Source organism: Psittacula echo (genome assembly GCF_963264785.1).
Source record: "Psittacula echo genome assembly, chromosome: 5".
Lineage (NCBI taxonomy): Eukaryota > Metazoa > Chordata > Aves > Psittaciformes > Psittacidae > Psittacula > Psittacula echo.
In genome coordinates this window covers 16,854,390-16,993,085 of record NC_137739.1, presented here as the reverse complement: position 1 = coordinate 16,993,085, position 138,696 = coordinate 16,854,390, and the positions used below count along the sequence as shown (strand labels likewise).

At 39.5% G+C, this 138,696-nt stretch overlaps 2 protein-coding genes across 3 annotated transcripts in view; one reads left to right on the top strand and one right to left on the bottom strand.

Moving 5' to 3' along the window:
- Nucleotides 1-28,353: 28,353 nt before the first annotated feature.
- On the bottom strand, nt 28,354-78,756 carry CPPED1 (calcineurin like phosphoesterase domain containing 1; the record flags this gene model as incomplete). 2 transcript variants are annotated; one of them, XM_080617907.1, is made up of 4 exons in its annotated part: nt 28,354-29,110; nt 47,643-48,065; nt 68,313-68,531; nt 78,656-78,756. In XM_080617907.1, the coding sequence occupies 4 exons, from the start codon at nt 78,717-78,719 to the stop codon at nt 28,878-28,880; spliced, it is 939 nt and encodes a 312-aa protein (XP_080474033.1). In that variant the 3' UTR covers nt 28,354-28,877. The 2 variants fall into 2 exon arrangements, with proteins under 2 accessions (XP_080474033.1, XP_080474032.1); XM_080617906.1 differs by lacking the exon at nt 78,656-78,756 and having other exon boundaries at nt 68,313-68,616.
- Nucleotides 78,757-101,939: 23,183 nt separating this feature from the next.
- The window catches only part of SHISA9 (shisa family member 9), a 185,110-nt gene continuing 148,353 nt past the window's right edge, over nt 101,940-138,696 (top strand). The window contains exons 1-2 of the mRNA XM_080619885.1: nt 101,940-102,559; nt 109,334-109,461. Of these exons, the coding sequence (XP_080476011.1) occupies nt 101,955-102,559; nt 109,334-109,461 (733 nt within the window). The 5' untranslated portion in view covers nt 101,940-101,954. The remainder of the gene's footprint in view (nt 102,560-109,333; nt 109,462-138,696) is intronic.

Genomic DNA, 138,696 nt, shown 5'->3' with positions numbered 1-138,696 from the left:
GCCATGGGCAGGGACACCTCACACTAAACCACATCACCCAGGGCTCTGTCCAACACAGGACTGAACACTGCCAGGGATGGAGCATTCACAACTTCCCTGGGCAACCCATTCCAGTGCCTCACCACCCTCGCAGTAAAGAACTTCCTCCTTATAGCCAGTCTACACTTCCCCTGTTTAAGTTTTAACCCATTACCCCTTGTCCTGTCACTACAGTCCCTAATGAAGAGACCCTCCCTAGCATTCTTATAGGCCCCCTTCAGATACTGGAAGGCTGCTATGAGGTCTCCACGCAGCCTTCTCTTCTCCAGGCTGAACAGCCCCAACTTTCTCAGCCTATCTTCATACGGGAGGTGCTCCAGTCCCCTGATCATCCTCGTGGCCCTCCTCTGGACTTGTTCCAACAGTTCCATGTCCTTTTTATGTTGAGGACACCAGAACTGCACACAATACTCCAAGTGAGGTCTCACAAGAGCAGAGTAGAGGGGCAGGATCACCTCCTTCGACCTGCTGATCACGCTCCTCTTGATGCAGCCCAGGATACGGTTGGCTTTCTGGGCTGTGAGCACACACTGAAGCCAGGTCATATTCAGTTTGTCATCAACCAACACCCCCAAGTCCTTTTCCACAGGGCTGCTCTAAATCTCTTCTCTGCCCAACCTGTAGCTGTGCCTGGATGCTCTTTTAGTGTTTGAGTGTACCCATTTCTCCCTTGGTACTTTTACTTCAGCAGCACTCACCTGCTAGTCTAAAGTAACGTTTGTAGCCATGTATCTAAAGTGTCCAGGCCTTAGAAAGTGCTTGATTTATGGTACAGGACAGGATTCAATTCAGTTATAATTTTTAATGCAAGTTTGTGTAACAGCCTGTCATAATTCTTTAGCCAGTTACATCTGTCTGCTTACAGACTACATACGTAGTTACAGACTACTACGTAGTTTCAGGTAATTGTATAGCACCCCATCAAACTGGTAAATACAATTGTTCTCAACTTTTAATGGAATAGAGAAAGTCAAACATATATGAATAACTTTCCTAAGATGATAGTTGGGACTGCAGTAAGGGTATGGTCTTTATGTTTCGGTTGCACTAATATGGTATGGATAAGCATTACAAAATAAAGCCACTAGCACTGGGGATAAAGAGGAAGTCATTGGCATGGCAAGGAAAAGAATTCATGAATACCGTTTCCTAATCCTTCACTCTAAACACTAAACCCTGTTGTCATGATAAAAGTAGAGTGTATTGTTATTCCTAAACTGTGCTAGTGTATTTTTATTCAAGATTTAGATCACATATTGTAATGCATTATGGAAGATGTTGGCAAAGCAGAATTTCTCAAAGGAATGACAACCTGTGGTGCGAAGCCTGCTTTATTTACAGTGTCTGTGACTCAGTGGACTGATGACACTGTCGCTTGCTGGAAGTTGTAAGTGGAAAAGGCTACAAATAAACCAAGTCTCTCACTTCCCTGTCATACGCAAGGAAAGTGCTATCTGGTAATAGGAAATGATGTAACCACATAATGGTTTACACAGCCCTGGAAGAAATTTTGCCCCCTGTTGTCGATTTTGTATACCCATTTCTTTATTTGGCAAGTGAAATATGCATCAGATGCAGGTAAATGTATGCTTGGTCTGTAAATTTCTATAGGAGAAATACTGGGAGAAGTCTGGCCCTAACCTTTCATCATTAAGTGTTTTGAGCAACTTCTGTCTTTGAAAAGTTTTGGATAACTTCTGTCTTTGAAAAAGGAATACAGAATTCATCTGAATGTGAAGGGAATAAAAGATTCTTCCTGTTCGGACTATGAGGAGTTACCGAATTAGTTTTCAGAACATGTCAGAGAACAGATATCTCCAGTGTCTGCAGTAAAATGGCCTAGAACATCTTCCATATCTTGTTATTTTCTGGTGATCTGCAGCATAATAGCTGTGGAACAGTAAGATTCCTTGTGGTTCAGATTCCTGATGTCTGTTAATCATGGTGATTAAAAAAGCCTACCACACCAAACCAACCAAACAGGAATCCCCCATTCCTGTGCATTCAATCAATGAGTGGCAAACTGCAAACCAGCAAGATAACTATGGCTATTTCAGTTGAGAAAAAAGTGTGATGAGCATGCAAAAAAGACAGAGAGGGAGATAACCCTCACACGAACCTAAGTATTGCATTTAAAAAAGATATAGTGGGTACAGTATTAGTCTCTGTTGCTTAGTCTTTTATGTGGGAGGATAATTCAACCGTTATGATTCAGGGAGCAGAGACGGAGGCCCTATTTTCTCATTGAGTATTGATGGGACGTATTTGTACACATTGGTTGCAAGTGTTTTGGATCATTATTGCTATGCCTCTTGTGAAGTGTAGGTGTTTGCATTACTGACTTTCACAGAGCTGTGAGGAGCTGGAAAAAAACAGCCTCTGAGCTAGCTTGTGTTGAATGGCTTGTTTTAGCAGAATAAGGAAACTTTGCCAAGCTCTGGGGTAATGAATGAGCTTTATGAAAGTAGAGGATGTAAAGGTTAAATAGAAGACGGAAGGTAGATAAGAGCTTAAGACCTCTCTGGAAGCTGTCTCAGGCTACCCAGAGCCCAGCTCCGAGAGTGAAAGCATCTGGAGACAGACTCAGAAAGGCATTATGCAAACAGAGCATACACCAAAGGTGCCAAGCCCACTGCCAGGATCTAAACAGCCTTTCCTGGGAGTAACATACTTTCCTGGCATTAAAAGAGGTTCTCTGCATTTTAGTGGCTGCATCACTGCTACCTTTGGATTGCTGTGTCCTCTCTTCTTAACAATAACCCAGGACTGTATATTTTCTTCCTTATTGTCATGTGTGAACACAAAGGTGTTGCCTTTCTTATAAAGATCATGAAAAGGGTAATTTTCTGTCTGGTTTTCCTTCTGTACCACTAAATTAGAGACTCTGTCGAAGACACAGCTCCACCTCTTATTTCTACACCTTCTATACATAGAAAATCCACTTTTCTGTTTCTTTTGGAGCCCGGGGATGTTTCTTTAGTTTTTAAAAATGAAGCGTCATTTTCTTTTCTTCATTAAAGCACACAAGTTGATCTTTTGGCTGCAGTGGGAAGGAAGGAGAGCAGTGCTGTAAAACATTCAAGCAGGCGTCATAGCCTCTTAATGTATGTTTCCTGTGTTGTTGAGTCAATGGCACTATTTGGGATCATTGCCTGGACCCCAGGTTTGTGTGATTTCATACCTTCAAGAGTGACTTCTCACATTGATTCTAAAGTTACTTAGCCTGAATTTTGAAAACGTTGGGCATAAACAGGAGAAAACCTGCTGTCCCTTGTCAGTTACTGTCAGAAAAAAGGTGTAAGTAGACCACACAGACCACAAACTGCAATAAAATTTGGAGGTTTTTCCATGTTCTTTAGATTTTACAGTTATTGAGGTTATTCTTACGGAAGAAGTCTCTAGACTTTCATTCTCTGGTAGGGCTTATCTTCAGTGTGTTTGGAGTCAAGTGTGAGTGGGGTTTCACAAGTATGTCTGTTGTTAGCCTTTGGGCACCACATTTCTTTCTTAGATGTTCCATTTTTGCTGTGCTTAGTTGTAGTGGAGACTTGATTCTCCTTCCTCTTTGCTCTCTATTCTGTAGAGCTTTGACGTACCATTTCTGTAGAAATGGTACATCAAAGTCTTTTCTTACACTAGGAATATTTTCCAATCAGTTCTGGAATACCTGAAACTGATTTAATTCTGTCACTGTTGAAGATGGAGACCTTGTTTAGATAGATTATTTGATCCTAAAGCTGCAAAACAGAAATTTTCACTTGTTATTTTTTATATAAGAAGTTTGGGTCTTTATAGGGTTCTTTTTCCTTTTTTTTTTTTTTTTTTTTAATATCTGTACACACACTTCCAAAGATTAGATTTTCTAAACTAAGAACTGTACTGGGTAGCAGGCTTGCCATTAACTCTGTTTAATTGTTTTTCAACAGTAAATGGCAAACAAAAATTTTAAAAGGAGAATATGTGATGCAAACTCTGGCTTCTGGGGAGGTGGAAGAAAAAAGGGAAGAAAATAAAGTATCCAGATTTCCCAAATGTACATTTAATCCCCTTCTTGTCTGTCTGAATGTATTATGGAATGTAAATCTCTGTTACCTCAAATTTTTTCACCTTTCCATCTGTCTTGCTTTTTATGACACTTCCTGGATTCAAATTAAGAGTAAACTTTGTGACTCCTCAATCTCTTATATTTGCATATAATGAGTAAGTATATAGCCCCCAAAGGAATGGAAGTATCACATCTGCGTCATAATTAACATTAAGACATTCAAGGAAAAGGGAAAATGGATTTACAGTTTGCTATAAAACATTTTATTGAAACAGTTTTTTATCATTATAGATATTAATTCAAAGTGGTAGTCAGCTGAGTGGTCTTTCTGGAGATTGCATACTAGAGATGAAAAGAAACAAGCCTCCTTGTCATAAGCTGCCCCTCTGACAAAAATGGACTGTCTTGTTTTGTACTGTAGTCTTGCTAAGTTATCAAATGGGATTTGCTTATTCATCTGTCTAGCAGTTACATTGTAAAATGTTTTCATCCAACAGATGCATTGTAAGAGTAAAATATTGATGTGAAGTCATGCAGTTTCTGTTGTTCTCAGACCAGTGTAGGGCCAAGGAGATTCTTGATGTGTTCTTAAATTACTTTATATTGTTTTAATGCTTTGCAAATTAATATAAATCTTACTTGGGTTTTCCTGGTTTTGTTTTTTTAAGAGTCTCATCCTCAAGACTTACATTTCATGTTCTCTTACAAATTTCTTCTAAGATGAAGTAACAAAGATTAGGAGGCTTTCTCCCTCAAGAAATTGCCCTTCAGATAAAAAAAAATAGTGATAAGAATTGCTTTTTGATAGGCTTTTCCCCAGAGCTTGGTCGCTATGCAGAAATCTGATTAGGTCTGGTTATCCTATGAGGACTGTGTTTCTTGTCTTACACTTTCCAAACTGTTTACTGCCTGTGATAGACCTTTCAGACTTTGCATCTTGTAATATATATGTGGTGAAGTGTACTGGGAAAATGTTCCTGCATGATACATTTCTTTTATGCAGCTTCAATACATGCTTAGTGAGTATGCTAAATAAATTTGGTTGCATAGATCCACTGCCTGGGGATAATGAAACCATGCAGTGCAGAAAAGAGACAACAGCACTCTCCTGTTTGTAATTTCTCTGGCCATTCCTTGGGAGTTCTGTTGTTGATTGTAACACCAATAGCAGTAAAAATGCACAGAGGCTCCTGGGTGACTATGTAGTAGCATCCCTGTAGTCTTAGTTTTCTGTTTGTGCACTGACCTTATTCCTCATTGCAGTTGTATTAGGATTTGAATAGGAGAATCTTATGCTGCACTGTATTGTCGTTGTGTTTTTCTTAAGCATCTGCATGCTGTCCCCCTCTGCTACATGAATTTTTATGGGGAAAATAGCTTCACTGTTTATTCAATCTCTAACTGTTGCGTTATTCTGGGAAGCATCTTTTGACATGTAGCCAGGTATGCCTATAACAGTAGAGCAAGCTCTGCCTCAGTGTGAGGGTGGGTGCAGAGGGAATCATTCCATTCTAATCTTTACATTACTTGCAGGCCTCACATTGACATTTTCTCCTTTGAGATGGAAAGGGAGCACCTGCATCTGTTTTGACTGCTGCAGATGGGGTGACCAGGATTTGACCTAGGAGCATGTGTGTGAAAGATGGTACAGTCTAGTGCCTACTCCTGAGGCAAACTGCTTTACCGTATGATGAACATTGAGCTAGTCACTCTTCAGAAGTGTTGCAGCAAGTGACCTAGAACTTCTTGTTGTTGTTGTTGTTTCTTTTCCTTTTATAATCAGTCAGGCAGAAACATTTGCTTTGATCAGTCATCTTTCTATTTTCTTCTTCCTTTACCCCCAGGTACCAGCTTTTATCATTTCCCACAGCTCCATGCATGCAAACACTATAAACAAGTAGTAAAGTGTCTGAGTCATCAGATATAGTTCCCTGGGGAGTCCTGCTGAAGAGAAGCAGATCCTGGGTTTTGCTGCTGTTGCTCTGCTTAAGTTAGGAATCTCATGACAGCGGTCTGGTACTCATTTATAAGAAAGAAATTCATAACCAGATGAAGAAGTTCAGGAAAATCAGAATATTAGTAATATTCTGCTGGGTCTTATGTACTTGATACAAAACAGATACGTATAAAGCAGTAACTCTTTCCCGTTGGGTTTTAAAGCAAAAGTGGGAAATAACTGATGTCATTAACAGCTACTAAATTTACATATTTATTATATTATGCCAATGAAGAGCAGGAATAAACTAATGTTATAACTGACAAGGGATGTTTTCTGGCTGGTGCCTTATGTAGAATCTTATTGCTGTGACAATTCTGGTTTGATGCCTTCCCAAATGCTGCATTTTCCAAATAGCTTCTTTAAGGGAAGCATCCTCAAAGAGTTCCCTTCAGATTTGATAGCTCCTGCCATAACACAAATTATGGGTTTTGCCTCCATTCCTACTCAGTGTTCTTTGTATTAGAAAACAGTATCCAAAGTCATACATGGATGAAATACAGGAACAATCAATGAAAAGTCCATAGAATTGTATAGACTATCATTTTTCGTATCTATTATTTGCTAGTGTAACCTTGCAAACTTGTAATGTATATGTATTCCAGATGCTGTTAATTATTTCTATCATTGAAAAGAATTATCTGGAAGTGTAGGATACAGTCAGTATCAACCCAGTGTAATCTTAAAAAAAAGAACTTTCACCATCCAGAAAGCATGAAGACAGATGAAGCACACTGATAGCACACTAGTGCAGCTGAAATCAGCTGAAAACAGCAGTATCATATGGTCACTGGAATCTGGTGTACTGTAAATTATTAACCCAAAGCCTGACAGTTGTCCCCTGCAGCTTGTGGTCTTCAGGTGATAAGAACCTTCAAACAAACAGAAGTCCTTGACTTGGAATAATTTTGTGATGGCACTAGAGTTCCACTGCCCAGAGCAAGGACATTAACTTAAAAGAAATCTAGTGAAATTCAGGACAGAGAGAAAAGGAAAAAGTAATAATTTTTTTATAACTGAGATTTTTCTGATGTGAGTTGAAATTCACATGTGGCAAATGGAGCAAGAACTGCAATGATAGATTTGCTACAGATTTCAAGAATTGCCAGTACGGATATTTATGTGGTTGGGTGAGGCCTCCCAAAGGGCACGGATGCTTTGGTTACCCATTTGTAGTGAAGGCATTTTCAAAGGCCTGCACTGATATGACATCTTTTGTATACACTGCTACACACTGGATTACTTTTTCCACATGGGTATAATGACAAAGGCAACTTTTTTCCAGCCTCCTGTTTTGAGAGAAACACCACTCTATTATTATTATCTTAACATTCATATCACTGTCTAACAGACACCTGTTTCAGAACTTGCTTTAAATACAGTGCATCGTTGACTTATAAGAAGGGATCAGTTAAGTCACTGCCTAGCCCTATAGCTGATAGTTGGTACTTAGTAGCACTAGTAGCTCCAAAACATGCATACATACCTGATGTGATCTTCATACTCATCTCCAGGACCATCATCCTAGTCTGAAGTTCTTGAAAACAATGCAGTTATTTACAAGACCCTTCATGGCTTCATTGGCAACATCAAGTAATTTGCTTGCAAACACTCAGGATACTAAATTTGATTAGGCAGAGGAAATCTTAACCAATATTCAGCTGATGCTTATCTTGCAAGAGAAACATGGTGGTACTGTAAGAGCAACTAGAAAGCATCTCTGGAGTTAAGACTCGAGTAAAACAGCTAAGCAGAGTTTATTGATCATGCCAGATTTCAGAAATAAGAAGTGGGAGGAAGTAAAAAAAGTACAATTAGTAGTATGTAATGAGAGTAAGTGTATGATAGGCCTTGACAGAAAGTCCAGCAGGTGAGAAGTGTTTATTGAACTAGAAAATTATTGAGCATGAGAAGAAATTTCTTCTCTTAAATTTGACATGGTGTGTTTGAGTGTTGGCAAGCAAATTACTTGACATTGCCAAACCCAAACGTGTAAAAATGAGTCAGGTTCCCAAAATCATGTCAAACTCAACATGTCAAAGAATGTTCTTGGCGAGTTTTCTTTATTTTGGGGGATATGTGCTAATGTGCCGCAGGCAGATTACCTTTGTAGGTTATTTTCAGCCATATAGGGATCAGAAACTTAATAATAATTCAGTAAGAATCTCAGCTTTTATTTTTTTTAAGAAATATGTTAAGGAAATTCCCCCAAATGAACATGTCTTGACGTGTATATTGGTTAGATATGTGTATATATAAAAAAAAGCTTTATATTTTTTCTTTTATAACCTACACTTTGGTAACTTACTTGACTAACATTGTTTCTTCATATAGACTACAGTATTCAAAATACCTTGTTTTGGTTTACATCTCCACAACTGAAAATCACCCTGTGAAGAGTGTGTCAAGGAGCAAAATCTTGGAATCTTAGCTATAAATTTGGGTTGATATTAGGGAGTTTTAGTAGTACCCTACCTGTGGGCAGACACACTATAGAACAATGCCATTTTCCAGTGGCTTACTTCTCCATGACTTTGTAGTTTATGTGAAACAAGTAAATAAATAAGAAAAAACACCCCAGAGCTCTTTAATTTCTCTTTTCACACATGTATCTTTTGTTTCTGACAAATTTATTAGACAAGAAAGCAAGTCAGAATCCTTACATAAATTCTTCAATGGAATCTGGTTCTAGCTGTAATGACTTAATAGATATAAGTGGGTTTTTTCCATCTTGACAAAAACATTTGGTAACCAAAATTGTGTATGTCTGCAATAATGGGCTTCTAGGAGTTGAAATACAAAAACACATCTCCTTTTGTAGTGCATGGATTCATGCACCCTAGAAGTTGAAAATCATGGATATAGAAAGCTCTGATTAGTAGATCAGACTGGCATTCTCTGGGAACAAATAAGACACATCGGTTTTAATGATATGAATAAAAATAACTTGTTAATAAGTAGATTCTCACAAAGTAACCCTGTCCCCATTTGCTACAAAGGACTTAAAGCTCTATTTTCAAGTGGAATGGAATCTTCAGAGTGAAATTCCAGGTTGTTGTAAACGTCAGGACTTCTGTTGGTTGTGTGATGTTTTGTTCCAGTTTGCTAACTTAAAGACCAATAAGCAAGTGGCAACCCAGACCATGAAACCAGTTCAGTGAGCCTTTTAATATCACTGTGTTTTCTTTAACAAAAATGGCACAGTAAGTAGGGCTGCAATCAGAGGGTGCCAAAATAAGGCTTTATTTTTCATTAATATTTTATGCTGGGTGTCAAGGGAAGAAGAGGTTATATGCTTCTTTCAGCTTAAGTGCATGCTTTGAGCAAGGTTTGGACAGATGACCTTCAGAGGTCCCTTTCAAAATAAAATGCTGTTTCAGTGCTTGCCTGTGTGTGACAAAATGGAATCATGTTTCTGATATCTTTGCAGATAAGAATATGCACAAGTAAGCATTTTATAGGCATTTTGTAGGAGTATTAGGGAATGTTCTGTTGCCTCCAGAATGCTTGCACATTAATGTTTCTGAACTCATTAACATATCATGAACCATAGAGGTTCAAAGAGCACACACAACAGACCACAGTACTTGAGACAACTCTCAACAGTTGTGGCACATTGGGCTGGCTTTCATTCATATGTTAATTCAGCCTTTTCAGAGGCTTCCCAGTCCAGTAGCTGTTTAACAAAGCATATTATTGACATTCATCTGCTGCTTTATCTCTTACTGCTAGACCATGGGAAGACACAATCCTGGGCACTTCTGCTCCACCTGCTGAAGGGCTTTCATAAAACCTTTCCTTGGTAATTGTTACCCCTTACAATCTCTTGCCTACTGAAGGACTTGTCACAGAGTATGTGAGTCTGGAATCAAAGTTTTATCATCATTTATAATGGACAGGAATATGACTCTTGGAGCCTGAAAGTCTTAGGATTTTTGTTTGCTTGGGTTTTGTTTGTTTGTGATAAATTCAGCAGAATGAAATTACTGGCAAGCTCTTTACTTACTTGACGCTTGTATGCATATGAATTACTGAACAGCAATGTGAAGGACAGTATCACCAGTGATATATGTGACATAGTTCTCTAGCTGGTATATGAATATGAAATGATGTTGATGAGCTAAGGTTGCTTCCTTTTCTCCAACACGTTGATAAATAGAAGCATTACATGTGCTTAGAGCTCTAATGTGATTATGTCTCCACAGGATACCAGGATTTAATGTGTTGCATAGAAAGTTTAACATATAGTATTATGCTCTTACTGTATTTGCAATCACCGTTGGTGTGAAAACTTGAGCAGACTCTAAAAATAACATGCATTTCATTTGTATTTTACGAAAGAAAAAAGTGTAAATTGATTGGTATAAAAGAGGTTCCAGTCAATGAGAAACATTGTAGAAGCATAGTTAGTTGGATGATGATCTAGCATAGGCAAGTAGAATCTAACAAATTCATTAGTGTGTCTGAAACAAGTTCATTTGGCCACCTTAATCTGTTTCATGTAATTGTTATGTCAAAGGAAGTAACCCAGTTTGATTTTACTGTCCATGAAGCCAAGAGAAATTGTCATTATTTAAAATATAGTTCAAATCAGTGAGATAATACCAAAACAACACAATATTATTCTAGCCTCATTTTCCCAGAATTCAAAGCAGTAAGAATTCCTAGGAATTCTGCAACTTAGTTACAATCATAAGCAGTCTTTAAACTGGATTGCAAGCGAACTTCCAGGTTGTGTTCTGTTGCATCCATTGGGCTGCTTTTTTTCCGTATCCACTTCTGATAGTTCTTGTATATACAAAGGAGGAAGATATTTGAAGGGCGGTGATTAGGTTCATCCTAATGGATGATTGCTCAAATTACTTTTCCCTGAGTTCTTGCCCTGTAATTCTCAGTGTACTCAGTGGTGTGGCAGGACAGTCTCTTCAACTGAAAGCCACAATGTATGAAGATGGGTATGTGAAAGCAGAAATGTGTAAATATTTTTGAAACATCTAATCTCAATGCCAGTATTTGCTTTCAGAAGTGCCACCTTTGCTTTCCAGAATGTACACAGACCATTTTCTTCTCTCTCTTTGCAATGTAAAAATAACAAATTTTAAAGAATCGGAGATACTATGTTGTAGGACAAAAGCTAACAAAATTTGTAGTCAGCCAACAAAATAACGTGCAGTTAATCACTTTCATTCCTGTTCCATTGCTCAAAAGCATTACTTGGTTATTGTAGTTATTGACCATCTTAAAAGGCATTATTCTGACACTGTGCAGCTCTTCTGGTATTTACAGCAGAACATTGAGCCTACAAAAGGTTTTCAGGTGTGGCTGAGGCTGGCAGTTGTGTGAGGATGTAGCTCAGTAGCTCAGGTTTTCATGTTGGGTAACATCGTTGTCTTCTGAGACTTCTCCCCAAAAAGTTTGCTTTGACTACAAAAATTAAATGGGATGGAATGACAGAAACTAGTAGGGATACCTGATGTTCAGCAAACTGAAAACTGCTCGTTATTTACTGAATTATTATTTACTGAATCATTATTTATGCTCGTTATTTACTGAAACAAAATGAAAAAGAAAAAAAAGTGTTTGTCATGCAAATTTTAAAAATTGTTGTAAAAAATGCTCGGCAAATCAAATTTTTCCTAAGACAGGAAACAGTCTTCTACCAGGGGTCCTCCCAAAATTTTCCACTAGGTAAAAGATGTAGAGGTCTGAAAGTGGGAGTGGAATGTTTGCATCTTCTATTAAATACTCTGATAGACACAGAACTTGAAAAGATTATGTGCAAATCTTTTTTGCCAACATGGTCCGGGGTGAGGTGTCCCTGCCCATGGCAGGGGTTTGGAACCTTAAGGTCCTTTCCAATCCAAACTGTTCTATGATTCTATGAAATAATTCTGCTGTGCTTTCTGAAACCATGCATACACACTACGCTCCAGAGGTGCTGCCTTCTTTTCTTTCGTCAGCCTACAGCTGGGTAGCCTTGCAGGGAGACTGAGAGTACATTTGCTATTGGCACAAAAAGAAATGCTTACATACACAGTTGTGATGAAAAATACGTTTTCTTAAATAGGAACAAAGCTTGTACAATTCTGTGTATGATTGGGATGTACCCTGCAACAGAGAAATGTTAATAATTCCTGTTGCTTTAAAAATCTGTGCCTTCTTTTGACTGTGGGTTTCAGTCTTTTGAACAAATGTTTTTGTTCCACAACTCAATCATCCAGGTTTCTTTAGTTGTATTATAACACCTGGAATGGAAAGAAAAGGAAATGTTTACTAGAATTGCTATCTGCTGGAGGTGAATTATCAGATCTACTTTTCTTGAGACAGATGTTGACTAGAGCTTTGTAAAGATTTCTGCAATCTGTAGCTCATTGACAAGCTTCATCAGTTGTAGTGTGGAGGCTTTCAGCTGGGCCTTTTTGCAAAGATCATTCAGAGTATGATAGCTGGTAGAGATGTCTCTGGTGTATGTTGTGCAAGATGGCAATGCTGAAGAGGCATTTTGTCTTAAAGCAGAAACTGCTATGTTTAGGAAAAAAGCACGTTGAACATAAGTATATGGAAAGGGCTTTTCCTCATGCCTTCTTCCTCCATTTGCATACATTTATACAATTCAAAAAGAAATCTCCAGGGCATGTTCTGTGCTGGTGTGGCAGTCATAATTCTCACAGTCCAACCTAACAGTCCAATCAGATGACTGACTTCAGCCATGGAGTGCTCTTGAAAGGCAGGGACTTTCTTGTCTTTGGGAAGAAGTATTGTAAGCCTGTGAACCAAACTAATCATCTGCTCTACGTTAAGCAGAAGAAGGTATGGTAGTCTGTAGTGTATTTGGTTTCCCAAAGCAGTATTTTGCTTTCTTGCTTTCAATTACCCTTATCATTAAGCAGCAAGTGGAAAACATGCCGTCGAGAAGTCAAAGGTATATGATGAAAGCAACTCTACAATCTGAAGCATACCTCACTGGGAGTTTCTCTTTGTTAGCACACAGTGTAATTTATGTGTAAAGATGTGGGGGAGTTCTAATTATGCATTTACTGAATAGGACAGGTTATGAGATCATTGACAGCTAATTAGAAACTTCCAAACTTGTTCAGCATTCAGAGGCCTTTGTAATCAAATATAAATTTCAAATTTATGCCTTTGTATCCAACCTTATGTAGATGCTGTTTTCAGTGACCTTTAATAGAAAACACAATAGAACTTTAGAGGATTCAAAACTTTGACTAGTTTTCTCTTGCTCTAATTCCTTTAGGGTAGGTACAAGAGCTTTAAGGAAAAGCTCAACAATTTAATTTACTAACCAGACATATATACATAAATACACAGGCAGGATATTGCTGTTCTTTATAACAGCTCTACAGGAAGGGTAGAAAGGCTGTATAGGTGTTGTGGTTTAACAGGGCAGGCAGGGGAACACCACCCAGTCCTTTGCTCGCTCCCCCCAGTGGGATGAATGAGAGAATCAAAAAAGAGGTAAAACTCATGAGCTGAGATACAGACAATTTAGTAGAACAGAAAAGGAAGGGAAAATAATAACAATGATAGAAGAATACACAAAAAAAGGTGAGGCACAATGCAGCTGCTCACCACCCACTGACTGATGCCCAGCATGTCCTTGAGCAGCATCCACCACCCCCAGCCAATTCTCCTTAGTTTTTCTGTTCAGCACAACACCATAGGCACGGGATATCCCTTGGGGTCAGCCATACTGGCTGTGTCCCCTCCCAGCTCCTCATGCCCCTCTGGCCTACTTGCTGAGCAGCATGAAAAGCTTAGTCCTTGACTTAGTGTAAGACCTGCTGAGCAGGAAATGAAACATCAGTGTGTTATCAACATTATTATTCTCATCCTAAATCCAAACCACAGCACTATACCAGCTACTAAGTAGAGAAGGTAACTATCCCAGCTGAAAACAGGGCAATAGGAAACAATATCTAAACACAGAACCATAGAATAGTTAGGGTTAGAAAGGACCTTAAGATCATCTAGTTCCAACCTGCCTGCCATGGGCAGGGACACCTCACACTAAACCATGCCACCCAAGGCCTCATCCAACCTGGCCTTGAGCACCGCCTTCCACACAATCAAGGAACCTCCTGGATTGCTTGTGCTGGGCTGTACCCTCCCTTCAACAGATATCAGGGTGATTGGAATCCCACATGAAAACAAGGGCCTGTGAGCATGAGGCTGATCCTATCTGTCCATAGAGTGCTTCATCCACAGAGTCCTCTTGATCAGGCGGTCTGTAACAGATCCCCACAGTAATGTCTCCCATTGCTGTTCTCCCTTTAACCCTGACCCACAAACTCTCTATGACTGCTCACCCATCCCCAGACACAGTTCCATACTCTCCAGCCTATCCTTAACATATATAGCAACTCCTCCCCATCTGCTGGGCCTGTCTTTTCTGAACAGCCTGTAACCTTCCATTCCAACACTCCAGTCATAGGAGCCATCCCACCATGTTTCTGTGATGCCTATTATATCATACCCCTGTAGACATGCACATATATATCTCCTTCATAAGGGATAAAGTTACTTTCCATTTATCACTGTTCTGTAGCTCACATAAGAAAGCTTTACTCTCATTCTTGGTTTTGAGGTGGCCATTCCTTATTTTCCTGACTGCCACTAAATAGTATTGTAGGTGAAAACTTCAAAAGAGGTATACAAAGACTGAGGAATCAATTTCCCAGCCTTGCTCACTGTTGTGGTTTAAGCCCAGTTGGTAACTCAGAACCACGCAGCCGCTCATTCACTGCCCCCCTTCCTCCCCCTGGTCCCAGAGGGATGGGGAGGAGAATCAAAAGAATGTAACTCCCACGGGTTGAGATAAGAACAGTCCAGTAACTAAGGTATAACACAAATCACTACTGCTGCCACCAATAATAATAATGATAAGGGAAATAACAAGGGAAGAGAATACAACCGCTCACCACCAGCTGACCGATACCCAGCCCGACCAGTGATCTAGCCCTTCCGGGTAACTCCCCCAGGTTATATACTGGGCATGACGTGCTGTGGTATGGAATACCTCTTTGGTTAGTTTGGGTCAGGTATCCCGCCCCTGCTTCCTCCCGGCTTCCCCTCCTCCCTGGCAGAGCATGAGACTCACAAAGTCCTTGGTCAGAGTAAACGTTACTTAGCAACAACTGAAAACATTGGTGTTATCAGCACTGTTCCCAGGCTGAAAGTCAAAACCACAGCACTGCACCAGCTACTAAGAAGGAGAAAAATGATGGCTACTGCTGAACCCAGGACACACACACTGCTTTAACCTTACAACTAGAAAATTTTTGCTCCTTGAATGGCTCCTGCTCTTAAGAAAAGTTTGCAACCTAGCTGCTTGTCAGCCAAACAAAGTATTTTGGAAGATTTTCACTAATGGTGGTAACTAGTGACATAACTGTAGGGTTATTGTCACTCAATATCACTCAAGGAAGCAGTCATGTTTCCTGACTGATTGTAGGTGAAAATGCTTGGGTGAAGTAGCTGACACCACAAAATTTACAATATCATAGAATCATAGAATAGTTTGGATTGGAAGAGACCTTCAAAGCTCATCCAGTTTGACACCCCCTGCATCTTCAACTAGATCAGATTGTCCAGAACCACATCCATCCTGGACTTGAGTGTCTCCAGGTATGGGGCATCCACCACCTGCATCTGCCACCATCAACCACCATTCAAATAAGATTATTTGAAGAATGTATTACCCTCATTATGAAGTGAAAAAATATTGCACGCTTTTTTCAAGATACTGCAAGTAACTTATTCAGCCATTTGTCCAAAGCAGATTATGAAATGAATGTGTTCAATAAAATGTTCACATATCATTTGATTAGCCTTAGTTCAGTGTAGTAGTGTCCTAATATACAAATAGGGTAAGGAAATAAAGTCGCTTCCACATCTCCTGGTCGATGCTAAATATTAGATATTAAATTTTCTCAGTATTTTTGTTTCTTTTACACTGTACTGAGTGAAATCTAATGTCCAGGAGCAGAGATGATGACAGGCTGACACTTCTGAATACAATCTATCCAAACAGTTTGATACCAGGTCAAGTAATCAAATTAGGATATTCTGGAGGATTACTAAGATTTTAATTTCCTCCTCCTTTGATGTCAATGTGAAAGTGGCTAGTAATTTCAGCACATCAAAATGTTTTTTAATAATGTTTCTGAAGGCTTTTAGTCCTAACTTAGTCCTAATTTGAGTGAAACTTGGTTCTACTTTGCAAACACTGTAAGACTATTCAAAATCACACGGCTTTTTTACTAAAAAGCTTTCTTTGATAAATGGTTATTTTTATCATGACTTCTAAGTGCATTAAAATGCATTAGGCACATGTCTTGTTCAGTACTTATCACTGAAATATTAACTACTCCGGGCTGAGGTGATATAAAGGTGCAATGCAGCTGAATACTCAGTAGTACCTGCTGTCATGGGACTGATATTCACAGAGAGTTAGGTCAAGAAAGTTCAGTCTGTGTCAAAAGAACCCCAACTCAGTCTATCTATCTTTTCTCTTTTCTGTTTCTTAAGCCTCTGAACGTGAGGAGCTGGCTGGATAATTCCCCCAATTCTGGGCAGAGGTGTTAATTTAAAATAATTATGTTGAATCTAAATTGACACAATCTGGCTGTATTCACAAGAGCTTCCTGGAAACTCAGTTTACCCTGTTCCCTCTGTAATGTTTCAGTGTCTCATACTATGAGACATTCTACATGCAGGTTAGGCCCTGTTAAGTTTCTGCAGTGAAAACACTGCACATAACTTAGTTTTCTGGTAACATTAAAGTAATGAGTCAAAAATGAGCATAAACTTTGAAGACTCTTCATCGGCAACTGTAGCCTCTTCAAGGATTGTAGTGATAGACCAGGGGGTAGTGGGTTCAAACATAAACAGGGAAAGTTTAGGTTAGATATAAGAAACAAGCCCTTCCCTGTGAGGGTGCTGAGGCGCTGGCACAGGTTGCCCAGAGAAGCTGTGGCTGCCCCATCCCTGGCAGTGTTCAAGGCCAGGTTGGACGGGGCTTGGAGCAACCTGGTCTGGTGCAAGGTGTTCCTGCCTGTGGCAGGGGCTTGGAACTGGATGAGCTTTAAAGTCTCTTCCAACCCAAACTAGTCTAGGGTTCTGTGATTTTGTGATAAGAGAAAGTTTGTCTAAGTTTGCCAGCTGAGAAGTAAATGATACTGATACATATGCTCTGTATTTCCTAGTTTTTCATTGTTAAATAATGCAGATTTCAAATGTGGGGTTTTTTTTTCCTTTTAGTTTGACTGTTCTTGCTAACTGAGATTTCACAATGAAGCCTGATTTTACCCTCACCTGGCAAACACTTACCTACTTTTTTCAGGAAAACAGGTGGTTATGATTTGTTTAGGAGAACTCTTTCCTACACCCTTTCTTACACCTTGTCCTTATCAGGCTACTCAAGTATTTTTCTACAGAGAAAACAGCTCATGTTATAGCCACAGATGGGCTGACAAGTCAGTGCAGAATAATAAGGATGCGACTGGCATTTATCCATGCAGTCAAAATAATGAGTAAAAAGCATCAAGTTTTGGATTTTTTTTCCTAATAGCATTTATAAATATTTTGCTTAAATGTTTCGAATAATTTCTACTAATACATTCCTCACTAGTCTAGAAACTTCTTGCAATGGAATACTTCTAAAGCTTGCCATTAGCATTGATATAAAGAAGAGAAAGAGAGAAACATCTGAGAAGAAAGCTATAAGGCAGTGTATTGAAACAGCCCAGAAACAGGTATGAGATCAAAGTAAATTGCAACAATTCATCTCCTGCTTGTTAAATGTACGTGAAGAACTTAAAAAGAAAATTGCAAACTTTTCTTTCAGCCCATAAAGCTGTCAGTTCAGAAGGTAAAAAATAAACCTTAGCATCAAGTATCACATTGAGGATTTGTATACTCATTGACACTTCCAGAACTGTGTTTTTCCTCACTGGGACACAGTCCTAGACATCTTCTGTAGGTTTCGGGGTAAGGAGAGATTTATTTGTCTTAAAATACATTAAAGATTAATTAAAATTAAAAATGGATCATATTTGCCAAATCATTCTGTTTAAATATGTTTATTATTTTGTATTAAGCAATAATACTCACCAGTTAGTCTGTGGATCTCAAAAATCTATCATGAATGTGAACTAACACTAGTTCAGCGAGTAAACTATGACATGTCCTTTTTAATATTGTGCTGAAAAATGTCGAGCATCAGTTTGATCTCTCATTAACAGACCTCACTTAAAATGTCATGGATTCAGAGTTAATGGGAGGAATAATTAAATATCCTTTGTTTAGTGGTAGTTGAAATGGTAAGAAGCCACCAGTGAGCTGTGTGTGGGGAGGCGAGTTAGAATTTGCACTGCACCGATAGAGGGAGGTTTGCACTGAATGTGTGTGTGCAGCTCTGGTTTTTGCCCATTTTTAAGGGAGAAAAGGAAGACAGCCACTGGAGGATGAGAGAAGTTATCCATAGCGCTGCAAAGGGTTCTCTCTCCAGGAGAAATGGGGGTCTTTCCATTGTAAGAAGACTATTTTACAGCAACAAAATACTTGGATTGAACAATCAGTTGCTGCAGCTAAAGGAGTCAACTAATTCCAGTATTGGCTAGCAACTACTTTAAAAATGAGGTCAACCTCTATCCTCCCACCACAGCCATGGTTAAGTGAGATTTGATGTAATTTGAGCTGCAGCCTCAACCTCTGTCAGGTCTCTGTGTCTGTCTTGACTATGTTGTCTGTCTACAGTTTTTCTGCTAAGGCTCTGTCAGGCTGTGTCCTACTTTCAGAACAGTATCTTTGCTATGTTTTGGTCCCCAAGGGCAGTATCTACACCAGATTTAATTAAAACTGGGGCTGCTAATCAGCAGATCTTCCTGTAACTGTGAGATTTCTAAGACCTTGACTGCAGTCACTGTCCCAGAGTTAAGTGGCTATTGCCTTCTAACGTTGTGGGAAACATTGAAATAACGCTCCTGGATCACAGATCCTGCAGTCTGCAGTGCCAATGTTCTGTACAATTGACACTTCTCGATAGCAGCAAGTTCATTCAGGGATACTATGGCTTCAAATACCTCAGTGTAAGAGTTAAGTAATACCCTTCTATAACAAATCTGTAACAAATACCCATCCTACATCTGCAAAACATAAAATAGCTGCAAGACATTTTACTGATGAATATGTGTAAGAAAAATAAAAAGGGCCTTAAATAGTTTAATGCCCTTCTCCCGCAATGAACTAGATCATATCTATGCTTTATAGCAGGTGTTTCAAGGGCTGAGACCTTGATTAGACAGGGCATATCTGCTGCCCTTACAGCCTGTGCAACTGGATTTGCTTCCCAGAGCATGTATTGTAGGACAGAGTGGAGTAGAAGCACGCTCAAAAGCTAGAAAGTAGGTAAATGTCCTGAAGCTTAGCAGTTTCAATAGACAGTTGAAGTGAACAAGAGGAAGAATTATTTTCTTTGGTGCTTTAAAGGAAGAGGAGAGGAGTGAGGAAAAGAGAATTGAGTACAAATAGTGAGTAATAAATGTAAAAGCTTAAATTTGAAGTGCAACAACGTTGTCTGACAGTGCAGAAATTTCATGGCTTATATTTTACTTCCACAGGAAGTTTTGTGTTTGTATTTAATTTCCAGGAACCCAAGGGCAAAGCAAAGCAATTAAAATGTTGAAGACTTAAAAATAAACGTCAGAGGCTTCAAGAAAAATACTTTTAGCTGATTAGTGGTACAATGAATCTTTAATGAGAAATAAATTGGGATTGCATTATTTCTTAGGAGGATAAGGAGAAGCATTAGATATCTGCATTGATAATAGAGAGCTTAGAAATAAGCTATCACTATGAGCTGCTTTTCTAGAAAAAAAAATAGGAAACTTCTATATGGCCGAATGCACAGATAAGAAAAGCAGTGAAATAAATACATTTGTAAGTCCTTTCACTAAAAAGCTTATAGCGAGGTGAATTTTAACATAGTCACATCACTCTTTTGATCTGTTTAGACTCATCCCTTTGATATGTGTCCATGTCTGGTTTTGTAAAATCCTTACTTTGTCTTGAGGTCTGATTTTAATGCAAACTGATTTATATAAAAAGTGCAGGCTGTAAAATTAATTTAGAATGACCCACATATAAAACACTACGTCCTGTATTTACCCACAGCAAACAAAATTCTGTTAAAAACAGGGCTCAGAAATACACTTCATGAAGTATTTCTTCTCTGTTATCCTAGTGTGGCAGAGCACCAAATGAAAGGAAGAAGAAAAGTCCTTTGATTAAGGAGATTGGCAGCATCTATGTTTTAAATCAATGAATTTTAAATATGCATTTATTGTCTGGGTTGAATTGCTACACAGTGAAAGGAATGCTGTTCTCTACACAATAATTGCTCTACTTCAGCTCTCAAATTGGGTCACAGTAACAGGCAGCGTTCTCCATTCTTTCTGCCTCTCTCTTTCCTCTTTTTCTTGGAAAAGTGACTGAAGCGCTAATCATTACTGCGTTGAGGTGCTATATGTGTGACAATAGTATTTCTCTTGAAAATTATATTCCTTACCCCTGGGTTTGATGGTATTGTATTGTAAACCACCTTGAAGAAGAATGTAGAAATCTGCAGGCTGAACAGGGTATGCTGAAATTCTCTGAATGAGTACAGCAATCCCAGTTACTGCTGGAATTCAGTTTTGATAATGGGCTCTTCACCTTCTGTATTGGGGCTATGGTAAAATGAAATGAATGAGAATTATTAATCTTATGCTGTTTTACAGTCATCAGATTCCTAAACATGCTTTTTAGTCAAAAAACAAAAGACATGGGGTCAGGGAGAGATGACAATACTGGTCAATGAAGCTTATGCTATAACTTGTAGTAGGCCTAAGTTTTGTTTTATTTTGGAGTATCATGATAATACAAGCTATGGTTAGTATTGAGAGCAACAACTGGAGGAAGAAGTTTAAAGTAAGTGTTACAGACACATTAAATGTCTAAGATTTGACCTCAAGTAGAAGTTTATAGTTGTAAAAGCATAAATCACATATTAAAAAACCTGTCCCACAACCATTCACAAATCGTAAGCAGCTGTAACACTGTTATGCAACCAGTTCTTTTGTTTATTAAATGCTTGTCCTGACACCCAGAGCATGGCTAGTCCCTATATTAGGCAGATTACTTGCAAAAAAATTATATTTGTTATTTGGAAAATCCAAGTGTAACCTCTTCCAATGCCCAATGGCTTCTAGGCCACCTCTTGGCCTTCCACCTTTGCAGAGTATGACAGAGGAAGACATTGCCTCCTCTGGGTTTAGCCTAACCTCACATAAAGGTTAGGAATCTTGTCAAGTGAGTCACCTAGATTATTGCAGTAGTCAGTCAAGGCATCTTCAGGGGCAAATCAGTCCATCTACCTTACATATCAGTTGCAGGATAAGATGAATGACCTGCTGGAGTTATCTATCTCCAGCTACAGGAAGGAATCTAGTTACCCAGACTGGAAATGGCTTTTACACAGCTGAAGTAAATTGAGGTGGCTCCATCTCCTTCCTCACTGCTTGTCAGTTGAAGTCACATGAAGTTCCCAATGACTGGAAAAAGGGAAATATAACCCCCATTTTCAAGAAGAGGAAAATGCATGACCCGGGGAATTACAGACCAGTCAGTCTCACCTCTGTGCCTGGCAAAATCTTGGAGCAGATTCTCCTGGAAGGCATGCTAAGGCACATGAAAAACAAGGAGGTGCTTGGTGACAGCCAGCATGGCTTCACTAAGGGGAAATCCTGCCTGACCAATTTGGTGGCCTTCTGTGATGGGGCTACAAAACTAATCGACAGGGGTAGAGCAGTTGAAGTCATCTACCTGGACTTGTGCAAAGCGTTCGACACTGTCCCACAGAACATCCTTGTGTCTAAATTGGAGAGACATCAATTTGATGGGTGAACCACTCAGTGGATAAAGAACTGGCTGGATGGCCGCACGCAAAGAGTTGTGGTCAATGGCTCGATGTCCAGCTGGAGACCAGTAACGAGTGGTGTCCCTCAGGGATTGGTGTTGGGACCGGTCTTGTTCAACATCTTTGTCGGTGACATGGACAGTGGGATTGAGTGCGCCCTCAGCAAGTTTGCCGATGACACCAAGCTGTGTGGTTCGGTTGATACGCTGGAGGGAAGGGATGCCATCCAGAGGGACCTCGACACGCTTGTGAGGTGGGCTGATGCCAACCTTATGAAGTTTAACCATGCCAAGTGCAAGGTCCTACACCTGGGTCGGAGCAATCCCAGGCACAGCTACAGGTTGGGCAGAGAAGAGATTCAGAGCAGCCCTGCGTAGGAGGACTTGGGGGTGTTGGTCGATGAGAAAATGAACATGAGCTGGCTTCAGTGTGTGCTTGCAGCCCAGAAACCAACCGTATCCTGGGCTGCACCACAAGGAGCGTGACCAGCAGGTTGAAGGAGGTGATCCTGCCCCTCTACTCTGCTCTCGTGAGACCTCGCTTGGAGTATTGTGTGCAGTTCTGGTGTCCTCAACATAAAAAGGACATGGAACTGTTGGAACAAGTCCAGAGGAGGGCCACGAGGATGATCAGGGGAGTGGAGCACCTCCCGTATAAAGATAGGCTGAGAAAGTTGGGGCTGTTCAGCCTGGAGAAGAGAAGGCTGCGTGGAGATCTCATAGCAGCCTTCCAGTATCTGAAGAGGGCCTATAAGGATGCTGGAGGAGGACTCTTCATTAGGGACTGTAGTGATAGGACAAGGGGTAACGGGTTGAAACTTAAACAGGGGAAGTTTAGATTGGATATAAGGAAGAAATTCTTTACTATGATGGTGGTGAGCACTGGTATGGGTTGCCCAGGGAAGTCGTAAATGCTCCATCGCTAGTGGTGTTCAGAGCTGTGCAGGACAGAGCCTTGGGTGACGTGGTTTAGTGTGAGGCGTCCCTGCCCATGGCAGGGGGGTTGGAACTTGATGATCTTAAGGTCCTTTTGAACCCTAACTATTCTATGATTCTATGGTGTCAAGGAAGATGAGGATATATTTAGAAGATGGATGTTTCAATTCCTGGCTACCCAAAAGTGACATTAAACCCACCATAATTTTCAATAGGATGAGGATTTAATGGGTCTCCTAGATGAAAAAAAAAAAGCTGTTTATTAGTAGAAATTTACTAAACTACTTGCATTTGATAAAGTGCTAATTGAAGACATTACTTCCAGAGAAACAAATGAAAATGTCTATTAGAAAAAAATGGCTCTCTGCATTGTGAGTTTTGGGGGTTTTCTTTCTGTTCTTAAGACAAGTGCTGGGTGGGTTTTGTATTGCTTGAAAAGCTTTAGGTTTGTGTTGACTTAGTTCTGTGGGTGTTGGAATATTTTTCTCCCCGTTCTGTATCTGCTGCATCAAGCTGGATTTCATTTGGGCTGGAGGCTAATTTAATACTTTGGGCTAATGTGTTTTCGCTATTATTTGTTTTATTTTTGCGAGTTTTTTACAGAGCATCTTCTCATAAAAATGTGTCCAAGAGCACAGTGCCTGCATTGATCAGATTTGAATAGCCTAATCTTCAGATGACTGAGTAAAAAACAATTAAAAAAAACCCTTTATGTTGAAGAGGATGGGATTAGAATGGATGCAAACTACTCATGAGACCTTGCTCCCTACTAAGAGGAAATTGATTGTCAAAAATCCAGATGGTCTAATAAACATTTCCAAAACAGCCTTGCAATTCTTTCTTTCATCGTTGAAGACCTCCTTCTTGTAAGTCTGCTGGTAGCTGTGTGAAGCTGGCAGCATCCACTGTCTGTTCAGGCTGCAACTGGAATAAGCTGGTTGATGTGGAAGCTGCTATGTGGCTGCTTTCTTCTGGTGACTGGAGCTACAGTGACAGAATCACATCTTGGACCTCACATGCCTGGCCATGAAAAGGTTTCTCGTACTAGCTCTCTTTTCAGTAGATGGCTTGTATTTGCTTGAGAAATTTCCCCCTCTGATGGGTGTTATTTTGGTATTCGTTATATTTGGTTGGTTCATGGCAACTGAGACACGCTGGCAGCCTAAACCACACGGCTCTGTTGGAGCCTTGGGTGACATGGTTTAGTGTGAGGTGTCCCTGCCCATGGCAGGGGGGTTGGAGCTAGATGATCTTAAGGTCCTTTCCAACCCTAACTATTCTATGATTCTATGATTCCATGTCACCATAGAGCAGGAAGAGAAAGAAGTTCCTGGTAACTGCAGAATATTAGTGCCCTGGAAGCTCCCTCTTTAAACTTTTTTAATGCAAACCAGAATTCCTACATGGTGACTGTTTATCATGAGTTAATAGGTAATGTTAGGGTTTGCTTGGCAAGCTTTCTGGTAAGTAATGTATGTGTAAATGTTTCCTTTGCTTTAAATGATATCACTGTGTTCAAATTGTAGTTGCAAAGGAGCTTAATGAGAGCATTAAGGAAAGCAGCTTATTCCCAGCATTAATGTTAACTGAAACAATGAAGTGTGACCCTGCAGCGGCTTGTACAATGGCATGCACAGACGGAGAAACTGTGCATTTTTAAGCAATGAGATGTTTAGTTTTTAACGCTTTGTGTATTTGTTTATGTTAGGTGTGTCTCTAATTACTTGGTCTTGGGGCAGAATTAAAGGGTAACGTCTGGCAAAACCAGACACTAGAAAACAAGTTGCTGTGCTGAGGGAAGAAAGCAGTCGTTGAAGCAGCGGGAACACAAGACATTTGGCCTGCAAACAGGGATGACTGGAGAGACTTGACTTCTCAAGATGAAGTATGATTAAGTTTTAAGAAGACATCAAGCATGCATTTTCTGGCTGTAATCTCCAGAAGCCGAATACTGCAGATGTATCAAAATATTGTCTGCTGAAACTTGCAAGATTAGATGCTGGACCCACATGAACCAAAGCCAAGCAGTGTGCAAACAGAGGTATTCAAGGCTTAATGACCTTTTTTGGAAAGATTTGTGTGTTCTTAAATTTGTTGCTTACATGAACCAAGATTGATCTCAAAAGTTTTTTTTTTCAGTGATTTGCCTCCTGTTCCTAAGTTTCCACCTCAGACTGCACTTAACTACATAGTATTTGGTTACGTTCACAGGTTGTATTTGGTTACTTGCACAGGTTGCTCTGGTGTTCTTATACAAATCTTCCACATTCAGTAGTTATCTCAGCCTTTAGCTGCCTTCAGGAAACCAAAATGAATTGTGGTCATTTGATTTATTTTTCCTCCCTGCCTGACCCCTTGAGCCCACAGAAATGTCTGAAGACACATTCACTCCCATTACATCCACAGTTTGAACTTTAGTGACATCCTGCTTTAAAGTCAGTCCCAGGCTGACAGAGTGTTACAATTACCAGCCCTGCTGGCGATACAAAAATAACATCCTCAACATCAAAAGATTTTTATATTTTTTTTAATACCAGTGTCTCCAATAGTGGATTGTATCCAAATTTAACATAATATGAATAATTTTTCTTTACATAAACATAATGGGGCACTGTGACCCCAAGGAGCTCTGCTTTTCAAATTAGCTAAGGCATCAGTATTAATTCTAAATCAGCTAATTATGCTAAGAACAGTGATCAAACAAAATCTGTCATTTATCCTGGTACAAAAGCACACTCCTGTTTTATTTTTGTAACTCTGGTTCATACAGTCATGTCCAGCAACACACTACAGTTAAAATCCTTCCCATGACTGAGTTACAGAAATGAGGTTATGTTTTCATCTGGGTTATTACACTTCTTGTCCATAGGAATAAGAATAGTGGGTGGAAGTTCTGAGTTGTCATTCAAAAGAGATGTTTTAACAAAAGCTGCATTGCAAGAGGAACGGATTTTATTGATTTTCCCATTCTCATAGATTTTAGGATGCCAAAAAGTTTTGTGTGCTAACTTAGATCACATTTGTCAAACCAAGGCAATGGCAAAATGAACAACTGATGAAATGCAGGATGCTCCTTCCTATTTCAGACTAGTGCAGGGAATTCTTAACTGGAACAAGGCATGGGCTCAATATGGAGGGACTAGAGAGGCCATTCCCTCAATTCAGCCAACTTCATGTTCATCAGAATGGCAGCCAGGCTATAAAGTAAAGTAATGATTACACACAACCTGCACATCTCTGGTGTTTTAATCTTCTTCCTTTTGAAACCTTGCAAGGTGAGAACGAAAACAAATGTCTCCATGTTTCAGATATAAAACTCAGAGAATATTTCTCTTTGTCTTGTTAAGTTAATCACAGTTGTCATCAAGTCTTTAAGAATATTTTTCTTAAAAGTATTTATCTACTTCACCATCTAGTCCAGTAGACAATATGCTGCTTATTGATTACGTGTCCTCACAACAGGCAGGAGAGGAACCTAAGCAAGAGACTACATAACAACACAGCGCCGTTGTTAGCTCCCAAAATCCTCCAAAGCAGCATTTAATAACAGCAGCCCAACTTGACTGTCTTATAAAACTTCAAACTGAAGACAAATCTGGTAATATGTTTACACATGAACATAACAAGATATTTTTAGAAATTACTAAAATAAAGGAAGATTTTTGGGATACAAAGAAACCTTTATTTTTTTAATTGAAATTTAGCTTTGTACCTAAGTGGTATTTTCATGACAAAATCCCACAGAACTTCTTATAGTGAACTGACACTTGAAAAATGGGAAAAAATATTAAAAATAAGAATTAAAACTGCATTTCTTTTGTGTATTAGTACACCATAACTTTCAAAAATAAATTTTAGAACCCTACACACCATTACTATTAACATGTTCAGATTGGTGGAAAGGCTTTCTCCTGAATTTATGATTCCATCTCCCAAGCTCCATATATATAGTCAGTAAAAATTATATCCAGTAATAAACAGGTATATTAAAAATAAAAAAACCCCACGCTCTTTAAATTTTTCCTCCATTCAGCTTTACCGTATTATGCCAGAACAGAGAATCAGGTTATCCTCCTGCTGAACTTCTTCAGCCATACAATGTGAAGTGACTTTGAAAAGATTTAAGTCATAGACTGTTCTTCCCTCTCCACTTAGTCTTGCCACTGTTATTTAGCTGTGATTACTAAACACCTCCCGGCTATGTAAGACCAAATTTTAGTAGTAGTCAGTGGCTTAAAAGGTATCTAGGTACAGAGATTTTTAAATCCAGCAGCTGAACTAATGGGTGCTTAACTTCCGATGAAACTGTTCTTGGGCACTTAGGTCTGTTTCAAAATTATCAAGCCTTAGACTTTACTTCACATTCCCCAGCTGTTCCCTTGAAAATGAGACTGTGAAAATATTCGACTAAGCAAAACCAGGTGGAGAATAAAAGCAAAATCCTTTTCTTTCTGAAGCAAACATTACCTGTGCTTACATCATTGGAAAGGGCTCAGAGTCACTCATCTCCAGGCACAGCTGGTTCACTGGGGCAAAGAAATGCTACAGTGGTCATTGTAGAATCTCATGAGTACCACAGACCAAGGTTGAAGCAGCCTCCTAGATAAACTGGTGTGTCTAAAATCTAATAAAAGCTGACCCTTCAGCATAGCATTTCATCTCTCTTCCCATATTTAAGTATCTGTAATGTTCTCTAGTGAACATGCTGCATGGGAGTATACGTAAACCAAACATAATGCATTACTTTTTCAGCCAGTATTGCTTCTTGTTTTCCTTCTTCAGGTGCTAAAGCGGTGCAATCTCTATGTCTAGATAACCTGTGGTATGGATTATAATGTGTTCAACTAAATACTTAAAAAATAAAATCAGGTTATAATGTTTTAATTACATGAAGACTTTATTTTTATTCAATTTAACAGTAAGCAAATCAGATACACTTGCTAAAAATACAGGCAGATTGCAGCACATAAACTTCTTTTATATAACTTACTTTTAAGGAAGACTTATTCCAGTAAAGAAAATATAGTTTTGGGGGTTTCAACATTTAATATTGTATAATATTTCAGCAAGGCACTCTTAAATTGCATTTGGAGATTAGAGCTCTCCCCCTGTCTACGAATCAACAAAGTAACTTATGATAACAGTATTCAGTACACAACATTCTAACTATTCCAACTTGGGAAGCTATAGCAAGAACAGTGTAGCTATTTGATTGGTAGTTACATTTCAAAAGAAAAATAGTTGTTCCACGTTTAGTTTCTGTCAATGGCATCTCCATTAGCTTCATTTATAAACTTTCCATTATGTAAAACCAGGATATAATGGAAATCCAAGCTGTGACTGCAAAACAGAACATGCCTGCTCTCCTGTTGCTGCTGGCTCTGAACAGCTAAGAAATAACCTATGGGAAAAAGGAGAAAATATAATGTCTAGACAACAAGATCTGGTATGAAGGTTGCTAAAAGTCTGCTGGTTGAGATTTGTTTTGACAGAGTAAAAAAATGCCCCACTTATATTGTCTAGAGCATAACAGAAATTAATAAATTTATTTATTTTAAAACTAAGAAACACTTGAGTTAAAGGGTTATTTAGAAGCTACAACTGTCACTCTCTGGTACACCTTTACTCTGACAAGAAAGTCTTATCTAAGAGCAAAGTTTTGAGAACTGTTCTTTTCAATGATGCATTACTGCACCAGTTCTGCTATTCTTCCCTATTCCTCATAGGTCTCATTTTCAGAAAGAAAAACCTTTCTATTGAGGATGATAATAAATGGAGAGCTGTTCTGCTGCACTGTCAGAAATACCTCTCTTCAGCTTGGAGAAACTTTCTGAAACAGTTTCTATTTGTCTAACATAGAAAACCCCCCACATAATTGGACACAGCCTAATTGTGCTCAGCAAGCATAGCCAGCAGCTCTTGCTCTATGCCTTGACTGCTCAGTTCATCTAAACTGTAGTATCGGTGAGCAATCTTCTCATCTGTGACAACCACCACTCGAAGCCCATGCGTATCTTCTCCCAGTTGACATCCTATTGCTGATGAAACCACCATTTCCAGTCCTCCGTAGGACCCTCCAGCATTCCTGTGGTAATGTCCAGAAAATACAGCTTTAACACCTGTTTAACAAAAAAAAAACAACAAAAACAAAAAAGAAAGAGCATTTAGTTAGTAGCTGCATGAGTAAAATGTGCTTCCAGTACAAGACACTGATGAGGGTATATGCTGAGGCTTACACAGCTGCTGGGCTTGTGGGGAAGGTTCCACAGCAAGTACAGCTACAGGTGTCTTGTTTACCTTCAGTCTTTGATGGTTCAGAAACCATAAAATTAGAAGTAAACCACTTACCTCAACTTGCACTTTAAAGAAATCATTAACATTAATAGTAAACAACAGCAAAAAATTCCAATAGTAATACATGATAAATAGTGAGTAAAACCTTTATTCTGTTCCAGTAGCTCTTTCTAGGGTTACTGGACTTTGATTTCTTCTTTTTTTACTGCAAGGTGTCTTTGTTGCCTTGCTACTTCTTTGGCTGGAAAGAAGCAACATTCTAGAGGAAGCTGATTAAAACCAGAAAAAAACATTCAGTAATAGATAATTGCCTAAAGGATGATGGTACCGAAACATGAGTTGAAAGCCAAGGATTGTGGAGCTGTATTTGTCAATTAACATCGAGAAAAATCCCTAAGGAAAGCTTAAACCTGTTTATCCAAGGTCATTGACCTTAAAAAAAAAAAAGGGGGGGGGGGGGGAAGGAGAAGAAATAAAGGCAAGACAGATGAAAAGAATAAATATTGAGAAGATAATTTACCAACTTTCCTCAAAGACAGTGGGGCGTTACCACAGACAGAACAGAGCCAGGTACATCAAAGAAACCTAATAAGGAAAGAGGTTGAGAATAATACAGAGGAGAAGAAAGACGAGAGCAGCAGCCAAGGAAAGGCTGACCACCTGCAAGAGGTGTCAGGCTTGGTAATGACATGCAGGAACATTTACCTAGTATGGGGTACAAACAGGGCAGGTATGTCCTGATTTCTTATGTATTTTTAATGACTTATTTAATGTTTCATTTTTTTAAATAGACTATTTAGATTTTGGACTGTTCTGAGTAAGAAAAATCACTCCATTATAAACTTGGAAAAAATACATTTGGTCTGTTGCAGGAGTCAACAATATGCTAACATCGAAAAATTCTGTGCGGGTCACATACAAGCATCATTCAAGCTTTGTCAGCAGTAGAAGAAAAGCTGAAGGCCAAACAGCAGCAGGTAGAGAGGACAAAAATATTTCATGGTTAAGGCTTTAGAATGTACTTTGAAATCCTCCGCTGAATCATGGTCTAACTGATCAGTTAAGCGAATGCTTAAAGAAAGTCCAACCATTCTTTCCCAGAATATGGTACTTAAAAAAAAAAATTAATTAGGTTTGCAAATGCTGATTTTGACCACCTTCTAAAGATGATCCATATGACAGGTCTGCTCTCCTGCCATGAGAGTACAATCTCCTGCCATAGCTCCTCAGGAGCTATGGGATTTTTGCAGAGATTTGGAAACAATTTAAGATGAAATGAAATGGTGTCATCCTCAACTCCAAACCAGCAGTTTCTGCTTTCTGTTTCTTCTGCATTGCAAACATAAAAAAATCAATGGATACAAGCTGTAATCACTACCTGAATGGTCCTTCTGATTCTCATTACAGGTCAAATTCATGCTACCAGATCGCTTATTTTCCCCTCCCCATTTGATGTTTTATAATTTTTAATAAAATGTTTTATTACTACAAAATAATGAAACCTTGTTTAGTCTCATGAGTCAAGAATGTAAAGAAAAAGGAATTTCGATGCTAAGCACGTATCTATCCTGTCAAAGTTTGTACAACCATTAACAACAGAGGTGAGAACATAATTTCCCCATTAAACATGCTGTCACAGACAAGCATTTCATTTCCAGTTACACCAGCATCCTTCACCCTTTAGCCACTCTATGCACTGCTGACAGAGACAGCTGAGCATCACCCTCAACAGCATTTGTGGTTTGGCAAAAAATTATTCATCAGCTTTGTTGCTAATTTAAGATGATGCGTATTTTATTTTGAATGAAAATGTGGAGTTAGTATAAATAGCTAATTCTACAAACAGGTTTGGGGATAAATTTTTGGCATGCTCAGTCCAAGATCCTTGGATTTCAGACTGTTACAGCTTCCTGAAGCTGCATCAAATGCTATTTTATACTGTTGTGAAACAGAAAAATTACTGGACCAGATGGCTGAAAATATGAGGAATTTTGTTGTTTATCATCAAGCAAAGCACGTAAATTGATTTTATATTGTTCCAGATCCAGGTGTTTAGATCTAGCGTTGATTTATGGTGTTATGAATGAAAATTCAGAAGTTTTCAAACACACTTAAAGGATTTTAATATGTGTAATTTGTTTATTGAAATGCAGCAGGTTGTGTGCTCCCTAACCATAATGACACTTGGATGGTTCTACATAAAGCAGCTGAAAATACTTTAATTAATATGAAGTGACTCAAAACCAGTAAGTATTCCTGACAACTACGAATAGGTGGCCAGCAGATGCTGTACCTTGCTGTATATCATTTGTGTTTCTGTTGTCAATAAGCTAACAGGCAGAGGTCTAAAAATGTGCCTCTTCCTGAGGAGGACAGCACTGAAGAGTAAAGCTCAGCACATATGGGGACACATGCCAGCTGCTAGGGGCAATGCGAGGTGCTCCTTGCACACAGCAAAGGTCTGGCTTACCACCCCAGCCTAAAAGCCGTCCTTAAATATGCAGCATTGACCATGACCTTTCCCACCACTGTTTTTATCATTACATATACAGATACACAGGAATGGACACTGTGATGACAACACCAAACTTCATTTGCTATTTTTCATATATTCCAGCAATCTACCGTTCCATGCTTAACACGAAAGGTAACACATGCTTAGCCCTGTTCAAGTGGCAGGCCAGAGAATGTTGTAATTTGTGAGATAGATGACATAAAAAAACCCAGCAGCAACAACTCATTTTGCCTTCAGACAGCAGAAATTCTGGAAAAGAGTAGAAGCAATTTAAAGGCAGAGTTGTGGTTAGGAACACATGATGGCTTCACAAGGAAATCCTTCTTTCTCTACCCAGAAACAAACTCCACCTTTTTTTTTTTTTCCTGCAGTAGATTTAGGCATCTTTCACAGTGATTAAATGAAAAAGGGCATAGGTAAGCATGTCTTAACAGAGTTGGCTACATCAATCCTTTGCTTTTATAGAAGTGATTTCAAGACTGATATAACATACATAAAATAGGCTCAAAGTATAGTTAAAAATTAAGCAGCTTGGAAAGCAGAATATAAATTATTCTGCTGTGTGCCTGGTGAAAGCTACATGGGCTTTCATATTTCAAAATCTGAACCCCTCTCTAATAGCAAATGCCTCAAGGTGGAAAACAGAGAATGAAGTTACCTTTATGTTGAATACTAGTAAACTAGTCACTGTCAGCTAGAACTTGTCTATTACTCTATTTTAGTTTACCAGACCTAATTCTCTTGCTCAGTGTAACCTGCTCATCTCTCTGGTGTAGAGTTAACACTTGTAAGGAAGTCATCATAACAGCTCTGAGAGCTTGCTCTGACTCAGCTGCAGGAACCTATCAAAACAATTTGAGTTGCTTTGTGGTTGGGAGAAACCCAATCAGAATACCTCAAAAGGCAGAGTAAGAATATAAAAGTCCTGTGATGTAACAGGCTCTTTACAGATATTCTGTACTTACTAGATATTATTTGGGTCCTTAAAATCATAATATAAAGATGGTAGAGTCAGTCTGAGAGTGAGCAGTCATTTTGCAGCTCCCACCATGTTGCAGCTTATTACAGTGACTAGCGTGACATACTTAAGCAATTCAAGCAGCAGAATCATATAATCACAGAATAGTTAGGGCTGGAAGGGACCTTAAGATCATCTAGTTCAAACCCCCTGCCAGCCCCCAAACACCTTCCACTAGACCATGTCACTCAAGAGTCCGCCCAACCTGGCCTTGAACACTGCCAGGGATGGAGCATTCACAGCTTCTTTGGGCAACCTATGCCAGTGCCTCACCGCCCTCACAGGGAAGAACTTGTTTCTTACATCTAACTTAAACTTTCCCTGTTTATGTTTGAACCCACTACCCCCTGGTCTATCACTACAGTCCCTAATGAAGAATCTCTCTCCAGCATCCTTGTAGGCTCCTTCAGATACTGGAAGGCTGCTGTGAGGCCTCCATGAACCTCTTCTCCAGGCTGAAAAGCCTCAATTTTCTCAGCCTGTTTTCATACAGGAGGTGCTCCAGCCCCTTTATCATCCTTGTGGCCTCCTGTGACTTGCTCCAACAGCTCCATATCCTTCTTATGTTGGGGACACCAGAAATGTACATAATACTTCAACATGCACACCTATCCAAACCAGAGGCTGATCTTGCCTCCTCCACTCCCCAGCCTTTCTGCAATGATATTTGGAGCTGTTTATGGGGTGGCTGGGCATTCTCTTCTCTTGCTTCCTAATACAGAGAGCAAAACTGAACACTGTGGCACCTTTACATATCTTCTACTTGTTAAAGTGGGACTTCTCCTGCCTTGTAGCATTGTTATTAAAAGAGCAAGCCCTGATGCAGAAGATGGTGACTAGATGAAGCTGCTTACTGCAGTCTCTGAGTTAAGGCATTTGTGGGGAGTTCGGGAGGATATAAGGCACAATAAGCTTAATGATACTTGTTTGCTTTCAGCTTAGAGCTGCCTATAATGGATCCATGTTTGTGGCACTTTCCTGTCCTTCATGCACTTAACCCATAACCAATGGCCTTCAGCAGTGTTCTAGGTGCTACTCTTGGGCACACATCTAGCATGGACCTGACTGTATCTTGGTCCTTCCCTGCAGCATTAAGTAGAAGCTAAATGAAGGATCAAGGACTGAACATCTGGGCACCTGGTGTTTCACCTGCTTGATTACTGCATCAGCTGGGTCCATAAAATACCCTTACCAGCTTCCAGTAAGGGATGGCGCTACTACAGGAACAAGTCCTTTTCAATATTTTCCACTTTTTCCACAGATAAGCAAAAAAGTTAGGAAAAAGTAACAATCATAAAACCATAGTGAGGTGTAAAGCCATGTGACATGCTTTTAGTAAGGTAAATAGTGCTTTGTAAGAGAGATAAATGCTTGCTATCTTTTATCTATCTTCTCACCATTCAGAGAGTTTAACTTTTGGAATTAAAAGAACAGAAGCCTTTGTGTCGTCATATATGTTAACCAAATCCCAACATACAGTTTATGTGTAATTAGAAGGGCAGGGGGACAAAAGTAATACAGCAACTTTAGTTATGCTATAAGAAAACCAAAACCTACCATTGCCTCAACGGAAGTATTTGAGAAACCCATCTCAGACAGCAGACAGAACCAGGTACAAAGTCTGGCCTGCGAATCATGCAGCTTTTTTTCTTCCTAGGCAAATAGTGCAACTTTACCACAATTACATTTCACATCTGCTAACTGCCTACACTCAAGAAGGTATTTTGGTATGGAGCTGAAGTAAGCAGTGGAAATAGAGGAGACCACAGAGAATGTGATTTAGAACCTCTTTTATCTCCAGCTGGCTATGGGAGGCAGATTCTGCCTAAACAATCTGGTGTTTCTGGGTGCTGTTTATCCAAATTCCCCCTTTTAGCATATGTATTGTCATTCAGATCCTAATTACACTAGGCAGGTGTTCAGTGCTCAAACACCCATGCAGGTCTAGCTGCTCAGCAACAGCCTCTGCTAGAATTTAGTATCTGCTTTAGATACCTCCTGGAAAAAATTTTGCCCAGACTTCAGGTTTCAGGTACTCAGTGCTAGTATCAATTCTTGTTATTGCTGTGTAACAGTGTGTTACATCTTGAACAAAGAAACAAACAGGTCAATGCTGTGTATTCATAGAAGTCTAACTGATGTTTTTTTCTTCGCTAGCATTTTTTTGTTCACTCAACTGTATTCCACTCACTTTTGATAGGTAGCATAAGAAGGAAATCTGAACCAGTCAATGCAATAATACTAAGATGACAAGCAGGCAATTTACTTTGCTCTTGCTTTTGATCTGAAACATAAAAAGAATCTTAGAGATGTGTGCACTCAAATTTAATTTATTCATTTCAGATGTTTTTCTGAAGTAATGCTGTCAAGTTGCCAGCAACCTTACTGCACACCCCCCTTTAAACTCTGTAAGGAAAGAGCAGTGTCCTGGCAGGCCTCACTTTATAGCTGGCTTTAAGGTATCCTTCCTCAAGTCAGTTTAATGCATCCAGCTATCCACAAAAAGGCACAGTCCCTTCCCATCACAAAAAAAAAAGGTAGAGCAGTGATTTGTGCTTAATCCCTGGTTTCTGAAATAGCAGTTGAGAAAAGCTTTGACATGAAAGCTGTATGAAATACTAAAAAGCTACTGTGAAAATACATGTCCAAAGTGTGGCACCTTCACAAGCATTCATTAGTTCATTTGTTGTGAAATACACACTGATTTGAATTTAAATGTGACTGCAGGCTTCACACTATCCATTAACCAAAAATGCAGGATCCATCACTGCAAAACACTATTCATACCTAACAGATTTTCAATTAAAACAAAGGAAAAAAAAAAGGATTAAAATCAGAATGAAGTAAAAAACTGTGCAGACAGTTACTATTTAAAAGATGCAATACAAACCTCACACACTGTCTCTGTGATCATCATCTTCTGGTGTCAGGTCAGAAAGGCCTGAACTGCCAAATTCATTTTTGATCAGAGCAGGACCAGAAGCCAGAGTCTCAGGATAGCACCAGGTCTTGCTCTGGCTGTTCTAAAACTCCACTTGGATCACAAAAACACCTAAACCCAACAAACTTCATGCCCATATACCAAACATGAGTTTTCAGAATCAACCAATTGCTAAAAAAAAGGTTAAATACAAGAACTGATTCTGATTTTAGTAAACCAAAGATGTCCTCCTGGCATAAAAATTTACCATCATTTTCTGATTAAGCACAAAAAGTCCTTTCAGTTCTAATCTGACAAAGCTGACTGCAAATGATAAAAAGATTTAATGTTTCCAAAGAGCTGATCATAACTCTTTTCCCCCGTAGAATAATGCATTTCTGCTAAAGAATTAAATACCTATTTTGGTACAAATTCCATGAGCTTAACACAGCCTATTTAGCATAAATAATTCATGACCATAATAACCAACCAAAACATGGATTGTTCAAGAGTCACCGAAAGAGCTCTAATACTTACATATGTTGATAAGCCTTAGACTCTTCATTAGCTTCACCATGAAATAAGTATTCTGGTTTTATGCTAATTCACACACTGCATTATGTCACTTCAGGCTGTAAGGCTACACACTGGCTTTGTCAAGTCAAGAGGTAAAGTGTTGAGGAGGGTAATTAATAGCTCATGTAATTCAGCATGCTTAGATGCTATCTGCATGTTCTTTCATAAGATGAATTTTCGAAGGTCAACTCACTTCTCAAAACACTTCAAACAAGAATGATGTTTTAAATTGGATACCCTTTTCCAAGTCAAAACCAAGGTATGAACCCTTTGCTCATGGTTTCTATCACAAAGATTTCTCAACAGAAAATTCAGAAACACCTCTGAAGACTTCTTCCCCTCTTCTTTCCAGTGTCTGCAGTCTTAAGCCAGCTCACCAATTTAAGTCATCACAAGATCTCTGTCAGCTCATAATGATTTGCATCTTTCTCAGTTTAACAGCTCTGGTAGGATGGACAATTTTTACTGCCACTTCCTATTTTCTTTTGGCTCTCTCTTCATGCTTTGTGAACCAAACCAGCACACTACTAAAGAGGTTCTCTTACAGAGGTAGTGTAATGGATACTGCTAAACTGTATTGGCCTAAAAGGGAGAGCTAAACAAGCATCTGAGATTTGCTTCACATGGTGATATGGTTTAGCATGAGGTGCCCCTGCCCATGGCAGGGGGGTTCGAACTAGATGATCTTAAGATCATTTCCAACCCTAACCGTGCTATGATTCTATGGAAAAGACTGGTACTGAAAGGGATGATCAGGCCAGCCAGGCTTAGGAGCAACTGCATGTACACAACCATCCCATCCTCACAGCCTGAAGTAGGTCTCATTTAAAAGAGATCATTCTTTGTAATGATGACCATCTCACAGCACTTGAGATTTCCAACACTCCAAAACAGAATAAAATTCTGAAAGAGGCTGAGTTCTATATGAAATATTCACCACCCTTTTCAGGCCTGATGATACTGAAAAAAAATCTGAAAGAAAACTTTGGCTACCCCACTGGTGTTAGCATGCTGCTGGTTTTATTCCTAACAAGAATCAGACGAGAAAACAGTTCATTACCTGAAAAGAAACTGCACAGTGAGTATCATGCAGAAGGCAAGTTGTCTGCTAGCAGTATGAAGCAAAGGTTATTTTACAGAATTCTAAAAGTGCAGCATCTTCTTCCCACAAACTGCAGTTCATCACTCAGAGAAACCCTTCTGAACAACAGTTCTGCAACACCAGGGAAAAGGGTCAGCATGATTTTGACATAATTGTACTGTAAGAGAACAAAGACATTTAGCTGTGTCTCATAGATAATTCCCCTGGGAGTGATTACCTCCCAGCCTTAGCTTATTGTGCAGCTGCAGGCCCATAATCCCAACTTGCTACTCTACTGCTCTTGTGTTCCGAGGTGCAGAAAAATGCAAGGATATGGAATACTGGGCATTTTTTCAGCTCCATTTGGGGCAGGAAAGAGAGGGGACTGTGGCCTGCCTTCTCTATGTGGATCAACAGACAACCACATCTTTCACAACCACAGGATTTTGGCCTTTCTGTTTAAGGAGTACTTTATGTCTCCATTTTAAACGTGAAATATTAGCCAAGGCATCTTTTTGCTTTATTAAACAGACAACAGGTATATTCCAGATTTTGTTCTCCTAACACCTCAAAAAACATGATGTTTGCCAGTTTAATTCAAGACATATAGGCTGAGCCCCAGTCTCAAAGGAAATCTAGTTGCAGTGATTACAGAAATCCAAATAGGTTAAAACATGATGGAAAATAAAGCACCCACATTTATCTTGAAATACTAAAAATAACTTCATAAGGACACATCTACCTAGAAAACAATTCTCACACAATCAGATGACACTGGGCTGGAATTCAGACTTGAACAAGCTTGAATTCCAGAGGTGTCTGACTCCAGTTTCTATAACCACACTCACTTCCATTGCTTGCTTTCAAAACCCCCTGAGTCAGAAGAAGCTGTTTTCCAGCTCTAGCTCCTAATGCCCAAAACCCCATTTTGAAGCAGATCCGCTGTGTCCAAACTGTGACCGGCCTAGCCTCAGTTGGAAATCAAACTGCTCAATCCTGCACTATGGACAGTGTAAAAATATAGGGAAAAAAATTACAAATATAAAAATAAACTAAAGAAAAGCAGCAGATTTTCCAAATTAGGAAGAGAATGCCTGGAATAATCAGCAGAGGCAATCAGCAGCATGCTTTATTTAGACTGAGCCCTCAATTAAATAAATGCTTTTCTCAGGAAAAGCAAATGAGACTGTAAGAGAACAAAAAGGCTAAATTAATGCAGTATGAAAGATATAATAAATATGTAATGGGTACAGTACAGACCTTGCTTCTCTCCCCATGCACTCTGTAGAGAATTTTGGGAAAAAAAGTGGTTCTGACTGAGCAATGAAATCTTATCACATGGTCCAGATTATCCCCTTTAAGTGCTGATTAATGAACTGGTTTTTACAGGAACAGCAGACATGAATCAGTGTTCATTGCATTTCATTTACAGATGTATGGCTCTCCGCACAGACTACAGGTGAAGCTTACAGCAAACAAAAGGAGGTATTTCTTCTCAAAGCTGTGAAACTTGAAACTCCCCTCCACCCCAGGCCACTGTGACAGCTGAGTTTTCAAAAACCAACTGAACAAATGTGTAAAAGAATCATTAAATCACACTATACAGATAACATTAGTACGATACATAAGCCCCAAAAGAGAAATTGTTGGAGCTAGGAAGAGTACTTGAAAGAAATACCATCATGCACTTTACTGACTTGTGCTCTTCACAAGGGTTTGGCTAGTAGGAGAAGCAGGAGACTGGGATATAGGGATTGACATTCTGGCCTAGTTACTGCTTTTATGTTAGCTGTTCAAGTTTAATGACTAAATTTGTTTTAAATTAGAATTGTGATTATCTAAAATCCACCGCTTCACTTCCTCAAGACTGAAGAAAAAGGATATGCTAGCAAGCGCTAATCTTATATGTATTTGTCCCCAAAACCGCAGGAGCTAGAAATGAGCAGCAGTAGAGCCAAAACAGAAGCAAACAGGTGGAGAGGCAGTTTCATAAAGAAGTGAAATTGTACAGAGCGAAAAACCTGAGTGCTCCCAACACTCCAGTACCCTTTCAGAGTTTTAATGAGTAGTAGAACAAAAGCAGTATCCAGGCACAAGGAGATGCTACTATGAGACATGTGTGTACACCACACACATGTATGTGTAGATATGTATTTTTTTAAAACGCAATGTTTCTGGCAAATAAAACCATTTAAGTCACATGGATAAACTGATCTTGAGTGCTTCCCCTGGAGTATCAGGCATGAAGTGCTTTTTCTTTGTTTCCTTTCTCTTGCAGCATACAGCTGCTTTCTGAAGTGATGAACAGCATGGTCGGTTCAACAGTAAGACACAGATATTACTTTCAGAACAACTCCTTGAAATGCCTGTACACCAATGCGCGCAGCATGGGAAATAAGCAGGAGGAGTTAGAAACGTGTGTTAAGTCAGGAGATTATGATCTGGCGGCAATTACAGAGACGTGGTGGGACAGCTCACATGACTGGAATATACTCATGGAGGGCTATGTCCTTTTCAGGAAAGACAGGCCAGCCAGGCGGGGTGGTGGGGTTGCTCTTTATGTGCGAGAGCAGCTGCAATGTACTGAGTTCTGTCCAGGGACAGAGGACGAGCGAGTTGAGAGTCTGTGGGTGAGAATTAAGGGGCAGGCTGGCAGGGGCGATACTGTTGTGGGTGTCTGTTACAGGCCACCAGATCAGGGTGAGGAAGTTGACGAGGCCTTCTACAGGCAGCTGAGAGCGGCCTCACAGTCACAGGCCGTGGTCGTCGTGGGGGATTTTAACTTCCCTGATGTTTGCTGGAAGGACTACTCAGCAACCCAGCCACAGTCCAGGAGGTTCCTCCAGTGTATGGATGATAACTTCCTCATGCAAATGGTGGATGAGCCAACCAGGAGAGGAGCGCTGCTGGATCTCATCCTCACTAACAAGGAGGGTCTGGTCGAAGCAGTAAAGGTTGAGGGCTGCCTTGGTTGCAGCGACCACGAGGTGGTGGAATTCAGGATCTTGTGTGGTAGGACCAGTAGAATAGCAAGCAGAATTGCAGCCCTGGACTTTAGCAGGGCAAACTTTGGCCTTTTCAAGCAATTGCTAGGGGAAATCCCATGGGCAAGGCTGCTTGAAGGTAAAGGGGCCCAAGATGGTTGGCATTCAAGGATTGCTTGTTCCAAGCTCAAGATCAGAGCATCCCAACACGTAGGAAGTCAAGGAAGAGGACCAGGAGACCTGCGTGGCTGAATAAGGAACTGCTGGGTATGCTCAAGTGGAAGAGGAGAGTTTACAGGTCATGGAAGGAGGGGCTGGCCACTCGGGAGGAATATAAGGCTGCTGCTAGAGGATGTAGGAAGGCAGCTACGATGGCTAAGGCCTCCTTAGAATTAAATCTGGCCAGAGGGGTCAAGGACAGCAGAAAGAGCTTTTTCAAATACATAGCGGATAAAACTAACACCAGAGGCAATGTAGGCCCACTGATGAACGGGATGGGTGCCCTGGTGACAGAAGATACAGAGATGGCAGAGTTACTGAATGCCTTCTTTGACTCTGTCTACTCTGCCGGCGGCAGTCCTGAAGAGCCCAGTACCCCTGTGACCTCAGATGAAGTCAGGTCACTGGAGCAGTTTGCTTTAGTCAATGAGGAATGGGTTAGAGACCAGTTGATCAATCTGGACATCTATAAACCCATGGGTCCAGATGGGATGCACCCGCGGGTGCTGAGGGAACTGGCGGAAGTCATTGCTAGACCACTCTCCATCATCTTTACCAAGTCTTGGGAAACGGGAGAGGTGCCTGAGGACTGGAGGAAAGCAAATGTCACTCCAGTCTTCAAAAAGGGAAAGAAGGAGGACCCGGGTAACTATAGACCGGTCAGCCTCACCTCCATCCCTGGGAAAGTGATGGAACACCTTATCCTTGGTGCCATCTTAAGGCATATCAAGGGTAAGAGGGTTATGAGGGGCAGTCAACATGGCTTTACCAAGGGGAAGTCATGCTTGACCAACCTCATAGCCTTTTATGAGGAAATAACACGGTGGATGGATGATGGCAGAGCTGTGGATGTGGTCTACCTTGACTTCAGCAAAGCATTTGACACAGTCTCCCACAGCATCCTCACAGCTAAACTGAGGAAGTGTGGCCTGGATGATCAGGTAGTGAGGTGGACTGCGAACTGGCTGAAGGACAGAAGCCAGAGAGTTGTAGTCTATGGGGCGGAGTCCAGTTGGAGGCCTGTATCTAGTGGAGTGCCTCAAGGGTCAGTGCTGGGACCAGTATTATTTAATATATTCATCAATGATTTAGATGAGGGAATTGAGTGTACTGTCAGCAAGTTTGCTGATGACACTAAGCTGGGAGGAGTGGCTGACACGCCAGAAGGCTGTGCTGCCATCCAGCGGGACCTGGACAGGCTGGAGAGTTGGGCAGGGAGTAACTTGATGAAATATAACAAGGGAAAGTGTAGAGTCCTGCATCTGGGCAGGAACAACCCCAGGTTCCAGTATAGGTTGGGGAACGACCTGTTAGAGAGCAGTGTAGGGGAGAGGGACCTGGGGGTCCTAGTGGACGGCAGGATGACCATGAGCCAACACTGTGCCCTTGTGGCCAAGAAGGCCAATGGCATCCTGGGTCCTCCTTCCCCTCTACTCTGCCCTGGTGAGACCACATCTGGAATATCGTGTCCAGTTCTGGGCCCCTCAGTTCAAGAAGGACAGGGACCTGCTGGAGAGAGTCCAGCGCAGGGCAACTAAGATGATTAAGGGAGTGGAGCATCTCCCTTATGAGGAAAGGCTGAGGGAGCTGGGTCTCTCTAGTTTGGAGAAGAGGAGACTGAGGGGTGACCTTATTAGTGTATATAAATATATAAAGGGGGAGTGTCACGAGGATGGAGCCAGGCTCTTCTCAGTGGCAAACAATGATAGGACAAGGGGTAATGGGTACAAACTGGAACACAAGAGGTTCCACTTAAACTTGAGAAGAAACTTCTTCTCAGTGAGGGTGACAGAACACTGGAACAGGCTGCCCAGGGGGGTTGTGGAGTCTCCTTCACTGGAGACATTCAAAACCCGCCTGGACACATTCCTGTGTAACCTCATCTAGGTGTTCCTGCTCTGGCAGGGGGATTGGACTAGATGATCTTTTGAGGTCCCTCCAATCTCTAGCATACTGTGATACTGTGAACTCTGCACTCCAAAACGATGCTCCTCCAGCTTCCCTACAAGAGCACACACTAACTACAGTCATTCTTGCTGTACCATTTTTCTCCCCTGGGCAGGTAGTGTACATCATCTTTTCAAGACTCCAGTGCTACAAAGCAAACGATAATATTTAGTAGTCTTTGTAAACAAAATCTCTTCTGTGGCATAGAATTGATTTTATCTCATTGCAATTTGTGAGTTCTCACATAACCGCATCTGCCACTCAGGTGTTAGAGCAGCAAACAGATGTGAAAGCATCAGTCACCGCACTGTTAACAGAACTGCTCAGTGCTCAGGCATTTCTCAGACCCTGTTCTCCAAAAATCCCCAATCATTTCCCACCAACAGAGCTCCAGTAGGACAGCCCCACTGGTGTCAGGGATCAACACCCTCCATTTCCTAACCTCTTCAGTCAAACTTAAATTAGAAGCTCTGTGTTATCCTACCTTCTTCATCAGTTGTGTGAATGAAACAGAGTAATTGGAATTTACAGTACACAGCACTGTAAGAATCTTAATAAAAATATCTCATGCGCTGTTGTTTGCAAACATGATCCTGCAAACTTAAAGGATCACAAAGAATATTTTATCAAGGAAAACTACAGCCCAGTGGATAAAACAGATTTAAAAAATTTATCAAAGAAAAAAATACTACTTAATGTCATTACAGATGATATTAAATAAATGCATCTTGTACTTGCTGAATCTCTGAAATAAATGTCTGTGTATCTACATACTGGATTACATTATATTACCTGGGGAACAGTCTTAAAATCTGTTCTTACACAGTGACATAGAAGATACCAAATTTGGTCACTGCCTGTACCATGAGTGCATCATTTCAAGGTTGAAAGAGGTTGATCTAAATCACTGAACTTGAGAGTATTTAGATTAAAATTACCTTAAATACTGACAAAGCAACACATAAGCAAGCCGTGAGATTACTCACTTGGTGTATGGCCTTTGCAAAAATCAAGGTCCCAATGGCAGGAAGAAAATATTACTCCCTTGTCAACCTTGATTACACGACAAATTCATGACACATAGCATATGTTGTCTGGTAAATTTTAGAAACAGCTTTCAACACTCCATGCTTTAATTTTGTACTCAAATATATCTCAGCTGTGGATGTTCAGAAAGCTGCTGCTCCCTCTAATACTACTCTCCTGTCATAAGATTTCTAAGAGGAGAATGCAGGTATCACAGCCTTTTAATCAGTAAAGGTGTTAGAAGCTACAGCACCTACACTCACAAATGTAATGAAAAAATATGCCATTTAATAGTTAGGTTGCTATTTTTCCCTGTATGTGCAAATTAAGTGTTTTTAAGCACATCTGAAAAATTGCTTTGAAGACATTTAAATGATCTTTTGAATTAAAAAGAAAAGCTGGAGACTGCAGTGAATTTTATTCCATATTTTGTATCTCCTACCCAGCGATTCTCTCTTGGATGCATAATCCCTCACCTAGATAGACCACCTATACTTGTCATTTCATATTGAAACAACTTTGTTGGTGGAAAACTAGCTGTTAATCTAGGTTTTATTCAACAGAGCTCTTAAACAAGGTCAGGCATTTATTTAAATGTTTTAGTTCATTAGGATCATGAAGAAACATTTACTGCTACATTGTGTTAAGTAACATAATTTCAGTATGTTAGGCAAAAAGTCTTTTAAAGATTGTCTCTAGCACAAGAAGACCCACACTTTCCTGGTCATTGAAAAAAAAACCCTTTAACATCTTAAGAAAATTATACTGGAATGGGATAGGTCAGAAAGAATATGTTTCCTGTGACATAAATGCCCGAATTTAAAACCTAATTTATCACTTCTGCTAATCAGAGAGACATGACATGCAGCCCAGAGTTTTGGCTAGACCACTACTACTACTTTATTTTCCCCACAAAGCTATGAGCAAACTTATCTATATCAGCTCTATCAAATCCTTCAAAGGTGACTATGCATTTCACACAGCAGAGTTGGGTAACTCCAGCGGAGCTCATAGCTCTTTCACTGTTCTTTTGTACAGGTCTTTTCTCTACTTTGCTTCTGCAAGTAGAGGAGACAGGTAACTGAGGCTAAACTTTCAGTGGTTATACAAAAATACACTTCTGAAAGTGCATTCTCTTAAATGATAAACTATGTTCTAAACTGAGTTGATTTTCACTGTCACTGAAATCACTTTTTCAAGGACAATACTGGTTATAATGCATTGAAAGAAAAAATGGGCCAGGAGGATTTCTTAGATGCGCAGCTTACAAGTATGGCTTAACTCTGCAGAGTAGTAATACATATTTACAAGTGCCAGATTTCCAATTTATAAATATTTATCATAAGGACATGATTTTATCTTTAATTAGCCCAACTGTTAAGGACACTTCTAATATGAGAAATGTAATTCAGTATTTTGTACCAGATGTAGCCTCTACAGCTAGTCTTTTATCTCTGCTTGTAATGAGCAGATACTTAAACCAAAACCATTATGTAATATCAAACTGATTAGAAGAGAGTAACTACAGAAGATCTGGGCTCTGAATTTAAAATAATAATTTTGTGAAGTTGCATACCTCACTTTAAAGCACCTGTGTATACCACCACACTGATCTGATTATTTCCTACACACATCCATATCAATTTCTTTGTTCATGCGAAGACCTGAACTAACAGACTGCCCTTCCTTTCCCCTCCCTCTCTGAGCTAGACAGAGTATAAACAGGAGAACTGGGATAATTCCAGGTCTGGTCCTGGGTTATCAACAACTGGAATATGATACCCATCTGCTAACTCCTCAAACATGCATGTTATACTGAAGTTTTACATAATTACAAAGCAGACCTTCGTAGTGGTTGGAAACAGTGAGAAAGAGAGCACAAGGAAAGAAGGAAGGACTGGTGACAGGTCAGGGGAAGAAGAATAGCAGCAATCTGGTAGGCTCATTAGAAGAACAGACTTACTTCCTTTTTCCAGGATAAACAGTTACACCAAATGTCTAAATTAAGTGCTGCAAGGGGTTGGCCTTCTAAACTGCAAGTCATAATTAAAAAAGGCAAAGTATATTGGGATTTCATTAGCAATATTCTGTGTTTTAATCCCCTAAGAATGTATGAAGTGAACTGTGGGAAAACCAGTTTAATGTCTGAAATGCTGAAATAGGTCATTTGGCAAAGCAAAAGAGAATCAGAAAGTAAGTGGTGTCATTGTGTATCTGTGAATCTATGCTTCCATGATAACTGCCTGTTTGCAACCCCCTGATGACATTCTGTGGTCTTACAAAGACCGCTCTTTAACTGAATGATACAATGGAAACAGAGCGCACCCGTTACTAAGGAAACTCTGAGCCAACTTTGACTCAGCTGATGTTTCTCAGCAGCCCAAGTTACACTGAGCTTTCTGTGTTCATTTAATTAGCAAAATGTTAGATTATTGTATTGTGAGTATTACCTATTGACTCACTCACTCACCACATAAAACAGCCAGCAGAAGATCACTGTTTGAACATACTCATGAAGGAAACAAATAACATCATTTTAGGGATGAGACCGAGGGGCACAATGGGAAATGATGGAGGGGAGGTACAAATGTGATGCTGGCACAGAAAGCAGTTTGGGAATTTCTTCTGTAGGCTTATCTTTGTCTCATTGGCTTCTCATCCCTTTTCCTTTTCTCCATCATTTAAAGCCTCCCCAACCTCTGGTTAAGCCTCTGGACACACATGAAGAGAATCAGTCTGAAATATGTTTCTTCAAGGGATGATTATGTAATAATGATAAATGTTACACCGATAACATTTTGCTGTTTCTTTTACCTCTTGATTAATTATATTCCCAGTCCTGAGTGTTTCCAAATGTTGGTAAACCATGAGGATGAGAGAAAACTCTAGAACAGAACTGCTTTGGTTTCCACATTAATGCTTGCTGACAGTGTCCTTCTGCTACACAGCTCTCCACTGAACTAGGATGTGTTTTTAGACAACAGTATGTAAGCAGTCATTTAGCTGCTCAACTTTCCAAGCGCTTCCCTATATTAACTATAACTATACATAACTACATTAACACTAGCATAAAAATTAAAAAGATACCATGCGGTATTCTCAGCATGTCTCCTTATAGGGGAAAAAAAGGGCACTTGAATCTACAAATATGCCAGTCCCCTGGAGAGCCCTCAGATAACTGTGAATTTTGGCCCCATTGATTGGAAACAGCAGGAGATTCAGAGCTGGGAAATTAGGCTGGTTTTGAATGAGCCCAGGCTTAACAATTATATGGCAAATTAGGAACAATATCATAAACAATTTGCATTGTTCAGTAATCCAAATAACATGCTCTTACAGATGCAGAGAAAATGATGCTGACGCAGCGATGGCAGAGAATTTGGAGGGACGAGCACACCCCAGGAACATGAAGTCAATTAACAGGAAGCAACAGGAGCAGTGTGGAGGAGTAGCTGCACACCATGTCTGTCTGTGTGGCATTCAAGTGTCATCACACAGAGCGAAGGGATTTGGCACAATGGACTGTTTAGCACTTGCCCTTCACCTCAGAACTGGCCCATTAGTAATGGGATATGCAAGGATTGATCTTAGCAGAGCAGGACTCTTTAACACTTGAATATATCTGGAGTGCCATTACACTCTTGGTTTAAAATAGGCTCAGTGTGGGAGAAAACAACCTCCAAGGTAATTCTAAATTCTGTTTCCATATTTTACGTAAAACAAATTCTGTATTTTTCTCCTCTGGCAATACCTGATCTTCCAGTCTGTAGGCAGAAAAAACTCAGGTTGTCTTATCTATCAATACTTGCAAAATGGAAGCCTTGCTGTTTATCTTAAAGAATTTTTCACTTTTACTTTTTTACTTTTCACTCAAAGTTTTAGATATTGTTTGGTACTTTTTATAAGTGATTAGATTCAGTTGATAATTCTGACAGGGAGCAATCAGGCTTATAAGCAGTATCTAAAATTCCTTTAAAACAGTACCACTGAAGTTAAATGTATTTTGTCTGGCAGCACTGCCATTAACAATCTGAAACAAAAACTCAAAACCAGGAAAGTCTGAGAAAATACCTGCTTTATGAAACTTTTCCATTAGCTCCTGACGAACTGATTTTTCCAAGTTGAAATAATCATGGTCTTCATCAGGTTTTCTCAGAAACAGAGGAATGTGCTGGAACACTATTATATGCCTGCATTTCTGCTGTTCAGCGATAGCCAGTTGCTCACTGAGCCATGCATCCTGGGCTTGCTTCAACTCAGGGCACTTGGAAGAATCAAAGTACAACTGAGAATTCAACACAAGAAAGAAAACACCTCCAACCCAAAAGCTGAAGTAGTCATCTCCCCAGTTACTGCAGTAATGCTCTATTGTTTCTCTTGTTGGGGTATTGCCAATATCATGATTTCCACTGACAAATACCAGTGGTATGTCCTGGTGGGTGTCCTTCAGAACATTCTTTAAATCTCGCTCTTGGTCTTTTCTCCATTGAGTTCCTACAGAAAAAACCAAACACAGTTTAGTTTTTATGCTGCCTTTTCCTTCTCTTGTTGTTAGCTTTTGCTTATGGAACTATGCATAGTAAGACCATATTAAGATGCAGGGATCTAGAACACATCTTCACTTTAATATTGTAATGCCATTCAACCCCTTCCCTCCCACTTCATTCCCTCCCTTATCAAGTTCTCAGCCATTTTGAGTAACTTGCCTTAAGCAAGGCTCTGGAGAGGAACCCATAGATAGCAAAGCAGTAGGTGACAAAATGGTCAGTGGTTTGCATCAGAAGCTTTAGCAGGCTGATTGTTGAAAACAGATGCAGCAAACTTGGATGGTGTAACCAGCTTTACACAGGGACAAAACCTGGGCTAACTTCTGGTTTATATTTTATGGCTGTGCAAAGGAATTAAGGTTGGGTTGGGTTTTTTTTTTTTTCTGTTACAAGAACTACTTTAACAGCAAACATATAATTAGCGTGTTGTGGCGACTTGGTTATATGCTGAGTCTGTTTTAAGAATGAGTATGGCATTAATTTCACAGAAAGGTAATTGTGGAGTTTGCTGGTTTTCCCTGCACCCCTGGTTTTATATTAATATGCATGTTCCAGCCAGTTACTCTTTTGGCTGTCAGAGATCTGGCCTTGTCTAGAAAGGTTTATCTAATTGCTAGAGTTAGGTACAAGCACCGAGCAAAATTTAGAAAGGATTTGTTTTTCAAAAAGCAGTTATTTTATTCTAATGATGACAGAAGGTTTAGGTTTTCTGAAGAGCAATCTTTAACCAGGGGCCACTGCTATGTTCACTACTCATGAATTAAACTGAACATTTATAAACCGTATTTTGTTCCACAATACAGAACATATACCTGTATTATATATAACATGTATCTAACACAGGCCCATTTCACAAGTAACAACTCCATTTTTTAGCCAAATGGGATTTTTATAAGAATTCTGAAATCAGATTTATAAGCAACATTTCCGTACAGGTTGATACAAATCAATCACCATGTGTTTTTAAATTGTGTTCTGTTTTTTGTAACTACACATGTACATTATGCATAAAAATGTATTAGAGGAGCTCTGGCAGTGTAACTATGAGATAAAAAGTTTTTTTCCATATTTCTTCAAAATACCTATGATCAATAGGCTGACAAACACTGACCCTTAGTCACTATTATTAGCAAAGCTTTAAATTCCTTTTCCATACCCCACAGGTATAGGCTGAAGGACCACCTTACTGCTGTTACTGGAATTCTACAGCTCTGGAAGAACACTGTGAAAAAACCATATTCATATCATGTTTAAAATATCCCTAGATGTAAATACAGATGTAAGATTTGATATGTGGTGCATAAAGTCAAAATCCACAATCTCTTGTGTTTAACTGCTGTACAGTCATTGCAGCAAAGACTTCAAGTAACTTGGGCATGTGGTACACAGTGTAGTAGTCCAGAGAGTAGTGGGCAGCAGATCAGTTTCAGAGGGTATATTAATGTACCAGGATCCTCCCTCCAGTTATGGAAAATATCTTTATTAATCCTAAAAAATCAGGGCAAATGACATCTCATGCTACTTGGAAGAGCTGGATTTAAAAGAACAAAACCAGAACTGTAAATAAACCTGGCACACTTTGTTGTCCATGAGGTAGGGAACCTGTCTGAGAAAGCTGCTTTTCCTGACACTCCCCACTTTCCTATGCAAAGAGTTGGAAATTTCAAGCCATAAATATGAAAATGTATGGGGGAGAGGGGCGGGGAAAAGCTCAGTTAAGATATATATAAACACATTACACCCTGTTCAGCTCCATGCTATCACTTTGGGAAATTCAGCTAACAGTTTCAGAGCATAAAGATGTTTATGCGTAAATTACAGACATAATTTGTAGAATTATGTATACTTCTTCCCAGTGGTGAAATTCAAGCTCTAGAGACTAACACTTAGATTTGTCGACAGCAGGGCACTGGTTCCTTCATTTAATGCAATATTATTTCTATAGCAACAGAGAGACATATTCAGTGTTTTACTGCAGACAAAAGATTGCTCAAAATGGAACACAAGGTCTCTGTCCAAAGAGCCCAGGAAATAATGCTAAGTAAGGATTATTTCAGAACAGCTGTATCTCAGCTTGACCTTTTCTTGGGAGAAGGTCGAACCAACTTCAAAAGAAGAGAAAAGCACAGAGCTAAAGGTAGGAAAAGGCAGAATAATGTCTTTGGAATCTTCAGGTGTAGTGCTGGAGGGAAAGGCTGGGACATACACACTAACAGGAGTTGTAGCACGCGCTGTTTGTGAACAATAAGCCACATCACTACACAGTGGCAACATGGAGGCACCTCCCTCTGATTTACAACTGAGGTAAGTAATGGATAAAGAAGATGAAGAAGAGCAAATAAAGAAGTGATAAAGGAAGCAACTAGAAAACTACAGTGGTCACTGTCACTGAATAAAAAAAATGCCCTTTAATCTCTGCCAGGCACAGAGCTAAGCTATAATCCTCATTCCAATTATTTTGAAGAACATTACTATTTGATGACATGTATTTGTTTAGCTAAGATAGAGGTTTGTTGTAGGTGAACAGGAAAAGAATATAATGCCAAAAGGCAGTGTAAAAAAATCTTTTAGGAAGTGTCAGTGTAGATGTAACTGAGTTTCTGTTCTGTTTATCCTGGCGTCATGTGCAGTGACATTTTTAAGACCCAGGCTACAATATGCTGTCTTTATGTTAGGTTCTGTAAATACAGACTTACCCTGAGATAAATGACTTCACAAATTAATAGCCCATAAAGAACAGTTTGGTGTTTAGGAGAAACATGACAGTGAGAACTGGTACTAGAGCAGCTGCCTGCCATTTCCCACAGCTTCCCAGTCTCATTTTTGAAAACAGAGCGATGTGAACAGGAGCATAAAGGTGCAGTGCCAATGTCCCTGCTGCACTGAATCTTTCTGATCTATTTTATATCACTATTTGTCCAAACATTTCCTATATTCTTTCCTGCATTGACTAAAGGAGCCAGGACAACCTGCCCTCACTCACTGAAAGAGCAGATTTCAGTAAAGAAAGTACTTTTAAAGCACTTAAGCTGCAGCTGGCTTCAGTCAGCAGAAGTAGAATTCAGAGATTATTCTGCCAAAGAAGTAATCCTTTACTAATCCACAGTCACAGTTTACTTTGGCATTACACAGAACAGAGCATCTCTATAAGAAAGTGTTTGGTTTGGGTTTTTTGATGCCATAGCTATAAGAACAGCCCTATTTACCCCCAAACCACATCTCTGCAATGCAGGCCGCCTGCAATTGCATCTGAGGCAACTCTTCACTCACTCACAGTAACCTTCACCAACATTGTATCTTTCAGCCCCAAAAGTATTCAAATGAAAAGCCAGCAATTGACAATAGCATCCATTTTTCTACTGATACGAATCCTTTTGGGGGTGACTTTTCTCAGGAGGCAGAGCAATACCTTGCATTCAGCTGTTCTGCAGATCTTGACACAGACAGAACTGCACCTGGTTTGCTACACGAAAGGCTACAAACACCAAAAAAACCCATGGGCCTAGCATCTGACTTTTAAAGCTTGGCAAGGGGGCCTTCACTGAGCCAGAGTACATCCCTACTGATGCTCTGCACCAGGGCACAGGGGGCTCTGTCTCTGCACCATCTTCAGTCGGCTTAGGCTGAGGACCAGCACAGGTACTTTTAGGATGAAGCTACCCCCCAAGATGTCTTCAGGCAGTTTAACAATAAAAATGTAGCACAGTCATTTCCTGGATTTTTACATTACTCAGTCTTAAGTATTTTGATGTATTTTAAAAGTACCCCAAACTTCGAGGAGTTGCAAACACATCATTTTTAAAGGAAAGCAGAAATTTTCAGTTTGAAAAAGAAGATAAAAAGAAAATTGTTTAACTATGAGCTTTTATGCAAGCAACATTCTTGAAAAGCCCTGATATGACAACTGCAATCTGCCTAACATTTAACCCAAGAGACTGATTATCAAAGAACAGGTAAGAGCTAAATTGTAGATTAAAATACTATACAAAATATCAAATAGAAATAGTATCTAAATCTGATAGAAGCAAAATAAAAGACATCAAAACATCACCAAAGAAAACGGAATTTATAAAAACATTGGGCCTGTTTCTTCTGTAATTGATTATGAAAGCAGAAGAATGACAACCAAAGACAAGTAATTCTTGTTGGAAGCAATCACACAATCATTACAAACAGGGCTTTACAGTGCATCACAGTTGCTTTAATCAGTCTCATCATTTGGAGCATTTTCCCGTTCTTGAGATATGCCTTCTTTTTTTTTTGGTTTTCATGACTGAAGCCATTTAGAGGACCTTCCCTAGCAGTATTCCCTAACTTCCTAGAGAAAAGAGGAGTCCAAGGCTATATTCACAGCATGCTCCTTTTGTAATTACTTCCACTGAAACAAATGTAACTGCTGCCTCTCTTCCTCTGTGGGGAAGCAGTCTCCTGTTCAAAACAGGATTGCTTTTCATCTCTGCTGTCTTTTGGATGCCTGGCTGTTGGCTCCAGCTTAACAGGGCTACAGCTAAGCTCTGTCATCATCCCTCCCAGCTGCCCCCTACCCAGCGACAGCCCCATTCCTGTGCCTGGTACTTTGGAAGGCCCAAACCCAGTGGCATCATCAGTATCAGACTGTTATCTGTTACAGAGGCCTTCTGCGGTTACATCTTTAGTGCATCTTATTTTTATGCACTAGCATAAATAAAAGTATAATTGAGCTCTAATCTTGTCACATCTTAAATCCTGATACAGTTTTCTGATCTTTGCAAACCCAGCTCAGCAGCCCTTCAGAGCTCTGACACCACTCCTTGCCGTGCTGCCTTCTTTCCCAGCCTTCCCTATCTCATCAATGTAGGCAACTCCTCTTCACTGTTTTGGCCAAGCTCTTACCCACTTCTCATTTGGTTACATGTTACCACCTCATAGAGGCACTGATTCTCTCATTGTCCATGAACAGTTAGAAAAAAAAACACCTTACTCTCCACATACATTTCTCACAGGATGCTACAAGGATGTGATAGTAGACAGGGCACTGACAGAGAAAGAAAAGACCACCCAGTTCAGTCTTACTGATGCCCTTGTCAGTCTGTATTCTTCATTGTTTCTTGTTTTAACTTAAAGTTTCCCTGCTAGCATTTGCCATTATGAAGTCAAGCCACACATACACTGCATCATTCCAAATTATCACATGCAAGAAAAAGCTGATCAATTTTAATATACCCAGTATGGCTATGTTCTGAAATAGGATTTTCCTTGTTTACTCTCTGCTGTAACAGCTAAAACATCTCCACTCTATTCCTTAGACATTTATATTTCTAATATTCAAATAGCCTGAAAATTATTTTATGATGTTCAAAAAAATTATTGCACAGTTAAAACCAATGTAAATATGACCATTTTCACTACTGAACAAACTGACTACTCAGTCTAACTTATAAAGAACCTCATCTCATTAGTTCCACTAAAAGGCAGGAACTGAAACACTCGTGTCTGTAGCTGTGACTTATTTTTAAGTACACTGGAAACAAGTAATAATCTGTTCTGAGACACGAAAGTGAACACATTAAGGTATATTTTCTCAAGTTTATTTTGTAACTTGGGCATTGAAACAAGAAAAAAATATAACTCTAGTTTTGGCTAATAATTAACAATTATTACATTAAAGCAATGACAAAACCCCAAAAGTGAAGGAGGAAGCCTATGAGGGGTTCAACTGCTCCTAGAGTTTCAGTAAATGGCATTAAATATGATTGCAAATGCCAACTTTTCTGGAGTGCCAGCCACACAGGTACCACTTAACAACCTAATTCCTGGCATTTACTGTTCCACCTTCTGCTGTGAAACTATTATTCTTCTCCACTCAAGCACAACTTTGCTCCTCTTACTCATCTCCTAGGTATGCAGAGCTGTCACATCAGGCACAGGCCATCACTGCCTTTGGGCCTGTTCTTCTGATGAAATCATCACAAGCAGCAAAAATACCACAACGTTACAGGAGTTACAACAACAAACTTAATAAAACCAAGCTGAAGGTATGAAAAGTCTTGTTTCCAATAACTTTGGTTTTAAGAGACAGAGGAAGACTTTTCTTTCACATTTTCTTCAAATGAGTACCTGTGAGAATTTTACAGCTTTTTGAGGCCTTCATCATATTTACATTTTCATATTAGTTATCGCATCACAAATAACTCTTTCAAACACTAATCCCTTAAGTCCAACAGAATTGTCTTCACTGTTAAAACTGAGAAATGCTTGCAAAAAGTGGGTACAACTACTTCAAAAGACATGTACTTTTCCTGATGTCTAAGGCATTCTCTACCCTTACAAAGACACCTTTGCTATCAGAACAGCGCAGAATAAAAAGACAGTTAGTATCAGCCAGAGGCAACAGTTCAGACAAACTACTTCCTTAGAACATGATCTCAGCCCAGATAATCTTTTGCCAGTCTTTGGCCCACACTCACGCTGGCTGTGGGATATTCAGAGAACAGCTTACACCACACACAGGGAACGAAGCTTCCTCCAGAGCCTCAAAGAGAAACTGGATGCTCCAGCCCAATTCCTACCCATTAAAGCCACATTACCATCCTTTGACTACGTTAAGAGTTGGCAGCTTGGAAAAGACAGTTCAGCTTGACTGAGCTAAAATCATGTGGGCTAGATCTTCTGCCAAACATTTCCACAGAAGAAGAAAATCCTTTACAGTTCAGAGGGATGGAAAAGCCTGGAAATGTGCCTTTTAAAAAGCAAACAGTTTTAAACTAAAAAGACAGTTCCCATCACCTTGTCTGACCATATCTGCATAATGCAAAGCACTGCCTTTGTGCAAGTTACTATTTACAAACAGCAAACGCAACTCCAAAAAAACCCCAAAGGAGGTAACGAAGATCCTAACACAGAAATTTCATCTACCATGTGTGAGATAAATAACCCACTGTGGATGTCCACTCCATGTATCCATTTTCAAATGTTCATAGATAGGAGCTGAATTGCTAAAGCTGAGAAAGAAGCAAGAAAAGAAATAATATTTTTATATGCATAAATATATATATATAAAATCTAGTACTTGTACATATAGTATATATACATATAATCTAGTACTTGTGTGTATATATATATATATGTAAAATCTAGTACTTGTACTAGATTTTCAGTACCGGTACTGAAACTAGTACTGATACTTGTATCTATAAAATATATGATGTAAGACAATTGTATAATTAATTACATCTCAAAGATTTTAATAGAGAGTTACTGTCAACAGGATTCCTTAGTTCAACTGTGGACAGGACTAGAGATTATGGCCTAAAATACAAACAAGTATATACCTGCTGAAGATTAAGTATTTGCTTCTGATGATGCAACGGTTTCTTTTCACTACAAGACTGTGATGAACCATTGAACATGCATGGAGAATCTCTCCTGCCCCCTACACTTGTGCTGATTAGAGCAAATTGAATTTCACACTAAGCAGTTTGGAATCTTTGAATGCTCCATTAGGTTTTACTAGAATCAGGTAATTACTATAAAATGTTTATTTATGCAACTGTAGTGACATTTCTTGAAATAGGTATTCTTACAGGTTTGACAAATAATGTGCTATGTGCCCAAATTCTTAGACATTATTAATTCACATTAGAGTAAGAGTTTGGAGAAGAAGACAGCCAAGAATCCTTTTGCTTTGGGCTCCATCCTACTGAGCATAGCAAACTTTTCATGGGTTCCAACACCAAAAGAAATGGATGCAGTGATTTTATTTAGATTGAGCTACCCTATTGTCAGGAAATGAGGTCAAACTTAAACACTGTTCATGTTATTTCAGGTGACAGTACAAAAAACCAGCCCCACTCATCACTCAGTGACACGTTTATAAAAAAATTATTTACCAAGTAACATTCTTACCAATAGCCTAATTTAGTAGAAACATTTCAAAGCCACTACTTCTACTGTGTACCTAAAAAGTTGATCTGTGCCTCTTCTACTTCCTGGTCTATTATAAATCTTCACTGACAGAGTCAGGAATTGGGATTTAGCTGCCGATTCTGAGGACATCGCATGTGACAGGAGACTAGAGCTACCTCCTCCCCTGCTGTGCCAGGCTGATAGGGGTTACAAAATCTACACACACTTGCTTTTGTTTGTAAACCAAGAAGCCAGTTCAAATGGCAAAAGAAAGTAAATACAGTAAAGGTGACATGCTTACCGTAAGTTTTAAAGCTGGAACCGTATTTTAAGACACCTTTTTTAACCTGCTCATATGCTTGTTATATGGACAAATCAAACATCAGCATTCCTGCTCTTGCCTTCTTTATGAGAAAGGGAATATTTAAAAGAACTATTATGTAATTAAAACAGTATAAAATATCTCCTTATATACCAGCTTTCACAAAGGCCCAGCAGAGCAGCTTAATTTATCCAGCAAATTGTTTTGGGGTTTTTGGGTTTTTTTTTAAATTAATGTTCATTTGCTTTAGCAAAATGGGTTATTTAACAGTCATTTAAAAGCAATAATAAAAGTAGTTCACAGCCAGATTTATTGTGCTAAAATCACTTTTTGAGAAAGATACGAAGAACTGTCAGGCATTTTTTCTCTTTGTAGAATGTCTTACTAATTTGCTGTATATAACATTAAGAACGTGAACGGGACCTGACATTTCTCCGTAATTTATTCTGTTTACAAATGTATAAATGACAGCTTGTGGATTTGCATACAGATTTCATTACATTCACATCACATCTTGTGCGCAAAACCCACTAGCAGCTAATCTCCAAACCACCCCACAACTCCGTTATTGAAATGTGGACAAGTTAGTTCATATCTGATATAATAAAGTACAGGTGCAGCCGTCTACCTCCTAAAAAGGACATCCACTGCACTGACTGCAAAACAACTGCAAATTTAGAAGTCTGTACATTAAACATCTGTGAAGTACTTCCTATGAAGGAAGAACATACACATGCAAACAACTGGACTTTATCAAATATAAGAGCTGTGAAACAATACTAGCTCAACATTCCTTTTTAATGGATCCAAAACCAAAAGACAGGGATGACTTCCTAGGAGGTACCAACTTCAGCTCAAAGGGAAACCCAAGTTTTCACTGACAAGCCCTGGTCAAGCCCAAGACTGTTTTTTGAGTAAGAAAATTTAGAACATTCACAACAGGTTTGAAACAATAACACTTTGATGAGGAACATTTGCTATGGTCTGTGCTTTCCCCTTGATTTAGAAAACTGAACAAGGTCAAGAATTTTCTTAGAGTTACTCTATAAAGCTGTAAGTTACTCTGAATTATATGCTGCAGCCTATGGTTTCAGATTTAGGATCAATGAGAACTACACTTTTCGACGAAGTCATGTTAATGCACTCAATATTAAGCAGAAAACAAGAGAGAGAAATATTCTGGACCGCAGCAGTTGCACATCAAATGGGCATGGGAAAGAGGCTCAAGATAATCCAGTTAGTAATTCTCTCACGAGAGGATGTCTTCAAATGTTACAGTGACTATAAACAGAAATGAAGCCATACCACTGTCTGGACACCAGAACCATCAGCTATGATGTTCCTCAGCTCTGAAGCTGTCTATTCTGAATGTAAATAATTTCACTCTCTCCAGCATGCATGTCAGAGCTTATAAAAGCTCTGATTGTATAAAAGCCAGTATGGCCCAGCTCGTCTTGTACCCTTATCATCAAATTGTCAAGCAGAAATCAAATGGAGAAATGCTGATTTGAAAATCATGTCCCTTAATTGCTGCCTAAATATGAACTCAGAATCCCAATACTTAGCACCTGCTTTTAAAGATCTCAGTGCATATCACTGTCTCTATTACATGAAAAAACAGTTTGTATGGGAGAAAGGACAGGGAACACAATTTTGAGGAGGCATGTAGCCAGCAGTTTTGCTTTTCACATAAAGCACGTTGTGTTGCCCAAAATTGTAATTAGCTGAATTGAGCTGACATGCTTTATTGAGGCTTTATGAAGGAGTTAGAGTATTAGTGAAATGTGCAGAATTTGTGGGGAAAAGAGCCTGCAGAGATGCACACACACACAGAGCACTGCAGGCAGTCATGGGGAGCTGGCTGGCAGGTGAGAAGGTCCTAGAAGTGTTGAGACCTGCTGGAAGCAGCAGGCAGAGAGTGGGGCTGCCACATGCGCCTGCGGGCAGGCAGTGGACCAGGATGCTTGAAGCAGATACAGAGAGCAGATAGAGAGAAATAGAAGGAATGCTGAAGCAGGCAGTCCACTTGCACCTCCAACAATATCAGTGATCTTGGACAGTGATGATGATTCCCTCCCAGATTCATCTTTTTAGAGAGTACCAGATTTTGTAGGCAGTCTATACCTTTCCACAACTCCACACAGCAGGGTTCTCAAGGGCACTGTTTCTTCAAGCTGCAGCAGCTGCCTTGCCCTGCTACTTGGCTATTTCCCCCTGCCCTGCCTCTTTATGCTTATAGCAGTCTTTTGCCAGCTGTCAAGGCTGCACTGCTTCAACGACCAGTAAAAGACTATCAAGCGCGCTGCTTGTAGTTTGGAGACCTCTGTTTTCAGCTTGTCTCTGTTGTCAAGGCCTTTCCTATCACCCCATGTTTAAACTGTTCACAGTAACAACACATGCCTGGCCTCAAGCTTCAGTTCACACAGCAAGTTCCAGTAACAAGCTGACAACAAGCCCAGGACTGGGGCACTGGAAAGTCAGCCTAAAGCGCACCGGAATATGGCCAGCAGCCTATAGGCAGCAATGACAATACTCCTCTGCCTGCTCCTGCACAACAGCTTCTCACCTGTATGTGACCATTCTATAATGTCCCAGGATGATTAACATCCTCTCGAAAAATTCAAGAGGTCTTGAGCAACGGGAAAGTATGAAATAGCATTCCCAAAGAATGAGGAGTTTGCCATGGGTTTAAATCAATACTGGCCAATTTATACCTGTAACTGGCTGTAACACAACTATGGAACAGACTGTCGAAAATTGTACAAAGAGGTACCACCTCTCTGCAGAAGATTGGTGCACATTACAGTTTGCTTTCCCCATCAACTTCAGCAGAGTCCTCTTGTTTATCCCTAAAGTTATATTACAAATATAAGACCATGTATCTTCCATGTTGCCTCAGCATATGGATCTCTTGGATTAAACAGCATTTGTTGCTACATTACTATTCTATTTAACATATTTAAATTTTATAGCAAGATACAGGAAAAAAAAAAAAAAAAAAGAAAAAAATAGACACCTCAACTGCAATTTAGACATTCAGACTCTTAACATTATCTCCTTTAGCTGCAGCCTAACCCCATCCAGCTCCAAAGGTGTGCCCCTGCTTTCTATCTGGAAGTTCTGGCACTTTTTGCTGTGCTCATAGCCTGAAATATACCTTAGACAGCACAGTAAAAATATGAAAATCTTACAATCCAACTATGGCTCAACAGAGAGAGCATAAGCGACAGACAGCAAGCACACCAGGAAGAAAACATTAGCAAATGTGCCTGAAGCTCTATAAAGCTGATTGAAACAATCAGATGTTTAAACTTGTTCCATTTACAAGAGACAGTTACAAAAAGCACGTATGTTTTATCATGCTTTAAGGTACCAATATTCTGATCAACTCCATGCTGTTACGCTACCATCGAGAACCATCCAGGCTTTGGTTGACATGGGTGGGTCAAACAAAAAGTATCCAACTATCCAAAAAGTTGGACAAAGTTAAGTTGAGAAGCTGGGTCTACCCAGTAATAGCCTTTATAAACAAATGATTTTAAACATTGTATATTTTGTTTTGTTGAAGAGTACAGTTAAATTTTTGGTACTGGACTAGTTGATAACTAGCCCCTGCAAACACTTCCATGCAACCGGCATGGCTGGCAACCATCTCCTATGTTTTGTCCTACTGTACCATGCAGACTAGAACAGCCTTGCTTAAACTTGACAGCTTCAGCTGAATTCTCTCCAACTACCTTCTGTTCATTAAGATGTAACTAGTGTGTGTCTGAAAATCAAAAAATAAAAAATAAAATAAAAAATAATGCCATTTTTACTGCAGTGTAGTCATAATACTGATAAGATTTAAATGTATTTCTGCATATATATGAATGAAAGAATACAAGAAGTTAATGACACCTTGTTTTTAGCCTGAACAAAATTCATATTGTGATAATATACATTCCACAAAGCTACTGTCCTTCCTCACAGACTCCTTCCCTACAACATTGCAACCACTTGAAATAATACTGAATATCTTAGAAAGGCCACAACTATTCCCAATATTATAGGACACAGGAAAATACCACTGTAATAACAGTGTGTATCAGTTAGATGTTATACATTAAATTCATTTTCTGTGCAACACCCCCTGGAACCAGGTGTACTCATTTCAGGGCCACTGCTGAAGACTAAAATGGCACAAAGCAGCCCTAACTCCAGCAAACAGGAAAACAGCTCCTTGCAGTTTTCCTCTCCACCTCCCCACACCCTCTGCCTTAGAGGAGGCAGAATGCAGCACAAGCAGTTCAAGAGAGCTCAGAAATGTAAGTTTAAAAACAAAAAAAATGTAGTAAAAGCGTCTGAAATGAGTAAGACCACAAATACTTTTATCAGCTATGAGATGAATAAAAAAAGGATCTATAAAAAACAAGCCTCACACCACCAGACACTGTGAATGAGTAAGAAAGCGTGAACAACTGCTTATCAAACTAGCATGCACTAGCCATCAAACTAGCATGCAAGATGGACAATTGCTTCTGAAAGGAATGGAAGTATATTAATTAAAAAGGCAGAAGTATCACCATAATTGACTCACTAGGCATGTCAGAAAGGCAGGCAACAGAATTCTTGCATTGGAATTCAGTTTATTTCAAATACAAGGGCTTAATTTCCTGCCATCACTTACATGGCCATCTAGATGGATTTGTTCTTTGAAAACAGATATTAAAAAAAAAACCACAAAACTTTAAAATAGCAGATGCAAATAGGCATTCTCCTCCTCCCTACCTCTCACAACAAAGGAATTCTGAAGTAGAGCATAACACTCCTGGTTCTGACCTGTCAGGTGCTGCTTCCACTCACCTCAGCAGAGACAAAAGCTCCTTCACCAGAGTTAAATGCTTCAGAAATGTGTTACAAGTAACAGTTTGAAAGCCTTTAATTACACAACTTAATGATATAAAACAAAGGCAGAAGAAAAATTTCACTACTTGGCCTTAACTGACTGAAAAGGTTGATGTCAGATTATACAGCCCTGAATGGCCTGGCCACGAAATAAGTATAGTAGAGCTTACGGTTTAACTTAACCAAAGAATTAGTACAAGTATTCACAGTGCACTTCGAGTGCCAGCATACTCAATTCTAGTGATTTTCATTTCTAATTAACACACACACACACACACACATAAATGAATCTAGAACTGCAAGCATAAACATTGCTTGCCCACTAATCCATTTGCGCACTGCTAACAGATCAAGTTTAATCAAGTTCTAGCAGGTTTTTTCATTATACGTATTATTAGACAAGTCTCATTTCATTTAGTCTCTAAACAGCTACATTTCATTACAGTCAAAGCTAACGAAAGTTAGGAGACTTGTGGTCTTGTTCTTAACCTGTGTAAGCAGAACAACTACTGAAAATAAATTATGGGATGTACTTTCAGACAGCTGGTTTAAAGGACTTTACCAAAGTCTATCAAGTTACTGACAGCAGTAGGATTATGAAAAAAAAAAAAAATACAGATAAACAAATTCCTCCAAAGGAATTCAGTCACAAAACCAGCTGCTAGATTCTCAGCTTCACAAGTCAGTGCTTCTCCATGGCATTTGCAGGGTGAGCTTGGCTGCAAACAGCTGAATTCACTGCTGTTGTTACAAAAGGTATTGAAATGAAGAAGCTGTTTGCTGGACAATCTGTATTTGAGGTATGGGATAAACAAGGAAGCACAATGCTTCATGTTAAACTGAACCAGGAAAGTCAGGCAAGAAAGGAATTCGCCCTCTGTTTGGAGGAAGCTAATCTTTGGAACGAACAGACAGCAAGACTGTTGATCTTGTAAGTCAGGATGAGAGAAAAGGTCAGCCACCAAGAGTGGGATTTTGCTACAGACCACCCAACAGGGGCAAAGAAGTAGATTCAAGTGTACTATAAGTAACTTGAAAAAGTCTCCAGATTGCAGATCTTGGCTGTTGTGGGAGACTAACCACTCTGACATCTGCTGACTGCAGTCCAGGAGGGAGTCTGGGACAACCTCTTGACACAGATGAGCCACCCGGAGGCCACTCTCCTCATCCTACTACTCACAAACACAGAAGTGTTGTGAGTGTCCCAGGCACAGGTACAGGTTGGGCAGAGAAGAGATTCAGAGAAGGACTTGGGGGCGTTGGTCGACGAAAAAATGAACATGAGCTGGCTTCAGTGTGCACTCGCAGCCCAGAAAGCCAACCGTATCCTGGGCTGCATCAAAAGCAGTGTGACCAGCAGGTCGAAGGAGGTGATCCTGTCCCCCTACTCTGCTCTCGTGAGACCTCACTTGGAGTATTGTGTGCAGTTCTGGTGTCCTCAGCATAAAAAGAACATGGAACTGTTGGAACAAGTCCAGAGGAGGGCCACGAGGATGATCAGGGGACTGGAGCACCTCCCATATGAAGATAGGCTGAGAAAGTTGGGGCTGTTCAGCCTGGAGAAGAGAAGGCTGCGTGGAGACCTCAGAGCAGCCTTCCAGTATCTGAAGAGGGCCTACAAGGATGCTGGGGAGGGACTGTAGTGACAGGACGAGGGGTAACAGGTTAAAACTTAAACAGGGGAAGTTTAGATTGGATATAAGGAAGAAATTCTTTACTGTGAGGGTGGTGAGGCACTGGAATGGGTTGCCCAGGGAGGTTGTGAGTGCTCCATCCTTGACGGTGTTCAAGGCCAGGTTGGATGAGGCCTTGGGTAACATGGTTTAATGTGGAGTGTCCCTGCCCATGGCAGGGGGGATGGAACTAGATGATCTTAAGGTCCTTTCCAACCCTAACTATTCTACGACTCTATGATTCTGTAAGTGCTAGGGGATGTGTTAATCCCTGTTAATCCCAGTTAAACTCTGTTAATCCCTTGGTTGTAGCAGCCATCAAAGTGCAGTTCAAGATTCTGAGGGGTGCAAGGCAGACAGCAGATTTGGGGCCTCAGGACAGCAGACTGGCTTATTTAAGGAACTAGTACATAGAATTCTGAAGGAGGCAGCTCTGAAAGGCAAAACCAGTTTGAGAGAGCTGACATGTCTTAAAAGACAAGCTTGGATGTGTACCCGATGGGACACATCCAAGAGTACTGAGAGCTAGCTGGTGCCATCATGAGGCATCTCTCTCTAATCAGCCAAATGCTGGGAGTTTTAGCATGTTGCAGTCTAGATGAGTGAACAAGGTGGGTGAAAAACTTGCTGGACTGTTGGACTCTCAGAGCATTGTAATGGAACAATATGGGAAGTCGTCATAAAATTATTACTACAGGAAGTTCCAACTTGATATATCTAAAACCAACCAACCAACCAACCCCCCCCCCCAAAAAAAAAACAACCAAAAACAAACCCTCAAACACTTCTAGAAATAAATTTCTAGAGTTTTAGAAAACTGTAGTGAAACAAAGACACCCAATCAACAGTGGTTTGCATTTTGCAGATTCCCATTTTTGACATACTATGTGCTGGTACACTAACTTAATGCACATACGTCTTCAGCAGTAAGCCTTTCATTATCATGGTGCATCTAGGTGCAAATCTCTAGTTTATAGGAAGTATTTTCAGTTGCACTATAAGGTATTGCTTAAAGTTCTTGATTATGTACCACAATATTCGTGCCACCAGGAATAGATATCATATTCTTGATTATGTAATCAAGAAAACTACTGAAAATAATATTCAGAGTACAAACTACTTTTAATCAGCATCTAAATACTAAGATACTGATTACTTTGTTGGTCTAATGACATCTGTAATGGATTCCAAGTGCTGTGCCTGATTGCTTCCCAGCTGATCAGGATTCTGTTCATCACTCCTAGCTGCTGGAATTCTGAGATTTCTTGAAGCTCCTTTGCAAAAGACTTCAACATTGCTTTAGCTAAACAGCTACAGTACATGCCTTAAAATGGCCATCATAAATTTTACACTTAATACTCCATGATAAAATGTGTTAAGATTGGAAGATCTGGGTTCCCTACGTCCCATTTCTATTGACAGGCATTGATTATAAAGCAGTATAATCCAACAAACTTGACAGACATTGGCCAAATGGATCATAAAATACAGCTGAACTTCAGCTGATCATATTTCTCCTCAGTAACCATGCTGCAATAGTCACTGTGCCACACTTCCATTAATGCTGATGTTTTCATTTCTAATACAGAGAATATACAAAAGCAATTTAAAAGGCAATTTGAGACATTAAATAAGATACATTCACCATGAGTAAACTTAAATCAATGTCTTGTCTCATGTAACTTCTGATTTGTGACTACTGAAAGTATGAATTTTTAATCCTTCATTTTCCTGAAATAATATGATAAAGGAACTGACACAGCAATCGTTCTTGGAGAGACTCCTCAGCAGAGAAGCATGAAATGATTCCAGTACCATTCTACTACAGACACACAGTCCGTAGGTCCAAACATCCTTGGCTAGGACAGCAAAAATACCTAAATTATTCCAGGAAAACAAATATTACTACTGGTTTTCAATTCTGAAAACATTCCTATGTTCAAATTACCTGAAATGATATTTGCTATAAAAATTCTTGATTCCTTGTTTGTTCTTTTTCATTAATACAATATTGCAGAAAAGACTTCTTATAATTTCAAATTTTTGTTGTAACAAATAATTAAAGTGTAGACAAATTTCAATATTACTCTTCTGATTTTGATATGGAACTCTAAATTTTTTTTAAGAGTTTAATCAGCTGCAGATAATTTCTTACCACATTGTGTCTCCACTTTAAGTTACAATTGTTTACATGGATTATGTAAAGTATGAAATCTCAAACACAGTATTTACGCTGGAGTTAGTGGAGAGAGACTTGTGCCATATGACATATAGCCAAGTAAGAGTAGAAATCTAAGAATTCATTCCTCCATGAGAAGGAAGTCACCTCAGTCCCTAGAGTTCAGCATGGAATGTCACAAAAAACTGAAGAATGTGACTGCAGTGCTTCCAAAAAACTTTCACTGCAAGGAATGTGGTTAAGTTTTCATTTCTAACATCAGAGGATTTCTACTCTGATAAAAGAATATGCAGCAAATAAGTTCTTACAAGGCCAACATCTTGGCATCTTTATGCCAGCATCTTGCAATGTCTCGTACAGTAACAGCTATGAACAAGCCAAACCAAAGAAATTACAAGACATTTACTGACATTTTAAAAACAGGATGTGAGTTGTCTTGCTTTAAAATATCTTTTAAGTTTTCTTTAGCTCTTTTTGTATTTAGAAGGAGCTAAAGGTAGCAAAAAAAGAGGAAAAGGTAGGAAGAAGAGAAAAAGGTAGCAAAAGAAGTCCTTTGAAAATTCTATTCTTTCACTTCCAAAAGCTACATTCATAGAGTTTGAAGTGAAGTGCTGATCCAAATTCATTTAAACGCACAGATTTAGATTTATCTTCCATGAAGTATTTTTCTGACTCTAGATTTCTGTCTCTCTTGCTGTATCAAATATCTTCCTGCCCTTCTAGGCAACTACTCAAAGAGTGTTAATCCACAGGTATCTGCATCAAAGAGCAATTCACTTTTAGCTCTCATTCGTTTACACAAGAAGACAAACAGCTGACTGAAAAACTGTACTTACATACACAATTGTTAAATTGTACTTGCTTGCTTGCCAACTCATGGCACAGTAAGCGTTTCCCTTAAAACACAAAAGCGATAATGAAATAAGTACTTGTTCCGGTGGGATACTCTGAAATTCCTTTTAGTAGTACATTTCCTCAGTACTTTGTATAACTACATGATAACACAGGCTTGCAAAGTATTAACTTAATTTTAATCAACAAGAAATTATTAGATGAATTGAATTATGGTGGGTTTAAGTGAGGTAATCACAGAATGTTTTAGGCTAGAAAAGACCCTTAAGATCATTGAGCAATGACCTGCTCTTTCTTTCAATTTCTTGGAAATTGCACTAGGAAGCTTCAAGTATTTATACAATGCACAGTACATACATCACATAAAGTGTTCACAGCAGTACAATCTGTTCAGTTTCTTTTACATGTTTATTAACAAAATGAATATATGATGATGTTTTGCGAATCCTTGGCAGGTTTGCATTTAGAATATTACTAAAGTGTGAGATGTACACTGGTAAAAGGGACAATAATAACTACAGAGATCCATTACTAGAAAAAATAACATAAAACCTGCCACATGCAATGCTATTATTTATTGTATCCAGCCATTTGGTACCCAGTGGAAGTCAGAAGACTGCTGTCTCTCTGGAGTATGCACTTAACCTCTATCAACAGAAAAGCCTTAGAATCATATTGCTTAAAGTCAATATAGACAAAAGTCTTTTATAGACTTTGCATTGGTTTATGAGCCTTTGAGAAATATTCAGGTAAAATGAAATTAACTTAGCTTTTTGGGTTAATCAAATCTGTGAATGAAAGATCCTTTTCAGTAAGATGTAGTGTACATACTATTTGTCCTGAATTTTCTTCCTCTTACAAGGGATACTGAAGAGAGCATAACTGGAACACTTACACAGATTAAAAGTCCTAATTGAAATACTCATTAAAACTCTGCTATAGGAAAGCCAGATGATTTTAGGAAGAGATTATTTTATGATTCTGGGTTAAACCTTTACTTCCAAAATCAATGGATCAAGATTAAATCTGTAGGTTTTTACACTTTCAGACTCTATTACTAAAATTGTCTTCTGGTCAAACGAAAGTCTGTAGCCTATAAATAATCATAGAAACATTGAAAAGTTTGAGTTGGAAGGGACCTTGAATAGTATCTCATTCCAACTCCTTGCCACGGGCAGGGACACCTTCCCCTAGATCAGATTGCTCCAAGCCCCATCCAACCTGGCCTTGAACACTGCCAGGGGTGGGGCAGCCACAGCTTCTCTGGGCAACTTGTGACAGTGCCTCACCACCCTCATAGTGAAGGACTTCCTCTTAGTATCTAAATCTCCCCTCTGTCAGTTTAAAGCCATTCCCCCTTGTCAATCCCATTGACAAGAATCCCCATTCTCCCATATGGGAATTCTTCCATTCCCATAATCTCAACCAACTTGACAGCTGAGGTTTTAAAATCCACTTTGTAGGACACTTAAAAGAATTAGTGAAAGGTCTATAACATGCCCAAAACCTTGCTGCTCAAACCAGAGCTGGGAAGCATCACTCCAGGTGCAAGTGCAGTACAAAGCAGAGCAGAGCACAATGCATACAGGCCTCCATATTTCCAACCTTACTTGGCAGATTGTTGTGATGTCAGGTACATAGCTGAGGCTGTCTGCAACTCTGCTTTTTACCAAGGCTAAGAAATGGAAGACACTGTGCTTAGACATGCTTTTCAGACCACCTCTCAACTGGCAACATCGCTTTTTCTTTCACTTCCAGGAAGAGTATTTATCTTCCTAAAATAGAAAGTTTTAAAGTTGTAACTGTCAAACTTTGTAACCCACCTTCCTAGATGGTCTGTTGCTCTTCCTCTGACGGTACACAGACACACACTGATCTCTTGAGTCCCATATCAAGAGGACAGAACACTAAATCTTGATTTTGCTGATTTCTAGCATTTTAAGAATAAAGTATTGAAGCAGTTGAATTTATTAGAAAGCCGAAGAACTCTGACCTTAACCCAGTTTAGATACTCAAAAAGCCATAGCTAGTTTTTATTTTTGGCACTGTTTTTCCCCAACGGCTATAGTCTCTGTTAGTCTTCTAAAAGATATTTGTTTAAAAGAAATTGCTTTAATGCATGTTCTTCAGGCTTCTATTTCAAAGAAAATTTCCTCAGGCCTATTGAAAAGAAAGCAACAAACTAACAAAAGTACACTCCTAAAGTGAACGACACAGGAAGTCAGATGAAGAAATCAGAATAACATCCCAAGAATCACGTACAAAGCCCACATTTTTCCCCAAACACCAAAATGCCAAATCCTATGAAAGAACGTTATGAAGTCAAGGAAATTAAATAAGCCTTGCTGCCAATCTGAAACACAGAGAAAACCCATTCTGCACTTTTAACTGCCTTACCTGGCATTCCATGGATAAGGTCTCCACACAACGCAAAGAACTTGGGTTTAGGATTTAGCTTGTTAATGGCCTGCACTGCATGCTCCGCTAATTTGATTTCTTCTCCCCATTCATCATCTCCATTGTTAGTGTCTCCAACTGCCCAAGCTTTCATCAGTCCAAACTGAGGATCTGCTCCTTGGATGAAGTAGAAGGGCCCTTTCCATTGGTACTCATCATCTAAGAAGACAAAAAGAGAAGAAAAAGACAAAAAAAAAAGGCAGTTAAGCACTAAGAAACTCATAAAGAGATTGCAAGTTTCCATGCACCATTAAATTAGCTGCTCTTCACCTAAGTAAGCTGAGGCTGCTTTAATGAAGGTACAGAATTCTGGTGTCATTCATAAAGGACAAATATAGAGGCAGAAGTACAAGATTTTCCTCTAATCGGTAGCTGCAATAAATGAGAGTATATTAATCTAATTAGACTACATGGTAATTACAGACTGATTAAAGGAAAAGTATGTGAAGAATTCAGCAAATAGTGCTGGAAATTACAGGGCTACAACATAGCACAAGTGTATAACATTAGACTTTAGTTGATTCTTTTAAGACTCCTATTATTGCTTCTTTAATTAACAAGTTAAAACATACAGAAAACATTTCATATTTTATAATTCCAGGAGACTTGTCCATAATTATTAAGGAGTCAAATTCTTTTTGTTCTTATATTTTTAGAGAGAAGTTGGATGTAGCACATTCTTAGGAGTTAGAACTGAAGCCACTCGAAAGGACCATGGTTAGCAAACACAAAATCGAGCAACACCAGAATTATCATCAACCGTAAAAATCCTAATTTAGAAGTGCCACAATAGCTCCAAGACCTATGATAAGAAAGTGAGAACTCAGGACCGAACTTCCACTGGTAGAGTCAGCGCACAAAGAATTTGTACTGCTGCAAAGGAAGTGTGATACTTAGGAACAGAAGCACACTAAGAAAAACATATCTCAAGACCTGGCAAACAAAGCAACAATTGGCTATAAATTAAAACCATATACCGGCATCCTGTTTCCTACACTTAGGTCTCAAGTACAAACATGAGTACGCTGTGGTTTCTCCAGCTGCCTAAATGCATGCATTTGCAACCTGAATATTTCTTTTGACTGCTGTATTTGGCTTAATACATTTGGTGTTATTGGGTTTTTAAAAAAACCCCAGCATTTAAACTGTTAAAAGCTCACTAACTGCATCTATCTATAGTTGAATCTAAAAAAGTGATACAGGAAATTATTACAAATTAAAACATAATCCATAAATATACTCACATATTATGTCAGTCTGGCCTGAAATACAGTTTGAGGCAAAACTAATCTTCCAATAACACTGCATAAGCAAGTATATGTCCAGCACATGGATTTACTTTTGCTTTTCTTTTGAGTGACCTATAACTGGAACTTCTTACTTTGCAAGAAGGGGGGCATATTTCTTTCAAGGAAGGTTAGAAAACAAACATCATAATTCATCTCTTGCACCACTATATGGACAGGCTGGGTGAAGGAGAAGGAATGTGGACAATCCCTGGATGCTGCTTGTAATTGTCATCTGTTGCTATGGCATCAGATCATTTTGCCAAATGTAAGCTCCTACATTTGAGCTAAGCTAACATTGAATTTCTGAACAAAATTATTTATAATCTGTTAACACTGTTAATTTATACCAGCATTGCCTCAATCTAAATAATCATCATGTATTTTATAGATAGAAACTTTTAGCCATTCATTAGCTTTTAATTCTGAAGTGAAATTAACATTTCCAATTACATAACTTACTCAGAAAAGTTAAATGATCCATTTCTCCAGGAGTTTGCAATAGAAGCCTTATGGAACCAGCTGAATAACACAAAGTAATTTAGGTTTTTATTTTATGCCTTGCATGGCAAAACACGACTGCCATAAAAACCAGCTTACATGTTGCATTAAAGGCACTGTTTGTGCAGAGAAATCAACTTACAGTTTTTGTAAGTGGAAAGCTATGGAAAAAAGAGATCAGTAAAGAAAGCTTGTGTCTGAAATCCTTTGTGACCTATACAAAAATCAAACTGAAAAAAGGGGAAGTCTAAAACAGGAATTTGAAGGACTGGCAAAATCCTCACGCTCAATAAATGGAAAAAAAGCTCAAATCTGCGAACAAAATGGCATCTATCCCTTTCCCAGCAACCCAGCAGACAGTATTGTTAACCAGTGTTGAGCAAAATCTACTTGGTTTGTATTGATTAATCTGAAGCCAGTAATTTTTCAGTAAAATGTACAGACATTTATCTGTTTATTTTTACAGGAGCTACTTTGTAAGAGAGCTAGTCTTTGTTCTCAAAGGCTGTGTTTCAATTCTGGACATACCGTACTTCCCTTTCGAGAGCCCAAGGGTTGGTGTCTGGTGGCCAAAGGCAGCGGGAGGGCCTGAAGCAGGCAGGTAGCTGTCAGGCAGGACTGGCCAAGGTCCCAGGTTACAAGGAGCTTCATATGTAATGCTTGTCTAGAGAGAAGTCTGGCCAGAAGGCAACGCGTTGTCAGAGAGCATGCAGAGCTGATGCAGAACAGGTTGCAAAGCCAGACCAGGGATTGTTCTAATACGTGCTTCATGGGTGTTTCCCCCCCTGCCTTATACTCATGCCAATACAGTAGCTCAGTAGATTTTCAGTACCTGAATATTTCCAAAACTGTGCAGAGATGCTCTGGTTTGAGTGGGTGAGTGATGGTCATGTGAGGCAGAGAGAGAGAGACCGATAAGATGAATTTGAAAAGAGAAGTTCAGTACACAGAATCAAGAAGTGGCAGAAGAAAGGAGAAACAGAAGATGCAGGGGTGGAGGTGAAGAAGAGTGGGGAGAAAAGGAAAGAGACGGGAGGTGAAGAGAGAAAGGAACTGAAAATGATGCAGAGGTATATGCTATATTCTCCTGTAGGAAAGCAAAAGAGAAAATGAAGAAGGCGAAGCAGGGACAACATAAAAGATCCAGGAATCAGGGCTACATAAGTAACATTTACTCAAAATGTTCATTTAACTAACTAGCCTTAGTCAGATAATTCAGTAACTATTATCAAGGAATTACAAAAAATAACAGTAAGGTTAAATAAATATTTTTTACCTTTGTCTTGTTATTTGATCACTCCAACTAGAAACCCTATTTAAAACCAAGTAAACCTAGTACTTAAACCAAATTCCACTAGCTTATCACTTATCAAGTGATGCTTACTGATTTAATTTACTACTTACTGATTTTTGTTCCCCACAAAACAAAGGAATAAGTGAAAAAAAAAATAAAATATGAACACTCAGTTTAAACTTACAGCTTAATTTTTTGTTTACCAGGAATGTGTTTCAATTACTATAAAGTACTATAAATAAAAGCGGACTACTACGAAATAAGTTGTATTGATACAACAGCAGCACTGGTGTAAACCTGCACCTGCCCTAGCCTTTAAGCCTGTTTTGTATTCAGCTCAGCCTGGAATTAACTCTTAATTGCCCACACTGGTTTGTCTGCAGAGGATTTTACGCAAGTACCTGTGCAAAGGCTCCAACTAAAGTTTACAGGGCTGCAATTAGTGCAATTTGGCTAATTTTGCTTAAAACCCCAGAACGCCTGCACAAGTGCTCTTTCAACAGACCAATATGGTAAGAGGATTGCAATGCAAAAAGCACCTTCCACTGCCATAGGTGGATGCAAAAGGCTTTCGCCTAAATCTCAAATGATTTATCAATGGATTCTGTTCAGTTAATCACCAAACACTCTGTACCCTACTCCTCTCCCTCGCCAGCTGCATATTAGCTCTCTCAAGCAGAACAGCTACTGTAGGCTGTGGAAATGAACCTTGTCTGCTTAAGCTGTAAATCAGGCACCACACAAAAAAATCTTTTAACCATTTGTTTGGACTTTACAGTGAATCCTAAGAGTGTTCAGACAAATCATTCTATTGCTATGCTAGGGGAATGCCAAAGTCTAGCAGAAGGTTTATAACAAACAGCATTGGGCACAAGTGGTAGGAGGGGGAACAGCTGGTTTTGCAGTGATCATCTAGTCATAATCCAGGTCCTAGATGCTATTCCAAAAAGGTTTCAATTAAAAAGCACACACAGTTGCTATCTTACCTTCAAATGTAGCATGCAACAGCTTTTATGGGAATGTCATCAAAGGCATCCTTCAGCCATTAGATGAGCTACATGGTTGGATTAGACAAAGTGCATGGTAGGTAAAGCAATAGAAGATTAGGATTCAATTAATAAACAATTTTTTGCAGTGCAAACTTGAGCAGAGCTGAGAATGCCTGAAAACTGGCTCTTCAACCCTATGAGCAGAGAGGCTGTTTGAAACTCTGATTTACAACAGCAGTAAAACACAAATGCCAGACAAAAGTCAGCAGGTTTCTCAGACAACTGATGTACATACAGTTTCCATTTCTGAAGGACAAATGATATCTGTGGAGCTCTTCTACACATTAAGCCACACAAAACTCCTATTCCAAATCTGTTTTGTTTCCAGGCCTCCTTAAGAGCTGCACAGCTGACCACCACAGAAGAAGTCCAGCTTCAGAACACGCTGTTTGCCTCAGTTTCATTAGCTTCCCACTCTTTTTCTGCTCTCAATGCATGCCAAAGTAGAGAGAGGATCAATGCAATGTATTTTTAGTAGCACAGGCTGAAAAATGGTTCCAGTGTCTAATTTTATCTAAAGATTAATTCTGTGAAGGGCCAAAGTAGTCAGCAGCAATTCACAAGAGAAAACCTCAGCCATGTATTGTGACCATGCGCAAAAAGACAATTCAAGGACATAGCTGGGTTAAGCTAAACCTCACCTTTCTACAGGAAAAAAGCTAATACCATGCCGTGCCTATATTTCTTCCCCTTTCACTTACCTTAATTTCTCTTCTCCTTCAAAGAATCACAAACACACCTATATAGAGATTGTTCATATAAAGTACTGCAAGCTGGCCTATGACAGCCACATAGCACTGGCGGGATTTCAGTATTTCCCTTGTGGGATTTTTCTGAAAGTACATTGGTTGTCTTTTTCCTCTGCAGTCTACAGCATTCCATGGATATAAATCAGTTATGGAAAGCTATTCCTCTCCATAGTCTCTTGATAGACACACTTGTAACAGAGAAGAATGGACACAGACACACACCTAGTGCTTGCTCAGTATACCTTGAACAGTAATGAATACAAAAATGCCCTCATGCTCATATTGGGTTTGCCAGGGGAATTCACTTCTCTGAAAGATCAGAAAATAGCAGAAATAGGTACATGGCTCCCTGCCCGGAGCTGTCTCTGCCTACAAACCATGACTGTGACTTTTTCTAAGTAACCTTGGTTTATAAGGAACACAACCTTGGTTTTCTAAAGAGGCTACAAGCAGGAAGGAAAATGGAATCTTCTCAGTGAAGGCAGTATTTATACATCATAGATAACACAAAAGGCAAAAACTTTTTCCTTGCAACTGTTTTGCAGTTTATCTTTAAAGGTAAACTCTCAGTCCTGGAAGAGTTTGAAAAACAATGAAGGACTTGCACTAAATCCTTAATAATCCTTAATAATTCCTTGTTTAATATCAAAACAATATCAATAACTATGGCTTCAAAACCACCATCATTATTGTCTGTATGTCCATTAGATTTCAATCTAATGAAATATGCATTCCTTTCAGCTGTATTTTCCACGTGTATCTGAGAGACTACCAAAGATACCACTATTTGAAGGTGCAATTTTATGCATCAGAGGAAAAAAAAAAACAAAACCCCTCAAAACAGGTACCAACATACATTTTCCACAGAGAAAATAAAACCTTTTAAAAGATTAGTTCTTGTAGAAATTAGGTGCAGTGAGCCTAAAACTACACAGATAATACCAGTAGGAACACTGACAGAAAACAGCTTCTCAAATAACTTAAGACTGTTTTGAAAAGATACACTTGTAAACTTCTTAGATAACCATCAAGGTAGCAAATGCCCCTCAGATACAGTTTATTTGTATTGAGGCTACAGAATGCTAAACTTTAGTCATGTCTTTATGCCAGCCCCAAATTTAACATGTAAACTCATTGCAGAAACTTTACAGGCCAGGACTGTAGGTGTGAAAGGGGGTGTCTTGCATAATGACAAGGTGAAGTCACAGAAAGTTGTTCAAACCCACATAAAAATTTGCCTAATTCATACAAGAGCTGGAGACAGCATTGGGAATGGAATATGCTAGCTGGGAAGCAGTTCTGATCACTGCTCAAAAATACTACTGTTGAAGAGCTCTAGAACAGTAATCATAATGTGCCAAGATCCTACACTCATGTGAAAGCAAGAAAAAATAAGAAATCAACTGCGGCTGTATTTAATTTCAAAGAAAGACGAATTATATGTAATTACGATGCTCTTAAAAAGTGCAAAAATCCTTGAAGGCAGCATGGAAACTATTCAAAGACACTATCTCAGAGGCTCAGACCATATGCACCACATTTACTGAGAACCTTAGAAAGACCAAAAGGAATCCAGACTGCCTAAACAACATAAACAACAGCCATAAGGACTCTAGTTAGAGCAGGGCAGCATCCTTCAGAAAGCTAAGGCATCCAAATAAAGAAAACAGGAAAAGTTTTATAAACTAGAAGGTTAGATGCAAAAGTCCAAGAAGTCAAGCTAAAGAAAGAGAACTGGAAATAGCATAAATCTGAAAAATCAAAGCTGCTTTTAGAGGAATTAGGAGCAGGTAGCCTGCCAGACGCTCATTAAGGCTAACATATATCAGACATACAAAATGCACCCTGGTGCAGGTACAGGCAGGGCAGAAAAACCAATGTAAACTTTTGTATCCACGTTTATTGTGAAGGAACTTGTGAAGATCCAACACTAGAATTCTTCCTTACAGGCAGTGCATCAGATCTGTCTCAAGTCAAAATGCCAGTCAAAATGCCATTCAACAAATAGACATGAACAGTAACAAACCACTCAGATCAGGGGGCATCCACAGGAGAAGTCAAAAGTAAAAACCAGCTAGTCCTCTGGGGACTTACCCCTTGCTTAAAACTGTCTTTGCACCAGAGAAACAGGAAGATGGCTCATATTACACCTACACTCAAAAGGGTTTCCTGAGCAATCTGGTAACTACTGACTGCAAAAGTGGCACCTGTACAGGCAAGTTACTGGAAACTTTACAAAGGCTGCACTTAGTGATTCTTCAGAAAAGAGTAATGGACAGCTTTCAAACAGACAAGGGAAAACCACCTCATACCATCTCCAAGAGGTATCCGACAGTTACTTACCAAAGACTCTAAAGGAAATCAAGTTGTCTTGAAATACAAAAGAAAGTCCTTGCATGCATAAAAAATGGTAAGAAAACAGAAATGGACAAGACGCCCACCTGAATCTGTACTGGGACCTGTACTGCTCTTCAGATTCAATCCAATCTTTCATAGTAACAGAACACTGAGGAAGTGAAACTTGCCATTTGGCCTGGTTGTGAAGAACTGGGGAGAGACTTTCTTACACAGAAGCTATTCCAGAAAGCAGATGAACTTCAATGCAGAAAAGTGCAAGATAGAGCACAGGGTAAAAACACCACCAACTTCATATGAACAAATATACTTCTAGGAACTGCTACAAATAAAACTCACCTCAATATTCAATAATGGCACAAAAGCAGAGATAGGAAAGGAATAGAGAACACAGCAAAATAAAATACACAAGAAGCAACTGAATAAACTTAAAACAATTTGGAACTGAGTATGCAATGTTGGTTATCCTCCTCTTGCAGATAAAGATTTTGAAACCATCAGCTAAAACTACCAAAAGACAGGTTCAGAGACACTTCTCAACCAATTAAGCTGATGGTACCATCGCTGTTTAATTAATTGAAAAAAATGCTCTACATGCTTTCACAGTTTCTTTGCACAACATGATATTGGCATACTTGGGACAAAAACCAAACCAAAAAACCTCGAACATGGCTTCTTGGGTGGTGACAACAGAATTTACCCAAACATATGGTCCTGTTTCTTCACTAAATACCAATACAATTAGCAGCAGACATCTGAAGCATAACTTCACATGGGTGGAAAAGACAGAAAAAATATTTAAAAACTAAAGACAAACAAAGGTTTCTTATCAATGAAATAGGGTATTTATGCACTGGTTTTTACTACACTCCACTGATTACATGAATAATTTAGACACCTAACCTTGACCTTCTGATTCACATGTCACATACTAAGAGTAGATTAAAGCAGGTTACAGGTATAACCTCCACATGTGAAAGCAGACTGAACAAATTACTATTAGGGGATAAGGTGTGGAATAGTGATTTGCAGAAACGGTAGTAAGAAAAAAAAGGAAATCAAGCTTTCAATAGAGACTCTCAAATTTAAAAGAACACAGTGCCAAGCCATACCAGTGGTAATAAATGCCTTGTGCAGCTACCAGCTTAACAAAAGCACTAAAACCTAGAGACTGAGAAAACCAACAAAACACAGATAACACTTTCACTTTAAACTGCAATAAACTTTGCCGTTTCATCAGCCCTTAGTTCTGGGTTTGGGTTCTTTTACCAATCGTTTGGTTATTAGAAGGTTGTGTTGAACTTTAGCCTCTTACAAAAGAGCCAAGTAAATTATTGACAAAGAAATAATTTGCATTCCTGAAGACAGCAGTGTTCCTGAAGATAGCAGCTACACTACCGCAGCCTAAAAAGTCACGGACAAGATTAAAACCACCAACTGGTAAGAAAAGTCTTAATGTTTAAAGAACACCACACAAGGACACTTGAGGAGAAAGGAACACACCTGGAAGACAGAGACCCAAATCACACTTTTTTCTTCCACTTTTAAACCAATTTTCAAGTAGTACTTTGATAAAGCTCTTGTTCAGAAATTGTTACACTGCCATTAAACACTCCTTTTGTTACAATTTCACTATACAGCTGATACAACTAGATGGCTTGTCTGCCATCTGTCCCCTCAACAAATGCTTAGGCATTCTGTTCCAAATCCACCACACCATCTGCAATTAATAGGTTGCCAGAATGATTGTATACACATACTTCACATGCTCAGAGTTGGTGATTTTTCTTTATTTGGCAACAAGCAAGGGCAAATATTTCCTATGAAACTCAAGAAAATACCATTAAATTGTTGGGATTAAATAGCCTTGCCCACCTTACCAAACCAATACTAAACCAATACAATTTGCCATTTATAAGCAAACACAAGGACATGAAATATCTTCCGTGTGTGGCAACATGAAAGTTTCCTAACAGAGATAGTTACGCACTTGAAAAACCTAGGCACACTGCAGAACCTCCATTCTTGGGAGAACTTTACAAGCACGTGAGATACATACACACATTCAACATATTCCTCTCTTGGTTCAGCTGCAAGACAAGAACCAGCAGCCAGCAAGAGGCTGCAGTCTTTGGCTTGGCAGAGGCCTCGATACCTTATCTACCTGGGGGGGAGGACAGTTCAGAAGCACATCTCATATGGAGCCAATTTATACTCCCGCACTACCAGCCAAGGAAGTTTACGGTGCTGTCTCTGCAGAGCCTGGAAGCACCAGTGGAGCAACCAGCTGCTGACCTCCACTCTAAGGGACGCTAAGGCATCTTGAAGAAACGCGGATCTTACACAGTTGCATGTTATGGGACCTGCCTTCCATTTGAGTAACATAAACAATGAGCTAGTTGTAACCTGTTAAGTGACCCCTATAGGTACAAGCACATGATAGTATGGACTTAGCACCAGCAATTTCATGAGCGAAGGAGATCGGGTTTAGCAGCACTGACAAGTATTTCAAAACGAGTAAGTGTTCACTCCTGGCACCTCCACGGCCGCCGGAAGAACGCCGCTGAGGACGGGCAAGACTGCGGGGGCAAACGCTTCAACGCGCCTCTGCGCTCCAGCTACCGCACTGACAAACTTGGGCAGGTCCAGGCGCTCCAAGCACAGCAGGAGGAGAGTAGGGGAGGGACAAGCAGAAGCAGGCTGCCACAGCTCCACGCTCAAACAAGCCCCCGCTGCCCGGCAGCAGCACGCCCAGTGCCGGTTGCTCTCCCTAGCAAGGGGAATCCCCATCACGGGCTTGCTGGAGCCGGCAGACAGCTCAAGGCCCTGTTCCGGTTCCCCCAGGTGCAGGGAGGTGTAGGCTGTCCCACACCTCCTGCTCCTCGGCAGTAACCCTCCCCCGGCTGCCGCCGGCGAAAGCCGCAGGCCTCCCTTCCGCACGCCCGTCCCGCTCGGCTGCGCGGCGAGGAACAGAGCCCGCCGGCACTGCAGCCCTATGCTGACGTTCCGCTCGGCTCTCCCCCCGAGGCGCGGGCACCGAGGCGCGTACCTTGGCGGAAGGCGGTGAAGGTCCTGCCCCGGGCTCTCACAAACACGTCCCGCTCCGCCGCCATCGCTCCCGCCCGCTGCCGCGAGCAGCCTCACGACCCCGGGCCTTCGAAGGGGCGGCACACCGTCCGCCAGGGGCGGTGCCTGTATGCGGGCAGGGGGAGCCCCACGGAAGCCGCGGAGCGGGCAGGAGGAGGAGGCCTGGGCAGGGTGTGGCGCTGAGTGTGGCCGGGCACCTGTGGGGTGGGGGGCGCAGGGGACCTCTGGGGAGTCTGCCCGGCACCGCCTTGTGTCCGGGTCGGGGAGGAGACGTGGTGGCCGCAGTGAGTGGGGCTGAGTGCGGAGCCTGCCCCGAGGTGCGCTAGTTTTGCTTGAGTAATGATAGAAAACAGGAATAGATTTCCTTCGACTTTTTCCTTAAGCTGTGAACTGATGTAAACCAGTGTCATCTAAAAGCGTTGCAGCCTTTCTCTGTACCCGGAAGGGATCATAGGATCATAAAATCAACAAGGTCAGAAAAGATCTTTAAGATCAAGTCTAACCTTCACCTCAGGACTGCCAAGTCCAAATGGGATGTTCTCCAGGGCAGATTTCCTTTTAGCGTTAACTGCACCCACAAAGTTAGACATCACCACCAACTGCTCCTTGAAAGAGAACAACAAAAAAGCTACCTGAAGGAAGTGCAGGCAGTCTCCTCGTCCCACCACCTGCTGCCACTATTTCCAGCCCAGCACCTCTTGCTGGGCTCTGTGTTGCCCATGGCTATGGGGAGCGTGGTGGGCAGCTACCCAGCCCACTCAACTTCTGTTACTCTCACCAGGCTGCACAGTCATAGAATCATAGAATGGTTTGAGTTGGAATGGACCTTAACATCATCCAGTTCCAGCTCCCTGCCACAGGCAGGGACACCTCAAACTAGACCATGTTGAACACTGCCAGGGATGGGGCAGCCACAGCTTCTCTGGGCAACCTGTGCCAGCGCCTCAGCACCCTCACAGGGAAGAACTTCTTAAGATCTAACCTGAATTTCCCCTGTTTAAATTTTAACCCATTACCCCTTCTCCTGTCACTACAGTCCCTGATTAGTAGTAACAGATTAGTACGGTAATTACAGTCCCTGACACTCGGGTGATAGCTAGATGGATAACGCTGGCAATGTTTTCTTAATCTTTTCTGGACTGGAGTCCCTTTTTGACCTAGTGTCGTGGTTTAAGCCCAGTTGGCAATTCAGCCACGCAGCCCTCGTTCACTCCCCCCCTTCCTCCCCCCACTCCCAGAGGGATGGGGAGGAGAATGGAAAGAATGTAACTCCTACGGGTTGAGATAAAAACAGTCCAGTAACTAAGGTATAACACAAACCACTACTGCTACCACCAATAATAATAATGATAAGGGAAATAACAAGGGAAGAGAATACAACCGCTCACCATCTGCCGACCAACACCTAGCCCAACTGAGCAGTGATCTAGCCCTTCCAGGCAACTGCCCTCAGTTCTACATCCTGGGCATGATGTGCTGTGGTATGGAATACCTCTTTGGTTAGTTTGGGTCAGGCGTCCTGTCTCTGCTTCCTCCTGGCTTCCCCTCCTCCCTGGCAGAGCATGAGACTCACAAAGTCCTTGGTCAGAGTAAACATGACTTAGCAACAACTAAAAACATTGGTGTTATCAGCACTGTTCCCAGGCTGAAAGTCAAAAACACAGCACTGCACCAGCTACTAAGAAGGAGAAAAATGACAGCTACTGCTGAACCCACGACACCTAGCAATGCAAGAACGTAATAGGGTTGTGATTTCCCAGTCAAACAGCAAGGACCCTGTTGTTCTGCACTGCATGCAGGGTTCCAGTGCCTCTTTGTTCATCTTGTGAACTCCATGGTGGAGCACTAGATAAGGTTGCTATTTTCAATTAAAATGCATTTCTATGGCTGGATTACTTTTCTGTCTGTATTTTTATCCACAAATGAAAACAGGTTCATTCCTGCTTGGAAACTGCCATCATTGAATGGAAAGAGCTAGAGAAAATCTTTTTTATTAGGTAGTTTTTGTCAATTCCTTTCTTTATAAGGCAGAATTTGGTACATTAAGGAAATAAATACTAAGGTGCATTTTTGATTCTTGGGTTCAGCCTATTTAAATACGCTAACACCATCATATGAACATGTGATGAATGTCTAATGCTGGAGCTACTCATGCTAATATCAGAGCAATTGGCTGAATGATCCAAAGAGCTTTCTGACCTTTTGTGCTTCCTTTCCATTTTCTTCTTATTTGCTTAATAGGGCTGAGCAGTCCTATACCAGAATGAAATGTTGTTGGAAGACTTCAGCTAAACTTGGGATGAATTTTGCAAGTGAAATGCCATCAAGAACAGGCCAAAATGTGTAATGAGATCATTACTGTCTTAGCAAGACAGCATACTGTAGTTTTGTAACACAACGACATGAGATTGTGATCAGCACAGCAAATTACCTTTATAATTTGTGATGTGTTGATAAGGCAACCATTTGTAAGTTATGCATGTCTGAAGGACTGAATCAGACCTGGCAGAGATGTGGATTTTACAATCTTCTAGATTTATCTAAGTCTCACAGCTGTTTTTTCTAGGCATGTGTAGGGAGCTGTTTTCTACAAAATTCTGTTGTCAGTGCTGTGTTTGATCACTTTGCAGGATGGGTAATGGAGGAGCCTCAGGATGCTCGGCTCTTTCTAGGTGATGAGTACAGTGAGTGTGCAGCATGCCTTTGTTGCCTCCTCTTCAAATGGAATCCTCTGATACTACATCAGTGTGAGTATTGTCTACTGTAACGAGGATGCCATGAGAAATTTCCATTTTGTAGTTAAAACACATTTTCTTGTGATTTTGCAGCCTGAGTGCAAAGTGTTTTCATCTGCAGAAATAAAGGAACAGTTGCATATAGATGTGGGAACTGAGGATGGGGAGTGCGTGTGCAGGAGGGGCATTTCTGCTATCTCCTGACTCCTTTACTCTGCCAAATTTGAAGTATGCATTTTTGAAGCCAAGATCATGGACCGAATGCTATACAGCTAAACACATTTTACTACGACTAAATTGTTTAAAGTGGCTAGTGATCTATGTCAGTTTAATTATAGATTTTCATTAACTTACTCCGGATGAGGCCTAGATAAAGCAACACAATTTTGTCATAGGACTTGACTTGTTATACAAAGTTATACAAAGTGTCATGACTGAATAAATAATTTACAGTACCACCTGTCTGGTCTTATTTATAGGGTATAAATTGAGAATAATTCTACTAATCGTAAAAAGTGACTCTACTAATCACTTTTTTAAAATCATTAATTTAAAAAAATGATTATGAGCATATAGAGGACAATATACCATTCTAGAAGAGCATGCAGTATATTCGAAATAAGATAGATGAAAAGTGAGAAATGGAGGCATTTAAAAGGAAATGCTTATATAAGGTTTAGGTTAGTAATGACTGTGATTAGAACAGTGCAGATCTGAGGAGTCCAGATCTTCTAAGACTTATTCTAGTAAGCGTTAAGATCATGCTGCCAATCCTTGCAGTTCTTAACAACTTGGACATTCCAAAAAATCCAGTAGCATACACTCTATTTCTTACTGCAGTTTAAAGTATGATCTGCACTTCGAGAGACCTAGATAAAAGAAGTAAATCATTCTAAAATTTACTACCTCTGATGAGCGATTTGTATAAAAATCAAACCAGTCAAAGCAGTGGTTAAAGGAGGGAATCGTTTCTCTATTGTCAGTAAATGACAAGAAGACAACAAATTGCAAAAAAAGGAATACAGAAGGTGAATAGGACATAACAGGGTTGGTCTAGACACTGGAATTAACATTACAAAGCACAGACAGATACACTGATTTGAAAGTAAACCACTGTAGTCTTACACATAGAATAGAGCGACTATCTGCCATCTGGAATTCAGGGAATCCGATGAAGATTGGAGGTGTAAACAACACACAATTATCAACATGTGTTTTCAGTGCATGCTGGTATATCCTTGTGGGATAAGTTAGAGAAAATAATGGGAACTAATAAAACTGGGTGATACAAAAAGGATTGCATCCTTGTATTTGTTTAGAGACAATATCACAGTATCACACATTGAAAATAAATAATGCATACAATATATCAAGTCTGATTTCTATTAATCTCTTATTCCAGCTCACATAAATCCTGTAAAAAGATGGCATTCGAAGCAGATGTAGCATTTTGGAAGGTTTGGCATATGATACCTCTCCTATTCTTCTCCCCTGAACAGCTAATGAATGAAAATCAGTAAGTTTTGAAACCTTGCAGTAGTATCTCATCCTAGCCCACTCTATCTCCCATTCCATTGCTGAGAATAAAAGACTCCAGGATAACTATGCCAGCATAAATAAACTAAAATGTTATAAAATCTCATAAAACTGATGCTCCTTTGACATCTTATACAAACATAAATGAACTACTACGCTAAAGAGTGCTTATCAATGTTAAAAAGGTCCTGTTAATATTTGGCCTTGATACCAAATGGCTTTTTATTTTCAAAGAGCCCACAAAACAGTATAAGAATATTAAAAAGATTGGTTGACCAGCACCAATATTTTGTTGCTAGGAAGAGAACAATGATGACATTGATTATTTCCAAAGTTAAGGATCCACAATGTAATTGATTTTTATCTGACTCATTTAGTGTGGGCAGACTCCATTTGTTCAAGAAACTTGTAATATATTCCTTGAATCACTGTAACTACGAGAGATATAAAAGTTGATATAATGAGTTAAACACACTATTTAACTCAATTTGTTTTGCACACTGAATTCCCAGTTCTGACATAGGTACAGGTTCTATCTAGATCTATGGTCATTTTTGTAAGATGTCTCACTCATTTTGTGTACTGCCAAGTAGTCAAGAGTTCTACTTTATTCAAGTGCCTTTGTTTTTGGATTTCCCTATTCTGAGCTTTCATTTTCAGGTACACTGAGCATTTGCACCTTTCATTGATTAATTGAGACCTAGGCTGTCAGCAGACTCAAAAGTCATAACCAGTAATGACTCCAGTGAATGACAGAGCTAGACTAGAAGCAATTATTTGCTCTGGTGCATATTTTTGACACATTAGGTGTCTACTTCTGAAGAGCCATGGGTGTTTGGGTCATGAGTTTGTATTGAAACAGAGAAAAAATGCATAGGAGTTCAGCAGAACTAGATCTAGGTGAAGGAAACCAAGGCTTTAATTGAGGTACCTGCTTCCAAGGTTATGTAGAAAAATTGTGACAGACTGCCACCTCATCCTGATCTAAGAACTTTCTGACTTAAATGTTCTCCAGAATTATTCCAGTCAGAATTGGACAGCATTTACCTGTTATCTAAAATTTATGATTCCTGCTACTCATCAAGACCTGTCTAGTCATAAATGGAAGGGAATTAGGGATATAAATAGATCTGAAGAAACTACTCAGTGTATATACACATATATATGTGTGTGTGTGTGTTTTTAGAGTACTATGGGTTTCAGGTATATACTATTTGACTTAGTCTAAGAAGAAAATCTAGATTTAAGAGCTTTTAATCCACATCCAGAGCTAAAATTTGGACTTCTTGGACTTTTCTTATTTTAAAACAGATTTTCATTAATGCACAAGCAAAAGCAGCAATCTGGCAGAAGAAGCAGTATTTAGTTTATGCATCTGTATGCATGACTCCCAGATTCCTTTCTCCTTCTTTGCTGATAAATGATATTTTATTAGAAAAAAATAAAACCCCAGATGATCATTAACCACAGTTGCTATTTCTGCCAAAAAATCAAAGAAGCAGCAGTCCTTCAAGTATTAAAATTCAATAAACAGTCAGAGCACTTAGATGTTTTTTCAACTAGGCATACAACAAGGACATTCTTGTTTTACTGTTACATTGGTAACTCAAAATGCATTGCAAATGCACTGGGCAGATCCTTTTGTTTCCTTGCTCAAAGCAGAAAATTATTTTTCAGACTAGAAAAAGCTCATTTTTATATGCAAACAATTAGAAATAAAAAATATTATATTTCCTTTTTCTTCCTTTCTTATATAAAGAGAATTCATCTCTTATACATAAAAGGGGAAATATTTCTTTGGTCACCTAAATTTTAGCAGGCAGGCTCTTTGTAGCTCGCTTGTTTAATTAACTGTATTTTTGAGAAGCACATGTATGCCATTATTCTGACAGGCTATAACAAACTGAACATAAAGAAACAACCACATCAGATTACTCTGAGAACAAAAAAAAGGAAAAGTAATTACAAAAAGCTGTGAAAGAGGAGCTGCTGTCATACCACTTTACAGAGTTGTAGCTTCTAGTACAGAGTGAGGTTCGACACCACAGAACTGTCCTCTATATGTAAGTGGAAACTGTAGGTGTACATCAATCAGGTAAGTAAACCCTCTTGTTGATTGGCCTTCGTGGGTCACAGACTACCACTACTCTCCCCTCAAACTACAGCCTTACCAATAGATTGCATCAGAATCTTGGCTGACTTAGAGAATTATTTACGTCCCCTAAAACCTTCATAGAATTCCTCTGCATGTTAGTAGTCACTTATGTTGTGTACCGGGTTTTGCATGTGAAATAGATGTTAAAATTCACTTTACCATTTGTGATGTCACTAATAGAGCAGTTACTGAACCTCCTGAAAAGGATGACTATGAAGGATGCATCTATTTTGACATAGATTTCTGTAAACGAAAATGTTTTTCAGTAATTAAAGCTGGAGATGAACAAAGAAGGTACTCTGGGAAAAGCACAGATTAATTTAAGCATAAATGACCCATTTAAGGTTTTTTTTCACTCAAGTAATGACTGAAGAAAATGAGTTCAGAGACTGATGAAGGATGCTGAATAGGTAATTATTGCTATTACAGACCTCTTAGTTTAATTCGTAGGAAATATGATTTGAAAATTAAATAGCACTTGATTTTTTTATGTGTCAGTGTGGACTCTTTTTCAGCTGTGTCTAGCACTTTGTTTCTCAGAATTTCAAGGACCTTTCCTTTTCCATTAATGATAGTATTAGATAACCAGAAAGATCCATTTTCCAGCACTATTATCTCAGCAATAATTACATTTTCCACTTCTCTCAGGTTCCTGGTCTAAAGATCTGTAGGTGTTTAACAGGGCTTGGGTAAAAAGAGATGAAGATCAAATATGGACAAAGGTAGAGGTACACATAGGCTGATTTATGAGTGAAGACATAATATGCACCACAAAGCTTCTACTTTCAAAATTAATAATAGATGAGAACAGGACTGCATGCCCTATAAGGCAAAAGTCTGGCCTTTCACTTCAACTCTTCTCCTCAACCGTGTTCACAATTTTTTTTTTTGGGGGGGGGTTTCTCCCAGCTGTATTTATTCATAACAACTAAGTCAATGACAGCAAACTTTTATATATTCCCATAGTGGTGGTCTTTTAATTTCCCAGCTCTAATATTTTTCAATTCTCTGTTACAAATGTAACAGAGTCCATTGTGCAAATGCAAAAACCAGACTAAGCAGACTTCAATTGACAATAAAAATGTGTCTTTCCCACTCTTTGAATTTCTTCTGTTTTTAAAACAGTGGAGAACAAAATGCTTGGTCTTTACTGATACATCCTTACATTTGTAGAAGGATGATCGTGCTAAAGACCAGGCAGGCAAATTAAATAAATTCACCAAAGTACGTCTTCTCCAGATTACTTGGAAGCAGTAAAGATAATTTTGATGTTTGCCAGTTGGTTGCAGGCATATGCAGTACAGAATGTGTAGAAGCTACATGTTCGGTACAACAGTAGGCTAAGATTGAGAAGTTACATTCAATGCTTAGCAAATTTACCAGTGACCTTACAAACTGAACTGCTCCATCCATTTTTGTTTGCATATCAGGTAAAACTAAGACCCTACAACTATGACCTAGTCAGGCTTGTTCAACAAGCATGGTAGAGTCACTGAATGCAGTTGTTCAAGAGTTGGTCTGAAAGTGAGAAAATCACGTAATGCCAGTCCGAAGAAGTAGAGAGACTGAAACCATTTGTGTGTAAGGTTGCACTCAATAAGCAGAGATGTAACAAACCATGTTTAAGCACGGCATGTTGATGACACCCATTTAACAAAAGACAGTCTGGCTACAAACCTAGGATCTTGAACTTATGCAATGGCCTTACTTTATTGACTAAGCTACTGGAATGAATGATGAAACAGGAGCATCCTAAAAATAATGAAGCATGATTAACATTTCTGTTGAACACAGTGGGATGGATTCATCAACCGTAACAATTTTTTGAATAATTAACTTACTGAATTTTTCATTTAAAAAGCACAACATTCATACAGTGTAATTATTACAGTATGAAACATGCTTGAATTAGAACAAGATAACTTTGTCATTGGGTATGGAAATGGGAAATGTTCTCCTCCCCAGGTTCTAGGAATTATGTACCTAACATTCTTTTGCAGCACACTGTACAAGCTACTATTAATAATATATCTATAGCTGAACAGAAGGTATGGAGGGAGTGTTTAAAATGTTTAATTATTCAAACGAAGGAATTAATTGACTATGCCTTTTTTGCAGTTCAACAATATTTCTAAACACTAGAAGAGGTCAACATGCTAGAAAGAATGTAAGTGCCTAGGAGGAGGTTAAAACTAAAATAAGTGGAAACTGAAAACTTTCCTAATGACTGAAGCTATGATATACACACTGTATATGCTGTCTTCCTGAGTTGCATTCATAAATCAAATCCATTATAAATTCCTATATATTTGGGCTCCTGAATTGAAAGAAATCGGATTAAAAATATGAGCTTATAATTCCTACAGAGCATTGGCTGGTGGTGTTTGCATAATAACAGCCTAGCCACGGCTCTCACAGAGATGGCAAGATCACCAGTTAGTGTTGGTATTTACCAATGAACTTTAATATCAAGAAAAATAAGTTTACTTTTACTCTCTTTTAATTAAGTCTTTACCACCTGCAAATTCGCAGTAAGATGAATGGTAATACATGTCTCTTCTCTATAGTAAGGAAACCTTCAAGGGGTGTCTCCTTATGCCCATTTCCTGATGAGTTTCATAACTCAAAATGTTTTCAGAGGATGTAGTGACTGAGTTGCAGATGCTGTAGGAATTATATTGGACTCCAGTGAAAACCTTGAAGAAAGGCCTTGAATGTGAACAAGTAATCACTGATTGGAGAGCCAGTGGAGTATATCTAGTGTTGGTGTAGTACTCACACTTGTGAAGAGCAAAGTGAAGTCCAAATGATTCACATTTAGGCTTTCTGTGACAACTGTAAACAAAATGATATTCTGTTCACCAAAGAACCTCCTTTCTTTTTCTGCCCTTCCTCCTATTAAACTGAAGTAGCTTCTCCATCTCTCATTAGTGGTTTCTGTTGAGTAAACAAACAAAAAACAACAGAAGGAAACCAAGGACAAGTTCTTCTTATGCTGAGAAGACGAAAGTAGAATGCAGAGTCCAAATTCTTCTATTGATTAGGAAGAGACATCTGCTTGTTATCTTCTGCTAGCTGTTTAACCTCCATAGAAGAGCACTGGGTGAGACAAACTTCTCTCATCAGCACTTCATTGTTGGTTGTCATTTTTTCTACTCAGCATGCAGACTTCTAGGTTCATCCTTCTGAGGCATCTGTCTATGTGTCCTATAGAGAGAGCTGAAGTATCTGAGTCTGCATTTGAGATTCTTCTTCAGAAGATAGGCATTATGGGAAAATGGTTTACAGTCAGGTATTTGGAACAAAGTAAATGGCTTTGGGGAAAAAACATATCTATGTATATGATATCTAGAATCATAGAATTGTTTAGGTTGGAAAATACCTTTAAGATTATGGAGCCCAATGGGTACTGAACCAGCACTGCCAAGTTCATCACTCTCTATCTCCCTAAGTGCCACATCCATGTCTTTTAAGTACCTCCAGGGTTGGTGACTCCACCACTGCCCTCAGCAGCCTGTTTTCAGCGCTCAACAACCCTGTCAGTGACGAAATTGTTCCTAATATCCAATCTAAATATCCCCTGGCATTACTTGAGGCCATTTTCTTTTTGTCCTATCGCCTGTTACTTGAGAGAAGAGACCAGCTCCCACCTCTCTACTCCTCTCTGATCTCCTCTCAGGTACTTGCAGAGAGTGAGAAGGTCTCCCCTCAGCCTCTCTTTCTCCAGGCTAAACCCCCCCAGGTCCCTCAGCCTGCCCTCGTCATACTTGTGCTCCAGACCCTTCACCAGCTTCGTTGCCCTTTTCTGGACATGCTCCAGCTCCTCAATGTCTTTCTTACAGTGAGTGGCCCAACAAATACATATATAATAAAAAAAAAGTGTGATTGATGAATCTGATTCAGCAGGTGAAGATCTTGATGTACTCTGACTATTTGACATACAAAATGTGATGTAGTACTGTATCCATTGCTGCACTTCACTAATATTTATTTCAGTATAGGACTAATTTCTTTCATTTGTGATTCCAAAATGAAAGTATCTTTTTACATTCATCAGTTCTCAAGCGATTCTAATCTAGTCTCATCTGCCACCATACTGTATAATTATTTCTGTATTAAAGAAAGTATTAAAGAAATTTGAATTAGTGAGAATTTGGTAGTGCTGAACTTTTGGCAAAATAGTATTCATTATTATACTTCCAAGCATACCTAGATGGAGATCATCACATTCCCTGCTGGAACTGATGGGAAAGCAACTATTCTGTTTGCCTCTCTAGAAATCTTTAGGGCTAATTTGGCTCAAGGGAAGGTCAAACTTCACTGGAAACCAGGTTAATTTACATATTTATTTTTAGTCAAGCTATAGTCAAAGTCTAAATATTGTTAAATATAAAATGTATAACTGGATAAACACATTTTTATAAATATATCAAGGTAAAAGGAAGGGTAAGACTGATCTTTGCTACTTATTGGATGAGGCAGGAAACTTAGTAACTAAAGATGAGAAAGCAGAAGTGCTTAATGCCTTTTTTGCCTCAGTTTTCAGTAGGAAGACACCTTGCCCTCAAGATAACTGTACTTTGGGGTTGGTAGGTGGTGTTAGGGAGCAGAATGGTCCTCTTGTTATTCAAGAAGAGGAAGTTAGAGAATTGTTGAGGCACCTGAACATTTACAAATCAATGGGACCAGATGGGATCCATCCCAGGGTGATGAGGGAGATGGCAGATGAGCTTGCAAAGCCACTCTCCATCATTTACCAACAGTCGTGGCTCACTGGTGAGGTTCCAGATGATTGGAAGCTGGCCAGTGTGATGCCCATTTATAAAAAGGGTAGGAGGGAGGATCCTGGTAATTACGGGCCAGTTTGTCTGACCTCAGTGCCGGGAAAGTTAATGGAAAAGTTCATACTGAGTGCTATTAAGCAGCACTTAAGAAATGGCCAGGGTATTAGACCCAGCCAGCATGGGTTTATGAAGGGCAGGTCATGCTTGACCAACCTTATTTCCTTTTATGATCAGGTGAACCTGCCTGGTGGATGTGGGAAGGGCTGTGGATGTTGTCTATTTGGATTTCAGCAAGGCTTTTGATACTGTCCCCCATAACATACTCCTGGAAAAGCTAGCAGCTCACGGCTTGGACAGGAGCACTCTTTGCTGGGTCAGTAACTGGCTGGATGGCCGGGCCCAGAGGGTGATGGTGAACGGTGTTGCATCCAGCTGGCAACCAGTCACCAGTGGTGTCCCTCAAGGGTCTGTGCTGGCACCGGTGTTGTTCAATATTTTTATTGATGACATGGATGAGGGTATTGAGTCTTTCATCAGTAAGTTTGCAGATGACACTAAGCTGGGAGCTTGTGTCGATCTTCTGGAAGGAAGGAGGGCTCTGCAGAGAGACCTGGATAGGTTGGATAGATGGGCAGAATCCAATAAGATGAAATTTAATAAGTCTAAGTGCCGAGTCCTACATTTTGGCCATAAAAACCCCTTGCAATGTTACAAGCTGGGGACAGTGTGGCTGGATAGTGTCCAGGTAGAAAGGGATCTGGGGGTATTGGTGGATGGCCAGCTGAATATGAGCCAGCAGTGTGCCCTCGTGGCCAAGAAGGCCAATGGCATCCTAGCCTGCATTAGGAATGGTGTGGCCAGCAGAAACTGGGAGGTTATTCTTCCCCTGTACTCAGCACTGGTGAGGCCGCACCTTGAGTACTGTGTCCAGTTCTGGGCTCCTCAGTTTAAGAAGGACATGGAAATGATTGAGCGCGTCCAAAGGAGGGCAACGAGGCTGGTGAGGGGCTTGGACCACAAGCCCTACAAGGAGCGATTGAGAGAGTTGGAGTTGTTTAGCCTGGAGAAAAGGAGACTCAGAGGTGACCTTATCACACTCTACAACCTCCTGAAAGGAGGTTGTAGACAGGTGGGGGTTGGTCTCTTTCACCAGGCAGCAACTGACAGAACGAGAGGACACAGTCTCAAACTGTGCCAAGGAAGGTACAGGTTGGATACTAGGAAGAAATTTTTCACAGAAAGAATAATAAAATATTGGAACGGTCTGCCCAGGGTGGTGGTGGAGTCACCATCCCTGGATGTGTTTAAAAAGAGGTTGGATGGCATTGGTGACATGGTTTAGTCGAGGTGTAGGGCATGGGTTGGACTCGATGATCTTGAAGGTCCCTTCCAACCTGGTAATTCTGATTCTGATTATTTATGCAAGTCTCCAGAGAGTCAGCATAAAGACTGTGCATAACTTTTGTCTGCCCTATTTCTGAGAATTTATGTGGGACTATATAAGGCTAAATTTCTTTCTCAGTGCAGGTTTTGTATGCCAGTATTGCTAAACTGTAGTAGGGATTCTCCCACTGTGCATTTAAGGCACTGGGAGATCTGTACGTGGTCTGTTCATGCATTTGATATGCTACAATACTTGAAGTCCATCTACTGTAAATAAGGATGGGAAGCTTGTCTAGGAACAGGCTGGGAAGCCCTGACCTGAAGAAGCATCTGTTACCTTGCATCAGCCAGAAATAATGATAACATAAACAGACTGGTACTAAAATTTCCAGTCTTTCCTCTTGGACTCCAAAGCCAGAAGCAATTTGTGTAGTTCTGATGTTGCACTCTGTTCTTCTCCTTCAGTTCCTCACTGGGCAAACAGGTTCTTTTTGTCATAATGACAAATTTAAGGGTGACAAATTTGACTGTTTTTTTACTAACAACCAACAGAGAATACTTGCTTTTAAGGCTTCTGCCAGGTTTGCTTAATTGGACTCTTTGGATGAAATAAGCTAGCAAAAGGCCATGCTAATAGTCTCAAAGCTCTAATTTTCACATTTTAGCACTAATTTGCTTCTGGATAAACTTTGGTTAACATATTTCTGCAACTCAGGCAAATAAAGAGTGAAATCCACCCTGCTGAAAAGAGCCCTGGCCATTAGAATTTTATCTACTAATATTGTCTCAGTATTTACTACTTCATCCAGTTTTTGAAGTATAGTTGTTTTGGAAGCATCTATATATGTACAAAGATCATAGAATCATAGAATAGTAAAAGATGAAGTATTTCAGTAGCTAAAATCTGTTTAAAAATAATTTCTCAATGAAAAATGTTTTACACTTGACTCCTAATATACTGAATACCAGATTTTTAAACCTTGGAGGTGGGCATCTGGTTTTCTCGCAACAGCAGTTCTTCCACTTACTCCTGAGAATACCTTATTCTGCTTCTGCAGGTGAAAGATTAGCACCTCGTTCATACTCACTCAGACTTTGATAATGATGCTGCCAGCAAGGACACAAAGTAGTGTAAAATGAAATGGCATTCTTGTACAATGCAGCTGTTAAGAATTTGGCAATTGAAAATAGCAGTGCTTACTACTTGAAACTTAGAGTTGAGTAAATATCTTGAGAAACGTTTTGTGAACCTATGAGATTGTTATTATTTTTCACACTTTTCCTTTCTTGAAGAAAACAATAATTACAATATTTTGGGGGCTCTTAGGTAGTGTAGTCTAGCAAATATTTATCTCATATTCTAGATTAAATGACCCTGAACCAAATAAAACTGAACCTTGCATAAATCTTATGTAAATAGAAAAAGTGCATGGTAGAAGTTAACTTGGAGAACTTTCTGCTTGAGTTTCTGAACAATAAATCTCACCTGAACAAACATCATAATACCATTCTGGCTAAAACTTGCCTACAGTGGCTGAGCAGACAGAAAGGTATATAAAATACTCTTGTACCAAGGAGAACTCACATTTATTTGTTTATCAGCTAGGGCATAAGAGTAGTTTCTTGTCAAGAAAATAACATATCTTATGGCTGTCATTTCTGAAAAAAATCTCATAGTGTAAACTAAGTCAAAGTAAAGAGAGCATTTTGTGGTTTCTCCAAGTAAATTTGTAAAGACCAGTAAGACTCAACAGATTTTTAGGACAAAATCATAAACTTGTGGTGAACACTATGATGTGTGAGAGAGGAGGGAGAATTGCCAGCTGGATCCGTCATCTATCTTGGCAATTATACTGTGTTCATCACCATGGTATCAGCACACCTTTACAAGCTCCAAGAGTAATCACAGTGAAGGATCTCTAGTTTCTCCCCATGTCCTAGGAGGGATGGCTTTCTTATTCTCATTATTGCTATTATGAAACAGGTAGGTGAAAATAAAGGATTTCACATTTTATTCTTAAGGAGCTGAGATATTTATAATTGTTCCATTCATCAGGGAATGAAACCACAGCTGTATGCCAGCTGCCAAGAAATTTTTATCTGCTCATGGTATAGAGGTAACTCTTCTCTTGTCCCAGAGGAATGCAACGGTAGTGAAAGGTGCTGAAGTCAGAGAAAAGTAGCCCTCACTCTTTTACACTTTCAGGGCACAAGGAAGTCGCCTAGGAAGGATGTAGGCAGGAAGGTAGAAACACGGATTGTTGAATCTGCTGCTGATTGTCATTGGCTTCCTTAGCAGTGCAGGCAGCTTCCCTCAAGCATACGTGCTAGAAAGCTGTCCTTATCACGCTGCCAGCAGAGCATGCCTCCCTTGGGCTTCAGCTACTGATGGACAAAGAGGACAGGTTCTGTTTGGATACATTTTGAGCAATATACAGCTATGTGCACTGGAGCTTAAAGTTGTACTGCATGCAAAAAACCATTATTTCCTTAAATATTTCTACTTCTTTCATATAATAGGCATCACAACACAGCCCTTAACTGAGTTATTTTTGTCTTTAACTTCTGTATTTTTTTCTGTATCCTTTAATGTTAGATTTTGGGTTTGCTTTCATTACAAATAACAGTAGCATTATGAAATAACCCCATTGAAACAAATGGAATTTTATGCCCTATAAAGAACATCTCAATGAGAATGAACTTATTAAATCTTGGTCCTTAGAGTAGAAGTTTCCATCCATTGCATTTAATGGTAATACTGCTGTTAATACTGATGAGTCAAGACTTTGTCCTTTGCATACAGCTGTCAGTAAGTAATTAATGTTAACCAGCAAATCTAATACTAAAAAAATCCTTTGCAATGAGATTAAAAGACTGAAAACTGGGCCAATGGTTCAGGCTTTGTATGGAGGACATATTTCTGTTCTTGTTGTGCAAGTGTTCATTTTTTTTTTTTTAACTTGAGCTAAACATTATGACAGAAACAAGTGAAATAATTGGGTATTATGATATATCTGCTCTTTTTCACTTATGGACATTTTATGAGTTGAAATACTTGCATTGTTTATGTAGGAAAGCGATCCCATTGTTCACCATCTAAATTATCTGTTTCTTCATCTTATTATCAAGGCTCACTTCAACTGTTCTAGTTTGCATAGAAATTACATGCAATTTCCTTTTTAATTTTGTTATTTTTCCTTTCAAAGAGGAACAATCACTATATTCACAGGGAGAATTTCTTAAACTGGAAAATCATATTTAAGATTTCCAGGTGTATATAAATTACAAAATTGATTTTAAAGAGGCCAGCTTTCTCTCAGGTGCGTGGGAGCGAATGACAGACTAATTCCTACACAAACCTGATAAAATTGTGTAAAAGTTGTCCTTTTACCAAGTATTCAGTTACAACTAGCCCTATATATATATATTTTATATATATATATACATTCATATTATATGAATATATGAATTTCATATAGATATGAAATATAGGAAATATTTATTTCATATATATAGGAAATACAAATAGGAAATAATATAGATATTATTTCCATACTATACATAAGTATTCCTTTTGCAGCTTCTTTACATTTTACTCCAGTTACTTGCATATAAATATATATATAAAAATATATAAATATACAGATCAAATAGTCCATTCTGAAAACTATACTCTCAGGTGCCAGCATTTTGCATCAAAAATGTGTTTAACCTTATTGTACTCTGCAGTAATTTCCTATATATTTGTTAGGGAGCAGATGTCCTAAATATGTTATTAACATTAGATTGCATTCAAGAGGTTAGAGATAATCTGCTGATTTAAGTAAATACTACAACAAAGAGATACCACTAGAACCTCCTGCCATTACAGTCAAAATGCTTTTATTTGTCATATTATTTATCTAGCTGTGGGATAACTACACTTTCACAATAAGAAAAAAACCCCTCTCGGCAAATATATGTTACAAAACCACAAGAAAAAAAGAATTATTATCAAAATCTGCTTCACATTATTTACTCTCAATATATATTTTTTTAGTCTACATGATTGACATGATGCAAACAGCAAGGAGACTGGACTGATGCTTTTTCATTCCAGATAGGTATAGCAGAATACCTAGGCAGATGTTCTAGATATATATTCCATTTATGTAGGTATAACAGAGTTGTACTGTGCTAAGAAACATCAATGATGAATCCTGTTAGCATTTTCAGAATGCTCTCTGGAAAGAGAACATAAGAAACGGTGCTTACTTTTCCACCTTGAAATCTTAATGATTTTTTGAATCATCTGCCAGTATACCTAGTTGATAGATTATTTCTTCTCACTGGCTATCACACCAGAGGACAGAGAAGCAAACCCCTCTGGAGCCAGCTTTAGTACTGCTCTTCACATTGGCTGTCGAATGCAGTCAAGAAGGGACAGTTGTTACTATCTGCCTAAAAGTGTGGTCTGGAACCTGTATAAGCGTGTTTTGTACGCGTCAACAGTTTTCCAACATATGCCTAAATTTAGTCTCTGAATTCATTACGCGGCTTTCGAATATGTGACCTGGTTTTCAGAAGTTCTGACCAGCCAGACATGTCATTCCAGTGTAAGCTGTGATTATTCAGCATCTCTTGAACAAAATCACCCAGTGCAGTTTCCATTTTAAATCAGTGGAAAGACAGTTGTTGAATTTAGTAGATACAGTGTTGGCCTGTGGATATTTAACCTTTGGCAACCACATTTGACATTTTTGGCCAGGCAGGGTAAGCACATAAATGAATCTGATAGGCACATGAACACTGCAGTGTCATATAATCAAAAAGATATCACAGAACTCAGGCCATTATTACTTTCTCTCTACCTCTTAGTTCATCTGTCTTGTGATCTAACATTGAGCATCTTTGAACAGTTAGCATCCTTTAAAAATGGAACTGTCAGAGAAATGTTCTTCTTCACAAATCTGAGAGTTCCTACATCTATATATTATTAGTATTTGCAAGATACAAAATACATCAAGCTTCGAATAGGCATGTTGTGACAATGAGGGGAAGCACACTGAAAAGGTCTAATATTCAGTAAGAACTCTTGATTTTGGTTGCCTGACAGTACATTTTGGAAGACATACAAAATATATGGTGGCTAAAATGTTTTGATAGTTAAGTAATGTAGCAACTTTACATTTTTGAAGAACAAGTTCTTCACTTCTGAGGTTTACAGCTCACTTCCGTAGTCCTTGCAGATTAATAGTGCTAAAACTTGACAGACTATAACTGACTCACTAATTTGACTTCTTCCTGTTCTGGCTTCCATCCATGGATGTTACAGGCCTGGAGAATGTGCATTGTAGACTAAAACTTGTCTACCTCTTCATTACTGGTGAGTTTTTAGAAGAGGTATGGGTTAGATCAGCTGCTCAGCTGTTCTAACATATGCCAGAGTCAGACAGCAGAGGATCAGAAAATTTTCTTTGCTATGTGTCCTCTTCTACATTTAAGCACAGCTTCTCTATACTCAGGCACAGTATACAGCCTATTATACTGACTTTAACCTTGAAAATTTGTAATGTTCTTTAAGGTCTGTTTAGAAAGGCTTCCTCTCTGCCTTGAAAAGTTGAACTCATGGGAACAAAGGTGGTTGGAAGGATACAGCTGGAAGGATACAAAAGCAGTTCCAATTTTTTTGATCCTCTGCAGCCTTTCTTTTCTTTCTTGTTAACAAGAGATAAAGATTTTTTTGGCATAAGTTTGGAATGGTGTGCAGAACCTTCTTTGTCAATTGTAGTAATCCTCAGACATCTAGCCAGTCATTCCAGGTCTAAGTTCCATGGCAGTCTAATTTACAACAAGCAGAAACATACCTTGTTCACAGGTACTTGCAATACTGTTCAAGTTCAAAGTAACATCAGTTTTGCCAAAGAGAGAACCTGACAGGCAGTTTTCCTTGTTCAGACTCGGAGCAATAGCTGTGCAACAGGCAAACCTGAGGGCTCAACTCATTTTTCAGCTACACTGCTGAAAGCTGATGTAGACATTTTGGTACTTTTTTTCCCACTGCTGTATACTGAAGACGTCTGCAGTATGCATGTGTTTCCTCTTGTATATTTGCAAGTAATCCTTTAAACTTCTAAATTTATCTGAATTTTTCTGAATTTCCTTTGAATTAAACTGAATTTACAAGAACTGTCAGGATTTCATTAAGTTCACGCCAAATGTGAATGCTGTTACTGCCTGCATCAACCCCAAGTTATGCAATTACTACAGTTTCAGTTTTACAGAAAGACTGAAGAGAAAAATATTATGGGATAAAGGTAATTTCTACATTGTAGAATTGCAATAAAGTATCTTCCTCCTCAGTGAGCCATGAAAACAAGTCTCTCAGGAATGAAAAAGCATTCAGGAATGTAGTCCTGAAGTACCTCCCGCCTCATTAAGATCTCTTGATGGTGATCCATTTGCTATGTGCAAAGTGTATTTTTTTCAGACTTGATGACAATAACTAAAAAATGCTCAATGTCTGTAAGTTAAACTGCTATGAATTCTTGAAATTACAAGAACAAGTTCATTCTGTCCACTCTGTATATGTGTATTTTTTAATGAAAAGAGAAAGGTTAGTTTAAAAGATGTGTACTTAATAATTATAAAAGGAGAAGTATATTTAGTGTCAACACACTGCAGGCTGGGATTTCACACGTTTCTGCACTGATACGATAATAATGATTGCAATTACTAGCTAAAAGGACAAAGGATTATGAAGTGTTAGCTATGTAACAAAAAGAAAGGCCTAAACCCAAATCTAATACTGATGAGAAAGTATACTCCTTATAGAGGAATGATAAAACTTAGCAGAAGCAAATGGGTATGTCTGATGTATGTATGCTGATTCAGGAATGTAGAGGTTCAAAACAAACTTTTGTGTTGCGTCATTCAACACTGCTTACAATATTTGTAAATCATGGGACTGTTTTCTATATACAGTATCTATAAACCTCATGCCACTTGTGGTCCTTGTTAAATACACATTGCTTCTTTAACTCATGTCTGCTAAGGTATTTCTTTCATGTCTCAAGCTACCTTATTTCTCTTCTGCAGATATCTAATATTTAGGTGTACTTTTAAGGACTAATCATTGCAAACATGCTGCCAGGTGGCCTGCTATAGTTGAATCATAGCCTCTTTTGTTTTCGGTTTGCAATATGTTTTGTATCTATATATCCAAACATCCCATTACATTCTTTAGATTTACCACCACTTCAACATCCAGGTTGACTCATTAACATTCTCTCCTAATTTTACTTTTTTTCAAACTCTCTTATTTACATAAAAACCCCCACAAGAATCAGTTCTAAGAATATATACAAGCAAACGCTGAATTGAACATGTATAATATACATATATATACATATACAGTATGAGTGTATGCATTTATACAACTTCCACTGAGACATGACTATAAATTGCTACAGTTGAAAGAAAGCATAAAGTTGAACAAGCACTGCCATCGATCCACATATGCCATCAATTCACATAGGAAAGTCTCATTGAAAACAAGTGGCATTTGAGAAAAATATAATAGGAATACCTAACTTTGTAGAAGGTCTGTGCCTAAAATTCAGATTAAAGATGACACTGTAAATTCCAGTTGAAACATTTTCTCAATTGTTTTGGAGGCAAAACTCATTCCTTGTGGGATAAAATTGCAGAAAAGTAGGTGATTATTACTACCTTAAAGGAGTGTCAAGAAGAAAAGTGTTGAAAGTGGAAGGCTAATCTAGGAAGACTTCCACATTTTTCAACTCAATAAAGACAACTGAAATACATTAAGAGTTTATTGACTGACTTAGTTGAGAAAATCTTTATAAAATCACACAATGACCCAATATGTGCCTCAGTACTGTGTGTAATTCCATTTATCTCAACTAGTGTTCTTGTTTCCATTATTGTACTGAACGTTTTTTATATTTTGAACAGGCAGGTGGCCAAGGAGCCATTAAGCCACTAAAGCACACTGCCAGATATCTAGTAAAAAGGGTTTGTGCCCTAGTCTAGAATGAACTCTAGTTCATTATTAGAATTTAACACATGGTACAGCTAAAGTAACTTCACTGCTAATAATGACTAACAGACAAAGAGAGCATAACAACTAGAGTAGCTTATGATTAATTAGGGTAACATGATTTATGGGTTCAGGGTTCTGTGGGTTTGATACAAAGTGGTTTTTTTTTTCAAGAAGCTTTAATCACCCTCCTGTTTTCCCTAAGCACGTGCCACTTAGAGTCAGATTCTGAGCACATGGGCCTGAATCCTGCAAACATTAGATTCTAGCCTAAATCCTTTGGGTTCTTTTTGCTGTAGGGGAATTCTGGGAAAACCCCAGGAACTCAGCGAAACAAGAAACTTGGACCATAGCTAGTCAGGATTAATAGCCTATAAAATAAATCATTTTTTGATGTTATTATTTCTGCATATGTATAGCACTAATCATGCAAAATATTTAAGCAGCTTTTTAGCAGTCAGATCAACAGAGGAACTTGCATAATCTTAAGCGCTTGACAAGACTGGACCTTAACTGTCTCTAGTTACAATAGGAACTATGGAACAGATTAATTTTGTGAGGTATTTTCAGCACAAACTGCATCACAAAGTGTTAATAAATAATAGGAGAGAGAAGCATACACAAGGGAGGAATGACATGATTTCAGAGGAGACTTGAGAGGGGATGTTGATGAGGTGGAGGTTTTAAGAATTAAAAATTAAAAAACAAAAAGAAAGGTTGGTTTTGGCAGGGACTGATTGGTTTTCTTTGCTGAGAAATATAGGGGCTTTTTAACCTACCTCCTAGACAAAGACTTAGTATCAGACTGCTCAGTGGAATCATCACTGTACTTAGAGTCTATTTGTAAGAGAAGGCAGAGGATCTCAATTAGCTAACTACAGCCCTCTCCAGTTCCAAACGTCTGTTTCGCCCTTTGCCTCACCTTTCTGTTTCTTCATCACTTCAAAACTCTACATGGAGTTGGCCCAAGCTCCTGAAGCATGGCAGTGATATGGCCCCCATTGAAGTGCAGGTGATTGGAAGGGCCGTGTGCCATTGCGGAGCTTCGCACACCAGCCCCTCTTCCCAGGGCAACAGTCGCAGCAAGGCCGCAGCGAGGCTATCACAGACCCAAAGAGAAGGGAAGCTGCTTCAAGCGCCAGCCCACACTGTTAAATCACGCCGTAACGGGTTGATTTCCTACATTTGGTGGCAGCATAGTATTCAGGATAAAACCATCGCTACTTCGGCAGGTTACTGCCAAACCAAAAGGCAGAGATGAGAGAGTTAAATAACAGTGATGGGGAGTGAATCGCTAAAAAGTCTTTCCCAGAGTCAGTTCTCTGTTTAGGGGAAGTTATTTTAATTCCACGTCTCGCAAAACAAGCTGCAGTCTCTCCGTGTCCTCTGGAGCCAGCCTGCCTGACATGAGAACAAGATTTTTAAATAAAAGATGCGCAGGGGCAGTTCATGTTTAGGAGACAACAACGCGGCTCCGCTCTGAAGCGCGCGGTGCGAGTGACACCGTACCTGTGCGCAGCGCGCCGCTCACGCCCATGGTGTAGCGGAGGGCGGCCCCATGGCCCCCGTTCCGACAGGACCTGTCTTCGCCTTGCAGGTGAGCGGGTCTCCGGGGAGCACCCGCCCGGGAGAAGGAGCGCTCTACTTATCGGAGAGCGGCGCCTGGCGCTCCTCCCTCAGGGCTGCCAACCCGGCCTGAAGCCCGCGGGGTGAGGGGCTCTGTGGGGTTTCGTCTCTCCCGCCCTGGTCCGGGAGCGCGCTGGCCATTACCTCCCCTTCTGTCGGCGCCCGCAGGGTGGGCTGAGGAGGCGCTCCCGCGCTTTTGGAGACGCACCTGTGGGGAGCGCCAGGCGGGAAGTCTCTTATGTAAGGGATGGCGGGAGCTGCGGTGGGGGCTGAGGGGGGGTGGGAGGTGTTGATCAGCCCCCAGAGAGGGGCTGATCAGGAACGCGGTTCGGGGGTCAGGCCGGCGGGACAGTCCCGGGTCTCCGGGCACGCAGCCTCCCGCGGGCGCCTCAGAGGCCGGGCCGGGCTCGCCCTCACCCGCACTCCGCCCGCCACCGCGGATTTCCCCTTGGCGGCAGCCCTTCCCCACCGGCTGGATGCCGCGGCGAGTCCGTCCAGCCTCTCGGGCTCTGCCCGGGCAACCGTCGCCTCCTGCGGGCTCGCCCAGCTCCAGGAGGGGCTCGGCGGGCACCGTGGCTGGCTGAGGGAGTTGTGTGAGAGAACGCGCCGGGATCGGCGGGGAAGCGGAAGGTGGATGCCCCCCGCGCCTGCACGCCGGCACCAGTCAGCGCGGAGAGGCTCCCCGCTTGCTCCTCTCCTCCTTCCCCAGCCCTGCAGCGCACTCGCCTCAGCCCTCCCGCCTCGGGGCCCCCTCCACGCCCCTCTCCCTATCGCGCCGCGCAGTGCCCCGTACTCCTCCTCCTCCTCCTCCTGCGCGCTCCCTCTCCCGCGCACTCCACAAGTGCCGCGCGCTCGCTCTTCGGAGCGGAGCGGCGCCGGGCTGCGGGCGCTGCGCGGGGGCGGTGGCTCCGCCCGGCCCGGCCCGGCCCGCGCGGGGCTGTCCGCGGTGCTGAAGGCGAGCGCGGGCTGAGCGGACGCCCGGCCCCTGACGGAGCCTCTTTATGTTCAGCTCCTGGCGCAGCGCAACATCCAGCAGCTCGAGCGGCGGCGGCGGCATTGCTGAGCCGGGACTGGGAGGCAGAATGGAAGGCTTTATCCGACTGGTCTTCGGCTACTTGGTGGCGGACCTTCTCACGCTGGTGTGTCGGGCTCAGGAGAAAGCTGGCCAGCAGCTAGGGAGCTTTGTGGTGCTCTCGGGAGGAAACCACTCCAGCCCTGGAGAGCAGCTAGACCCCTCTGAGCCACCTCCTACCCCAGACTTCTGCAGGGGCTACTTTGACGTGATGGGGCAGTGGGACCCCCCCTTTAACTGCAGTTCGGGGGAGTTCATTTTCTGCTGCGGCACTTGTGGCTTCAGGTTTTGCTGCAAGTTCAAGAAGACAAGGCTGGATCAAAGCACCTGCACAAACTATGAGACGCCGTTGTGGATGAACACTGGGAAGCCTCCTTCGCGCATAGACGACCCTCTGCACGACCCTACCAGGGATAAAACCAACCTCATTGTCTACATCATCTGCGGGGTTGTGGCAGTCATGGTGCTGGTGGGGATCTTCACCAAACTAGGGCTGGAGAAGGCACACAGACCACAGCGGGAGCACATGTCCAGGTAAGGCTGAATGCCAGGCAGCAGGGTCCCCCTCCCCGCTACCTGTCCCCTACCCCCAAAGAGGAGAGTGAAGCCCATTTGTTCCTGCTAAACAAACAACTCTTGCCAGTCAGGCTGCATTCCCCTGCAAGGTGATCAAGAGAGAGACCAACTTCTGCAAGCAGAGCTCCTGTGGTTCCCCAAGCTCAGGTTATCAAAGTACATGCATAATGAGGAAGACTAGAAATAATTGTGGAGTCTGCACAGACAGTAGTCCATTTTAATCTGCAGTGGTTGACCCTATCCCCAACATGAACCAGCAAGTGTTCCTGAATATACTGTGCATGAATAGGAAAACAAACAAACAAACAAAATCCTGAAACGAGCAACACTGAATTATAGAAAGCCTGATAGGCTCCCTCTTCCAACTGTTTCAAAGCCTGGAAAATGTTTTTACTTCTCAAGAGAAGGATGTAAACAAATGTCATCTCACCCTCGCTCTCCAGCTGCAAAATGGTTTTGGCAGGACCTTCCCTACTCCCCCAACCCCTGCAAGTGTGTGAGCTATTTGTGAAATTTCTAAGCTGTGAAAATGAGCCAGGGTGGAAGGAAAGAGGGAGACACAAAAAGGAAAAGCTGTTGTAGAATTTCTTAACATTTTTTTTTTCAGTTACTATTGAAAGGTAAAAAATGGAATATGAAAGTATTGTCTTATCCATGTATGTGTGTGATATACTCTGTCTCCACAGTGTCACGGCTGAGTTATATCAAAGAGAACCTCCCCCACCTACAGTTAGGCATGCTGTGTACTGTCTACTCCAGATGCTGGTTGCCTAGTGGTGGATAGGCAGGTGGGCAACTCGGGACAGAGCCCAGTGGCTTTAACAACATACTCCAAACCTTGATTTTCACAGCAGTTCAAAATCAAGGCATAACACATTCGTCAAGTTTGCAGTCTGTCTCATTCTTTATGCTAATCCCAGGCACATGAAAGTAAAGCAGATGGGGGAAAGGCATTAAAAAAGGCAAACAGCTCCATTAAAGAGTCTAAATAGATTCCAGCATATTGGGCAACTTTAGTGATAAAATTATATTAAAAGGATACCTTCTACTGGACGTGCAGTGTGGCAGAAAGCTTCCTCTTGTCCTGGCTGGTAATGAAGTAGTTCACAATCTTTGAAGCTTAGATGAAGAGTCATCCTCTGAAAGATAGTCCAAGAGATCAAGTCAACACCTGGAGCCTCATTTTTTACTGAAGTTTCTGCATGACTTTTTGATTAACTGCTTATCCTGAAATGAACAGAGAAAGCCACAAAAATACTCCTGCAAATGCATCACCAGTTTACTAGTAATTTGCTATTTATAAACTGGCTGATATGGATACAATTTTACTACCGAGGAACAAAGCACATTGCAGAAATTTTAGTCAACATTGTGTGCCTGATACTTCTGCAAAGATGGATTTTGTTGAGCAAGGTATAATAGTCCTTTAGACATGCTGAATATTCTCAACTACTAGTTGAGAAAAAGAATATATAGGTCCCAATTTATTTTTAAAATCTTACTTTTAAGCTACAGAGCTTGTTTGGTTCAGCCTCTTCCTGTATTGTCTTCACACAGGCAAAAAGGCAGGACAGAGTGAAGTTGCGGCCATCCCTGCTTACATATGGCTTTAGTAGATCAGATTTCTCATAGTAGAAATATTTGCTATCTAAAGTACCGGTGTGCAGTATTCTGTCTTCGTTCATGGAAATAGAATTATAGGGGATTGGAAAATAATACTAAACTCCTTCAGTCATGTATGCATAAAGATTAGGTTTCTGAAGTGGTTCTTGGAAAAGGTTGTCTGTTACCCTGATTACTTAACAGTGTCTGAGATCTTGTACTTTTCTTGCCATGAAAATATTCGAGTCAGGATTATACAGAAACTTGGAAAGTCATGATCACATGGAAAAACAGTCACCCACTCAGTACACATAATAGCTAGTCATGTTCTGAAAAAGCAGTTCTGCAGCTTTTTGGTTTTTTAAAGATAAAAGTTCTCTCAGTCACATTACAGCTGTGGAGAAGACTCACCATTAATTTAAAAAGGAGTATGATTTTTAATTCCCTTTGGCAATCTAAAAATCTGTTCACTGAGGGAAGAATTGAAGTAATCTCTGTCCTCAAATGTGTGTTCAACTAAAATGTTCCATCCTAGCTTATTTTACACTACTAGTGTTCTGGAAAAAAAAGGCTGCAGTGCTTAAGAAAGAAACAATTTATCTGTTCAAACAGTTAATAGTACCAACAATTAAAATATTATGTAGCCTATATTAATTTTCACTTTTTTAACACTCATCACTACAATATAAAAAAACCCCACCAAACAAAAACTCCAAAAGAACACTGCTTGTGGTTTTTTTTTTTTTTTGTTTCTTACTGAACCTTATTAATAAGCAGAAGTATAAAGCATCCAGAGTGTTAGGTAGGCCAAACCGAAAGTACTAAGTGTTACTCCATTTTGGCAGGCAGCAAGAAACACATGTAGGCTGATTTGTCATCTATTTCCTTAGCTAAGATTGTCTCCTTTCCCTCACTAGCCAACGGCTATATGAAACACTTGGATCTTCTTCATTCCTATGAAAAAAATCACCTATGGTGAATACACTGACCTCCCATTTGTTTACTGGTATATCAAAACAAACCAAGAACACTGCATTAATTTCCCTGAATTTTTCTCAAATATTTGACAATGGAGAAGATTTGGGGAAATGATTTATTTAACAAAAACAGTCCATAGAGAAAAGTCTCTATTGGGCAAGTCCTTTCAGGAAAAAAGAGTCAAAATTTGTCCTTTCTTAGAGAGCTTGTTACTTCCTTTTGTTTTGAGAAAAAAGGCCAAATGTGGCACTGTTGACATTTTTTTCTCTTTGTCAGATCAATGCTTTTCAGTAAAACTCTCACTGTTGGCATGGAACTGTAAATCTGGAAGATGAAAATGGAGAGGGAAGTACAGTATTAACTCTAAAGGGCATATTTCACTTTAGACATCATATATTAATGTATTCTTTATATAATTCTCATTTTAAAATTTGTTACTTGACATTAAAAGGAGATAAATATTCCCTTAAGCTATGGTGTCCAAGAACTAAGCTGTAATAGTAGTATCCAAACATACTAACTCTTCCTTTATCCTCCTGCTTTCTAAGAGAGTAAGAGTATATTAGAATAAGATGGTGTATGTTAGCAGATATGGCAAAGTGGACGAATGTGGCAGTATTGTGCCTAAAAGGAAACAGAACTGATCTGCCTCCTGAAACAGACCTAGAAAGCTACTAGGCATGTGAGGGCAGCATGTTTTTGCTGCTTAAGAGTACATTAGTGGGACTTCCAGGCTCTGTCAGCTAAAGCGAAGTACTCTCTCTCAAAAATGTGTAGAAAAGGGGAAAGCTTTACTTCTGTTTTATGAAGGAGATTTTTCTGCAAATAAGCCCACACCTTAGTCTTCTTTCCTAATCCTTGTGGAGAATGTGCAAACAAACCAGGAACTGAAAGGCCAAGATTTACAATCATGCTTTTACGCTATAGCTCGTGGTCTTTTGAAGCAGTGCTTCTGATAGTATGTTAGCAATCTTCCAAATATTGTGAACCATCTGAGCTCTTCTTTCTTCTTTTCCAATGTGCTGAGCTCACAAGTTAAGTGTTTTGTTGATCATTCAAAAGGCATGTACCTGGGGCCAAAAATAGTCTGACTTGCCAAAATCCTGAATCCTATGTGTGAAATTATCTCCCTTATGAGTTTTGACCCAGTTTTGGAGGCAAAATATAACAAGTGACCTTTCATGAAATAACCAACACAGGTTCTTCAAGCTTGTACCCATAAGGGAAACACCTGGCTCCAACATGCTTTGTAACACCTGAAAATAGTATTACATAGCCAAAGAGAAAAATTTTATAGCAAGAGAAATGCTGAAGTTTGTGATACCTGTATAGTTCTGGGCCATGAACTCTTTAGTAGGTAACGTTTCTCCACTTCAGTAATAGTGCAATCAGTATCAGTACACAGGACCCAGTGATATAACTATCTGATTAGGAGGTTATCTTGTATTACGCATTTCCTTAAAAAAACATTCAGTATAGCAGAGGTGTAGACAAAGACTCTTTATGTATATATAATTTTTCAGTGCACTTCACTCTATTTCTTCAGATAGTAAGATGAATATGATGATAGTCAGATGAGCCAAATGCATGAAGGTATTATAACAGCCTGTTTGCCTATGCGGAATTTTTCAAAGCAAAGATCTATTCAAGGATTTCACCATGTACTGGGGCACAAACCTCCCTTATCTTTTTCATTATATGGGCAAATCCCTAAAAGAACAAAATACAGCTAGAGCATTTCCTTTATACTTCAGTGATACAAGCTGCTATACATTTTTAACTCTCCCTGACATCAGTGGAAGATAAGGACAAGCTCTTCGTTATATGAGCTATTAAGCCCTGAGGAGAGTTGTACAACTTTGACTAACACAGTATAAACATAGGTGCTGTGTTGTTAAAAATAGAACTTGATGGTGAGTAGTTCCTTTTTTCTTAATACAGAGGGAGTTGGACAGCTAATTCCTTAAAACCTGTTTGAAAAAGGCCACCCTAAAATGGTGGAAAACTTAGTTGTCATTTTCACAGACAAGCAGTTGTTAATCTGCTCTCATACAGGGTGTTACGCAAAGTCTACAGTGAACAATGTTTACCATTAAATTAAGGACAATGAGGAAAGTGTTTCTGAAAACCTGTTCTCACAAAGTTGGGAAATACTAATCCATGTATTATGAGATCTCACAGTTTTAACTCCCACACTAAAGTTAGGAACTTTCATTTGCCTTTCTTCCTTTCCCAGAAATGTGTCCAGCTGCCTCTGGAATTAGAATGAATACTGATGTCAAGAATTTTCTTTGTATAAAGACATATGCACATAAATTGAGGAGATACTAGTGGGTTTGGTCCCCCCTTATTTTGAACTATGTTTTGCAATATAATGCTTTCCTTTCTCCCCATTTTCTACATACCTTTGTGAGATCTCTTCTATTGAATTTTTATTATTCTGCTATGTAGGCCAGCTCTGCTATTTCTGCTGTATAAGCATTACTTCAAATGGGAGCATTGCTCTGATAGCATTAATCATTTGGTAATCAAAAGGTCTTCTGACCTTTTACAGTATCAACAGAGTATTCTGTAACATGTTGATCACAACTGTAACTAATAATTTAATTACATAATGCTAACCATAAACACAATGAAACATCAGTCTTATTCACCTGTGTACCAAAGCAATGTTCCTGCAATCTGAAGCAAGATCCAGTTCAGGATTCCTCTCTGTCACTTAAATGAAGCTACTTTTTAATATTTAAAAGCACAGTGCTTCTTGATCAAGAAGTCATCATGTCACAGAAGTAGGGTGGAGGAGCTAGATGGCACTTGCCATGGCTTTCACCAGTGAATGTGCTTGGTTTTATTTATTTATTAGTGTATAAACTAGTCTTTCTTGATGCAGTATCTGGGACACTGTATATAATTTTGCAGAAAATTAAACTAAACTGGGCACAGTGCCCAGAAAATACATCCATTCCCTTAAAAACAAAAACTCTGAAGACACTGGTAGCACACACCATAGCCTTCCTTTGCCTAAGGCAACAGTTTCTGCAGGTGGGCCAGTTCTTTTGTATGGCACAGTAGTTCAGCAGGTAGCTATGTGGCATGTACCTAAGGGTTAATCCTGCTCCTACAGAAGTCAATGGTAAAACTCCATAGCCAAGAATCACAGGTAGAGTTAGATGTTTTCATGCTGAGTTTTGGAGCTTAAAACTTAGTCACCAACTCTGGACCCACAGGGCTTATACAGGTGTGTGTTCTTAAATGTATGCCGAAGAATGGACTTGCACTCAATAGGACAGTTGGCAGTGAGATTAATCCTTAGAAAATACACCAAAGCAGGATGATTCTGTCTCAGATATAGTTGATGCCTGCAGCTCTGCAGAAAAAGTCCATAACCAGCACCAGGTTGGGCCTGGCCTAACTGTTAGCAATCCTTTTGCTTGCCCCCTCTTTGCTAGCATAAAGCTTTTATCCTGTTTCTGAACTGGCTTCAAAGCAGCAAGAAGTGTGCCTGTGCAAGCTTTGCTCCATCTTAGTGACTAGGAGACTCACAGGAGTCAAAAAAGACATTTTTCATCTCCCTTGTGGATGGGAAAAGCTTAAATCCTTGCCTATTAGATTTCTACATGAAAATCTTGTGACCTTTCACTTTTGCTGACATTTTTTATTAATTTGACAACAGCCAAGACCACTGCACTGTGTGGAGCTCCATGCAAATGCATGTGTGAACGTTTGCTTTGACAGGCCCTGCTAGTAATCCAGGTGTGAAGAGAACTCATTTGTGAAAACTAGTTTCATGAACAGGGAGTAGGTGCTGAGGCACCCAGCTTAACCAACATGGCAGTGTCACTAAGCACATGCAATGGCAGAACTTTGCAAGTCTCAACAAGCTTAAATTATATTCCTACAAAGTTAAGACAGCTAAAGAACTTAATGTGTTTCTGTGTACTACTGTTAGCACACTGTCTACAACAACCTAAAAAGAGCCTCAAGTGCTAAGTCTCACAATGAATCTGATTCCCTGATTTTGCTGTGAATGGAGCTGGTTTCTCCAGTAGACATGATGATGGATGGCATCCCTAACTAAAAATACCCTTACAATATATTGGTAATGCCTTACAGATTTTGCAGTATTGTTCTGATTTTGTTGTTCTTTTTCAGGGCTCTTGCTGATGTTATGCGACCTCAAGGCCCTTGTACAACAGATCATATGGAAAGAGATCTAAACATTGTAGTACATGTGCAACATTACGAAAACATGGAGACAAGGCCTCCGCCAAATAATTTACGTAAGTTGCATTTTAACTTTATTAAAATCTGGAATGTTGGCACTAAAATGGGCATTATGAAGAAAATATTGTTGGATGTCAAATGAGGATCAATAGGAGATGGGTTTTCACAAATTAGAAATAGTCTTACTTCAGAATCAGAAATATTTAGGATTTCCTAGTGCAAATAGTGTAACACTGAGAGAAAGCCGTTTTGAATAGAAAAATTAGTTGTTATATTTATTTTCAATTAGTTGTCTTGGTTGGCTAGTATTGGTTCGCTGGTTTTGTCTCCTTCTACTTGTTGGTTTTGCTCAGTTCATCAAGCTATGTCTTATGACATGGTTTGTTATACCAAAATACAAATAGTTCAGCTTGCAGCAAGGTTTCACAATATGTTTCCTGGGGCTGTAACATCCAGTAAGAAAGGGGTCTTGCTAGGCTTTTATACTATTTCCACTAGGAACAGAGTTCAGTACTTTCTCGGAGAGCATCAAGTTGTATGTGGTTTTCACTTCACTTTTTTTTTTTCCTAAGAGAAAGGTGAGAGGAAAATTATTATTTTAAGTTTTAAATAATATTTTCATTCTGTATCTGCTATTATATGTTTATGTTATTGAATGCAAGGAAAAAGTGCACCTTGGAGCTTGGAGAGGAAATACGTGACATTTCAAGTGGTTCTGAAGTCTAGGCAACTTATTTCTCAGTCTTGTGTTAGACCACAGTACACATCTTTCTCATGCACAGTTAATTTTAGCTTTTGTGATGAGCAGTTCCACTGCAATTTTAGTTTGGATATATATTTGTGTTTTATATCCACCCATATCTTAAATACACATGCATATATAAATATATATGCATGCTTACAAATTATGGGTAATATATTTACAAATTCAAGTTCAATATATTTATAAAAGAAAAGGGTATAACTCAGGAAGGTTTACATTGTTAAGCAGTCAATAGTTTTATTCTGTGCTGTAAATCAATGTAGATGTGCATTTTGCTGCAAATATACTTCTGCTGCATTGGTATTTGGATTTTGAAACGTTTGAAGAATATGCACTAGTCTTTTCCTTATCTTTCTGTAAATATACTGCAGTCTGCAGTATTGAGAGATTTTACTGCTTTCTTTTGGGGGAAGGGTATAAAAACAATATGAGGAAGAACAGCTCCATATGTTGCATGCACTCCTGATACTTGTTTTGTGGTAGAGGCTGACTGTGATTTCTTATGCACATTGTTACAGAGCAATATGAGTGAATTAAAGCTGTGACCTCTAACAAAGATACCATACATAGTGAAGTGTGATACCTAATCTGTCTGCACTGCTCTCCAGCAAAGTACTTCCACCTGGGCCTGTGCAGTCTTACACTGCAGAGGCGGAGTACAGACATACTGCAGCATTATATCCCTAATTGTATAAAAACACACCACTTCTGGAGAGAAACTTATGCTTCTGTCTCAATCAAAGGTGCTCTAGCCCTCTGGAGCTGAGGTGGTGAACCTCCGAAGGTTTATAAGGAGGACGGGAATATGCAGAATATCTCTCTTTGCTCTGTGTATTAACTTTGTGCTGATCTCCAGATCCTTCCTGTGACTATCTTTTCAAGAAGAAAGATGCCAAATGGGAGTGAAGTTAGGGTACAATCTTTATTTTCCTCTCCTGTGAAATGTTTATTCAGAATCACAATTAATGAAGGAGTCAGAAAATAAAGAAATTCTTACTGCACTAATTGTATCTAGATCTTTGTAATTACCACAGAGATATTTTGCTTAATGCTCTTTGTATACTCTTTGTATACAATGTAGCATATCGGGTCTTTAAACTCATTGTTTCTTGGATTTTAATTCAGATTTAAGCTTCTTACAGTCTTGCATATAAACACATCTCACACAGTTACTGCAAGGAAGAAAAAGGTAAATTTAATAGTACCTTAGGATCTTGGCTTGTGATGACCCCAGATATCCATAACACCTCTGTCCCAGAATTTGGCCTTCTGGCACAGATGAGAGAATTCTATGTGAAATAGCCCTTGCACCACTGCAAATTACAATATAAAAGCACTACTGCTACCTTGGATCTAATAACTTATCTTAATAACTTTGGATCTAATAACAGTATCTTAATAACTGGGTAATGAATAGGGTGAGTCCCAAGACTGCTTCAAGTGCAGCTCAGGAATTCCTGCTACAGATGCAAACCTCAGAAGCAAGTAGTTATGATGGTAACTCTTTCAGTCTTTAATCAACTTTATGGATTAAGTCAATCGATTTAAATTGTTCAATGCAGACCTTCAAGTGGTAAAATTACTCAAGGCATTCTATAACCAATATCACATACATTCGCTTCATAGCAAGTAGATCATTATTCTGTATTTGTTGCCATTATATTCCCTCATAAACTCATCTAAAATGTGACTGAATGACCTACTAGAATTAGTCAGCACATCACTAATGTTTAAAGTCTGTTGAGAGCATGTGCATTTATAGTGCAGAAAAAAAATCTTTATGAACAAAAATCACAAAGACACATTTTCCAAGTCCAGTATCTTGGCAATTTGAAATTTTACAGTGGAGTTCTGAACCACCACAAGAGTGGACATTACTTTGGCAGTGCAGCATTACCTACTGCTAATGCTGGAAGAGTGAGAGGCTTTTCTGGGTATTTTTACAAGCAAATAAACCTGAGTGAATTACAGCAGAAATTCTATTCCAGATCTTACACAGAGAAAATGAAATGGTAGAAAATTTAGCATCAGACATTTTGATATGTATTTTTTAAGTTTTTTAAGTTACCACTTTATCTACAAGCCATCTCAAAATGACACTTGTGAATTTGAGGCTGGTGTACTTTTCATATTGGCTCATAGATACGAAGAGGACAGGGGGAATCTCTTAGGCATTATTGCTCCTTTCTATGTTGTGTCTTTCAGAATACTGAAGACCAACTATTGAAAGCCAAACATTATTAAAAAATGTTCTAATGCGAGTGCTTATTTGCTCTTTCTGTCCTCTTGAAAATATTTTGCTGATGCTGCCAACCCATTCTGAAAGTGTTTTATGACAGGAAGCTCTGTCAAAATGACGAAATTTGCATGATCTCTGACACTGAAAATGAGTGTGGTTTTGTTTCTTAGGAGAGGACAAAGATTTTATGAGCTGCCTGCAGCTAGCACAGCTGTTTGCCAAAACTAGCAGTTCAGTGGAAGGCCAAAAGTAGAGATCGCTTGTCAGCATCTTGCAGTTTACTTAGTTTCTTGTCACTTCTTTACTGATATTCCAAAAAGAGCAGATATATTGGAGGTTCTGCGAAAAGCCAGTTTTTTTTCTTTGTCCATATCAATCCAGACAACCTGGAAGCTTTTTAGTAAAAGCTGTTTTGTCATTAGTGATTGCATCATAATTTTCTTCCAGTACTGTGGTTTACTTAGGATTACTTTTCCATTATTTTCCTTCATTTATATACATTAGAATGTAGTGGTGCTTTACAAATAAGCAGCAGATATCTGCCAAGAGTCACAGCTCTCCAGTTTTCTAACATGGAATGTTAAATAAAATAAAATGAAAATAAAAAAAGAGGACATTTAAAAGTTACGTTAAAAACATAAAACCAAAAGCAAACCTTCCTGCACAATGAGCTGTTTTGTTCATCTCTTTTATGAATTTAAGAAGGCAGAAGCATTCTAGATTTTTTTTTTCTTTCTACTTGTTGTGTTAAAAGTAAGCGATCTATTTAACTTGTTTGGATTATAACACTGGTGCAGTGGGAGTTAGGAGGCTTTGTAGCTACATCCTCATTTCTGAAATGTGATTACTGCTATTATTTCTAATTCATAATCTATGACACCAGAGTGAAACAAATACTTGACTTAGTGCAATCCACAGTAACTTTTCATAATGATCAGTAAAAGCTCTGTTATTCTCTCCACAATAATAACTAGCCTTGCACTAGTATATTTAAAGCATTCATGCAGACTCCCAAGATAAAGGTGACTTTAAAAGGAAGCCAATTCTAGATTATGGAGGTTTTCAGATGAAAAGTGCTAGCTTTTATTTAATTTGACATGTATGGATTATTTCTTTATTCTGACTTTAACACTGCAAAAGGGAATTGTAAACACACCACTCAAAGAAGGAAGAGTTGCACCATATCAAATGGCCAATTTTAATACTGGCCTAGGATTTGCAGCACATGCGATTAAAATGACATTTTCTCTTCTAAAATATATGCAAGGGAATAATTTGTTTGCTGCTGCATTTGATTGTCAGTTGTCCTGGAGACTTACTGACTACAAATGCTAATGCTGAAAACAAAGCAAAGACATATCTGTAACTGATGCCTTGCAATAAGTTCACTTTTGTTGATTTTGTTGGTTTTTTGTTTCTGTGTTGAGAGTTTAAATAGGAGGGTATTTTCTGAAGCTGTCATGTATCCCAATAAGCGTTCTGTATTCCTGTGCTTTCCCCATTTCTGTAAATGGAAGCTCAGCCTTTGTTTTCCAGTGAGAGAAACTCGCTAGCTTGACTCTGAAAATACAGTTAGAATTTCCAAGGGTTTTTTCCCTGTCTCTTTCATCCCTAGTGAATATGGGTTTTGTTATCGTTGAAAACAATGGTCTTTGGGAAGCTAATTATTTTTATGTTTAACATACATAGACGTGTTTGTATCATATGATTCATTGTATCCCATTGCCTAAATATACTTCCTACTGTTGCTCACTGGAAATAATCATACAGGCATATTAAGAAACTTCAGTTAAGAGAAGTATTATTCTTTAAAATTCAAAGCTCCTGAAGTATATAAAACTAAAACCGAATTTACTTACAGTAACTCTTGGACAATGAATTGCATAACACTGAAAAAGTAGTCATTGAGAATGTGCAGGTATTACTGGAATGATATGCTTCTGATGACAGTTTCTTCTTGAAAAAACCTATGCTCAGACACAGGGCTGCAAAATCCAAAGGACTAAGCAAATAACTGAATGCTTGGCCTCATTGGCATCTAGACTGTTTGAGTATAGTAAAATGTTTTTTTTTTAGGCCTGGCTCTACTCACAGGTCTAGCCCAGAGGAACTGGACTATGTTCTTGGCTGTTCACCTGCTCACTCAGAAGGACAAAGTACGGAGAAAAGCTGAGCCGTATAGACAGGGCTCCAGCTATGTTTTATGAGGGAAAAGATGGACCACAGCAATAAGTTTTCAACCAAGGAAAAGATAGTTTTAGCACAGCGACAGAAGGAGAAGTGAAGAAGTACTGCTAATGGAGTGCTCTGAGACAGTGAAGAATGAGGGAGAATAAAATGGCTAACTTAATTGGAAGGCATACTTGGTAAACAAGAGACTACAGTGTTATGACAGAGGGAGGACACTGTAGTCAGCAAGAGTTGAGAATTTGTTTCCATTTAAAGCTTTAGTCTTCTCTACCAGTATGCAAAAACTCATTTTACTGGAGTTTCTATGATCTGTCCAGGAAGCACCTTCATGCTATTCCAAAAAATCTGATAATTTAGATTAAATTCCTAATATCTAAAAGCTAGTAGAAGTTAACCCTGGGAAAGGGCTACTTATTATGCTTTGATTGTAATATACAACAAGGAGGACAAATTCCACATTTAAATTACACACTTTACAAAACTAGTAATCCAAGGAAAAGCCCACGCTAATATCACCAGCCATGACGAAATAAATACTCTATTTTTTCAATATAATTTCAGTTTAAGGTTAAAAGCTGCAAGCTGCTGTGTCATAGCTATCTTGAGACCACTTTTTAAACCACTTTAAATTAATTTCTAGATACTGACTTCAAAAATGACAAATTACACTACCAGTAGAACTTCAAAGCATTAGCAAATTGGTGATAGAATTTTTGTTAATACAATTATTACAGCTATAGCAATGAATTCCAAAACTCCAAAGCTTCCATGCTGGAAACAAAATTTCCCGTATAAAGCTAAGAAGAAGTCTGAAGATGCATTTCTCTTGCAACTCAGTCAGTCACTGTAAGGCAGTAATGTATAATCAGTTCTGAATGTGTGTTTAGCCTCACAATCATTAATATGAAAAATGTTTCTAATTTACATTTAGATTTTAATTCAGATGCATGATGCTGATTTATGGGAAGATGCTATGAAACTTCTTGAAACACCAATGAGTGTTTTCAAGGAAGTTAATTACAACCTGAGAATCAGAGCTTCTGAGTTTGTTTAGGAAAGACAGTAAGTGAAACAAATGGAATATCTCATTTGTCATTGACTGTTTTGCATTTCACCAATTAGGGTTCTTTTAGAAAACAGGATGATTTTGAAAATGTTAATATAGATATCATACACAATAGCTTTTTATTTGTAACTACACCTGTCATCACTGAGTGTCATATGAGAGAACTTTAGTAATGCTCCTACCATTCAATTAATTCCATACCTTTAGAATCATCCTGTTGACTTAATCTGGCACATGAGAAAAAAAGGTTAATACAAATAGTAAACACAAAATCTTGCATGAACAAGGACTGAAGGATTGCATCCTGGGTTTATAATCAAATTAAACGGTGAACTTAACATCATTACATATGTCCTGTGGGTCTCTATTCTAAAATATGTCTTGTGAGATGTAATTTTATTGGAAATTCTATGAGTTATGCATCCTTCCTGCAATTTTAGTCAGCGGGATATGTTTTGAACCATGTTAGGTAGGTCTTCATTAGCTCTGTTCTATAGAACTATTGCCTTTAGGACTGAACAATGAAGTTTTCACTCTTTCTTTCTTAATTTATTTTATAATAAGAACAATTAGGTTAGATTACTGCCTTGCATCCTATCATTTTCTTCAAGTCAGCTTTAAATTCAGATAAATTTGACATATCTTAATAAAAGTATTCATCAACGTAAAATGTATTTGGGAGACATACATTTAATCACTGGCATCCTTTTGCAGCAATAATTTACCTTACAGTAATAAAAATATTTAACATATATTTTTACATTTTATAATGTAGTTTAAAAGGCTGAATAATTATTTAATAAATAACATTGCTGTACTAGACTATGATATAGGCAGCTTTGAGCCACACAGCAGCAGACTTGAATAGCACACATAAAGGATGAGACTCATTTTGCTGTCATGGGGGTGGTGCAGATTAAAGTACGTTAAAATGTTGCCCAATAGTAAGGGATGAATATACCATCTACAAGATGAAACGTTCAATATCTAAATGTGATTTGGCTTTCTAAAAGTTATATGTTTCCCTCGTGATTCCACTTTTAGTTCTGTACTATCAGCATAATTATTTCGTAAGGGCTTAGCTCCACAAGTGTTTGTTATTAGGTATTGATATGTCCTGGAATCAAATACTCCCCAGAAAAAAAAGGCACTACTTCTTAGAAGAATAAGCATCCTCTACTCTTTTGGCACTTTGCAATCTAAGATTTACTTATTAAATTTTCTTAATGAGGTGCTATTCCTATTATATACTGCTCAATATCTAAAATTGTATTTTGTCTTTGGACAGATACACTGAATACCATTATTCTCAATGTTGAATAACTTCCAGTGCAAAATATTCCCACTATTAACCACAACTGTCAGCAAGATCAATCATCAATGCTTCATGCCTGTTGCAATCTTTCATGTCACTGGGATTTTTGATGTCAAAAATTGGTATAGGAAACAATGCCAAAATAATAGGAATTATGTTTTGGGAAATCAAACTAAAACAAAACAACAAAACAAACCCAAACCTTTTATGATTGTATTATGTCAGATTTTAGCTCCTTAAAATGAAGACAATAGAGACTGAGACATCTTTTTTGTTTAATGTGGCATGAATCACCTCATTGAAACACAAACAAAAAGTACCTTTTGCTTTCACTTATGGTTTGCCAACATCACCACACAAACTACACTTGCCTTTTCCATGCCAAAACAATATCATTTTAAATGTTGACTTAACAGTTTAAACATCTCTCCAAATCCATGAACTCCTACCCTCATGTTTTGTCTTAAAAATCATATATTTGTAACACAAACAGTAAAAATATAAATTCATTAATACATCAGTTTCTGTCCATGCATTCAGGTGCAAGCATTAACTATTGCAAGCTGATATATCCACAGCTAGCCATGTGCATTTTTTATCACTCTGGCTGTGCAAAACTTTGATACTATATTTAGATGTTAAAATGCTCTTATCGGAAATTTAACATTCTGTAGGATTACTTGCCTCTTCATTTTTTAAATAGTCATACCGACTTTGCCAAACAGAAGCAGTACAGTGGTTCCAAACTAAAGTGGAAGAGCTTGGCTGCATACATTAAAAAGCTTACGAAGACACATCCCAGTATTCTGAGGCAATTTTGATATGCTGTTCAGAGCTTTTCACAAATTTCGTTCTGCAGTTTCAATCATAAATGATTTTCAGTACCTTTGTTCTATGTTCCTTGCTTTACATCATAACTTCCCCTGAAATGCACACACTGGCTCTGGCTCCAGTTTTATAACCATGAGGTAAAGTTAAGAAGGGAACTGAGTATGTCTAATATTTATGAAATAAGCTTTGGCATTGATTTTTATAATAGAAAAAATAGTTGAAAAAATGTCTAGAACCATGATACAAAATTACATTGATAATCATTCCCAGATGATAACAATGTGCATTTGAATGTTTTCTTGCGTAAACCAGTAAACTTAATCTTTAACTTTTAGTTACCACATTTAAATAGCTTTCAAGAACCCTTCAGTAACATACTTTTGTTTTTAACTCATATACATAAACATGTCCATGCATCCAGGCTTAAGGCTATAACTACACTTCTGAACCCATAATGAATTTGTAACATAATCCAAATAATCCAATTGTCTTTAACCATCCACTCCTTACTAAATAAGGAAATGCACATTTGGTAAATAGTCATTTTAAACACACACAAATATACCCAAATGTGAATGTGCATGACCAATTAGGTGAAATTCTTATGGTCAAAAGTCATAGTAGAGCATTCACTATTTTTAATGGCACAAAGTTTTTACTCAAAGGCACTAAAACTCACTTAGGACCTCATGTATTTCTTACTGAGAGAAATTATGTTCTTGTTATTAATCTTGGATAAGGAGACTGATAAAGGGATATGGAAGAGGTTTAGCCTATGGCTTCACAAAAAAACCCCATTGACAGAGCTTGGAGAGCTCAGTGCTGGAGAAGGAAAAATGCATGTTCATTGCCAAGAGTAATAGAAGTTAGTCAGGGGAAGTGCAATGAAAACTACCAAATGGTTTACCAAATTAAAGCGTCCTGTTTTGAGAAGCCAGGAGGCTAGAAGTAGTTTCCAGCTAGAAGTAGTTTCCAGCTAGAAGGTTTCCAACTACTTCCAGAAGTAGTTTCCAATTTTGTTCTGAATTCAGGAACATTCTGGAGTCTTCCAATGAGCAAAATGTCCGTGCCCTTGGCACACAGGAAAAAGAGAACCTTTTGTGCTCTTCTTCCACGCTCCTCCCCTTTGGCACCACAGCTGCTGTAGTTGAACAACTGTTGTCACCCCCAGTATGCAGAACAGGGCTCTTGGAGGGCTTGTGTGGATACCAAATTCTCAGCCACTGAACCCTGGCACAAAACAGAACTGCAAGTGGCAGCTTTCACTTTGCATAAATGATCTAAAATTCCTCTGGATTTGGAGTAAATGGAGATTTATTTCACTGAGGCCTTTCCAAGTACTGAGGGATCCAAGTCAGCACGTTTGCAAGGGGGTATTTGGCCAAGAACAAACTAACTGTTCTCCTGGTCCAGCCAGGGGGGGTTGGCCTATGTACAACAATATGCTTATATCATTTGGAAGCAAATTAATAGTTGAGCATCCCTGTGTTAAAAAGAATGAGGCCTACCAACAGCTTCCAAAAAGGAAGCATTATCCTCATCCAGAAGTTAAACTAAGGATCTGATGGTGGTTTATGTATTTTTGCTCTTTCTTTTGTACATCTGAGGCCTGAAGAAGTTACTGTGCAATACACTTACAGCAATTCCTGCTGGGGGCTGGGCCAAGAATCAGGAATATGATTTTTTCCCAAAAGCTTTGCTTTACCTCATCAAATGACTAACTCTAATTTAAAGAATGTATTTTGCATTTATAATAATGGATGAGACTATTTCTTATTTTTTTTTCAAAGCTGAAAGGTTGAAGAAATAAATTTCTCCTACAGTAATTCAGATTCTTGTTAAAATTTCCAGTTAATTTCTGAACAGCCAGCAGTACTGTGAGGAAATGTTCCTTGTCCTTTGTCAAAAACAAACCTGACCACTCTTTCAATTAGAAAAGTTTGAAGTTTTTAGTCATAGCTCTGTAGTTAAATTGCCATTAAATGCTTTATTTAGTTAAATGAACTCTTATAATAATTTATTTTTTGACTTACAGCTTCTTTCCCATCATTTTAACACTTTATTTTAATTTGGTTCTTACTTGTCCTTGCGTAAGGACCTCCACTTAAGAAAGGAAGTAAAAAGCATGCACTCTGTGGTATAAGACATTTGCAGAAGGGTTTTGCATAGACATTTAACTAGAATAAAGATCACTTTTAGAGTTATAATGAGCAAGATGCTCTTATAACAGCCATCTCCTTAGTCTATACTATGTGTCTGTGGTTAATCTTGCATCTGGAAGTTCTTGCATCAAAGTCAGTAAACTAAATTTTACCTCAGGAGACCATTATACTATTCCTTAACCATGCAATGGTGTCACTGTGATGAGAGAGGGGCCAGAGGTTAAGCCTGGATAAAAATGTTGGTAGCAAAATTAGTAACAATTACCAGAAACTTCTAGATCTTGAAGAATATTAAAAGCAAAATTTGCTTCCTTGAAGATGTCCACATTTTAGCAGATATTATAGAGGATAAGGATATAAAATATATTTATATTAATAGAGTAGCTCTTTATCTGACTTCTTCATTATATTAATGATTAAAGGCACCCATCTAAGAATTGCCTAACTCACTAATTCTTTTTCTGGATGGGATCCTACACCTCTTATAGACAGGCCTATAATAACTATATGTAAATAGATTAGCCTATTTCCTCTCAGAGTAAGTAAATCACAATAGCGAAAAAAACACCAGTGCTGCAGGATTTTTTCAAAGCACATACAAATGACACATTTCAAAATATGATGATGTTGTATTGTCATAATTTAGCATTTCAGAGATGTTAATTTTTACTTGGGAAAATCTGGCTTGAAATATTTATTTGCAAGCTGTACCTTATTTCCTAGGTGACACCATTTATACCATTTCTACAGATGCAAAGACATAGCTGAAGATGTCTCTGGAACCAGAAACACAGAGCTGGAGTTATGCTGCAAAATGTGAATTACCTATCTGCTCTATGCATAAGAAAAGATTTTCAGATTTTTAAATGTCAAAATCTCCCAAATATTTTTAGATAGGAAGGCATGTGGTCCATGCAACCTGGTCTCTGTACCTGAGCACTTTACTCTGCTGAAATTGTCCACTGGAATAACACTACTGTTCCCCTTCCTCTTTAGCAACTGTCATGTCTGTTCATCAGGAAAAGGAAGGATTGTGCCTCTCCACTCCAACCCCTCTGCATCTCAAATAACTCATACACAGTACCTCAGGTTCCTCTTCCATTTCTTGATTTTGTCTGGACAAAAAATAATATTCTCTGGCTTTTTCGAAGTTACACATTCTGGTATACATGCAACAGTATGAGATATATAGCCATATGCTGACTGAGCAGCAAACAGAACAAACCAAGCAGACCCCTATAGTGTTTGTGCTTCAGCCTTTGTCTCCATTCAGCCATTCATTTTCCTTGTGAGGTGGGCTGATGCCAGCCTTATGAAGTTTAACCGTGCCAAGTGCAAGGTCCTACACCTGGGTTGGAGCAATCCCAGGCACAGCTACAGGTTGGGCAGAGAAGAGATTCAGAGCAGACCTGTGGAAAAGGACTTGGGGGTGTTGATCGATAACAAACTTAACATGAGCCAGCTTCAGTGTGTGCTCACAGCCCAGAAAGCCAACCATATCCTGGGCTGCATCAAGAGGAGTGTGACCAGCAGGTCAAAGGAGGTGATCCTGCCCCTCTACTCTACTCTTGTGAGACCTCACTTGGAGTATTGTGTACAGTTCTGGTGTCCTCAACATAAAAAGGACATGGAACTGTTGGAACAAGTCCAGAGGAGGACCACAAGGATGATCAGGGGAGTGAAGCACCTCCTGTATGAAGATAGGCTGAGAAAGTTGGGCTGTTCAGCCTGGAAAAGTGAAGGCTGCGTGGAGATCTCATAGCAGCCCTCCAGTATCTGAAGGGGGCCTATAAGGATGCTGGAGAGGGACTCTTCATTAGGGACTGTAGTGATAGGACAAGGGATAACGGGTTAAAACTTAAACAGGGGAAGTTTAGATTGGATATAAGGAGGAAATTCTTTACTGTGAGGGTGGTGAGGCACTGGTATGGGTTGCCCAAGGAACCTGTGAATACTCCATCCCTGGCGGTGTTCAAAGCCAGGTTGGACAGAGCCTTGGGTGACATGGTTTAGTGTGGGGTGTCCCTGCCCATGGCAGGGGGGTTGGAACTAGATGATCTTAAGGTCCTTTTGAACCCTAACTATTCTATGATTCTATGATCCTAGAGATTTCAAAAATACCAACAAGGGCAAATAGGTTGAAAGTTACAGAGGGAGTAACAGACAGCTAGACAGAAAACCCACAAACCAACCCAAACAAACAATAACTTTTTCTCTTTTAGGATCAATAAACCTAGAATTATTTACTGAATGCAATAAAATGCTACAAGATGTTGTTAAGGTGAAATTTGGATCCATATAGAAGTATTGAGATACTTACGCGACTGCTCTCAGAGTCCGTAATCACCAAATACAGAAATCCAGTCATCATAGGTTGGGAATAGCAGGAAAAAAGAAAGGGAGGATGGAGTAATCTATGGCACATCCTGTTCACCGTGGATCAAAGAAGTTATCTATTGGGATGATGCCTGGTTTGTAGTGTCTAAATTAATTGTATAGGAAAGTCTGAAGGGAGTCAGGGTATGTCAGAAGATCAGATCACAGAGGAAAACGCAAGCTCAAAACTTGACAGCTGATTTATTATTGTTTATTATTCTTATTTCTGCTTTACATGGTATCAAGTATCTGCTAAAAGCTTCCGAGTGGAAAATTCACACAGTTGTTAATGCAGCTCAAAAGCAGTATTAATCCTCCTTTATGGCTTGCAGCACTCTTGGGAAAGAAGATATTGCACAGCTCCAAGGATAGAAAGTTGCTGGTGTTAAGCAATCTGAGGCTAACTAGCAGATTACAAAGGGAGAAATCCTAAGTGCATATTTCCCTGTGTGAAATCTATGTATGAAGAAGTGAATTTACTTGCCCCATAGAGTGTAGCCTATATAGAGTTTGGGACCAGTGCACCTTGGAAGTTCATTAGCATGAGCTAGTAATTTTAAGAATACTCTTCTCATGTAGTTACTGACAAGTCTTTTCAGCTTTGAAGGAATCAACAGAAGTAATTTTATCTTAATTGTCATCCCAGGAAATTAAAACCAGGACATCTGCATGTCATAGACCAACATCATAGGCTAATCCTGGCAATCAATATGTCATGATCAATGCCTTATCTGAAGAATCCTTTTGAAACATTCTCACAGTAACTTCCAGCCACAAATTTCACTCAATTTGACCTGTATGAGATAATTGCAAGTGTTACACAGACTGCTTGCTCTGTCCTTTGGATCTGATATCAGTGACAGCTCCTAACTGTTACTCTCGCCAGCTTTCCTCTGACTAAAACACGGAGTGCTTTTTTACACAGGACTGAAGCAGGTACACACTTCCTCTTGTGTTGACAGAGTTCCTGACACCCCTTTTATATGGTGAGGCCTTACAGCTGGAGTTATGTCCATATAGAGCAAACCTGAGCTCTTTTTTTGTTTGACTGCATGCAAGCTGAGTGCCTCTGAGCACCAGATTATCTTTGTGCTTATATTGTAGAAAAGTGTTGCAGAAGACGGTGCAGAGCTGGCTGTGGTCCAACAGTACATTATCATATTGATGGTTAGATACCTGATGGACAGCGTAGATTGCTGCTGCCACAGCTGTCTGAAGTTGTATCCACAGCTCTCACTACCTGTCAGAGCAAACTAGGTTTGGCAAACTATAGTATACAACATCAGGAAGCCCAGCAGATCCAATTCACGAATGAGGATCAGCATAGCCTTAACATAAAGAAATGCCAGATGAAAAGGTAACTTGCTCAGAGCGGACGTATTGAACATATGGGATGAAAGCAGCTGTCAAAGGAAGATGACAGTGAAGAGCCTCAGTTCACAAAGAAGATGTCAGAAAGCACACAGAGAGAGTGGGTTCTATTTAAAATGCTCCAGAGACTTTTTTTTTTTAACAAGAATTTAAATTCCAGTAGTGTGTAACACATGCAGCTGCCTACATAGTTCACTGAATTTCAGAGCAGAGAGCTGTGTCTGCACAACAGTTATTACCCCCTTGGATAAAGTTACCTGCACTGACCATGTGGCACTGTATTGCCTTAACTTGTTTGGTAGACGTATGGATGATAACCTTTTTATATTTTTCTTTTTTCTTTTTAAGCCACAGATAAATGATATCAGAAAGAAAGTGATAATGATCCCTAAAAACCAAACTCATTTTACAACAACAGCAATAACAACTTAATGATTTATCCAGCTATGACTCAAAAGCAGGCCAGGCAGTCTCATTCTCCTCACACCGAGAAGTATCTAGTGGATGATACCATTGTTTCAGCTCAATCTCTCTCTCTCATTTGATCTCCTCCTCACCCATAAAAGCTTTTCTTGCCTTCGTGTTTGTGATTATGCTGTTCTGTGCCTGACAGTTGTAGTGAAGATATGCCACAGTCAGTGACAAGGCAAGTATTGTAGAAAAACACTGCCAGAAGACATGAAATGAAATAGCCAATACCTGACATCAGTTTCTGGAAGTGATCACCAACATGTAAATTTACGTCATGTTCTGTAATTTGCAGAATAAATCAGTATTTGTTTAAAGGTCATGATTAATTAAAAAATCAATGAAAACACTTGTAAATGCATGGAAGAAAATAGCTCACTATTAAAACGTCATTGCAACATGAGGATCCATAAAAGGTGATATGGGAAAAGACAGCCTAAGTTTGTCTCAGTTTCAACACCAACTCCAGCTGAAAGAGTGTTATGAATTTTTAAAAGCTTGAAGTTGTGCCACTCAGAATAACAAATGTGAGGTTTTTAAAAACAAATAATTGTGTTTTCTTACATACTTTCACATACTTATCACTTTAGGATACTGCAAGTCTATGTATGCTCTATGATAGGATACGATATTCCTCTTCTCTCTCCACCAAATTTCTGAATTTAGGCCACTTACGTGCTACCTGTAAGCTGCCACAGTATGCATAGCTACATATTATTATATTACATTACATGTGCTATGTAATATGTAATGCATATAGCACATTGTATTCTCAGTGCACCATTGACATTGGATCAAGAGGGTAAATGGAGAGCAACAAAATGTATTTTTTTCCCCTGCTGGGTAAGCGATCTTCATTTTCCTTTAAGTGTTAGTGGGGGAAGAACATGTTTGTTAGTTGCTAGTAACACACCCTTATATGAACATATAAACAAAATATGCCTGCTGAGAGATGCATTTTTCAATATCATCTGTAGTTACTATTACAAGATTCCTTGAACTAACTCACTGCACATTCTGACACAAACAGATGTATTTTAGCAGCAGCAGTGTGATCTTTTCACCCATTATTTATAATGCTTTATGGTAAAAATTGACTCTACAGGCACAGAAAATTCAAGAAATTTCTATCTTCATGTCTCATGAATTAGTGCAAAATAATGTGAAGTTATAATAACACACTCATCCTGATACAACCTTGGGTTTTTGTCTTTCAGTTGGGTATTATCTTTCATTGTCTTTGTCAGTCTTTGAATTCCATCCACTATGTTTTAAATCAATACACTTGAGATGCGACAGTACTATTTGTATCAGCATAATACTATAATAATTTCAGAAATAGAACACAATAAACACTATCCTTGTTTGCATAATCAAGATATGCCCATCTCATAATAGAAGGATGTTTGTAACAATCTGTTGTATCACGTATGTTAACCTTATTACCTGCCCTGGGTAGACTGAGATGTAATTTAAAACAGAAATAAACCAGTATTAGGGTTAAGGAAATGCTGATCAAAACCTTAAGGATTTCTAAAGGTCACAAACATCCTGACAGTCTGCCAGGATCGCAGCTGCTGACTAGCGAACACTTTCCAGTTTCTCTGCAAGTCTAGGTCAACACAGTTATTGAACACTTCGGAAAAATTAGAAATTGCTATCAACCAGGAGCTCATTCTGAAGGGAGAACCCTCAGGCTTCTAACATCTATAATGCTTTAAATAAGAGTATTAAAATATTTAATATGTAAAGTGAATAACCAGGCTAATTTATTAATTTTTATGCAATTCACTGAAGAAATTAGCTCAGTTGGCAATGGTGGTTCAAAAATCAGATATAAAATCTGAGAGGACGGAAAAACTCCTTTTATTGATATGGACACAGGCATTGGCAAAACATACTGTTGTGGGGATTAAAAAAAAAAAAAGACTTAGGGGATTGGATCTGATTAAACAGAAAGTGGAGCTTGTTACATCTGAATCCCCAGTTTAAATACAGTCATAATGAGTATAACAGTGGCCAGCTTGTAAGTTTGCAGCCTGAACTATCTGTCACTAGATTTCTAATCCTTTGAGCATTAAACAATCTGGAAAGAAAGAAGCCTGGCAGTTTTTTAATAGAGTCAGTAACCTATTCTCTTAAGCAGATGGAATTGCTAAAAACAGAGGTAAGAGTGTTTATTAGCGAATATTTAATTTATGAACACATTTGGCTTTCTGGAAGGAAAAGAAAGGTCTTCTGAGTGGAAAATGTTAGCTTTCTTGATTGACAGTTTTGGGTGGAATCGTTACTTGGTGGAAATAATTCTGTGACAGACTGACGGAGTACCTGGGCTATCTGGTGAGGCAGACTGCCTCTGCTCTCTCTTCTCTCACTGCTGGTACAATACACTTCAGGCTAAAGCAATCTCAGTGGTATCTAAGTTCCCTCGTGGTGGGAGAAAAAGGGAAAAGTGAATGGCCATTGCTGTGATCCACAGCAGTATGCTTACATTGTCCAACCTCCACATCTGACCACCTCTTAGCTGCATGGACTGTGTGGATTCCTAGCTTTTAAAGAAGAAATGAGTTCTATTAGATCTATGATCTATACAGATATCCCCTGTATAATACAAGTCCTATAATTTTACCCAGCGGCTCCTATAATCAGCACGTGGGCTGTGAAGCTGAATTGCTGCTATTCTTCTGTGCTACAGGTCATATTTTAGTGATAATTTCTTTTTTTAATGATAAATGTGTGATTAATTTTTTCTTTACTTAATTTGGTATCATAAATTAATACAAACCAGAAGTGTAAAATATGCTTATAATCCTCAGAGTTCTGTTAATCCCTAACTGATAGTAGGAAAAAGGAGAATACTACTAATGGAAATAGCATATACTGAAGATTTTGCTTTCATGTGAATGCAATTAGAGCTTTTCCCTTAAGCTAATAGGATAAGTAACTATATGAGGAAATCCACAGACACTGCAAACGTACAGGAGGGAGAGGGTAGTGTTTGCTTGGTGTTCAATGGTCCATGTGTAATAAGCTGGCAGTTCCACCCAGTTCCTACCGGACAAATGTCTACATCAGATATTCTTGCTTTTCCCCTCCCCCAGCTGCACACGTGGAAGTTTCTGCAGCGAAGCTAAAGGCTGAATTTAGAGAGACAGGGCTACATTTTCAGAGCTATTTTAATTTTCATTTTACAGATAAAGATGCACACACAAATAGATTGCTGTCACATCTGTGGCAGTGGGATTCAGGACATCATTTCTTGAATATCTGTGATCAACTCACATACCTTTTTCCAAATTATTCTATGAGATCTATTCTGATATTCCTAAACCTTGATCTTCTCCCAACATAATTTTCTCACCTGATAAAAACAGATTAATACTCTGTCTCTTGATAGTAAAATAATTCCAGAGTTTTCAGTAGCTACTCTGATAAATGACCTGCAGGATGGATCACAGCTCTGCTTAATTTTTTAAAACACATTTAAATGATTCCTTAATACTGGGAGTTCTGCTATATAAAATGTAGCACATAAACAGCATAATCCAAACAAGCAGTGAGCATGTGGTATGGCACAACTGTTGCTGGCATTGATTTTGGATTTTGCCTGCACAAATAATACACTTCAAAAACCATGTTGACATAACCTTTGCAGCAAACCAGTTACATGTAGCTCCCACAGCTCCATATAAAACCAGCAGGTAACCCTCAGTCTTTGATCCATAATTTTAGCGTGAGCCTGGCCAGGACGTGGACCTTTTGGGCTTGGGGTGAGAAGGGCCAGGAACTTTGAGCAATCTGGACATCCATAAATCCATGGGTCCAGATGGGATGCACCCGCGGGTGCTGAGGGAACTGGCGGAAGTCATTGCTAGACTACTCTCCATCATCTTTACCAAGTCTTGGGAAATGGGAGAGGTGCCTGAGGACTGGAGGAAAGCAAATGTCACTCCAGTCTTCAAAAAGGGCAAGAAGGAGGACCCGGGTAACTATAGACCGGTCAGCCTCACCTCCATCCCTGGGAAAGTGATGGAACACCTTATCCTTGATGCCATCTTAAGGCATATCAAGGATAAGAGGGTTATGAGGGGCAGTCAACATGGCTTTACCAAGGGGAAGTCATGCTTGACCAACCTCATAGCCTTTTATGAGGAAATAACACGGTGGATGGATGATGGCAGAGCGGTGGATGTGGTCTACCTTGACTTCAGCAAAGCATTTGACACAGTCTCCCACAGCATCCTCATAGCTAAATTGAGGAAGTGTGGTCTGGATGATCAGGTAGTGAGGTGGACTGCAAACTGGCTGAAGGACAGAAGCCAGAGAGTTGTAGTCTATGGGGCGGAGTCTAGTTGGAGGCCTGTATCTAGTGGAGTGCCTCAAGGGTCAGTACTGGGACCAGTATTATTTAATATATTCATCAACGATTTAGATGAGGGAATTGAGTGTACTGTCAGCAAGTTTGCTGATGACACTAAGCTGGGAGGAGTGGCTGACACGCCAGAAGGCTGTGCTGCCATCCAGCGGGACCTGGACAGGCGGGAGAGTTGGGCAGGGAATGACTTGATGAAATATAACAAGGGAAAGTGTAGAGTCCTGCATCTGGGCAGGAACAACCCCAGGTTCCAGTATAGGTTGGGGAACGACCTGTTAGAGAGCAGTGTAGGGGAGAGGGACCTGGGGGTCCTAGTGGACGGCAGGATGACCATGAGCCAACACTGTGCCCTTGTGGCCAAGAAGGCCAATGGCATCCTGGGGTGTATTAGAAGGGGGGTGGTCAGTAGGTCGAGAGAGGTCCTCCTTCCCCTCTACTCTGCCCTGGTGAGACCGCATCTGGAATATTGTGTCCAGTTCTGGGCCCCTCAGTTCAAGAAGGACAGGGACCTGCTGGAGAGAGTCCAGCGCAGGGCAACTAAGATGATTAAGGGAGTGAAGCATCTCCCTTATGAGGAAAGGCTGAGGGAGCTGGGTCTCTCTAGTTTGGAGAAGAAGAGACTGAGGGGTGACCTTATTAGTGTATATAAATATATAAATATATAAATATATAAAGGGGGAGTGTCACGAGGATGGAGCCAGGCTCTTCTCAGTGGCAAACAATGATAGGACAAGGGGTAATGGGTACAAACTGGAACACAAGAGGTTCCACTTAAACTTGAGAAGAAACTTCTTCTCAGTGAGGGTGACGGACCACCGGAACAGGCTGCCCAGGGGGGTTGTGGAATCTCCTTCTCTGGAGACATTCAAAACCTGCCTGGACACATTCCTGTGTAACCTTATCTAGGTATTCCTGCTCCAGCAGGGGGATTGGACTAGATGATCTTTTGAGGTCCCTTCCAATCTCTAACATACTGTGATACTATGATACTGTGAACTTGGTGCAGTTGGCCAGAAGTTCCCTTCAATAGCTAAAGCTGCACCGTCCTTTGTTAAGAGCTGTAGCAAGCACCAGGGATTGCAGCCCTTTCGCAAGGAAGAAAAACACGGCATTGCTGAGGTTGTCCTTGTAACAGTAACCTCAGGTAGTGCTTTAACTCGACTAGGAGCCAGGACAGCTGGCACAACTTTGAGGCTTCTGTAAAGCACATTGTGATTGAAGAAAATACAGAATTAGGATGCAAATAGTGGAAATACAAAATACTCCTTTCAGCTTTTCCTTTAGTTATAGACAGTCCTTATTGACAAGAAGTTCTAAATTCTAATACTAATAGCGAGTGGTATGGATTTATGACTCAATAAAAGCTAACAAAAATCTGTATTATTTTAAAATCTTAACTTATTGGTAAAACCATACAATTAAAAAATTCTTAATGGAAAGGCTCTTTTCATATAAAAAGATTTCAAGCACTATCTGTGTTGTTCTTCTTCATGAGACAATGGTTGCTGACTCTCCAAGGCGTTCTACCACATCTAAAGATTCACAATTCTCTATTCAGTCTGAAGATATCTTCATGGCTGTTATATCTTTCTTTTTCCCTTCCAATATTCTTTCTACTGCCTCCATGTGATCCCTGTGCAGCTGATATTATTGAGCTAACCCTGAATTTGTACTTTTTGCCCTCAATGCTTGCGGGTTTGAAATATTCAGCAGACTTGGAATAGGGGACATTATTATCCTCCATCCTTTTATTGCTATACATGGTCTCTATTGTATGAAATGTGTTTTAATTTGTGGGCAATACCATGCTAACCTGACTCCCATTTTCCTACATAATTTCATAAGCCTTAACCCCACTCTGTGCAACCTCTGTTATTGTTTAGATGCACAGCGACTTGTCACTTGCATCCCATGAAGCTTTTATAACAATAGCAACTTCAATTAAACTATGCCACTTGGCTTCATCATACTTCCTCCAGAATATCTTCGCCATCAACATTGCTCAGAGTGGCAATTCTCCTGAGTTTTCCAGAATTTATAGGTCACAGGTAAAACAGCATATTCTCTGCAAATGTTAATGAGTTTACAAACTGCTGAATATTATAATGATAAATTTGATCGTATTTTTCTACTGACTTCACACAGTCTTGGCACTGCAGTATTTTTAGCTTATGTCTGCTCTCAAAGGGCTCAATCCAAAGCTCATTGAAGTCAAGGAAAAGAGGTGTATGAAGATTAGCAACTTTTGATCAAGCCTGAGACAGTCAGTGCTGTAAAAACATCTGTGCACATCCCTTATATGCAACTGGCATCATCTTGCACCACTGCGAGCGACTGAATCTCATTTTCTTTGCAGCTTTCCGCCTGATCAGGGAATCTATTAAAGTCCAAGCAGTCAGGGCAGCTGTCTTGAGTCAGATAATTTCCAGCTTCCTAAATAAAGGGAACTAATATAATATATACTTTATGGCCACATCACTGTCATATTCACATGGTATTGTGGAGGGGTTTCAGAGAGGGGGGGCAGAGTGCAAGCAGCAGTGATTTCTAAAGGCCTGTCCCTGGTCAGTCCTCTGCTTCTGCAAAAGGCTCCCTCGCCTGCTTTTACAGATATTTTCACCAACATTCTTGAGCACAGCTCACTTTACAAAGTAATTGCTGTAGCTCTTCAATGTATCCTTTCATACCTGCAGGGGTACAGCACAGACCATGAATGGGAGGGAAGGGTGCATTGCTATTTGGTGTCTCTGCTGCTGATGTCTGCACGAACAGAGAACCATAGTCTGGCATCCTTCCTGGGCATTTTAATATATTTACAGGCTGAAAGGTGACCTTTGTTTAGAAAGTCTTTTTACTTAAGAATGGATGCAGTTTTGTTGTATTTTTTTAACATAAATGATGACTTTAATATATAGCATTTGAAGTGCTATATAACCTGGTTGGATCTGGTTGGAGTAACCAGGCCCAGCACTACCTCTAGAGAGAAAACAACATTTTACACCTGCTTTGTTGATCAATCTTCTACAACCAGTTAATTTAGAAATACAGATGGCCAAACTATAACATTTTTCAGATGAGAATCTCTATGAAATACAGACCAAATGCTGAAAATACTTAGTGGTAACATACTCGCTCTGTCCTTGTCACTGAAAAATGTGTCTAAAAAAACCAAAGCAAAAAACCAGTTTTTAATCTTTTATCAGAAGTCCAATCACAGAATGACTAAACCCTTAACGACAATTGTTCACTATTGCTTGAAGATATTAGTATACATGTGCGAAAAAAGAAGTTTTACTCACTGTTTCAGTCAGACACTCTCAATTACATCAAACTTGAAAATCCATGTGATCTTTTTTGGTAGAAGAAGTGCTTTAAAATCTGCCTTGCCTCTGACATTTCAATATAGGGGTCTATACCATAAAGGTATTTACCAAGATATATAGAGATTAATGGAAGATGTACAAAGTAAAGCAGATTCTTACAGAAATGAATTAAATTGTTAGAAAGAAATGAATAAATAGCACTGCTTCTGGCTTTTTGGTGTGTGTTCTCCCTCCCACCCCCCAAATCTTTACATTTACTATAACACAGCTTAGGAACTAATAAAGAGATACAAGTTACTATAAGCACCTCTCACCTCTGCCAAGTAAACTATTCCCTCTTAGTGACATTAGATTTTTGGAAGGGTTTTGTTATCATACTGCTGAACACCACTTGTGGAAAAGGTTATTGTCTAATATAGAATCATAGAATCATAGACTAAATGTTACTACATATACTGTGTTTTATGCCAGTACCAGAAACTTCCTTTCACATTACCAGTGAACAAATTTTTGTTGCTTCATTTAGACACTTGGTGTCCACTGGACACTTAAATAATAGATTTTATTTTTATATTGAAAGTGGTTTTGAAATACTTTAATTTGTAAGCCCTGCCATGATCAGGTGTTTCTGAAATTCAACTAAATGACTCTTACAATTTCTTAAGAGCCTGCTCTCATAGTAAGAAAAAGACATAGAAGATGACTGTTTCCATTTTCTGTTTTCCATTTTTTTGCTAACACTCTGGGAAAATGAGTAGCACAAGCAGCAGTCTTTCTATGCAAAAGTAACCAGAGCCTCCTCAAAAGACATTAATCCTTCCCTCTTCAATTCCACAAAACTACAATGAAAAAATACAATTTTCCCAAGCCCTCAATATTAGCCAAAACTAAAAATACATTTTTCCATCTCAAGAGTATTGTATTTTTCTTTCCTCCAAAGCATATGCTCTAGTCCGTGTAATATATCATGTGAAATCACTGTAGACACTTCACATATTTTCTAAATATCTGCTGAAATGGCTGTTTGACTTTTGCAGGACACAGGATGAATGTGCAGTGAATTCACAGAAAAAGCTGTATGTGGAATTTCTGAGACAATATTGATAGATGTAATTTATTCTTTGTTTCCAATTTCTCTGGCCCTTAGTTTTCTTTTCTCTCCTGCTGTCTGAATGCAGTATCAGATAAATTTGCAATCCCAAAATGCTCCTTCATGCTTTAAAAAAAAAAAGGACTATAGCCAATGCAACTTTTGTGCAGCTATCCAAACTTACACACCACCTACACAGTGCAAAGTAACTTTCATCACTCTTCAATCGTGGAGCAACAATTTTCTTTTTCTTCTCCCCATTAGCCTGATGAATGACCTCCTTGCCTGGGTTGCTCCTGTCTAGGAAATGTGCTAATTGTTATTACCTTGCTTCTTAACATGAACAGTGTTTAATCCTATGCCTGTTAAGTGCCTGAACAGAAGTTTCATAGTACATCAGGTGCTGCTTAGACATGTAAAGCACTGTTCAAGGTAGCACACTGTGCGTGAGCCTAAAAGCTCTTAGTTTTGAAGATGAACTTTAGGAAAATGGTATCTGTTATTTTCTATTTCTTACCTTATTAGAAGTTCCTGTCCCAGTTTTGGAGATATATTAGAGCCTACTGGCCACAACTAATAGAATAGAATCATAGACTGGTTTGGGTTGGAAGGGACCTTAAAGCTCATCCAGTTCCAACCCTCTGCCACAGGCAGGGACACCTTCTACTAGACCAGGTTGCTCCAAGCCTCGTCCAGCCTTGCCTTGAACACTGCCAGGGATGGGTCATGATTTTGTGTCACATCCACCCACCGTTTGTATTTAGACAAACATAAAAACCCAAACCAGTGACAAAATGTCAGCCTTTCTGCAACCAGAACACAGCACACCTGGATTGCTGACAAAAGACCACACTTCTGACATCTTTAAACAGAACTTCATGAGGGAACTAGTCAGCAACATACACAGTAACAGCTATGCTGGCTCTTTCAGACACAATTACAAAGTGCATGTCTCCAGTCTCAAAATCTTACTATTTGCACCATACTAATCCTGATTTTGTAAACACAAATACATACAATGACTAACCTATTATTCCAATATATACTTAAAATATAATGTTATATAATTAATTGTTGAGTTAAAATCAGTGAATAATTGCATTCCATGAATGATCAGTGGGTTTAAAAACATTTCCAAAACAATGATTATTTTATGCTTTGCTCTGTGCAGCAAGATAATTACATAAATGAGACCCTCAAATAAGCAGTTTAAGGTCATATACCATGTACTTCTGAACAAATTTATGGCTACAGTTTACTACACCAGTGACATTACTGTCAATTGTTTCTATCTACAGTGATCATGGCAATGTTTTCAATACGAAATATCAGAAGAATTATAAAAGTGAAGACGTACATATATTTCTCAAATTATTTAGAGTCTTATCACAAGGTCTATAGTAAGGCCATATCTAAAAATGAAATAGTCAAATGAACCTCTGACATACAACTCTAAGATTAGCTAACAGATCCTGTAACTGATACTTCATAGCTTACTAACAGATTACTAACATTTCAGCTGAATCGAGTTAACTTTACAAGACAATGTAACTGAAAATATTTCACCATGTCTTATTCCATATTATATGGCAATGGTGAACATAATCCACAATCTGAATGTCTCTACCCAAAGCTCTTACATTTCTGTCCAGTACATTTCAATAAACAAGCACTTAGTTTGGACAGGAGTTCAGAGAGGAATTGCTGCTGGTTCACGCAGAAGCTTGCAAGTACCCCATTCAGTAGGTGTCAGAGATGCCCATGCCAAAAAGCTATTTGATGTATTTGAAGTATGTCAAATTAGGAGAGAAGTTGAGCTGGAAGTTGAAAATATGACTTTTGGAGTAAAAAGAACATGTTTATATTGGGTTTAAGAATGCCAGCCTGCTCATGGTGGGACACTAGTGCTTCTCCTCCAGCTCCTCCTGCAAAGCGAAGCAGAACTTTGCTTTTTGTGTAGATTTTGTTGAGGACTATAAGGGGGTAGCCTGCCTTCCATTTCTAGTACACCCACAGGTTTTGTTATTGCTCTTTTATTAAAGGCATGATAGACAGAATCATTAGCTGTGCAAATTCTTTTCTTACATAAGACGAAGAGAATGTCATGTTGTGATGGTTCAGAGCTGACAGGGAGGCCTGGAACTGCCCAGCTTCTGTGTGGGTACTCCCTCCAGCTGCCAGGCCCTGATTCTGCTGCTGGGTCAGTCCACCTTTAGTTTGGATGACAAGGCTTTGCAGTCACTCTATTCGCATCGTCCTGCCTTGAGAATGCAGTGAGTGATGCAATGAGTCTCTGGCAAGTCTCTCAAAACTGCTGTCTTGTGCATCCTGCAGTCCTATTGCTTTTTGGGCACGCAAAATTCAATGGTTTTCCCACCCAGCTCCAGCTGTCTCATGACTGACATATTTGCCATACATCATACTCTCCTCTACAACCCTACAGTTACAATAAGCCACAGCAGCTTCTTTTAAACAATGTGACATCTCTTACCACTAAAAAAAACAGAAACACTTGGCAAAAATATTAAAACTATGCATGGTTTGTGTACGTGGTTCATTTTTCTTAAGATACTGGTGACCCATGTGCCTCAGGAATATATATATATGTGTATATATATGTATATCCAGGAAGCCCATGGTTCAGGCTTTATGTACCCTCCTATTCTTTGTGGCTGTGGTGTCACCAAATGACATTTTCAGCAGTAACACCCCTCAGAGTGTGCTCATTTTAACCCTTGGCCGTTTTCATTTTCCTGCCTCTTTACTGAGGATCATCGCCCTCCTCCTTCCCACATTACAATAGCATCACTGCCTCGTGGCTGTCTTCTGAGTCAGACTGAAGGGCTGTTATGACTTTAAAGACACTGAGAAAAAAACCTCTGTATATGTAGTTAAAGCTAGACCAGTTCTCCTCACATATCCCCTGTGTGTCTTCACAGAATGGGGCTGGAATAACACCAGGGCAGTCAGCTACATCCTGGGGGTATGAACAAGCTCTTTTGTTGGCATCCCTCCACTTTTAGCTTCAGGCAGCTCATGTTTCTTCTGTAGACACAAGGTGTGTTTTCAACAATTTAGTGTCCTTCTGAGTTTGAAATACGACAGGAATAAGCCTGCTAATCAGATCTGAGCCAGGAAGTGGACACCCCTAAATTAATGGCTATTTTCTTAAGGACTCTTAATTCCTTTAAGGGCTCTGATTTCCTTTCTTGCTGATTTCCCAGTTGCTCGGAATTAAACAAAACAAATCCATTCACATATTTCAATATACCAACAGAAGCTGGATAGTGATGAAGTAATTGTACATTAATCCTGTGTTCTTCACATATGAATACAGACATAGAATCATAGAATAGTTAGGTTGGAAAGGACCTTAAGATCATCTAGTTCCAACCCCCCTGCCATGGGCAGGGACACCCCACACTAAACCATGTCACCCAAGGCCTCATCCAACCTGGCCTTGAACACCACCAAGGATGGAGCATTCACAACCTCCCTGGGCAACCCATTCCAGTGCCTCACCACCCTCTCAGTAAAGAATTTCTTCCTTATATCCAATCTAAACTTCCCCTGTTTAAGTTTGAACCCGTTACCCCTTACATACTAGACTAGGCAAGTAATTCTTCCTAAGGGAGCTAATCAAAAGTTTTAATTTAATCAGTTCATTTTATATTAATCTTTTCTGTTTTGTCAGCCTAATACACCTAATAAAAATTTAATCTCTTTGTATCACAGTATCACAGTATCACAGTATCACAGTATGTTAGAGATTGGAAGGGACCTCAAAAGATCATCTAGTCCAATCTCCCTGCCAGAGCAGGAACACCTAGATAAGGTTACACAGGAAGGTGTCCAGGCGGGTTTTGAATGTCTCCAGAGAAGGAGAATCCACAAACTCCCTGGGCAGCCTGTTCCAGTGTTCTGTCACCCTCACTGAGAAGAAGTTTCTTCTCAAGTTTAAGTGGAACCTCTTGTGTTCCAGTTTATACCCATTACCCCTTGTCTTATCATAGTTTGCCACTGAGAAGAGCCTGGCTCCATCCTCATGACACTCCCCCTTTATATATTTATATACACTAATAAGGTCCCCCCGCAGTCTCCTCTTCTCCAAACTAAAAAGACCCAGCTCCCTCAGCCTTTCCTCATAAGGGAGATGCTCCACTCCCTCAATCATCTTAGTTGCCCTGCGCTGGACTCTCTCCAGCAGGTCCCTGTCCTTCTTGAACTGAGGGGCCCAGAACTGGACACAATATTCCAGATGCGGTCTCACCAGGGCAGAGTAGAGGGGAAGGAGAACCTCTCTCGACCTACTGACCACCCCCATTCTAATACACCCCAGGATGCCATTGGCCTTCTTGGCCACAAGGGCACAGTGTTGGCTCATGGTCATCCTGCCGTCCACTAGGACCCCCAGGTCCCTCTCCCCTACACTGCTCTCTAACAGGTCGTTCCCCAACCTATACTGGAACCTGGGGTTGTTCCTGCCCAGATGCAGGACTCTACACTTTCCCTTGTTATATTGTAGTTTTAGTAATGTGAACCACTATTTTACAATGAGTACTTGACTGATGGTCATAGCCAAATGAAACATGTTGGCTTGTCCTCACAGGGATTTTAAATAACTGGTTTAATTCTGTGCCTTGGAAAAATCAGTTTTCTCAACAATATGATGCAAAAACAAGGGAAATGTGAGGCTAGTGTTGACTTCCCCACTGCCCCTCCCTCAATTTTCTGATACTGCCTTAGAGATCTTTTAATTCAAATAATTCCCAGCATATGCATAAATTGTCTCTTATGCCATGGTATTCTTGAGTCTTCTAGGAGCTCTGTGAGGCAGGTATGGGAAAGGTAGTACCTTTGTTTCTTTTTAAACTGCAAACCATTAACAAGCATGAAAATAGTGGTCAGGAGAAGTGAGGTTTCAATCCAAGAGACATAATAAATGGGAAACAAAGTGATTTTTTTTTTTTTTTTTTTTTTTTTTTAATGGCCAAAGACCTTGAATTTGTGGTCAACAGAGCACCAGTAATGGTGATGAAAACCTGAGAAGCACCTGCGGGCAATACGCTCCAGTGTGACAACTTTTGTGATCAGCTCTGAGGCTGCCAACACAACAGGGACATGGAGCTGTTGGAGCAAGTCCAGAGGAGGCCATGGAGATGCTGTTAGGGCTGGAGCAGCTCTGCTCTGGAGCCAGGCTGAGAGAGCTGGGCTTGTTCAGCCTGGAGAAGAGAAGGCTCCTTAAGAGGAGACCTTGGAGCAGCTCCAGTGCCTAAAGGGGCTACAAGAAACCTGGAGGGGGGCTTTAGACAAGGGCCTGTAGGGACAGGACAAGGGGGAATGGCTTTAACCTGACAGAGGAGAGACTGAGATAAGCTCCTAGGCAGAAGTTCTTCCCTGTGAGGGTGCTGAGGCGCTGGCACAGGTTGCCCAGAGAAGCTGTGGCTGCCCCATCCCTGGCAGTGTTCAAGGCCAGGTTGGATGGGGCTTGGAGCAACCTGGTCTAGTGGAAGGTGTCCCTGCCTCTGGCAGGGGGTTGGAACTGGATGAGCTTTAAGGTCCTTTCCTACCCAAACCAGTCTGTGGTTCCATACCATCAGAGGCTTTCACAGGACACACTGAAAATAAGTAAATTGTCCCCTTGCTGTGGAGCCCATAGACAAAAAGCACTGTCTGCCTACCTGACTTTAATCTTGAGGGATGAAAACATGGTCTTTTTCAT